The following is a 121,896-nucleotide window of genomic DNA, read 5'->3' as shown; positions in this document are numbered from 1 at the left end:
GTGCACTACTGGACAAGCTTGAAGACTGGTGCTTTCAGTTTGCTCTAAGGTTACTGGGGCTGCTTACTGTGTATGAGGTTTCCCTGTCAACATCTCAGAGACTGGAAGCTTTGATTGGTTTATACATTAGGAAATGCCTGAGAGTTCCACGGTGCCTAGGCAGGGTAGCCCTCTATGGTAAAGAAAAACTGTAGCTGCCAGTCTCAGATCTAACTGAGAAATTCTAGTGTGCTAGGGTTCACCTAGAAATTACAATAATGGAATTGCATGACAAGTGTGTAAGGGAGGGCACATTCATAGTGAGAAAGTGGACAGCAATGGCCTTTGTATCAGTGATATCATGGGGCAAGTACAACAGGGAAGAGAAGTCCTTGGTCTCAGTTTGGCTCCCCTGAGAGGCACAAAGCAGCTCCAGCTAAAAGGAGGAGATCAGTAGTTAAATGCAAAACCCGGTGAAGAGGATGAGGTATGTCAAGGCAGATGGCAGAACGTGGAACAGTGTAAGATTGACTCACGAGATCTGTGGACAATGAAACAGAGGAGGATCAGCTTCCTAATTAGGTCCACATATGATGTTCTTCCGTCACCGCAGAATCTGAATGTGTGGGTAACCCTGCATCTCCTTCGTGCTCATCAACGTATACCTTGAAGCACATTTTTACAGGCTGGAAGGAGCCAGGGTCACTTCACTTGGTGTCAGGATCAGATACTGCAATGCCTGGCATTAGCATTAGAAGAACAGCGTAATACGATCAACAGCTCATGCCAATATCAAACATAGCTACACACTGAGAAAGACATTCTTCCATCTAGGACAGCAACCAGCAGGAAAGGTTATTAGAACAAAAATTCACCTGGAACTGCTAGATATTGAAGAATGCATGCAGATGTTGGCCAGCACCTTATTTTCCCACCCTAGATTTACTACAACAGACCTGACATTGTACTGGGGTTAGTCTCAGCATGCCTTGTGCTCCTGGTGGAGCTAACAGAGCCATGGGGGGATTTCATAGATGAAGCATACAAGAGGAAGAAACTATGTTAGCTGCTGAGGTGGAACAGTGGGGATGGAGAGTCTGGGTTTATCCAGCAGATGTGAGTTGACAGGGATTCGTTGCTCACTCCATGACTTGGTTTCTCAGAGATGAGGAAAATAAGCTGGGCTGGGCTGGGTGGAGGGATGGAGGGGAGTGGTGCCAGGACACCAGTGTCACTGTCGAGCCTTCCTGAGGTGTAGTGGAGGTACCCATCTGATGACCCCTGTGACGTGCCCCACCCAGTCCATTCTAGATGGTACACATGCTGAGGTGCTAGGGAAGCTGCTCTTTGGATGATCCCTGGAGCCAGCCTCGCCGACATATTGTGTGGTGATGTGCCAGGGAGGCTGCAAACAGGCTGATTCCTGTAGCCAGGATTACACTTCAGTCATCAACACCGGGCCAATAGGAAATCCACATGACCTAGAAGAAAAGTGCTGAAGGTTCATATATTACATTGAAGCTACATCTTGCTTGGTTCCCACCACTATGACCTCATTTTATCTTGGCAAAATATTAGCATGAAATAAATAACAGCTACTCTCATGTAATAAAATTCTTACAAGCAGACGGCAGATGGAGTGTGTTTTTTTTAAATAATGTACCATACTATACTTACTGTATATAAATATTAATTTTAAGCTTTTGGCTCAGCTTTTTTCAGTGCCATTTTTCACTGTTTCCCTTATCATTGTGCAGCTGAACCTAAAAGAGCTCCTGAAATAGTAGCAAATGATGATTAAGAGCATATAAAATTAAACAGAAACAAATATTATTCTAATTCAGACAAATTAAGAGATCTCAAATTATCTAGGGTTTAATTTTAATTCTAGTTAATACAGCAACTTCATGGTTACATAAGTCAATACAGAGCTGTATGTCTTTAACGTAGCCATATGATGAGTCGGTGAATAGGGATCATTTCCCCTGCACCTGATTTTAGTTGAGTAGGGATGTACTGTATGTAGTGTGTGTGCTCCTGACAGTGCCTGTGTTTTTTACACAGAGCTGTTTGTCAGCCGCTGGAGAAGCTGCAGCTGTGCACACCCCCAACCTTTCTAAATAAAGCAGGACTGATCGCATCACTCTGGGAGGGGAATGAATAATGCATAGCATGGAGGCTCGTTTACATCATTGAGAACCCGAGGACTAAGCACTGCTTTAATTCTCTGTTTATGGACGAACTGCCGGACTGTACTCAATTGAATTACAGGTATATTTAATCCATTTACAAATGCCTTTTTGTCTTTGTATTTGAATCGGTGCTTGTATGTATCAGGCTGGTCAGTGTGTGCCAGTACAGCAGCTGCACTCCGTAAGCTAAGGGAAAATGGTACAGTGAATGTCACTGTATTCAGATGCTTGTTTAGAGAGAAATTCTGCTGAGCTGCAGTTCTTCTGTCCAGTGTTGCCATGCTCAGATGCTTTAATACTGGACTCAACAAGCATGGGGCACATCAGCAAATTAAATGTTCCCCTCTTCAGGTAAGGTACGTATTTTCTATGCTGAAAAGTATGTGTGACATTGACGGGCAAGCCGTTTAAAATCTTTGACCCCTGTATGCTGTGTGTGTTGTTACGAACCCTTCTGGTTATTAGATCTGCACAATGCTCATTGAGGATGGTTCAGGCAATGGAGGTGTAGGGCTACATGTGCTAGACAAGACTGTTGTCTCCTCACTAGCTCTTTTGCCTGATATTAACTTTATACAGTAAGGATTACCTGAGGGTCTATGTTTTGTCATATTTGTCTGTTTTCTTTATTTAATTTGGTAGACATAGTCAATTTCTTAATTTTTACTGAGCAGGATCCAGATGTGCATCATTTCACAGTAATTATGTGAGTCTGTAATTAATTATTATTATTTCATTTTTTTGTAAGGGTGAAAAATCCATTAAAAAATATAGGAATTATTATATCGAGAATTTGCCTTCAATGGATGGATACAATTAAATCACATAAATGTTGAAGGTTACTTAAATTCACCATAAAGGGCAATGTATTATTATTATTATTATTATTATTATTATTATTATTATTATTATTATTATTATTATTATTATTATTATTATTTAAACTTGTAGTTAATAAGGAGGCCAGATATTAGATGGTACTAAAATTTACAGATGCTTAGGCTATACAGTATAAGTATTAATGCACATTCATTATTTCAGCTTATGTAAATTGTGACACTTTTTCAAAAGTTCTCGTTTGATTTGATATAAATAAGGCATTTTCTTACTACTGAGTAAAAAAATCTCAATTACAACTTTCATTAAAACTGGTAATGTTTTGATAAAAAATAAAAAGCTGTATGAATGAATAAAGGGTGTACATTAAAAAAAGATCACAAGGAATTTCCTATGTGAATCCTGCACAGAGCGACTTTAGACTTGGTAATTAAAGCACTATTTCAAAGAAACACTTTCCCCCGGATGTAAAAAGAGTACGTAATTTATCCTTTGTGCATTTGTGTTTGCAAAGACACATCACAGCATGCAAGTCCTTTTATATCCCATTACCCATTCCTGTTACCCCAGTTACAGTGGAATTTAAAATAATGTATCGAGTTCGTCGTTTCTAACAAGATTAACCATGATAGAATGGAGAGGCCCAGAGGTTTTTTCAATGTGCAGGAATTCTTAATAACCAAGTCTTATCTCTTATAGTTCCCTTTTCATTTTGCTAAAGTTTTCCAGGCTTTATTTTAACTTGGATCCCATTTCACCAGGTAACACACTTTAAATTCACTTTCTGTGCAGGGATCAGCAGTTTGCCAAGGCAGTTACTGTATTTCCTATTAACACTACAATATTCACTCCAGTGGTTTAGCTGCAACCAGGCCAAGTGACCTACAGCAAATTTACAAAAGATTCAGCAGTTACTCTAGAATGCTGTATTTTAAATACTGGCTATACCTTCAATTAACTTTAAAATAAATAAATACATATTCTTAGTAGAATATATAGGAGCCCATCAATAATGATGATAAGAAAATAGATTTGAAAGCATTGGTTAGCAGTCTTCTAAGCCTCACACTCACATAGGAATCTGCTGAGGTTGGAGCTAAAAATATGAAACACCTGCAATATGTACAGTAGCATGCACTTGCATAAAGAACTGGAGGTCAACCTCTTTCTACAAAACTGGCATACAAAATAAATGCAGAAAAACATAAGATATATTACACTATTGTAGTTTGGAAAAATAAAAATAAAAAACTCTCCAGTCACAGCTGGTGTGCACACACTTCCGTATCTAATACATTGCAGTATAACCTTCTCATCTAAACCAGCCATAGTTCACAATTGGGATCTGCTGTACTAGAATGTATCTATTATTTATTGTATATTTATCCTATAGTATACCTATGAAACATATAGTTTAGTAACCCCGTTTCTGACAATGTTGAGAGCTGTCAACTACTCAGCTACATCATTGTTTGCAAGAGGTCCCCAGTGCTGCCTACAAACAGGTAATAATCAGTCTGATAACCACTCAGTCTGAAGCAGGCAGGAACAGCACTCTAACAGGTAACACAGAAGGCTTTGTCATGAAGCAACGATGATATGAGGCTGCTATTGATGGCCTCTGCATCATAATCTGTGATGGGAGGGAAGGATCAGGTTCCAGGGTCACGTGTCTGCCTCAGGAGTCTGCCTCAGGTGTCTGCCTCAGGAGTCTGCCTCAGGTGTCTGCCTCAGGAGTCTGCCTCAGGTGTCTGCCTCAGGAGTCTGCCTCAGGAGTCTGCCTCAGGTGTCTGTCTCAGGTGTCTGCCTCAGGAGTCTGGCTCAGGAGTCTGCCTCAGGTGTCTGCCTCAGGAGTCTGTCTCAGGAGTCTGCCTCAGGTGTCTGCCTCAGGAGTCTGCCTCAGGTGTCTGCCTCAGGAGTCTGCCTCAGGAGTCTGCCTCAGGTGTCTGCCTCAGGAGTCTGGCTCAGGAGTCTGCCTCAGGAGTCTGCCTCAGGTGTCTGCCTCAGGAGTCTGCCTCAGGAGTCTGCCTCAGGAGTCTGCCTCAGGTGTCTGATTCAAGTGTCTGCCTCAGGTGATATTGCTCTAATAATCAGCAGCAGCTCTGGCACTTGCAGCACACCTCTCCTTTTCTCCTGACAGAATTATTTCTGTGAGTTTTTTTTTCTTTTTTCTTCAGCACAGTAATGTGCCTCGAAGGATTTCCTAGAGGCGCCCATTCACGAGGCTGTTGTGAGAGAACTCCTTCCCCAACACCTGGGCTGCGTGAGGCTGAATAGATGAACACACACAGCTGCTTTAGCCATGGGATGTGGCACTTCTGTTGCCACTGAGAGCCAAGCAAAGCAATCAGAGAAAAGTGAGTGCTGCCGTCTGTCTGTAAAGCTGAGAGACATGAGGGTTGCCATGATGAAGTGAATGTTGTTACCTGCTGATAGCGCCATCCTTTTCTCTTTTTTCTCCCCCCTTAGTTGATTAATTCCAGCTTCAGTGTTTCACTTTGCTTTTTGTGATGCTCCCTGCATAACATCTGGTATCCCGTTTTTGAATTTGAATACAATTTAAATGATTATATTAAACTCAAACACGGCTAAGGTTGTTCAATACATAATAGAAAAACATCAAATAACATTTTACAACATTTCACAAAATTACATCTGGTCTGTAAAAGTAGACCAACAATGTTAAATAGTTCATTTGAATATGATAATATATGAAGTGGTTGTTGTGGTAATATGTATTAACATATACAATACAATTGAAGTTTGTTAAACGTATTTCTACAGAAACTACACAGTCTGCTAATGGTAATTCTGTGGTTTCCTCATCTTGATCTGCATTATTATATTATTAAAAGAAGACCCCTTTATTTTTTTCTGGCAATGTTCCTATTGTGAGAGATCGTTATTAGCACAACTGTTCCTTCAGCTCAAGCAATGTGATTCCTACTGCCTTGTTCCCTCAGGTAATCTTCAATATTGTAGACAGCTATTCGTGTCTAGTGTCTAGTGTCGGCTCTGTGCTGGTTTAAATTGGTACCTACTAAACGGTACTGTAGCAAATCTGACTGGTCTAGAGTAGAGTATCTGGTTGTACAATATGTGACAGTTTGTACCCCCTTGCTTTCAGCACTGGAACAATGTATTCAGTGATCAAAGCAAGTGACTACATTCATCTTAAAATAGGCACACTTGCAAGCTTCCAGGACCACATAGTTCCCTTCGTCGGGTGATAGTGGATGAGAACAAGGAGACGGTGACGCCATAACCACCTAATAGGGGTAAACAAAAAGAGCCGAACTTGCAGCATGTTGGTCTGTAAGTACTGTATCAGAGGACCGGATGCTATCTATTCTAGACACAGTGTCCCTTTCAGAGGGAACTGTAAAAGTCACCTGTCAGTTTCAGTAAAGTTGGATGTCACACCACATGTGTACAAGCAGAGTTACACATCATTTCTAACTAAGAAAGCGAAGGAGGAGAGCTGCTCTAAAGCGTACTTCAGGTAGGTTTGGCAGTACAATTATGACAGAAGTCATAATAAAGTGTGGGTTTTGAAACTTTAGGGGAATACACTTTTAAGAAGCAACTTCTAACTGGGGCATTGTCAGAAAAATGGTAAATAAGTCACCCAGAACAGTGTTGAAATTACTGTATCTCTTGAAGTGGACAAATGGGAATTGCTTGGTTAATTTTGTATGGTCCATTACTCATCCTGCTATCACGCACAACACACACTTCATAAACAAACACAGGACATACTGTACATCTTGTCTAAAAAAAACTTCTCAGTGCACAATGAAGATTCAGTCCATAACCTTTATCAAACTGATACAGCAATGCTTCTGCACCTTTTCAGAGACTCTGAAAATCCCCAAAGAGCCCACCTTCTGAACACAAACATGGATTTCTGTTTGTAAAATATCAAATAGATGCTGCATTGAAGAGCTACCAGAAGGTCAATAATGTTGACCAAGTAATATTGAACTTCGATCGATAAGGTGGAGGATTGATGGCCTCAGTAGTTTGGTTTGGTGTGGTGGACAGGGTGAGGGATGCATGTGAGGAGGGGCATCTATTAATTGCTTCTACTTCCAAAAAAAAATCTTGTTGTTTATATTTTCTATCCTTAGCCTTTCTCTTCCTCTGTGCCCTATTAATTTCTAATTTTCTCATTTCCCTAGAGCTGACTTACAAATTATTTTATTCAATTACTCAACGTGTAGATGAGTCTCCCAAGGCTCCCCCTCCAGCACTAGGTAAGCAGTAATGAGCACGCTTCTCCGTTGTGCTGTTCTCTATTGTTTACTCCTGGGGCCACTGAGCAAACTTACATACCAGCACCAGCTCATATTTGAACAAGCAATCTCTCTCTTTTTTAAAATTGTTTTTTTTTTGTTTGTTTTTTTTTTGTTAAGGATTGAATTGGTAACCTTTGGTTTTAAGTACCATTTATTCGGCTGTAATTAAACACTGTAAATACTTTGGTGCCACTAAACTGCATTGTAGTGTTCTCTAATTGCAAAAAAAGTGTAATTTTACAAGTAAAATGAAATGTGTGGTTTTAATGCTCATCATAAAATCATGATGCAGTACAGCGCAATTGATAGTCTTGAGTTAGAACCAGGACTAAATTGCAAGGGCTGTTCAGGTCAGTATTGAGATGTGCTTGTGGAGCTTTGATGGATAGGTTTAGTGGCCTCTAATGGACTTTGCATGACTGTTGCCACTGTTCCTTTTATTAGTGAGCATTACATTTACATAAAGAATGGGTTGCCAGGGCACTGTTCATTGTTCACTATCATCTCTAGGTGCCAATGTGAAGATACTTCTACTTTCTTCCTCTCCTAACCAGTCCTTAACCCAAATTAAAACTGTTCACATTCGCACCAAATTCTCTTTCTCCTTAACTGTCTCCCAGTTGTCTATGTGATCGAAATGAAATCATGTAACTAACCAACAAAATCCTACACAACCAGACACCAGAGTTTTGGACTGTTGATCAGTGTCTGGTTCTGAACCATAATCTATACTTCCCTTGTTGTTTGACCAGGGTTTTAATTCGAAACTCTGATGTGGTTCCACTTAGGCCCTTGGCATATATAGAGTTTTATTCTGGTTACTATATAGGAGCAAGAGCATTGGTGCTTTAGATAGATTCTCCACTAAATGAGCCCCACTTCACCTCTTACCCTGCCTTGTCACAGGCATGATATCCTTTTTTGGAACTTCCCTCAGTTAATCTAATAGGCACAAGTTGAAATCTCTGTGATTCATCACCTGCTTATTCCATTAACTCAAATACCCAAGAGCCTGGGTAGATGTCGGGTGGATGGGGGACCGTTGAAAAAGTTGGAATTGAAAAATTGCTGTAATCAAGTCTACAAGGCCCTCTGCACTTCCTTCATGCAAGTTTATAATATTGTTTTACTACAAGGAGTACACTTAAGCATACTGATTCTAAAGTGGCACTAGACAGCAACAGTAGTAAAACTGATGAAGTGAAATTAGTTTTCTTATAGCTACTGTGAATCCTGCTGTCCACCCCAGAGCATGGCTTCCTGTGATTCAGTGTGGCAAAATTATACAATGGTAAAGAATGAGAAATTGATCTTTTCAACTTCAATGGCCAATTGGGCTGTCAATCCATTAGAACATATGACGAGAAACAGTTATAGCTCCTGGGTCTGATTCCATTCCAGTAGCAACACGTGCTTTGCATGTATTTGTCTGTGTGTGTTTGTGTGTGTGTGTGCGCAGTGTTGGAAAAATACCCGTTAATGTTACCAAACTAAAAAGATGCATATAAAGAATAACAATTAGCCATTTAATGAATGTTGCTTATTTCAAGCTTAAAAACTTCAATAGGAGTTTTACTTCATTAAGAAAAAATTGTGCTATTGACACATAATTTGTCGTGTTGTCTCTCACACCCCCCCCCCCCCCCCCCCCCCCCCGTGTGATCTTTCTGATCTCATAAGCAGCCCTGCTCCTATGAGACAGCCCGTTGCTATTGGAAATCCCTGGTGTGTTTTGTTGTCAAAATCAGATTTGTGGGATTATACACCCAACAGAGCCTGTAATTTTCTTTACTGTGTGAGGCACCAGATGTTTACCTAATTATAGCTTTTGTTTTGAGTTAGTATCTCAGTCTGCAGTCAATTATAAAACCATATTAACCTGTTTCAGTGTTTTTCTGGTTAACTAGCTTAAGATGTTTGTTTTATGTTCATAGACATTTTTTTACTCTATGAATTTTTTATGAGTACGGCAGACAACAATGTTTTAAAAATGCATCTTTTAACATTGAAGAGATTACATACAATTAAGCTAATACTGGAAAACAAAAAACAAAAATACATTTGCATATATCTGCCCTGCTTGCGACTTGTTGCTTAGGTTGGTCTATCAAAAAACAAAATAAACAAGAAATAAAAGCAGAAAATGTACACCTTCCACCCCAGGGTGTTGCCCCTTCCAGCACACAGCTGAGCCCTTCCCCCAAATCCACTGTCCTTTTTTGGTCCAGACTGAACACAGCATATAGTACACCAAGACTGCTATGCTGGGTATAACAGTGTATTCTGTTCTGACATGGTGTTCTATTCAGGCAGTAACGTTCTTTAATTTTGTGTCACAGCTATAAAGGCAGCGGTCCTGATCCAGCGCTGGTACAGGCGCTACATGGCTCGGATAGAGATCAGGAGACGATACACGTGGAGCATCTTTCAGTCCATCGAGTACGCTGGGGAGCAGGACCAGCTGCAGGTCAGTGCATACTGTCTGTATTCATTGATACAGACACTCATTTCAAGACTCCAGTAGTAAACAATTAAAACATGTTGTGCTTTGTTCATTGCCTTCACTGTCTTTATCAGGTTTTAGGTATTTCCCCCATACTTTAGTGTGGTGGGTATTTTTCCCTGTAGAAGTAGAGAATTGTACACCCTTGGACCTTGCGCAATAGGAGCAGTCTTTCAGTCTTTAATTGACCATTACAAAATTTGCCAGATTTTCAAAAAAACTATTTGCTTGCATGTAAAGTAAATGTCTATATCAGTACCAGTAAAAATCAAAATCTCTTCCGCCTCCCCCACAGCTATCCAGCTTCTTCACTTTCATGCTGGACAACTTCACTCACCTTGGTGGGGCAAGCCCAGGTAAACATGCAATTTTATATATAACATTATATATTTATGTAATTTATATATATATATATATATATATATATATATATATATATATATATATATATATATATATATATATATATATATATATTTGTTTATCAATTTGAAATACATAATTCGGCTGCTGCCTCACACTTACTGATAAGGAAGCCTGAAGATCAATGCTTGGTTGCTGCATTTTGTTTGGGATCCCACAGGGAGTGTTTAATTGGCTCTGGGGGCAAAATCAGCAAAAAAACAGCAGCTGTACTGGCCAGGTGCCTACCTCAAGGAGATGGGCTTGGCAGTAGAATCAGACCAGTGACCTTCAATCCTCCTCAAATCTTGCAGAAAGATAAAGCTGTATTAAGGGAACATTATTGGACATCCTAAACGTAAGAGCAAAATGTAGGTAAAATTAAAGGGCATACAAAAAAAAAGAAAATATTTCAAATCTAGGGTATGCCTGGAAATAACACATAACACTAAAAACAAGCACAGTACAAGAACATAAAGCACATTTAGATTTTATTTTCATCCTGTCCAGCTTATGTGACTATAAATCAGCTAATGTGCAAGGATAAAATAATCTTTTAAACATTTCTAACCTGAGACCTTCAGAACTGGCAGAAGGCACAGGTGTCGTTGTCCATCCATCAGTCCAAAGCACCTTTGACTATTGTTCCATAGTCCAATTTCTGTGTTACTGTGCATATTTTAGCCTTTTAGTCTTGTTCCCCTTTCTTAACAGAGGTATTCTTACTGCAACACATCCTTTGTCCTGATTTCAAGGGTGACCTTCGTACTGTTGATTTGATGGACGACGACACCTGTGCCTTCTGCCAGTTCTGTTGTCAATTCAACGCTTGTCTTCTTTCTATTCCTTAAGGATATTATCTTCAAGTATCGCTCATCCTTGTTAGACAGCTTTTTTGGTCTTCCAGTCCTGGGTTTATCAATTACAGATGATGTTTCTCTGTACTTGTTGATTATGCTTCGGATACCACACCTTTGCGAGCTGTTTCACTCAATGTTTTTCCTTCTTTATGCAAGTCAAGGTTGTTATCATAGTAGAGAACACTAGTGGGGACTTTGAGTAAATTGTTGATGCTCATAATGCATCTGAGTAGAAAAATGCAACATGTCTAAGACTTTTACATTAAGGATTAATTAGGGGTGCACAGCTGTAATTTATGTTCCTTCTGAAATTGTGATTTTGTAGAGATTTTTAATTGATCAAATCATAAAAAACACAGTCGCACATAGGACTAAATTCTCGGCACAGTTTGCCAATAAAATCTAATGCACTACAAAGGGTAAAGCTACATGTTATGGTGTTGCCCAGAGTATTGCCCACAACTTAAAACCATCCTGGATTCCTAACTCAGTAGGACACTTATCGACACCAAGTATTTCATTTTGTTACTTTACATTGTAATGAGACTTTTTGGCACACTGTGTTAATAAAAAACGGTGCACTAAAATACATTAAACTATGCATTACAATGTTGCTCAGGATATTCCCAACAATTTAAAACCATTTTGGGGTACTTGACTCAGCAGGGCACTTATCAGCACACAGTATTCCAATAACTTAATATTCATTATAATGGGACTTCTTGGCAAACACTATGCCAACAAAAATGTATGCACAAAAGGGGTTAAATGCTATAAAGTTGCCAATAGTGTTCTCCACAATTGAAAACTATTTAACGGTTTGTGTGCCAATACTATGTGCCAATAATTGGCCTGTTAAGTTAATTAATACAAAAAATAAGGGAAGGTGCTGTGCTAGGATTACTCCCATATGAGGAATACATTTTAATTAAGAAACTGTCAATATAATCGTGCAGTATTATCTATCACTGGGTTGGAAAACCTTGTGTCTGTGTTATTATTTCCTGTCTAGACTGATGTATGGTTTTGTTTCCCTGATTCACACAACAATAAACCAGTGTTATTTGCTCGCTTTTTCAACCACAAATGAAGGTCACGCCTCTTTAGAATGTGGTCCACTTGAACGGGAATTACCCAACATGTATAATACATGTATAATTCAAAATAACCCAATTTAACTATATTATTGAGCTCCTCTTTTGCTGCTTTAAAGAATACTAACTGCATGAGGAGACTGGGTTGCTTAGCAGCATGGAAAGATGCGAATGCTAATGTAAAAACTACCCTTATTATCATGTTATGACTGCTTGCTTTATTGTGTGCATAGCCATTGCATTATGCTATTATGTCAGTCTGCAGCCAAGTACAATAATCACCACTTGATTCAAAACAATGGGATAGAAAAAGTCAATCATAACTGAACAGATTGTAGGTTTAATCAAAACTGTTTGAATAAGTCACGCAGTAAGAACCTTGGCAACCTGTAACCCTGGTAATGGATGCTTCTTCTAGTAACAATTCAAAGTTCTGTACTGTTCTTTGCTAAAATTACTTTTTCTTCTGACAAAATCAAAACTGGATTATAGTGCCCCTTGTCTGTATTTTTGGTTTTTGTCTGGGTTGAAGGATTTGGATATTCTTAACCTTTCTTTTTAACCACGGTATCAATTAGCCTTTAGAACAGCTTGTTGTTTGCTGTATGGTAAGTCTTGCTAAATGCAAAGGCTTGGTTTTATTCAAGTGTCCTTGTGTTGAGATTGTGTAGGCCACTTGACATTTCTATGGTAATGAAATAGTTGAATGAAAATGAGAATGTAGAATGTTTTCAGAGTCTTTATTATGAAGGATGAACCTTCCACAATCCACTCATGTTCAAGTGTATACTCTGAGGGGAAGGAAAGGAGTGGAAAAGAAACCAGAAAGCAGAAATGTCTTGGAACTGTATGAAATTGGTTAGTAGGTAAAGAAGCATTGATTTATTGCAAGAGTAATTTAGACCTCAACACATCACATGGGAAAAGCGCTGTAACAACACACCTGCTATAAATGACATTCTAAACCAGTATCAGGTTTGAGTGGGAAATCACCTGTGTGTTTGCACTTGACTCTGAACCCTGCATTGCTGAATGCTGCTGGGTTGTTTTTGATTTGGTTATACTTTATTTTACTATAACATGCTCCAAAAGTTTATTTTATTTTATTTTTTTCTAAAAAAGAATTCTGATTTCTCTTGTAAGGTGTAGCTGTGAAGGATTCAGAAACTAGTGTTTGGGGGCATTGCATATTACTTCATTTGTCAGTGTTCGGTTTTACACTATAATATCATTAATTGGTGTCTGTTTACTACATTCTTCCATATTTTAGCCAAGTTGATTTTTTTTTTTTTTTATTGTGTTTTTGTCACATTTTACAAGAAACCCATATTGTGCAGAGATGATATTTCCAACCTGGGCTAACTGCTTTCAGAACCATATGGAACACTACACATTTAACTGGCAGGGGGCTGACCGTACAGTGATGTAAGATTTAATTGAAATGCAAAACCTCTGTTGCAATGACTTGAGGGCAAGTATGTGGGTAAGTGATGTGAAGTGTCTTCATTTCCTGGAATATGATGAGGCAAATGCAGTAAGCTTGCTGTTGTTTACTAGTAAGGGGGGGGGGGGGGGGGGGGGGGTGAGAACACTTGATGACTAACACTTAGTCTTTTCATTGAGCTGAAATATAAGGTACTTCAATGAGAACTGATGCTTATTCCAAAGATGTAGGCTACTTTCTCCTTCACATCTCCTCGGTGTGCTTCTAACTTTCAGTACACAACCTGTGATCTCTTATTCTCTGTATAAACTGGGATAGCCTGTTGTGATTTTCTCTTTTCTTTAGAATTGTGGATTTGTGGCTTTCCTAGAACAATACATAAAGTAGTATGTGCTGCCTGCTTTTCACCATCAGGGCTGTCTGAAGGCATTACACATTAGATCCATCTGCATGAAGAAGTTATTGCAGACTTCAAGCATTTTAAGCAATTCTGGATTCAACTTTAGTTCTAGTACAAAACTAAATAATTAAACACAAACCTACAACTGCAGGTACATCAAGGATAAAACATGCACGACTACTGATCACACTTTGTCTATTTGTCACATCTCTGCTATGAAGCCTCCCTTGTACTTCTTCCCAGGAGCAGTTTTGTAGAACGATAGGGTCGACAAGAGTGAATCCAGCAAGATACAGTAAAATCATGATTATCTGAAAACCTTTGTTATCCGAAATCCCCCCTAGTCTTCTTGTGTGCAGTGTTGTGCTCTGCTGTCATAGAAAATGGGCTATTCAGTCCTCAATCTTTGGTATTTAAGGATGATTTAAACAAGTTAATAGTTGCAATTTGATTATCCAAACACCCCCTGATCCCAAAAAGTTAGAATAATAGAGGTTTTACTGTATTGTTTTAGGGGCTTACAATACTCTTCACATCATGAGTCAGAGTTTAAAGTGTAGTAATTCTGGTGGTCAAATAATAGGATAACCCTTTCTTTTTTACAGACTTGATTTCTCAGTTCTTGGAAACCACAAGTGACCCCATGAAAGAGGAAGGCAGAGCAGCAAAGTACGAGAAGATTGAGGTTCCAGACTCCTACCCTGGCCCCCGTCTCTCCTTCCCCCTCACTGTTGCACACACTAATGCATTGCTCACAGCATTCAAACAGCAGCAGCAGGTACATGGTGTATATATCTGATTGAAATGTATACAAACTGATATCATGCAGTCCATAGAAAAGAATGATGCAGTGCGTTCTTCAGAGCTCTTATACATAGCAGGTGAAACATGTCTTAACATGGCTTTGGTTCAATGGGAGAAAATTCAGGGAACAGTTTAATTAGAATACATCCCATATAAATCATTTAATAATGCATTTATCAATGAAGTAGACAGTATAAAAAATAAAACTCAGTTATTATGAACAATAAGAGGCAATTTTCTTAAAGCTTTATAATCAGTTTGAAGCACAACATTAAGCTTTTACTAGTATTATAAATCGTTATCTTTTATTGTTAGCCATGCCTATTAATGGATCCTTAATTAAAGTGAAGAAATAGAGTACTGATGACAAACCAAGCGCTATACTTAATAACCAAAAATGAATCTGTCATCGAGACATTCTACCCATAGAGCCAAGTCAATTAGCTAAGTATCAACTCAATGAATTGGATTCAATTTTTAAATTATATTTAGAAAAAATAACACCCAATGAATGGAACATATTAGTGTGACTGGCCAATAAAGCACAATGCTATTTCCAGGAAAAACAGGGATATGAATTTAGCGTACTGAAAGAAAATACAAGGAGACAGCATCTTGTACCCAGAAAATTGTTGGAAGTCCAAATTGTTATTTCATCTGATGGCTGTCTATCCTGCCCATTTAGCAACTACATGCTCGCTATGTTCTACAGTTATTACATGAAACAAAGAAATTCTTGAAGAAGCTGCCGAACATCATCCACTTGTCGACATCCTACACCAAGGAAATCACAATCTGCGGTAGGGCCTCCTTGCATCCTACTGGCAGAATACTTTGGTTAAACTGGCTACCTTTCCGGTTTTTCATCCATATTTTACAATAAAAAGCGCTTTTAACACATTGATATGTGCATGTAATCTAGCATCAAGGTCATGTGCTTGGTTTCAATTCTCTAGGTGATTTACATGGAAAGCTGGATGATCTGCTGCTTATATTCTACAAGGTAAAAATTCTGTCATTTTCCTTCTAAACAGGCCTGGGTTAAAACATCTATGCCCTGAAAAATTATATCGATATTTTCTTCAGTAACATAGGAAGAACAATGGGCTGGTTTCACAAATTCTGATTAGCAATGATCTTGGTAACATTAGGACATGTTAGATTGGTGACAAATTGAAACTGTGAAACTAGTCGTAAAACCAGTGAAACAGTAAAAAAAAAAAAAAAAAACATTCTTAAATATTAAATTATTGTTCACCCTATTGCCTAAAATAATTTCTGATATTGTGGAAAATATAGTTAAATTGATATTAACACTGCCTTGTTTAAACATACAGTTTCGATCATTAGCCAATGATTATTTTTTCATTAGACCTGAGTACTTTTTAGAGATTCAAATATTTTGTCTATTTAATTCCTTTTTAATTCACATTTTAAAAGTATCATTGACTTTTTTTTTTAGATAGATAGTTCGTGAGATCTATAATTTTTTCGTCTCTGCAGAATGGACTTCCCTCAACTGAAAATCCTTACGTGTTTAATGGCGATTTTGTTGACAGAGGGAAGAAGTCAGTGGAGATTATAATAATCCTGTTCGCCTTTCTACTTCTCTACCCCAATGATATGCATTTAAACCGAGGAAATCATGAGGATCACATCATGAACCTGAGGTAAATTCAACAAGTTTGATTCCAAAACGCTTCTACTGGTGAATCAAAACAAAATTGAAATAATGTATATATACTTTAAGTTTGTTTTGATGGAAATACAACATATAAACACACACACACACACACACACACATTGTATGTATATATACACACACACACACACACACACACACACACACACACACACACACACATTGTATGTATATATACACACACACACACACACACACACACACACACACACACACCATACACACATATATATATAACAAATGAATGCACTGACTTTACGTGCAGTTACGCAGCGCTTCTGTGCATGGGTAACATTTTGATTTCATTTTGCTGTTGGGTCGTTAATGGAGAATTTTACATACTGCTACAATATGTACCAGATTTAAAAGTATGTACTGTATTACAGTCCACGTGTCGTTGCTTTTGGCAAGTGATATTTTCAGAATCATATCGTTCTGCAATTTAAAATACTACTTCTGTTGAAAATCTAGTACTGTTTTTTTTTTAATTAATCTTTTTTTTTTTTTTTTTTTAATCGTTTTACATTTTAAGCAATTCTGTGCATGGGTAACATTTTGATTTCACGTTGCTGTTGTTGGGTCGTTAATGGAGAATTTTACATAACTGCTAAAATATTTGCCAGATTTAAAAGTATGTACTGTATTGCAGTCCACGTGTCGTCTCTTGGCAAGTGATATTTTCAGAATCATATCGTTCTAAATTAAAATACTACTTCTGTTGAAAATATAGTACTGTGCCGGCTATGTATTTTTAACATTGTACCTTTTTTGTGCTCCCTGAAGAATGGACAAGGGTTGGAACGGGCCAAAATGAAATAATCAGATAGGTGTCACACTGTTTTAAACGCCACTGAAGTCAAAATTCCATAGGATCAGATATGTGAGTGCTGACTGTATACAGAAGCTCACTGTGCTGACATACAATGAATATACACTACTATCCAACACCCCGAAGGGTGTGAATATTAACCATTAGATTAACAATTACAAAAACTGAGATTAAATAAATGATTTGATTGGGGGTTGCATGTTGTTTTGTAACAAGAACAAACATTTATTATTTTGTGTTTACATTTAAAAAAAAAAACCTACTATTCAGTAAGTATGCTGGGAATCAAAGTGACAAATACCCTTACTACTGCTACTCTCAGTCTAGCACAGAAACGTTGCATTGTGAGAACTGTAAGATAATAAGGCAGTACTTTATACAGCTATAAACAGCAATAGTGATAATCATGATAATAGTGATCATTGTTTCCAGGTATGGATTTACAAAAGAAGTTATGCAGAAATACAGGGTGAGTAGTTTGGAATTACTTGTACTGTACTCTGAATGAGTGATCTGAGAGTGCAGCCACCAGCACTTACTGATGGCCACACTGCTAATTGTTCCTAAAAATGCTAAGTATGTCATATGAAAAATATATGGACATATACACTTCTTTAAAAAAAAAAAAAAAAGTCAGTGTTTCTCATTTGAAATATACAGTAGCCTCTGTGCTGGATCTTAATTTCCCGTCCCTTTTAACAATAAACTGGAGACAAAAATCAGATGTTCTGCTAGATTTTCTTTTTTTATTATTATTGCTCTGACAACAGGTCAAACCTCAAAGGTTAATCAATCATATGCATTGATATACAGGAATACAACACCTAAGCTAAAGTACACTACTAACCTATTGAAGTTAAATAAATACAAAAACTAATTTTACTTTCCTCATACATTGACATGCTGCACAATTCCCAGCTAGATCTAACAGAAGTATAATGATTTGCAATGCCGTACTTTGCCTGTCACACAGTAGTTAGTTATAGGTTCTTGTATGTGGCATTTTTAAATCCCTGCCATGAGCAACATTTTCATAAAGTAATAGCATCACTGAGGCTACTTATGCTTTTTTTTTTTTTTTTAGCTGTCAGATTTTATTAAAATGAATTAGTTTCAAAGCTTACTCTGCTAATGAGCTCTGCAACTACTAATCATATTTTGTACATATTCATTTAAACAGCATCGCTTCCTGTAGATAGAGCTTGAAAATGATATATATTATCACCTGGGCATTAATACTCTGGTTTTTATTCAAAAGCTTGCTAGGGGAATATTAGACACAAGCGATCAGGCAAAAAAGGTAGTAAATCAGGCAGCTGTGAAATAAAGATGCTACTGAGCACTTTGAAGTAAGAAAATAAAGGAAAACAGGTGCTGTTTACACAAATAACCCTATACAGACACAGGTGGAGGTTTCTTAGGCAGCACTCCCCTATTATTTTTTCTTAAACACCAGCATTGAACATGCAGGCCCACTGCAGCCTTTTATACACATCTGCCTCTGCTAAACTACAATGACTACTTGATGGGCCTGCCAATCATGGCCCACATCCTCACATGGAAATTATTTCTCTTATTCAAATTTGCTCTTATTTACTATTGACCTATTGTATTTTACAACTGCTCTCATCTGTAAAGTGATATTAGCAGGGTATCTGCTATGAAATAAATAATAAAAACTAAACTCTTTTCTGGATCCAGTTAATATACACATTTAACAACCACTAACACTGTTAAACGTTTATATACAAAATAAACAAAATATGAAAATAAAGATACTGTTTCCAGTGTTGATGGGATAATTATATGCATTTATAGTGTAGAATGTGAGTGAAGGAAAACAAGTCCCAGTACAAAATAAGTCACAAAAATAAACACTATTTTTATACATGTGAAGGGTTTTCACGCAATCACAGGGAAACCTAAAAGGAGTCAATTTTAAAAACCCAAAGCCCATGTAACACAAATACACTGTCAGCAACCTGCTGCAGGTGGCATTTTCAAGAAATATTCACAAAGTAGCTCAGCTCAAGATTGTTTAGATGTTGTGACAAATATTAAAATGTTGCCTGATTTAAAAGTTGCCATTAAAAAATCATCAGCCTAAAGTTTTTATCATTGTGACTAAGATATTCAGACATGAACGAGTAGACATTTTTTTTAATAATGATAATCATTTTAATGAGGAATTTAAGTTTTTTTTTAAATGTTTCCATGATGTTGTTTGAACTCATTTCAGTTTGGTGCAGGACACTCTGCAGCTCTGTGTAGCTGTTAACTGAGGCATTTATACAGTGTCTTTATACAATGACAGTTTAAGGGATGTGTCATTGTAGGCCTTCTATTTTCTTTGAATGCAAATCCATTGCAAATTGAAAAACCAATACGATCTGTGTAATTTCCATTTTAGTCTCACGGGAGGGAAATATTGCTGCTGCTGCAGGATGTCTTCAGCTTGCTTCCTCTAGCAACCATAATTGACAATAAAGTTCTCATCGTCCACGGAGGGATATCGGATATGACAGACCTGGATTATCTGGCTTCAATAGAGAGGCACAGGGTGAGAAAAATGCATGCAGTCCTTAACAAATCTGATTCTGATTGAACACAGCATGTTAATGATTGATTGAGAGAGTCAAAGTAATATATGAAATGGAATTCAGTAAAATTTAAATTAAGTCTCTAAAATACCTGGGCAGATAGTCTGTATCTCCATCCCTCAAAAACAACAGAGTCAAGCTGGAGCCTATAATGTAGAGAAGAATGAACTATAGTGTATTTGATGCCATGGAAAGGCTAACAGTATTTGACAGATAACATGTTTAATCATGTTTCCTTTTTCTTGCAGTTTAAGTCAGCACTCAGACCCCCCAGGATGAGTATAGACAGTAGCCAGGATAAGGGCAGAAGACAGACCAAGGGCCAGTTACCAGCTCAATCTTCAGATGGCCACAGGAGCATCTCCACAAGATTCAGTAGCAACCATCTGGTGAAACAGAGCAGTGGAGCGTTGTCATCATCCTCCTCCTCTTCACTATCTTCCTCCATCCCAGAGTCCCGCAGAATGAGTGACATCCAGGAAAAGGACACCAGCATGACCAGCAACGGGCGCCACCAACTCCATCACAGGAGCATCAGCCCCACGGGTATACTGGAGGTGCCCTTCCTAGACTCCAACGTCACCATCACTCCCAGAGTGCCGAGCTGGGAGGAGATGGAGTGGAAGCAGGTAAGTAAATGAAACACCTCCCACTGTTCCCAGTTAAAGGATTATATTACTTCTTACAGTGGCTGCCTTCTGGAGACCACACATTGCTATTGCTGGGGTACTTTTTGGCCATATGTGCAGAGATTGCTACCTAGACAATTTCACAGCTCGCCACTCAAACTGTAAGGATTGGTATTAACAATAATATTAATATCTTCATAGAAAGGGTGGAGCTCTGATAATTTCTTGTTCTTTTTTTTTTTTACCAAATATCAGGCAAGATACATTTATTAGGGAACTGACCTGCTACGGGGTCTGATTCTGTGCTTGTTTTGTGAACAAATAGAATTACAGCAGGTGCTTGTAACGCCATACATGAAAAGATTTATAAACCTTTTTTTATAGTTGCCCATAATGGCTTATGTGTGGTAGAGATCTGGTTTGAAATAAATATGGAGTAATTACAGAGTGAAGATTACATATTTTTTCCGTGTTGTAACAACTACATCAACTATCAAGGGATAGACAGTTGTTTGATTCCCATGTGTTAGGCATCGCCCTAGTGTAGACTAGAAATACAAGATCCTCCCAATTTACGGCATGTTCCCTGAGCCTCACCTCTGTTTTTTTTTCCTAGCAATAATATCGATATCAGTTATTTTACACTCATTTACACTGTAGTTTTTTTGGTCGTGACCATTTATTTACACTGGACCTCTGCTGATTTTAATGTATTATGGGCAAAAGCGAAATCCCAAATTGCTAATACACTGAAGAAAGGGTCCTATCTTCTGCAGATTGTGGATTTGCTTTGGAGTGACCCCAAAAACCAAAACGGGTGCACCCCCAATAGCTTCCGAGGGGGAGGATGTTACTTCGGACCTGATGTCACTCTCAGATTGCTGAAGAAGTACCAGCTGAAGATGCTGATTCGTTCACACGAGTGCAAACAGGAGGGCTATGAGCTCTGCCATGACGGGCAGGTAGGCAAGGAAGCAGGGTGCATCCTCCCAGCACAGCATACTAGTTTTGAAAGAAATGATTGACTTTAAAAGAAAATCACCACTGCATCTGGGGTGTCAGCCCTGTACTAAATGTTACTGACTTGTTTCCCAATGGAAAATAGCTGTAGTAAATCAAATATGTAATGTTCTGCTTTATTTTTGTGAAGGTGATAACAATTTTTTCTGCCTCCAACTACTATGAAGAGGGTAGTAATCGTGGGGCCTACATTAAGCTCGGCCCGGATCTGGTGCCACGTTTTTTCCAGTATCAAGTTAGTAAATTTACCAGGAGGATGACACTGCAGCAGAGGTAAGAGGCTCTAATATTACAAAAAAACAATTAGAGGGTAAAGCCAATTTTCTGGTTTCTAATTTCTAGTTTCTGGGCAGAGGCTGGGAATGAACTGGTGATAACAGGAGACAGATTCTGTGATAACACTGTCCGTTACATAATTTTGTTCTTCTCCTGAGGCCTGGGTTAAAATTAGTCACAAATTAAATTAGTTTATGTCTCAGCCTAGCCAGGAATCATATTAGTCCACATAATTGGCCTAAGTCAATATAATTGTCAGTCTCTGCTAGAGAGAAGTCTATGACTGAATGGGGGCAGGATTACGAGAGGAAGCTTTCATTGTGCCTGCAATAAACCATTGAATACTGGAAGAGACTAGGACTAGATCGTATGCCTTCCGCTTCACGTTGTTCCCATGGCAACAGAAGAAAAAGAGCCTGGCATCACATCTACTATCTAAGAAACATACATTGCATTAGTTAGGAGGAAACAAGAACCAGTTCTGAACATGGGATAAAACAGGACAAAACAAAAGGTCCAAATAATATAAAGCATAAAACATGAAATATGGGAGAGTGTACAGGTATAATCAGAATCTGTGTACAGCATGGTTCAGGAGGTTTACAGAATTTTGACAGGTGTGGTGTTCTTGTTTGGTTGTGGACACTATTTTCTAAGTCTGTGCTGACCAACATTGTTCGCCAGGTTCACCTCTGGCTATATATGTTTTTGTTTTATTGATATATATATATATATATATATATATATATATATATATATTATAATGTCCCCAAGAGTAGTATGGCTAAAATGAATCAACTGCATGTCAAATATTGCATTTTCTTTTCTGTAAGGATGGAAACCCACCTGTTGTTGTTTTGCTTACAGAGTAAGCGTGGCTGAAGGTTCCGCTCTCAAGTCTCTGCAAGAAAAGCTGTATGCGCACAGATCAGAGCTCATCGCCGCCTTTAAACAACACGACATTTCCAGCACAGGCAAGTGGCATTCCAGCAATGTGCTTGAGGACTACAGTTACAGTTAAGCTGTAGATCATGGACTCCTTGTTTTCAAGCTGGCTTGTGCAGGCAGTGGTAAAACTCTCACGCAAGCAGAATAGTATGGGGGGGAGGGGGGGCTTGAAAACCAAGCCCACTTTTCAGGCTACACTTTAGTTTAAGGAATCCATTTTTAAATCACCTACTGATGTGTTATTAAATGTTTTCATTGTAATAACAATCACCTACTGATGTGTTATTAAATGTTTTCATTGTAATAACACAGCTTAACAGTTGATTACAATGAGTCTGAATTAACTAGTCATTTAGCAGACACTTTTTATCCAAAGTGACTTACACACAGAGGCTAGGGGGTGAACTATGCATCGTAATCTCATCTGAAGGATGATTTAATGACACATTACCAGTGTAAAACCTCACATCATGACAAATGAAATCAGAATGCTTGTTACAGCTTTGGTTATATGTTCTTAAGACATGGCACTGCTTTAGGGTTATTCCAGCTGAAGTAGACCAAGGGGGGTTCCTCAGTTTTCGCTTAAGTCAAATTTTTTTATTTTTTTTTTGCTGGAAGTCAAAAAAGGTAAAAAAATGGATTAAAGGCTGCAGAATTTGGCAGTTGATCTTTTCTATATCCTCAGAGATGTTTGGCAGAACAGGTTTCTACAGTGGAGTAGTGACCCAGGTTGAAACTAACAGTCTTGGATGGTGTGTGCAAATCATTTCTAGGAACTGTTTCCACCAGCGACTGGGCCTCTGCAGTGGAGTCGGTCCTACGCCTTGATCTACCCTGGAGGACGCTGCGTTCACGGCTCGTCAGGCTGGCTCCTGACGGGAGTGTGGAATACATGTCTTGCTTTGAAGATCTGCACATGGGACAGCCCATTAAAGAGGTGAGAAATCTCACCTTCATTAGGGCCTCTTAAACAAAAAAAGGGCCACGGTATTTATTAACTACTACATATACAGTTTTTAAATATTCTTTGTTCTGTATTCTATAACTACAGAATGGGATTAGCTTTGCAATTAGCTTTTTTTTGCAATTAGCTTTGCATTCGATTTTTAGAAACTGTTACTGGTTTTTAGAAGCAACTGCGTTGTTAAAATCAAGTCAAAATGCCTTTTAAAAAAATATGAAAAATGTAGTTGACATTGGCTGTATTTTAAGAATATGCCATTTGAGTTGTGGGCTCATTGAGTTAGGGAGCTACAGTGTGTGAAATGAACTGTGGATGCCTCACTCGGTTTATGTTGGACAGGCGTTTGAACTAGTGAAAATGAATTGTCTTACCCAGATGGTGAGCTTTTTTTTTTTTTTTTTTTTTTTTAGAAATGTTAATAGACAAGTTTGTGGCCATAATACCTACTTTTAGACTTTTGTTAGAACAGATTTTATGAGTGTGTATTTGCGTTTTATAATTACTGCCCTGCCGCCTGCAGGAGGGTGCAGTTACCAAGATCTTTCATGTCAGAGAACAAATCTGTGCACAGCAAGGACCATTCTAGCCCAGAAATGTGTTATAGCAATACCCTGTATTAAACCAATTACACCTCTATTCAGGTATTATAAAACAAAACACAAACCAAAAAGTTATGAATGTGCTCTATGTCCCTTATGATTGACTATACTAATACTGTGTAATAAAGACAGGTAATGCCTGTAAAGATGGTTTTAGGCAGGAAGCTGTAATACACCTGCAATAATGAACATTCGATTGACAGGGAGATCCCAGCAGCACAACGTCAAATTGGACTAAGGAGGTAACTCCTACACTCATGTCAACCTTCATTCAGTGGCGGTACATGTAATCAAGCCAGGTACAACCTCTCATGCTATTGGGTTTACCTCCTCTTTCCCAACCTCCCCCTCACCTCAGTGTCCGCTGAGAGGTGTCATTCAAAATGCTGTAACTGTATATTTTTAAATCGAGTTGTCCTGACTGAATCTCCTTTTCAACAGGTTACACCAAGCTTGGTGGAGACGCTGTATAGATATCGAACAGACCTGGAGATAATATTCAATATGATTGACAAGGATCATTCAGGTAAACGTTTTATCAGTCTTTCTAATTTTAAACAGTACGTGTCCTGTTTTTGAAGCAACTGCTCTTACTGTACCTGTTTATACCGTTGAAATAGTCTCACATGTTTTTGTCAATGTTCCCTTGTCTTTGCACTTCCTTCGTTGACCCTAAACGTTTTAAAATTCATTTTTTATTGGACTTTTATTTGACTTTTATTGTTTGAACAGGGGGCTGTATTTACAATTTCCTATACCTGGGATTCACGATAATTTACTAAAAGGATGTTAACTAAATGCCCTTTGTCTTTGATTTCCTTATTACAGAAAAACAAGCTGTATAGTATTTTACAAGAGAAAACACTATAGTATGGTCATTTTCTCTTGTTGTAAGTAAATACAAAAATACATATTCATGAAATCCAAACTATTTGAAAAACAAATTACTTTATGAGTTAAAGCTTTAAGGCCCACAGATTACCAGCCTCATATTTGAAGTTAGGATTGAGGTAAAGTTTAAAATATCTAGTCCTCTATCAATGTTGGCCTTTGTATTATGTGCAATTAATGTCCGTGGTGTAATGTACATGATATGCTCTCTGTTCTTTTAGGACTGATTTCCATGGAGGAGTTCCGTCAGACCTGGAGGCTGTTCAGTTCGCACCTGCACACCCATGTAGACGACGCAGCCATCGACGACCTGGCCCGCAGTATTGACTTCAATAAGGACGGCAGCATTGACTTCAATGAGTTTCTGGAGGCATTCCGCGTGGTGCACAAACTGGACTCCAAAGAAAAACACTGAAGGTTTTTTTTTTATTGTATCCTAAACACCCCGAGATGTTTACCACATTCTCACTACTTACCGTTACTGCCTCCTGTACAGTATTCGCACAGTTGGAACAAAAGCCAGGAGGGACACCGGCCCTCCAGGACTGGAATTGCCCACCACTGTCATAACTGAACATTCAGTTCATGATTGTTGATTACTGCATGATTCAAAGTATGACGCTCCTGTGAAAGGGTAGCTTTGTGGTGATGGCTTGCAAAAATAGCAGAGCCAGAAGTCAGAGATTGTAGTTCAAAAGCACTTTTTGTGAGCTGTAACAAACTAAAGATTAAAAAAAAATATATATATAAAATCAGAGAAATGAAGCACCCAAGCTTTGCTGTCTTGGTGCTTTGTCACAGCCAGCTCACACCCTGCTGCTCTGGCCTGTGATCCTCCCAAGAGCCCCCAAACAAAGGAACTGGCTCTTTTTTTATACAGATAGACAAACTTAAATGTGCAATTATCCTGTCTGACCACATTCCACATGGTTTTAACCAAACCTGAAACTTAAGTCATACAAAAACACACACACAACCACATAAACAACATATACAAAGTCACATGTGCAGGACCTTAAATAAATTACTGTATCACACTCAGTTGTTCCCCGGCAGTGGCACTGGTGAAACTCTGGGGCACTCTGGTAGTTGCTCTGACAGTTGTGCTGGCACTAGGAAAGTGAATTTTATTCATCTCTAGATTTTATTACCAGCTATGTGTATCCTGTCATGATGCGCTTTGAACGATAAAACTAGACTCAGAAACACCTGCTTAAAAAAACAACGGGAAGAACAGACTTTTTTGTGGCAGTTTGCCTTTTCCAAAATGCTGACTGGTGTTGTTCTGTATCTTAGGTGACTTGCTTTTTCTGAGATGCTCCGTACCCCCAGCAAAGAAATAAAAAGTGAGAATACATGGTTAGCAGCGAGTGCTTATTGATAAACTGGCTGCTGACCACGCATACGATAAAACCTGTGCTGAGGGTCGAGGGGTAAATTATGTAATTGAAAGCCAGTTGACCCCTCAGCCTCAATATAAAAGACCTGCAGCTTTAGCTGACTGGGGTGGGTTGTCCAGAGGAGGAAAGAGACAAGTAAGAACAGAAACTTAAAGTAAACAGTTGCTGCTTGCGCCGTCTTTAAACCAGCAGGACACTTGTTTGATTTATTGTTCTCTTTGTTTTGTGTTTTGTCTATTTGGTTTACACATCGAGCCGTTTTGTTCTGTAAAGTGTTTTGTTTTTGTTTAAGTATTTTATTTAATAAAGAAACAAGCACATTTGCATCTTGCCCCGTGGTACTTGCCTGCTGAGCATTCCATTAATTTCCTGGCCTGACGTCACCACAAAGCCAACCTGCCACACTTGTACCCCTTTTCCACCTGCACACCCAAGCCAGCCTGGTAATGCTCGGGTAGCTGGAGTTGCTATAACTAAATAAATATGAGGTCTATTACGTGGTTATCTTTCCTAATATATTAACTTTTTTGCTGCGAGAGGAGCTGAGGCTTTCTTCGGGAGACGAGATGCTTCAGCCCTGTTCTGGCAGCCGAACCTGGGGCAAGCTCATTTCCTCTTCCCCTCTCTCGACCTGCTGTCCTTGTCGCTTCGAACTGAGCTCCCGACCGCTGTTTAGCCAGACTATTTATAGTTTAAACTACTAATTATAATGATACAGAAGTGGGAATGTTACCTTTTTAATTTTTTTTGGAAAAATAATAACATTGTTTACATGATGCTTTATACATGGTTAATTCACTGAAAGTTCAATTTTTGCTTCACTATACAGTATGTTCATTATAAACAGGGAGTTATTTTATTTTGTAATTTAGTCAGATGTGTGTTATGTGTCCCACGGCGTAAAGGTAAGGAGTTAGGAAAACATCTACCAGTTGTGGTCCTGGGGGTTGTCACTTTCTCTTGGAATGATGCTAGAGCGTAATGGCAAAATGCAATAACCCCACCCACAGCCTGCTTGGGCCCCGAACCAGATTCTGATATGTTGTGAGGCTGGAGTTTCACGGTGCGGGTGAGCAGGTGTAAAAGGGGTATTGGTGTCAGTTGTGGGATAACAGTGCCTCCAAGACTCAGGCCATAGATGGTACTGCGGGTCCTTCTGTTTTGAAAAATAAACAAACAAACAAAACAAACAAACAAAAAAAAACAAGAGACATGAGAAAAAGACTAGGACTGGATTATGGCAAATCCTGGGCTAGAGGACCAGACCATCTCAATGACAATTAACCCTTTGCTGCCTAAGCAGAATGACCATATATGGGCATGAATATGACCACTTTGTGTTTTAGCGCTTGTAGTTTGGCAACCTTACATCAGAAACCCAGTATATCTACAGAAAGGCATTAAGTAGCTGTTTCCAATGATATAATGTATTTTGTTATGGAATATATTAGTTTTTTTTTTCATATAAGCCAAAAAAACTTGCCACATGCTGGTAATATATAATGGTGTAATTCCTTTAAACTGTGCAGCTACTGTATATTGTTCATTTTGTTTGCATCTGTTATACTTTCTGTAAGAGAGGAATTGGTTTACCAGTTAGGTTTATCCTTGCTGTGATGTAAAGCTTTGTCACTGTTCAAAACAATGTTTTTGATTTGCATCAGTTATTACATATGAATGGCACAATGCAGGGTTGTATTTGGGGAAGCATGAATGTACATAATTATAACTGTAAAAAAATACAGATATTAGTCTTCAGATAAATACTTTTTATGGTGTTTTATGTAAAAAATAAATAAATGTGGAGTATCTGAAGCAGTTTGGTCCCGTTAACTTGGTCATATGAAAAGTTTTTTTCAAAAGCTAAAATGCAAATGTTACCATTGTGATAGCTAAGTGGAGAGAAGGCTAATTGCTAGTAAGAATACATTACAATACTTCTATAGTCAGTGTATGCAGATGGCAATTATGAATATTCTGCATGTGAGGTTATTTTATATATACAAACATATATACAAAAAAATATTGGTTCAATATTTAATTAAACCAGTCCAAGATACATTCTTATTAGAATGGATTAAGTAGGATTAAAAAAATACACCCAAATGTTATGCATACAGAATATGAATTAGATGTTACTTTTCCCACATGTGGGTCTCTGAGGTGTATATTTGTGCAATACTTGGTGCAGCCTTGTATAATATGTTTTGAGTCTCTTTTCTAATTTCTAAGATAATAATATAATCCATAGCTGTCCCCTACTTAAGTTTTCAGTTAAATTTTTTTGCAGGTATCTCAGTGTAACAAGCTCTGTTCTGTGATTCCAGATGTGCCTGATCCCTCAGAGCAGCCTCTAATTAGAAGGCAAGGCGCACTGTTAAATATGCCTATATATGAATATAACCAAGGAGGTTCTGGAGAGGACCGTGGAAGGGCTGGCTCCTGAAAGAATTCCAGAGGTTCTGATGTCCACATTCAAAACCCCAATGTCGATGATCTCTTCATCGACACCAACTAAGGATGCCATGTTTTTATCTTCAGCAGCTTCATATACATTCAAATATATAGCATCTGATTCTCCTTTATTCAATGAGTCAACTCTATCCAGCCAGTTCTGCCCCAAGGGAGGAAATTCCTCCTCTCCATACCTCTGCTCCTGGTTTAAAACAATTGCCTTTAACATCAACAAGTGGAAGTTGAGATAGAGACGCCTGTATCAGCACCCAATGTACCTTCACCATATCGGAATGATTCACCTCCTCCTGAACAATCGGTTTTACCGGATAACTCTGTGACGGTAGCCTTGCCTCGTTATGGTACAGTGACTTTAGAACTAAAAGGAGATTCCTCACAGTTGTCCTCCCAGGTGTCACGGGCAACACCATTAGCATTGGAACATGAAACTGTCACAGCATCCTCAGGTAACACAAGGTCTGCTTCTTTGTCTTGGATTCAGTCAGTATCTGGAGTACATAGGATTGATGCTGGGAATTTGGCTGCACCTCAACCGGTTATCCGTATCCCTGTTCACAACGCAATGGGCTGTTCACAGCTCCATTTAAAGAAACTCTCTTTGATAAAATAAACATCTTACCAGACAGATTTCCAGATCGAGTGACCAACACAGCTGTTTTGTGTCCTAATTTTGTGGAAATTACAGTTGATAAGATGCCAGTGGGGCCTTTCAAAAGGAGGCCTGTTTGTCCTTAACCGCCATTGTCAACACATGGCACTTTCCATTTTCGAACTTTGACCAACCCGTGCAGTCCAAGTATTACGTGCAGTACTCCTGTTACCCCGGTTACACGCTTTCGGGCGGTGACATCTACATCTTTTGTCTGCGTAATGGCACCTGGAGTGGGGTCAAGCCTGCGTGTTTAGGTTAAGCATCATTTTACACTGTCTAAACTGATGCAAAACTGGTCAAATGCATTTTGCTAATCGTTAAACTATTGAAGGCATTAGTCAAAGTTGTCCAGTACATACCTGACTTTATTGTTTTAACAGGGAGTTATGCACCCAAGCTGAAAGCCAGGTCGAATTATGGACATCTACCATTTGGTAGGTCCTTCATCAAGAGCACCTTGAAAAGAAATGTACTTTTAAAAAGATACATAGAGGATACTTGAATGATCTTTCGTGTTAAACATTTTTATTCCCTGCAGGAGGATGTCCCAGTAAATCACAAGCCCCAAGTGGTTTATGTAAGGACATACTCCTTAGGGGAATAAAAACTGTATACCATGAACGGCTAGCAACCACAATTCTCTTACCCTGCAACCGACTCAAACCTGTATTAAGCACCCTTACACAGGGCTATTGTTTTAAGAAAATGCTTGTGGATGGCAGAACATGTAGAGGTACAGTAAACAACACAGCCTGAAGAGCTAATTATATACACATTTTATAGGCCTGGTATGCTTTAAGATGCATGTATCAGAACCATCAGTTTTATAATTATTTTTGATAGCTTTGTAATGTGTGAAGTATATTAAGCTAATTTCACTGATAAAAAGAAGTGTGAGGTGATTCATACAAATTGCAGCTTACTGGTTTAGATTCCGGTCAAGTTTCTGATCTTCACTTGGTTCGGGCTGGGTCTCCTCACCACACCACAGTGACCCCTACTGGTCAGGTGGCAGACATAGCCAAATGAACCAGGCTGAACTACGTCCATCAGGGTTCAGTAGCTTGGCATCCTCAATCCTTTTCTGTACGTTGCTGGTTGTGAAATGGATATTGAAATTAGAATTGCCCCAAAAAAACCCTGTTTTTGTTCACCTTAGTAATGATTTGCAAGTTTTGAAATAATTTGGGCTATACGGTGGATCAGACTGATAAAGTCTGAAAATGACTAGTCTGGTCCTCCTCAAAAGAGCCTCCCTGAAACTTAAGCAAAAAGGATACTGAGCTCAAACAACTGCTGTTCTGCTTAGTATGCTGGTATTTATGTTTTAATGAACAGACTAGAGGCCATTCTCCTGCGCAGTAAGGTCTAAACAGCTGAGAATGGCATCACAATCGGATTTGTGCTCCCATTGGCCATTGAAACACACTTGATATCTAACTCAAACTGTGATTTGTGTAACCTCCTTTTTTATGGTAGGGACACCTGTCATGTGTCGTGCACAGTATATTCCCTAACGGAATATGTATGTTGCTAACACACCTTGTTCCATATGTGCAGATGTTAATAAGTGTACAGAGAGACAGCGTTACTGTCAGCAGACTTGTGTCAACACTTTCGGCTCGTATGAGTGCAGCTGTCTGCCAGGCTACCTGCTGGCAGAGGATGAAAGGTCCTGCTCAGGTGAATGTCTCCTCTTAGATACAATTCATACAGTTAATGACTTGAAACATTCAGATGCACAACAATATTTTTTTGAAATAACCACACTGAATCACAGTTTCAACATAAGAATCCCGTATATATTTGAGGTGGATTGTGCTACAATTAAGCAATTAGTGGATATATAACATTTGCTATTGACATGTTACATTTACAATTAGTTGAATTCAATAATTGATATATATATATTATAATATATTATATATATATATATCTATATATATATATTAGTTTGACATATTAGTACATCTGAGATTGCTCTGTTGGATTTACCTGGATATGGAGGCATCCAGAGTTTTTTCATACTTACAGTTACCATAACATTTCCTGGCATTCAGTTACAGGCGCTACAAGTTCACATCAAACTCATCACTGATCATACGTATACAAACTGTCAAAATAGAATATATGCTTGTAAAAACAACAGTTATATACATTTTATATCTACAATATTGCCATAATTTTTGATGACTAATAATGCATCTGTTTTCCAATTCAAAGGACTTTAATGCACATGGTTATCCAAAATATCACTTGACACCTGATGACTTTCTGATCAGATGAAATTGCTGCCAAAATGTAAGACTGGGTAAAAATACTGTTAAAATGAAATTAAATAGCATGAAAATATAGTAAGATATCACTGTGACCATGACCAATTAAATATGGTATCTCACTGACCATTATTACCTGTTATGTACTGGCACTTATGTTACTTTCTCAGACATAGATGGAAGCCAACTGTGCTGAGAGTTTTCTTGGCTTTATTCATGTTTTCAGAATCTTCCAGTATTGTACTGTCCAAAAATTACAAGATAATGAAATCAATTGCAATGTTGAAACCAGACATAAAAAGCTATCTCTTTTAAAATGTAAAGCAATAAATCATTGCATAAATGTTGCTCAGGGACTCGGTGCTCTAAATGTAAGCATGTGCCCTTTTCTATAGCTGTCTAAAATGGCATGACATTAACTCTGGTGTACAAACCAAGCCAATAAGGGAGAAAAGCAATTCCAGGAGTTCTAGACTTAGGTTTATGACACGGGAAGAACAAATAAGAACAAAGAATAAAAGAAAAACAGAGGGAGTAGCGTGCTGTGTGTCATCACTGTGTGCCATCCCTTTTGCACTGTGCTGGCAAGCAGGCAACCTAAACTCTGAACTGAGAAAGTGGCAGGTTTCCAAATCCCTAAAACTGAAAAGTTAACCACAGTAAATATTCATGGCAATTTTGCATTTTCCCATGGTTTTACTATGAATGTATTGTACTTTGCCGTGTTTTGTATATGCTTTACCACACCTATCCGGGCTTCACAATGCTTACAGTACCTATTCTTTACCATGCTCTCGCTAGGCTTTATTGCATTTTGCTATTCTTTAGTATGGTAAACTTCTATAAGGGATGTTCCACAACCAGAACTGTCACAGTAACTCTTCTGAGATAAATTGCTTGGAGAGCTGTAAGAAGCTACATACTTTTAAGCCTCTGGATCCTCCCTTCAAATCTGATGCTTAGTAGTGTTTGACCATCATTATCTAGTCCAGTTGTTAATATCTCCCTGTTCAAGACATGTATGCAAAAGCTTGCTTTCAATTGCTTTCCAAAGAACTTGTGAATAGCGGTAATTGAAATGCTTTTGCTGTTCCAAACTTGCCCCCTTTAAAAGGTTTGCTGTGGTTTGTGCCCTGTTACAAAAGCATGGTGAAATCATACTCACAGGCAAGCATTGTTAACTACAGAAAAACATGGTAAATACGCAATGGCAATGAGTGTTATAAACAATGGCATAGTTATATCTTCTTCCTCTATGATAGAATGCAGAGTAGTGCAACTAAGCAATGCTTTAGTAATGTTTTTAGTGGGGTAATTTAAGCCTTCAGAAAGGTGACCAAGTTTGAATTTTAAACTAGAAAAAGAAAAGCACTGACTCTTTTTTTATTTTAGATTCAGTACCTCTCAGGCCTAAACATTAGTAATGAATTGACGAGTGCACAGTGAACAATGGCGGCTGTCTGCACCACTGCTCCAATACATTTGGAAGCTACAGGTGTTATTGTGAGCCAGGCTTCAAACTGGAAAAGGATCAAAGACACTGCAGAGGTAAAAGTCTCGTTTTTATATTTAGAAGAAAACTAGGAGTCAGTATCATTCAGTTAAGACAAGATTTGGAGGAGAATGCATGGAAGAATCTGAACATCAGAGTTTAAGAATGTTTCCGTGAGACATGTTTTTCCTGTTCATTTGCTTGAATAATTTAGAATTGTTTAATCTGGTGCATCCCAGTGACGGTCTGTCATGAAAACTGCCTGTTTGTTTTATTTCATCATCTGTTTGCTGCTTGGTGGCTTGGTGGCTTCTCCATGCAGTTATCTTTTTGTTGAATTTCTGTTATAAGTTAATAAACAGTCAATAGATATTCAAGTAATAGCAATAGTAAGTTTGTAAGGAATGAGCAGTTCCATTTAAGAATTGTTTTCAAGCTAATATTATTATAGTAAATTGTTGAATTTACTGGTCTGCTAAGTTATCTTTCTAGAGCTGTGTATACAGTAAAGCTTTTAAGTTAGAGACTTGGGTATAAAAGCACCTCACTCTCCTGCAGATATAAATGAATGCCAGGGGCTCCAGAAGGAGAAGCGGAGGTGTGAATGGAGATGTCTGAACCTGCTGGGGTCGTATCGCTGCATGTGCCCTCAGGGATACAGGCTGGCCAGAGAGGACTATCACTGTGAGGGTGAGTTCACCACTGTTGTCTGTGAAGTGCTTCTGCTCTGTGTCTCCAACCCAATCAGTCACCTTTTGTGACATTTGTTTATCCAAACAGAACCATAAGGATAAACACTTATATACACTGCTGTGCAAAAGTCTTAGACATGTTGCATTTCTATTTCTTTCTACTCTGATGCATTGCATTTACTCAAAGACTCCACTAGTGTTTTCTACTATTATAACAACCTTGACTTGCATAAAGAAGGAAAAACATTGAGTGAAGAAGCTCGCATCACTCAATTTTCAAGGTGTGGTGTTCAAAGCATAATCAACAAGTACAGGGAAACATCATCTGTAATTGACAAACCCAGGACTGGAAGACCCGAAAAGCTGTCTAATAAGGATGAACAATACTTGAAGATAATATCCTTAAGGAATAGAAAGACAAGCGTGGAAATGACAGCAAAACTGGCAGAAGGCACAGGTGTCGTTGTCCATGCTTTTCTGAAGCCTAGATCCCGCCACTGAGACGATAACAATAATAAGCCACTCAAGCCAGTCAGATCCAACTTCAAAGAGACTGAGTGCATCCTTTTAAATCTACGTGAACTGTAATGCTCTGCCTTGCAGAAAACCTGAAGTGGGACTTCAAAGAGCACAACAATCACATTTTATATAAATCGTCAATGAATCATCGTGGGTAATTACTGCTGCAGGCAGTATTAATTAATTCTGAAGGCATTCTCTATCAAACTGTTTACTTTTTAATTAGCAACAAAGACAAACATCACATTAGTTTAAGAAACATTGGCCGTTATTTTCTACTTTATAATTTTGTGACGTGAATAGTAAAAAAACCTGGTTCTTATTTTCCTGCTACTCTTGTAAGTATCACTATATATTTTTGAAGTACTGTTATATCGAACAGCAGGTATATATTTTTTGAAGTAGTGTTATATTGAACAGCAGGTATATATTTTTTGAAGTAGTGTTATATTGAACAGCAGGTATATATTTTTTGTACTAGTGTTATATTGAACAGCAGCTCCAGTAACCACATGTATAAGATATTTAACACACTTTTGACACTATAAAACATAAACTTTATTGTAAAAATGATCAGACATACATACTGTAACAACATGACAAGATTAAACGCTTCATACAATTTCAAATGGACACCAAGACACACAGAGTGCAGGCATTTGTCTATTATTAATAGACATAAAAGTACATCTAGAGTAGGCAATGAATATATAGCATAGCAATCTTATCAAAGGATGCAGTTACAAGTACCTAATTGTTCCTACATATTCTTTATAGAACCAAATGGTAGGTTGTGGTGATTTTAGAACCTTCTCTTTTGTTGAAAAAGTGCAATTCTTATAAAAGCAAGGCATTTCAAACCAACATGAAAAAAGGTTTTAATGATTGATCTGGTGTGGAGCTCCGTAGCATGTACATGCACTCATGAACACACCCCAAGTGTTGAATCAATTGATGATTCCACATAGCAACTCTGAAACTATAAATAGTTACAGTGCTCTGTTTATAATTTTGCAATAGCAGCATGCCCTTGTCTCTAAAATGTACAAATATTCTGACAAATGAATGTTGCAAAATTTAACTGTGCACACAACAACCTGTTAAAAGTTACTTGAGTGCAAGTGTTATTATTTTAAATTACATGTGAAACAACCTTAATTATTTCCCCCAAGCCTTATAATCATGAACAGGAACTTTAAAATGTGTTTAAAGTGTATTTAGGATCATCAGGAAATTCACAATGAAGGAACATGACTTCAAAAAACAAAATAAATATCACTACAACATCTTAACATTGAATCCAGTATTTTATTCCTATTTAAAAAGATCAATGACATTAATACATTTAAAAATAATAACATGATGCAGTAATTTGCTCTGCTTTATTACCATATTCAGAGTTTAAATTAAAAAGAATATAAATTCACTGTTTTACCACAGACTACAGTTTCCTGTGGCCAATGAGCCAAAACCAGCATTTGCTGTCTTGCAGTCTTTTAACTGAATTTTACCATTTCAGATTTTCACATTTTTGGATCCAAATATACAGTATTTAGGTCTCTCTAAATACAATCCAGACACCTTCTGAAAATCAGATGGCATTTAACCCTATGTTGACATAGACTATCAGAAACTTGACCCGGTGCCACAAGTACAAAATCAAACCATGAATGTTGAAAGCTGAATGGAGAATTCTGCGTTTGACCTCTTTGATGAAAGTACTGTAAGTGCTTGCAGAATCAATGAGCTAATTAGTAGGACTCCGTTTTTTCAACAGGAAGGGGGAATCATTTGATCATAGCAGAGTGGTGGCCAACCCAGGCATCACGTTGCCATGGAGTTGGGTAGCAGTTTGTGTTATATTATGTACCAATCGCCTGTGATCTTGAGCACTGCAGGCTATGGAGCTGAGTAACAATATGTAGAGAGTTCACTGTGACAACTTAGCAGAATACTGTACATTTTCTGCCACGACTTGTGCTGTTTGCATTATATTTGCTTTCTCTAGCATGGTATGACTGTGTTATTTAGTAAATGGTCCTCTCAACGGAAAACCAGGCATGTTGTAGAGTGTGATGAGCAGCTCCACATAGCCCTGTATAATGCCCTCACTAAGGTTTTTATCATGAACCGGTAAACGGCAGGTACAAAACACTCATAGTCTTCATTATAAAAGAGTATCAATACAGTTAAAACAGTATTACAGCTTCAACACTCATTTAAAACCTCATATCAGAAAACATAATTATTAAAATATTTCCAAAGTGCAGTTATTTCACCACAATCATTTGAATTAGCCACAATATGGGTCATTCTACAGATAGGAGGAGTTTAAAAAATTTCAAGTAATGAGAACTTTGAACTACAAACTGTGAGATAACAACCTAAGCACTGTAAACAAAACTCAACAAGCTGGCTAACTCTTACTCAAGCATATATATATATATATATATATATATATATATATATATATATATGCTTGAGTAAGAGTTAGCCAGCAGTATTATTAGATCTACCTTACCATAGAGTTATGGCAATTACTGTTGCAGTCACAGGCCTAATATGTATTCTCATGTTCAGCAATTATAATAATAATAATAATAATATGGTACTGTACATGTATGTAACCCTTTTTCACACACCATGCAGCCCATTTGTTTGGTTTATGTTTCCATCAGAGGACTATGTATATCAGGTTACGCAATGAAACAGAATGCCAGCAGTTCTCCATTCCTACAAGAATACACATGCTTTAATAAAATAAATAACTACCACATCTGTCAAATGACCCATATACCTGAAGATGAATTTGGCACCATGACTGCTTATAATACTGATTAAAATAGTACCTAGTTATACATATTTAACAGTTTTGTACAACCACAGTGATGTAGTGTGATTTACATCTCACCTCAATCAGGTATTCCTCTACCTAACAACTAAAAAATCCTGTCCTGCAATGTTATTGCATCAGGCAACTTGTATTTGGAAGGAAATCCTGTACGTAGGTAGCGACTGCTTTGGAAAGGTATGTCATAGTACCAAAGCCACCACTAGGGGCGCTGTCATAGAAAAGGTTACAAATTCCGGTGGCTGGATCTTGCTCCAAGAAGTATTCACTTGCTCCATGCGCTTTCTGCAAGACAGTTAAACAGAACAGTTTTACCTCAATGAGCATACTCCATCAGCACACTACACCAGTACTAAAATCTTTGCATTGGATGCTCTTAACTGTTCTTGGCCCTCTTTACTTCCCTGCCCCTGCTCGTACTGTGAGACCTCAGGATGCTGATATCCTTGTAGTCCCAAAAGGACTACTTCTGCTTGAAGTTGGATGAAGCCAGAACTTTTAGCTATACAGTGCCTTGTCTTTGACATTCTATTCCTCACAGTATTAGAGATGCAAACTGTGAATATTTGTAAATCTAGACTTGAGACTTATTTTTTGACCTGGCTTAATAATAAACATTAATGATGCTGCAGTACCTATTGCTCTGATCTCATTAGTGATATTGTTTTACTACTTGAATTCACAAGTGGGTTCACTAATTAGTTCCCAGACAATTTCTGCATGCTTATATAGAAGTCAAACTAAAAATTGGACTACCTAATGGTACCTTAGGTGAGGTAGTCCAAGATTAGTGCTAAGCTGGATCTGTGAAACACACCTTTGAAAAACGTCAGTTGAAGATTAAGACTAGCGCTGCGTTTACCTGGTCTTGCCGGAACAGGTCGTTGGCTATGTGTACAATGTGGTCGATGTGGATTATCCCCCCGATACTATGCACCTCCATGTCCGCCACCAGTGTGAGGACCATGATGGCTTCTACCAGCAGCTGCCGGTACTCAGGCTGAGGGACGTGGTTCAGCACTGACTCCACATGAACGGCAAACTTGATCTCACCTACCGTCATCTGCATTAGAACAAACCCTGAGTTATATCAGGTGGTCTATCATAGCACGCCGTCACAAAGCGATTATACACGGTGCAACAGTTTTATTAGGACATGTCACGTGACAGCCAAAACATCTGTTCGATTTTGAAAATTACCTCTCGAGTGGTTGAAGAAGGAAGCACGTATCCGTCAATGGACAGGCCATGACACTGAAAGAAAAATAAAGAGAGAATTTTTGCTGCTTCGCTCTATTCTTCATCTGACAAATCAAAGGACTTCATTCCAAAAGCCTGTTGGACCTAGAGATAATGGAAGGTGAGGGACAGTGGCACTGGCTACATTTAGACATAGTTTTGACCATCACAGTTCTATTAATTCTTACATATACAATTGAGTCATGGGCTTCTGCCAATTGTATTAAATTGTTTGGCATTTTTTTGAAGTGGACTGCTGAGACAACTAAACATATTGGTTTTGTTCCCAGTGAATCAAACCAAGGTCTGTGCATGGCTGCGAAATGGTCTCAAGTTAGTATGCTTCATAATCAATGACTGCTATGCCACTGGTTCTGTATAAACATTATTAACCAAGCACTGTTTTCAGTCTCCCCATCCCTGTGGTGTTACCTACCTTCTGGAGGATTTTCCACACTTTCTGGTAGAAGCCCATGGGGACCCTGTTTATGGCCCCATCAAGGCGCCTCCTACGCAGCCACTGGCCTTGCCGCTCATCCCAGTTCATGTGGGTCCCCCCTAAGCCGGTGGGAGACATGGCGCCGCTGGGGGACGAGGGGCTGCTGCACCTCTAAAAGGCAGACAGGCAGAGGCAGTGAAGCATGGCCACTATGTTATCTCTTTAAATAAATAATTCAAATAGGCAAAACTTTATATGGTTTGCTTATTACATGCTAGGCACTGATTAACTTTTGACTGCTACATCACTTCCACATCAACTGGGAATTTGACCTTAACAGACCTAAACTGTTAACCCCTAACAAACACTTTGTGATCCTGACAGCACAACAGGGGGCTTGGACTCAGGAACCAATTCCCAGTACATGTTAGCGCAGTGGTTTTCAAACCCGGTCCTGGGGACCCACTGTGTCTGCTGGTTTTCACTCCAACTGAGCTTTCCGTTACTTAACTAGATCCTTAATTTAAATGATAATTTGCTTAAATTGACCTTTTCAATTGTTTTCAGCTATTAAGCAGTTGCAGAGTTACTTATAAAAGTAATCTGCAACTGTTTGAGAGCTGAAAACAATTAAAAAGGTATAATTAAGCAAATTATCAGTTCAGTTAAGAGCCTACTTAAGTAATTGAGAGCTCAGTTGGAATGAAAACCAGCAGACACAGGGGGTCCCCAGGACCAGGGATTGAAAACCACTGTGTTAGAGGACACTGTGCTGCTGGAGGACTGATGCTAAGCAAGGCTGTGTCTAATATTTCTTAAAAAGCAGGGGTGTCTGGTGACCAAGAGAAATTCCAATATCAGACTAATTAATTTAGAATGTACTAATTTTGCAGGATTAACATACTGAGCATCAAAAGAAACTTATCACTTATATTTGGAAAAAATTCACTAGATGGGATCAAAAAATGACAAACTCTGTTTTAGAGCAGGACTTTTTATTGTGCTGATTAACAAATGACATCACGAAGATGCTGCAAAATGATCTGTCGATCTTGGGCAGGTGTTGTGACTCTTGGTCTGTCATTGGCGAGTGTGCCTCTTTATACCGTCTCGCCAGGTTTGAAATTGCTGGCTGTGAGCACCCAAGACGGTGAGCCACAGTACGCTGCCCTAGTCCAGCCTCCATCATGCCGATTGCATGAAGGCACTGCTCTCTTGACAGATGTGGCATATTGGTTTTTTTTCTGTAATTCTTTATTGCTTTTATTCAAGCTTGCAATTTAACAGCTGAAATCACTCCATATCCAGTGTCCAATCAACTGTCTCACTAGTTAGGTGATTAAGTGCATATGCTTCAGTCATTGTCACTCAATTGTGTCATGGTCAAGGATGAATGATCGAGTGATTAAAAAGAAGCCAAAAACATTTTGTCAATGTCCATCATTTACATATCTTTTTTAAAAAAAAATTAAATAAATTTATAGAGTTATAATAGTGATAAGTTTCTTTTGATGCTCAGTATATATAAATGATCAGAATTAACTGAAAAAGGATCACTAGTTAATCTAAACAAACGGCGACATTGAAAAGGCAGGTTGATCTTCCTTTTGGGAAAGAATTAAAAAAAAAAGGTTCATCCTGTTATTGGTGAGATGAAGGACTTCAATGATCATTTTAAGAAGATGCACACAGGGCCAACAAGATACAAATCAAACAGCTGCAAGAGATCCACATGCAACTTCCAAGTAAAGTGGATTCCCTAGAATGCAAGCAGAGACTGAAGACATTTCCAGCTCTCTGAACTAACCTGCTGGGTCAAAATAATCTCCTGCCTGTCTCTGTGCCAGGAAAAAGTTCATAAAGTGACTACATATCTAATATTGATTCTCAACTCTTAACCTTTTTCTGAACTGCCCTGACCCAAGCACAATAACGTTTAATTCAGAATCTACAGCAAAATCTACAGGAGGTCACCATGGAGATAACCATAGGTAAAGGGGCCAAAGGAAACATTTCTCTTAACCAGTCCATTCCATTCATTTTAGAGAAACTACTACATTTTACGGTATTCATTCCTTCGCACTGCAACCCACCCTTTGCATATATTTTTGTATTATGTCCCCCAAAAAACATGATATGGACTTTATTATAATTCCTCAAAAGATTGTTCCAAGGGCATTCTCAGTAAGAGAAAATATATATTTTTTTGTCCTTGGTTGTATCCAAAATTCAATCTTAAATATTAAATGAATTTCAAACCTACACTTGTATAATATGGTACTATTTGGAAAGAAATCTAAAGGGACAATGCTTGATTTGTTTAAAGTTCACAAATTCAAACCCATCCACTATACTTGAATGCATAAGAAATTGGGAAAAAAGCACAAACAAAACAATAGGAAATAATGTAAAGAATTTGAAGATTGGCCAATTATTAATATGAGACAAGCAAAACTTAAATGTTATTATCAATAGAAGCATATGTAGTAAAATGTAGTAAAATAACCGTGATGGTTTTGTGACCCAGATAAAGGTGCAAGAAAAAAAAAAAGCGTGTTTTACCATTGGTCTTATATTTCCACAGATAAACTATAGCAGTTAGAAACACAAGAGGGTGGTTTACCATGAGACCATTAGTTATCCCATGATAAATCAGTCCCCTATTGCTTTATTATTGCATGGTTACCGTGGAGCGAGGAGACGTTACGTTGCTGCCAATGGACTGACTGCTGAAAAAGAACTAAAGAAAAGACAACAAAAAATGAGAAAATACACAAAGCAAATGGTTGGACGCGCAAGGCAAAGAGAACAAAGGGTACAGAAAGTAAAGCGAAAATTGTGACACAATCTATCTTCAAAAATCAAATCTCTAAAAAATAGAAATTTCCACACAACACAACAAAGCACAAACACATGCAAATAAAGTGCCTCTACATGTTGCCTTGTTTTATCTGAAGAGCAGAACGCCATTGGAAGAACACCTTTTGCGAACTCCAGTTTTCTCTAACTCTCAATTCACTAGACACTCTTGAACTTCTTCACAATGGGGTCTGATAACAAAATTACTTATTTTCAACAACCTTTACAACAAACATTGGTGTGTTAAAACAAAACAGCTGGGCGATCCTTTAGTGTTTTAAACAACAACTGCAGATGCAGTCCCTGATAAATAATACATTTTTAAATAAAAATCTGTATCTTTGTATTTCTGTTGAAATGTCTCATGGATACATTTTGTTTAAATGTGTACTAATAATGGCACATGTAATAATACTATAAAACACTCAATGGTGGCATATTTAGCGATACTAAAAGAAATGTATAACATTCTATGACAAATGTTTTGACTAAGTCTTTCTATAAAGACATTGTTTGGGGGGGGACGGGGGGGACGACACAAACTTCAATCAAAGTATAGTAATTACAAAAAAGAACTGAAAAGGTAAACAGTGACAGACTGCCACCATTGTTTTGCCACTAACTTGATCAAAAAAAACTTTCAAAACGAAGCCACGTCTTTATTAGAATGAATTAGTAGTTGTAGAATGCCAGTGAGAAAACACTCGACACAATTAAACCATGACACATTCTGAAACAGATTAAATGTGTTAATATAAACACGTTAACTTGTCGTCAGTTTAATTTGTTATAATACGTTTGTAAGTGTTTAGCGGCTACCTCTATCATGTTGTGCGTATTTTCTCTTGCACCCTTTGCTCGAGGTGCTGACACAGCAAAGCATACGTGAGAAATACACTCAACATGATTAGAGGCAGCCTCCGAACACACATGAGAAATGTCAACAGGAATAAAAAGAGGGGCAGTTTCATTTAACAGCAAGTCATTTAGAAGGCAGTGGAGCTTTACATTTCTCTGTATATCATTTTTTCTAGTATTGCTTGACACAGGCACGGCATAGAATGGAAATAAATGCTTCTTGTTAGTCCTTTTTCTATGCTCTAATGATTTCACATCTGTAGAAGTTATGTTTAATAACACAAAGGATTAAGCTGCAAATGAATGTGGTGTATTGCTGGGGGCTAATGTAAATGAGTTCTACAGTAAAGAAGGAAAGAGCATGCTCAACAAACAGTTTTAACTTTTCAACTTAACCCACACTTTGTGTCATCCGATCATCCAGCTGTATTGAAATTAAGTGAGATAAAAGACAATTAAAACTTCTGTGGTTGTTATAGGAAATGCTAACCATCAAATTGTGTGATTATAATACCCCCCACCCCCACCCCCCATACAAAGGGAGTACTTTTATAATGTAGTTTAAAATGTAACTATCCTACTAAATACTTAGAGACGTGTATAACATGTAACACAGTCTATACCACACAACTGGGTCACCTCACACATCACCTCTTCTATGTTACTGCAACAAAAACACAATAGTACACGATATTGAATACTATTACCTGAGTAGACTGTGCAGACAGTATATAGAAAGCTCAACTTGTATATAACACTCAAAAATGTGTAAAATGGTGCATGGCATACGCTGAAAATGACAGTAATTTCATCCTAGTTAAAGTTGTAGTCCCTGAGATAGTGTTTAACATTTAGTTTAACCTGACAGTGACTTGTCTTACCTGCTTTATCTCACTCTTGAGCCTAACGATACCAGTTCTCTCAGTCTTGGTGGCTCCAGTATGGCCCACTTCGTGGATTGAGATTGCAGGACTGGTGGCTGATGATTCCATAGGGCGCACTTCAGACACAAACACAAAGAGAAGCAATCAGAAATGCTAGTGCATGAGAAACAATTCCATTTGCCTTGTACTATATGCATATCTGAAGATCATACTCACCATTTCTTTCTACTCCAAATTCCTTTCCACTGAGAATATGGTGAAGCAGATTCTTCATGTCTGAAGGACTGAGATTCATTAGGCTTTCGGAGGCTTCTTCCCCTGGGTTAAATGGAAATCAAAATACTAAGCATGAGTTTTATGACATTTTAGAACTCAATTTTACACTATGACCGAACACACCACCGAGTGTCGTCTATCATGCAAAGGGTGACGTCATTTTTAAAAGAGTTAAATCGGCTTTGCAAGCCTGACTCCCTTTCATTTTAAGAAAAAGAGTAGCAAGATAATCTTAACAAAATGAATATTGTCAGGTTTAAGAGGAGATAGTAAAAGGTTTATGTTTGTGGTAAGTCATAGGGGGTGTTAGCTCAACACTAAAATCACATCTAAACATGTACACACACAGTACAGTACATAAATATTCTTCAAAATGGCATTGAAATATTCTTTAAATAAAATTTAAAAGATTCTTTCTTCTATTCCAATAAACCTATCTCCTGTAAAAGTCCTTCTTGGCTCTGAGCCATTATAAAAAAGCTGAAGGGCCCAGAATGCAACACAGCCCCATTGTGAGAAGAGGGCAGGTTTATTTATACTGTCCTTCACAAATTAATGGCTTGTCATACGCATCCCTAACATGGAGACTAGGATATTGCTGCACATCAATAATGTTGTTTATGCAATTACACACACTCTCATCTATTTATACCTGAACAGTGCAGGCTTCGAGTCAGCTCTGTTGCCATTACTTGAATGATGAGTCCGATCCGCAGTCGGAGCATGTCACCAAATAGGGAGGGCTGAGACCTCACATACATTGCCAAGTAAACCATGATCTCCTGAGATACAAAACCACACATGCACACACTGGGTTAACAAACAGCACGGCCCTGCTTCCACTTGTGGGGGGCACTGCTGCTTTAAAGTAACACTTTAATTGACTTTCCCCTTACCATTTTACTACTGCTCCAGCACTGAGCAATTGGAATTGCTCTCTAAATCTTCCCTGACCTGACTTTGAGCTTGCATCGAACGTGCAAGTGCCCGGACTGGACAACCTTCCTCATTCCATTCAAAGCATGTGATAATGTGACATTGTAACCCTGTCAACCCCACCAGTGAGGAGGTGGGGCTAGAAGAGTTGAAAGGTCATATTGTCACATGATTTAAATCTTCAGTCCTGAGACCCACTCAAAGCCAGGCAGATGTAATGCACACAGACTCACCTTGCACACCACATAGCCTTTACAACCCCTCAATCTCTTTATGTTTGATACAAACTCATTGGTGAATAATAATTGCAAGGTAAAAGGTAAAATATTGGCCATGACATCCAGTACCTGTGTAAGAACGGCTATGCTTATGTCTTGTCCGCTGGCTTCATAAATCAGGTTATTCAGTTGTTCGGGTGGCAAAGGGCTGCAAGCAAGTTACATATACCAGTTAATCAAGGTTCCAATAATAAACTCTGTGTTGCCATTCATAAATCACACTCATACATGGTCTTACATTTACAATACGGATGGTTTAGTGCTTATCAAGATCTGTGAAACCAGTTGCAAAAAAATCTTTCTTACAATAACAAACTTTTCTGTTTTTTTGTATGGTTCTATAAGAACTCCCTTGTGATCAGTATGGCTCTTGATCTAAGCACTAAACACAGCATTGCACTGCTGAAAGTAATATTTTATGTCTAAAGGTCTTACGCTGCAATAACTTTCTCGCGAGGCTCAGGAGGCAGACCCACTGTAAGTTGCTTCTGGTGAGAAATCAGGTCTGTGCAAGCCTGGAAACAAAACATATAAAGACAATGTTAATAATAACCTCACTATATTAGGAAGATTTTCATGGTTTTTCAAGGTTTACCAGAGGATATGCACATTGCTATGGCAACAAAATGTTTAATAAACAGGATACTCAGTGAATTGGAAAAGTAGTTATCTAGCTATATTAAAAACTTCAGCAGAGATATTAATACCCTGCTGAAAATGTCAGGTTATGTATGACCTGGAGTGTAGGAGTTCTTTTTGTTGTCACTCTAACAGTATGGTGTATGTGACGCATCAAGACAGTTCCCTACCTCAGCCAGCACTTCCACCCTCTTGTGCAGCATGCCGGAGATGTATCGAATCAGCCCCCACTCCTGGTTGATGCCCGCCTGGCAGTAAAGCTCATTGAGCAGGCAGTGAACGGTGACACCATACTGCCCAGAGAGGTTCATATCCCAGTCAGGACCCCTGCAGCCAACACAGCCAAGAGATCAACAAAGAACCACGGGACATGGGCAATGGTCAAATTGTCTACAATTTATACTGCAGTGTTAAGACCGGACATGTTACCAGAAATGACAGTGTTGACAACAGTGAATAAGGTAATTGGACAATGAACAGTTTCTATTTTCTTCCAAATGCAGGGTAAGTGCTCTGTGGGGTGCTCTGTACTCTGTGGAGTGCTCTGTTGGGCGCACTGTGGAGTGCTCTGTGGGGTGTTCTGTGGGGTGCTCTGTGGAGTACTTTGTGAGGTGCTCTGTGGAGTGCTCTGTGGAGTGCTCTGTGCGGTGCTCTGTGAGGTGCTCTGTGGAGTACTCTGTGTGGTGTTCTGTGAGGTGCTCTATGAGGTGCTCTGTGAAGTGCTCTGTGCGCTGCTCTGTGGGATGCTCTGTGGGGTGCTCTGAGTCAGTGTACAGATTTAAAGATGGGTTTGACCCGACAGACTTACTTTATGACATACAGGATGTATAATATATCTGCTTGATCTTGAAGAGTAGGACATTCCTTCAGTTGTTCTGCAAGGGACTGGCAGTCAACATTGCCATGTCTGTCCCTGGGCAAGTGCAGATCAGAGTCTGGATTCTGTTAGACACACACAATATCTGCTTGGTTTCAATGTTTCAATCTCCATCTCTTATGAAACATGCAAAAACAAAAAAAGAGAGGCCAACAATTTGGACTCCTCCAGGGCAGGCTTACTGTAGACTGAAAAACTCTAGTAAACCCTGACAGAAAGGACATATATAGACACACACACTTGTTTGTTTAGTTCCTCTACTGTCATATCTGCATTAAACACAATGTACCGTTCAACCAGTTAGTCAAAACAAATACCACCAACCTTAACCTCATGCGGCTGTGCGTCAACCAGATTCAGTGACTTCCGGTGCTTTTTCAGGACATTAGCAGTAGGCAAATACATTGAAACTTCTATATAATAAAAAAAGGAAATACAGTAAATACAGAAAACATTACCAGGCAGTGTCTAGAAGTTGATGAGTGTGAAAATGCTACATTCATTTTAAATAGAAAAACAACTGTACTTTAATGTTGTTTAAAAACTCTTATGGTGTTTAAAGACCAGTGCAGTGGGTAAGCAGTAGCTGGTCTCTAATTGAGAATTTGTTTTCCTGGCTGGCTGATATACAGCAGGAAGCAGTCATCATAGCCTCCGAGTCCTACAGAAAGGAAGTGAACCTTACTGGGTACTTCGAGCCCCTTGGCCTTGGCCACCATGGAGAGAATGTCCCGGGTGGTGTGCTCTGCGCTGAACACGTGGTGCTGTCCGGGCGTCTGGCAGATCGAGGGGAGGTGAGATTTTGGAGCCGTGCTTTGAAGCAAGTGTTGAATATACTGATCAAGCTCATCCTTGACATTATCTGAAAAGAGCACAAGGGTACCCGAAATCTGAAATGTTGATTACAAAAATCCGAAAAGAACACGTCATACACATTAGGCAACATTTGGTCTCTTTCAAATGAAAAATAACGGAAAACTGAGCCGTTATCATGTTGTCAAATTTTCTGTTTTCTATTTAGAGAGGAAAGATTAGCGGCTAGGTGCGTAATGGCTTCCATAATGTCATTACATCAGAACTTGCATTCTTGTTATGAGGTGTAAAACAAATAGCAATAAGGATCTGGAGTACAGTGTTACATAGGGGGGTTGCACTGGACTGTACAGAGTAACTTACCTGGCTTCCCTCTATAATCACTTATGAATATGATGGATGAATAATAAACATTACATTTCTTCTTTGAATGTTGAAAACCTGTAACCATTACACCACACACACATGATTGGACGGTGTAGGAAGCACACGTGCTTAAAATCGGAACCGTAAGATTTTGAAATATGTGGACAAACCTCTTTTTAACCTACATGGGCATACGTGTAACAGTGCCAGCCAGCTGCATGATCCTAATATGATCCTTTTTAGTTTTCTGAATTCGAGCGTGACCCTTCAGCATGGTGATTATATCAACAGGAGTACAATAAATCAGTGGAGCAGTGCCGGTTACCCCCGAGAGCAGAGAACAAGTGCAATTGAAAACACACATGGAAATCCAGCTGGCTGCATTTCCAACGAAGAAGCAAAACAAAAAAGGAACAGCTTTTCAGCTTATTCCCGTTAACATGTTTTTTTTTTTGTTGTTTTATGGTGGCTGGGAATTGCGTACACACATGTGCAGCGACACCACAAATATTATCCATTTACAATCAATGTAGTACCTTCGGTCTCGTAATTTATAACATCACAGATACCCTAGATGAAATTATTCTCCTGGAACACTCAAAAAGACCATCTATCATATATCATGACCCAGGGGACTAGTCTAACCTAGTGATCCTCACTTACTATCTAACTGAACAATGCCTGTTCAATTCAATTAAAGGACGTGGCTGGAAAACAATCCTGGACTAGAATGGATTGGGAGAACCACAAGTAAGTACCAAACTTGATTGCATCCACATCCTAATTGGGATTACCCCTAAAAATAGGTGGTTGTTGGAAACAGTGCTGTAAAATGCTCCAATATAATTTAGGGGTGTCTTAACTTGGCAAGGTATATGATTAAATCAACTCCTAAGTTTCTTAACTGACTTTAACAGGATTGTAGAAGTGTTGAGAGATCTACAAGCGTTAAGAGCTCTAGAATCGAATAAGTATAAGTGCTGAAATATCTAGAATCAAATACCTATAACTGTTGAGATCTAGAATTGAATACATACAAGTGTTGTGAGATCTAAAATCGACTAACTACAAGCGCTGAGAGATCTAGAATTGAATAACTACAACTGGTGATATATCTAGAATCGAAAAACTAAGCGCTGAGAGATTTAGTATAGAATAACTACAAGTGTTGATAGACCTAGAATCGAATAACTACAAGTGATGAGAGATCTAGAATTGAATAACAGGTTTTGACAGTACCTTTATCGATGTCATCTTGTGGATAGTCTCTGTGCTGGTATTCATCGTTGTCGATGCTGTCGTAGTCCTCCTCGTCCACTAGCAGCTGGTCGTCGCAGCCCGGGTCCAGAAAGCTCAGCTCAGTGTGGAAGGAGGTGGTGAGAAAGCTGGACAGCTTGCCGGTCTGGACCCTGCACAACAAAGGCAACCCGTCAGGCACTGGACAGCCAGGACCGTCCACTAACACAAACGAAAGGGGGGTTTCTAGAGCATGCAGTCTTTAAGAAAAGGGCAAGGCCCAGTTATATTTATAAGGATACAGTTAAGTTTCACAACATGTATTATTGCTATTTGTAAATATTTCTCTGTGTATATTCTATAATATAGCCATCAATGCTGGAGTGTTTAACATGCTCCATTGTGCTAAGCAGGATTAATCAGTAACAATGAAACAACAAAGCTCCGGTCCGGGTCGTGACCTTGCCCCGCCGAGGTACCCATCCTGCAGTTTTCTGAGTGTGGCGAGGATAGCAGGGTCAATGTCAGCTCCGCCCTCAGCTGAAAGAGAAGAGACAAATCTGTTCTTCAATCACACAACATAACATCCAATCTTAATTAATAATAACAAACTGTCATATGTTTTTGCTTTGTTTTCTGGAGACTATTCATAAACAAGGCACTATGTTTGAGTGTTTTTGAAGTTACATATCTTGTTTCATTGCCAGATGGTAACAGATTAAATTAGCGAAGATCCTTACTGAGCATGCTGTGTGTGACGGGGAAGGTAAGGGTGGGACGCCCAGTCATCCTCCAGCAGGAAGTGAGGTATGCCAGCTCAGTCCGCAGCATCTCTGCAATCATGCGATTGTCCAGAGCGAGGTAGAAGTGGTGCTGGTCAATGAACTGTGTGGATATGGGAAGGTCAAGGCATATCAATAAACGAAACATGAACTGGCCAACTTTAGCAAATATAGATAATTTTAAAAGTAATACACCGTACAGGCAAGACTGGATAAGTATAAAATGATGGCTAATGCAATCTAAAGCTATACCCCATTGCTGTAAAATGCTCTAAAAAGTACCGCTATGGCTTATCCCGGTGCTGTACCGGTTCATCAAATCAACCACTTAGTGCTCCTTATGCTTACCTGTGGAATAAATGTATAGATGCGATTTCTAATAACATACACCTTAGAGGTTCCAAGAACACCAATGTGTCGATACGGCCGACCACTCAGCTTTAACTTCTTGTTATTACCTAACAAAAAAAAATAAATGCAAGAAAAAACAAAGCATTGCTCATTATAACCAAATCAGATTGTTTTAAATGAAAATACACTTTAGTCATCTAACACTTGTGCCTGAATTCCTTCAACCCTCCCAGAAAAATCTACAAGGAGTTAACAAGAAGTATATCAGGAGTACACTACATATCCATGGCCACAGTTGACCATGGTTTGCAGTGTTTTTTATATGCTTTACCATACCTCTCTATTGTTTACAATCCTTACCTATGCTAAAGGGATTACTTACCTAGCTTTACATAGATGTGACTGAGAATGCGGGCAGGCTGGACTTGAATGGGGTGCACCTCAGCAATGGTCTCCACCTTAATACCATATGTGTGTAGGAGCGTCTGGATCTCTTTGGTTTCTGCCAAGATGGACACTGAACACCAAAGAAACTGAAGATTTATACTGGGATACACTTAGACATGTCATCTGCTCAACGTTTTCAGCAACTTTTTTAGTTTTCTCATACCAATCAGTCTAAAAAGAATACTAGTCTTTTTCACATTACCCGAAAGCAAGGCATTCATATACAAGCACAAGTAAGGTATATGAATAAAAACATGCACCGTGATTTGAAACAATAGGGGTAACAGACCTTGCACAACAACATCCGGTTTGAAAGATGTTGAAAATCTTCTGTTGAGGGGGTCAATCTCACCGGCGGCAAGAAACCCCTGCAACAGCAAAACAAAATGTGGCCTTACTGTAGGAACTGAAGTTTGTCTTTAAAGCAAGTAGGAAAAGGTAAGTGGTTATGTTTTTGTTGAAGTAACAAAAGTCTAGACATGTACTTTCATTTTTTTTTTTTTTCAAAATACTGCTGGCATTGCTGTCTAGTTTTGAATTTGCAATGCTTTTATTAAATTGGCAAGGTAACTATAGCAACAAGTGACAAAGACCAAGGCCAGGTTGACCTAGAATGTCCGGGTGTTATTTTTGTTACTGAAGCAACAAGATACTAACGTGTGTGCAAGTTGTAAACACCCTCATCGTCACAGGAAGCGCAAGCTTCATTTCTGTGAGATTGTCTCAGGAGAACGCACAAGACAAAAACTGGAAAATATCAGCTCTCACTTAAATCTAGCTAAACACCCCAAATAATTAAATAACCTTGGAAGAAGACCCGAATATTGTTAAAAATGACTGAAATGAACTATATAAATTGGAATCACCATTGAAAAAAAAGAAACATTAATATAATAATGAATCAGTTCATTATGGCCTCCCGGACTAGTCATTTCAGTGTGAAGAAAATCTTTCATTAAACAAAGGTCTGAAAGGGATAATGTCAAGAGTCATCACCCTGCAAAACAAATTGAGTATTAAAGTAAAAAAAAAATAGAAACAGGTTACAGAAAATAAACTCTGGGAATGTTATAAATGCAAATTTGCATAGAGGTTGATGTTTGAGTAATGTAAAGGGAGGGGTGTACTATAGCTAAGACATTGTTTCAATTCACAAAGGGGCTGAAATAATACATTATGGGAGTATACAGAAGGAGAATAAATAGCGATCTAAGAAATTGAGTGAATAAATAAGAACAAATGAATTGGGGTTTAAGTTTGTGTTCCATGTATTCTAATTCAAATAAATATTTTTTAACAATAGATTGAATTATGATTTCATAACATTTTATTAACTTGAATTCACTGAGTTTGTATTTTGACATTTACTGACTCATATTCACTCAAACAGTTATCCTGCTTGTATATTCATATTTTTTGTTTACTGATTTAAAAGTATTACTATTTCCTATTGAAAAGACAAAACATAAACAATTTTGATTAATGCATTCTAGTCCATGTATTTGATATTTACATAGTGGAGCTCAGAAATTTCCTGAATATTATTGATTGCTAAAACTTTCTTGATATTAATATTATTTTCTACTTTTGTACCATATCTATTTTCTTGTAAAAGATATAACGGTGTTGTGTGATTTACTGCTGAATTGTTTTCTCTCAGCAGTCTTGAACTCAAAAGGAAGATGTTTATAATTACAGAGTGCTAATTAAATTAACAAACCATCATACCTATTAATTCATTGTATCCTTAATTTGGGTATTTAATAAGAGTTCTTGCTACAGCCAGAAGTGTCCACATACATTGGAGGCCAGTGAATTTCACCACTTCCCAGTAAATAAATCTATTTGCATACTCCAGTCCTACAGGCCCTGTATGTACCTCAGCCAGCAGACTGCCCAGGATGTAGAGAGACTGGCCCCACATGTGAGGGAGTTTTCCTGCTGGGACACGGTCCACTGTATGTGGGTTGCTGTACTCTTCCTCAACCTATAAATACAGAAACACACAGAACATTCATTTCTAAATATCCCGTTTGCAAAAGTGTCCTGCAAAGCATACAATGTTAAAGGCTAACAAACACCTCAATTCGCTGTTTCATTTCATTGACTTTTGATGTATCACTCTAAATGTGTTCTGTTGCTCCAAAGAATATCTCCTCATACTTCCTGTGAGATGAAACAGGATGTGTGGCTTACTGAAGTTACCACGGTTACTTCAATATGATGTTGATAAATTCAACATTACAGTGGAACAACCGTTTGTATATTGAAGATCCATTTTGCAGAATAAAAAACTCAGTGCAAGAGAAGTAACTGAAAACTGAAACCTGTGATTGCTGTCCCTGATCCCATTTATACTAACGTTGAAACAGAGAGAGGTGGTGGCTCCTACCTTGTCTGGTGGGACTGCATAGAGTTCAGGGACTAAACGTATACCATGCTTTCCTCTAATGAGAATACCCTCGAGGGCTTCTCTGTACTCCTGCACCTGTGAACAGAAATCAAGAGGCTAGCAACATCAATAGCTCTAATCTTAATATCGAAAGTGAATAATCATAACATTCTCTTCGGTTATACAGTGCCTTAAAAAACTGAAATAAACTTCTAACCCTCTCTAAAACACTTGAAGTAGGTTTCATGGATGGCAAACCTGATACTAACTGACAATGAAAATGGGCTTAAAAAACTAAACAAGAAAACATTCCTTAAACATGTCCTTAAAATTGTGTTAATAGGGCCCAATGTATCCGATAAGTAAACACTATACTAAAAAATGAAACTCATGTCATGAAACTGTCAAACTGACTGCAATACTAGAATTCTGAAGATCAATACTGTAAAGCCATAAATATTTGCAACCAAAATATTTGGCCAATCACACCCATAAAACCTATTTTGCACCAGAAATGTTGGCGACCTGTTGCAATATACAAAGTATGTATTGTTAGTGGAATTTGTTATTCATGCCAAAAATGTTTGCTTTTTTTTTTTCATCCATGAAAAACGCATAATAAAAGGCTTGCAAATATTTATGGCTTTACAGTATATAAACAGCAGAACTATGCAGTGTGAAGTTAGTGCAGAAAATGTTATGAACAAGGAGTTATTAATGAAAACAGCAGGATACAGCCCCACCTACTGTACGAACAAGTGAATAACAGCTTTCTACAAACAAAATAGCCTGCATATGGTTCTTTGGTCTACAGAATTTATCTTACCTGCACCTGGTCACCATTAAATATACCATCTAATATCAGGTATGTCCAAAAGATTGGCCATTCACATTCGATGTTTTCAAACAGTTTCAGCTCAGCAGGGTCGTAATGCAGCCTGTTGGGGTCCTAGGATAGAAACATTCATTTTAATCCTTCAAAAATATCAAGACACCGGAACTAAAGACCTGTGTCTGAAATGGCCTGAAATACAGTATTCTTATATGGTTTTATCTTCATGACATACAGTATGTGAGAAATGTAGGTTTAATTTGGAAAACCTATACAATAGTACCATTGCTCTCAATCGAAAGGTGTATAATGATATGAGAAATTAGCCCATTTAGGGCAAACAGACATATCTTTTCAGATAATTTAGAAAATGTGGATATGTGTATACTTAATATGAAAAGAAACATTTTCAAATTCTTTCAGATTTTTCTAGACATTACTGAAAGCTGCAAATGTTGAGAAGATTGTTAATGTATGTTCACAGTGCCTAAGGGGTAATAATATCTACATTAATTGGGGCATTTAGCATAAGCTTTACATATCTGGTTAACCATTTAACAAGTTCAGTACCTCTCTTGGTGTTTTATACCCGTCTCTTAGAAATCGGCAGCAACCATAACGTCCCTAAAGAAAAAAATATGAATAAAACACTAGCATTTAAAGCAGTGTAAGATCTCTCGTCAACTGCAAACAAATACAGCTAGGCCAATAAAGTTAAAATAGCATTTCTTGTGAGCAGATTGGCAGATAAATAACAGAGATTTCAATGCAAGAATCCCTAGCTTACCTGCAGTTTAGTTATGATTTCATTTTTTGTCACATTAACAAGTTCCATGTTTTCCACTGCAAAGGCTGGGAAGGAAATAACCGACAGGAGTCCAGAATCGATCTCTTTGGATGTTGAGGCTCTGGGCAGCATTGAGCAAAGAATAGACTGCAAAAAACATAATCACAATACAATATACTGTATAGACCCTCATAATGATGTGATACAGCCAACTGAAGTGTCTTTTATAATAGGAATGACATACAATCATATTTGTCTAGCTCTGGCAGTCTGGACTTCAGACACCACCTGTCATCATTAGAAGTGATGATTCCCAAACCAACAACCACCAATTAATTTATTCGTTCTTTAACCAGGAATAAACCCACTGAGACTAAAGCAAGATGACCAGAAACAGACAGCAGTAGTTTCATATCATTAAAAACAACATCACTCCAAAGGCAATATGATACATTCAATCAGGAATCAGAAACAGTTACACTTTGACAAATTCTTGGAACCTACTGATTAAAATAAATGTAATATTTATGATGTATTCTAAAATAAATGGTTTATTTATCAAATGCAATCATATCCCAGACACTCTGGTCCAGACTACTCCACGCCATAATGGAGCTGCAACTAAATGCTTGCTGGCCAACACAAGACTGTCACTTGATAAATAAGTGTAAGACTAGGGGGTATGTTTACTAAAGTGTTGCGCCTGTCAAAATAGTCACAAACCAGTTACAAACGTGTCGGAAGCCTTGGGTGAAATGTAATAAGACAAGCGCAATGCTATTTGCGACAGAAGTTTCTGTTTGCGGTTCAAGTGTAGATGAATATGTAATTAAGGGCGTTCCTACATCAATTTGCAAAAAAGAGGGCGGAGACAGTGCGCATGAGGGTTCTCAAATATTATAATCAAATGTATGAAGGCTGCAGGCAATTACGACACTTATAATTTCATCAATTTGTTAAGAACTTTTGAAAGCATTTTTAAACAGAGTAAAATGCATCTCAACAGCTCTCAGTTTATTGAAGAACATGTAAATGATCTAACTGTCTTGACAGCTTGTTTGACTGTGTGTTCATAACGTTATTTATGTCATCATGTTTAGTGTTTGCTCCTTTCATTTTTTGAGGTAGCGTATATATAGTACTAGACCGGTTTCCAAGTCAATTGTCTCATTCAGCAGCATCTACATTGCTCCAAAACAGCTGCCTAAACATACCATCAGTTTCATTTTATTCATGCAATTTTATTTTGCTAACAGTGTGTAGTAACCCACAACTATTTTGAAGTCCGACCTCATAAGCACTCAGCAGATAAACAAGGTTAGTTCTGGGCAGTATGCAGAATGTCTAATCAGTGCTGCAGTGAAGTTCAACAAATGCCCCAGAGAGGGTATCTTGCTTTAATGTAGTACAGTAGGTGCTGTCCTTCTGATAAGAGGCTAAACAGCAGTCCTGTCTGGGCAGTAATGATCCAATGGAGCTTTTCCCTAATGTTCTCATTAAATCCCAATATCAGTGCCGTACAGCACATGCAAAGTGCATGTTATTGTGTGATTTTAGAGCTGCTTTGGCCTGTGTGCAGCAGCATAAACTAAAAGCTGCTGCCCATTCTGTGTCTGTGTGTGTGTTTATATTAGTGTATATGACTGCATATTTAACCAGGGCTAGCGTTTGACACACGATGAAGCTGTTTCTTTAGTTGAGCTCATCTTGAATATTGCATTAAGGTCGTGCTGTTACCTGGCAGTGTTCTACTTCATCGGGAAGAACGTGAATGACTGACTTTGGCCCCCCGTGTGCTCCAAACAGGTCCAGCTCATCGATGGCTTCAAGGGCTGCCTGTACAAACACACACACCAAACACACTGGAGTTAACAACACAGGTTTGCACTGTACCCTGCATTTAATTCACAACAGGTAGGAAGAACAGTATAACAAATACAAAAACAAACCAAAAAAAGAGGACATTTTCTTAGTTTTGAGATAAAGCTGCATCTTTACTATTTGAATGTTTTTTATATACATGCCTATCATGTGTGAAAACAGTTTTTACCCTTCGCTTTTGCAGTAGAGACCACCTTTTGTGGAAGTATTAACTGCAGCTACATAACCCTGTTGCCACATACTATAAGCTATATGAAAGGTCCCAGTACCTTGGCCATTCCCACAGAGCTGCCGTTCAGTTCCGCTATTCCCTGGTTTGTCTTGTCTCCACGTTCCCACATTCCATAATCCTGAAGAAACAAACGTGACTATTTTGTTTTAACTGCTTCTGGACATATTGGAATATTATACTATCGGTCATCACCACACACCGCTGTTTTAAACCTGTGTTTTTGACGAGGAGCTGAACACTACAAAAATGAATAAATACAGTAATATAAAGTCTATAAAAACACTGCCACCTCCTGGAGGGAAAAAGAACTTCCCCTTCGTGTTTGACATGGCTGTATTTGGAAGCAGCACTGGTCGAGGACATAAGATCAATGGAGTCATTTCTAGAATGCAACTGGAAATGGAAACTCAGCAGATAAAAGTACAAACCCGAACCCGAACCCGAACCCGAACCTTAACCTGATTCTGTAAAAACTGAAGTGATTCATTTTGTGCATCATGAAGGACTTCAGCCTCCATTCACTGATAGTATAAAGCCTTTGTAAGCACAAAAGATCATTACTTCTGGCTTAAAGAGATAAAAACAACAAATAACAAGCACAATGAGAATGAATAAAATAATAACATTTATGTACACTTACTGCAACTTTGTAGGCCGCCTCTATATAAAATACAAGGTTCTGTACAAAGGCTACTTCATCCAAATTAGATATGATGCGAAGACCTGAAAAAAAAAAAATCAGACAACATTTCAATATTGCCTGAGCAATTTCAACTATTTCATTTTACCTTTTTTGTTCTGCTCTCTTTCTTCCAATATGGAATTGCGCTTCTAATATACACAAGAGCAGTAAGCAAGACCAGAACAGCATTTTGTTATTATAGTGTGGAACATGAAAATCGGCATATCTCAAACTCAAAGTACCAGTAATAAAGCATGGGAAAAACAAAAAGATCTTTACAGTACTAGCACAACACTTTGAGTGCCACTGACGTGTTCATGTGAATTTCTGGCATTGTCACAATTTAATTTAAAATAATAATTAGATGTTGTTTTCAGGTACATTATATTCATGATGAACCCTTGTGTCAAGACTTTTAATAAAAATATATTAATTTGTTTTAGAATCATTGCTTTTAAGACTAAGAGACAGGAACAAGGAAACAGCGCCTGTTCTTGCACTGGAGTTACTAATTGTATGCTCCTGTTTGCTTGTAAAGAGTTGTGTTTGTTCACTTGTGCTTTTGTATACAAGGTAAGCAAGTATCACTGACCCGCAGCTGTCATCTGGGCCAGGTAGAGCAGGTAGAGAGAGGTGGCATCCACTTGTAGATGCCCCCACTGGTCATCCTCCACCACAGTGCTGCAGGTCGAGGTGTTATACTTGGCATGGAGACAGTCCTTCGTACTCTGAGTGTGTTTGAACTTCTCCACTTTCTCTACCTGCAACGATATCAGTACTGAGATTCTCAACATGACACAACTTAGACTCTTTCTCCTATTTATATATATATAAGTTATATATAATTTTTTTTATAACCAAAATAGTTATGTCATAATGAATTACTGTTTTTTTATATATATATATATATATATATATATATATATATATATATATATATATATATATATATATGAAATTCACAAAGCCATTTGCTCCACAATGTCATTAGCACCATGTTCTTTCTGATAAAGAGAAAATACACCTGTCACAAAACCAGAAATAAACAATTAAAGAATACTTAGAGCCCTTCAGTTAAATTCCTGAGTTGTCAAAGTGTTATAACTTCAATGTGTGTTTTCCTCCTTTCAGAAAGTAAGTGTGCCAGTGGTACTGTGGAATACATGTATGTCTCCCCTCTGTTTGAAGCTTACCTGTCTCATCATGCACTGCAGTAGCCCCTGCATTAGTTTAACAACACTCTGCAATACAAAACAAAATAATTTCTTAGTGCCTTTTCCCTACTCAAACTGACAATGGAATGGGCACTGTTGAGGGCTATATTTATTCAGGTTTTTATGCCATTTGTTTTGTTTTTAATGAAAGGAAAAATGTAACTGTTAAGGTTACACAAATAGAATAAACCAAATAACTTAGGCACTTTGAACCTTGTAACCTTCCCAGTTGTATGGTATTATTTTTTTAAAAGTTTGTTACCTAGCCACAGGGCTTGTGGTTCTTCAGCACAATCTGAAATATTCTTGTAAGCCCATTTTATGAAAGCTGAAAGTTTTAGGGTTAATTATGTAATCTGAATTTTGAAGGAGAATTTTCCTACCTACAAGAAAACTACATGTAAACCCAAATTGCTGAAAAGGTACTGCAAAAATACAGTGTCAAAAAGGTAAGACCTGTTTTTATTTTTGCACATAAACCAAGCGATTGATTTCTTTTCATATGAATGTCTACATCCTGAAAACTGAAATATGTACAATGGAGGTAAGGGGCTGGGTCAGTGTGCTGACTGAATTATTCTAAGTACAGTTATAGTATACACAATGAGAAATAGAAATATTTACTATTATCAGTTCTTCCTATTAAAGGAGTGCTACCCAAGATTGTAAAATACATTGCTCTACCGCTTATTAATATTGAATACTTTAATCAATGATATACAGCACAGTAGAAAATCAAAAACCTCAGAAATAGGAATGGGTCAGAAATGCGTTTAAGCTTGTAATACATTACGGACATGTAAAGCACTGTGCAGAACTGCACCATGTTCTGGCTGCTGTTGTACCTGTTCCAGTTCGTATGCTTTGGCTTTGTCTTCGTCCCGGTCAGCGTTTTTCCGATAAGCCATTCCCAGACCCCAGACAGCCAGGATGCTGTACACGTTGTCTCGGACCCAGGCATCTTTCTGCTCCTTACTGGCTGACAAAAGCCCTGTCACAGGATTCTGAAACACGGAAAACAGAAACTCCATGTCGCAAAGAGCAGCTGTGTTGTATCTAGCAGAAACATTAAGGATGCTGTCTGTTGGTTAATGCACAAGTAAAAAATAAAAGAGGGGACGTTTCATTTTTTAAAGATACCAGTCTCAATGGGGCTAACTAAAATGGTTTCTATTCACCCAATTTCTAAGGTCTAAACACTGACACTGTTTAGATCATTAAAATAAGGCACCAAAAACCAAACATTTAACAGTGCATGGCTGTGAGTCTCTTCTGAGTATTACTGAGTATAAAAAATATAAAACCAGAAAGGCTCCTATTTTAATTATTTAAACAACAGAAGGGTTTAAACTATCACTGCTGTGTTGATCACCTGAATAGAACCCAAAGGGGGTTATGCATGAGATCAGGCGGTATTTCCAGACAGTCCTGTTATTTCTCTGTGACAGCTTTTTGCCCCATTCATAAAATAAGTCAGGATACAAATTATGATTTGTGGAGAAGAGACAGTAGTTTATTGGCACATTTTCAACATCAAATGAAATTGTGTTTTTAAATGACTATAGATACCAAGCAGTTCACAGATAAATGGAAAGAAATATTAAACAGTTAACTTACATCAGAAGTGTTACATCAGAGGTTGTGCCTAATGCAAAAATGATATCCCTTTTGAATAAACACTATTATATCATTTACTTTCAGAAAAAAATATGTAAGCTTACTAAACACAGTATTCATATATATATATATATATATATATATATATATATATATATATATATATATATATATATATATATATATATATATATATATATATATGACATGTCATATATATATTATGAACATGTTACATGTTACATGTTACAAAATTATTTCCCATTAACTGTTTTTCCTGTGGACTTTTCAGACATGCCCTGTACAGACATGTTTAGTCCCTATTCTGGCCCTCTGTGTTTGCCTAGGCTTTGTCAACAGGACTTCAGAGCTGCACATTCCACTCATAGTGCCCTAGTTAAGTCCAGTGAGGTGTTAACAGTCAGTGGGGCTATACATAGATCAGCGACAGGCTTATTCCTTGATTCGCCTTGGGATTTTAACCAAATAAATACTCAAACAATGAAACAGAATATCATGTGGAAAACTGCCTCTCTGGATCGTGCAAGCAGCCGGGGATTTCAGTAATGTTTTTATACTACGTCCTTACCACCGATTTCCTCAGGGAACCGTTCTGTAATATTATACTAGTTTATTGTAGTGAAAGATATCTAGTTATTAAGTTCAGGCAAGGGACCAACAAAAAGTATAGAGAATTTCTTGCAACAATTCATGTGGCCTTTTAGCAGGTGGCCTTAAAGCAAGGTTTTACTGCATCATGAACAGTATATCACTGTGGCCAGTGTGTGATCACTGTAATCCCTGTCAGTACTTACTATGGTTAGGACCCAGGGCATTCCTGTGACAGACATGCACTGAGTGCACAAGACAAGTTCACATACTTAGCCATGCACCTGCACCACCACACCCCTCCTGCTCTCGATTTTTGTATTTTCAAAAGCTGACAGGTACGAGATTTCAGTTTACAAAAGCTCCCATATTTTGAAAACTTAATGTTGACAGGTATGTCATAGAGTATATGTCATCCCCCCCCCCCCATAAATTTATATGGACAGGGGTATTTAAATATATTCTTTCTCTGCTTACTATGTAATAAAAGAACGACTCTGAATTATATTAAAAATATAATTAATATAATAGGAGAGCTTCATGCCTTGCCATGAAAATAAAAACATTTAAGGAAGAAAAACGAATTTGCGTGTTGTCGCGCACATTCAGAATTACGCTGCGCTTTAGCAAGTTTTACTGTTTTTAATTATAAACACACACACGTGCGTGCACGTGTGCGCACACACAAACACCTTGTCTAAAAGTTACATTTCATTGACATTAGAACCGGCGACGACCCGGTTGATGGTGCTTTCAACCCTAACAAAAAAAAAAAAAAAAAGAGATGGTACTATACATTGGGATTTGCATTCTTAATAAGCTATGTGATGGGCAGCCCATTTTCAGATAAGTGTGTGCTACATATGGCATGTGTTGCTAATGTTTTCTCCACATGCTTTATATAGTACATATTTGAGCTGGTACTATATAGGCAAGATGTCCTTGTAAAGTATTGGGACTAAAAATATATTCTGTATTGCTGTCCAAACTATGACTTACAAAGGCTAAGCATAGCATGCACTTGACTTGGCTGCTGTCATGCAGATATGGGATATAAACAAATTGTCTTTGATAACATAGGAAGCATCTCCTTATCAGTACAATTAAATGAAATCACTTAAACTCACAAACCAAAACAGTTCAAATGTCTGTCTGCTTTTATATATGGTTTAAAAACCACCCTATAAGAACAACAGCGCTAAACTTCCTACAATAAGTGCCCCAATACTGGGTGGAAAGACATCTACTCAGTAAACAAACATTATGTATGTGGTTCGTGGGTGGATTCTCCTTCGAGAAACACAACATAGTTTCCAAGAAAAATGTGAAAGCCCGTACAGGCTGGTTTGCTGAACCCCCTGGGACTATAGCTAGATGTTACCACACAAAGTTCTATGAAACTATTTACTCAAATGCTTTAGAACATTTCCTTCAGTCTGCTTAACATATATGCTTATTCTGTACTGTACAAAACCAGTGCTAAAAATCTACCAATGTGTAAGTATGTATATAACCAGAGGGATTTGTGATGGCATGTCATACATTTTTACTGCATACAGGAAAGGGGCTGTATGTAAAGATCTGTCTGCTGCAAGGGGTGGGAGTTGGGTCCCAAAGCTGGGGGAAACATTCATGTCCATGAACACTTGTTAGCTGTTTGAGTTTACTGTGTTTCAAATGTAACACTTACTCCCTGGACATCAACTCTGCTATACAATGTATAATCGTTAACACTGTGTGCCGATATACACTGAAAGGGGTTATTGTAATGAATACAATTTCACATTTCAATTATTTCATTTAAATGGGATCCTCAATTATACATACTGTCACTGGAGGTATAAAGGCAGTCTTGCCTATATCATTAAGAAGTAAATGGATTATAACTGATTCTGTGTACATTTTTTCAGTGACAGCCCTGGTACTACATCACTTGTACTGTAACTGCACCTTACAAGGTGATGGAAGGCCATTTGGAACGAAAATACAAAGTCTGTGTTTTAACCAGGGACTAAATAAAACAAACAAAAAAAACAAAGGACCGTGACTAATCCCAAACCTAATGAACCCGCCAGTCAACACAAATCATGATTTTCTGTTTTGTTCCCCACTGATATCAAGTACCTGTAACTCTGCATTAGCTGAATAAATCTCACTGACTGACAGTACTGTATGCAACGACCTGCTTATACTGTAGTGAAGGAAACGAAGAGAATGCTAATTACATACCTGGTGGCATAAAATCGTCTGCTGTACCAACCTAGCATAGCCGTCCAGCCTCACTCCCGAGTTACTGCGGCTTCGCATCTCTGCTTGTTTTCACCTGCCCAACTATACTGGCCGCCTCAGTCCGACAAGTTCCTAGATTTTATCTTTCGGGGAGGGGGAAAAAAGAAGCAAAATCTTACTGTGGCCTTCCTGACATAGCGAATCGCACAAACGCATAGAGACAGTGACAGTCCTCCTGCGGCACCAGTCGCAGTACAGATTGGATTGTATCTACACACATCACACGGACGTCACCAGCTCACAAACATCATCTGTCACCGCCGCTATTGTATTGAAATATTGCTTATTTTTTTAAACGTAAGCAGAAACATAATGTATAGAATATCCTTATTGACAGCTACATATGCAGTAAAGATACGGAACTTACCCAGCCGAAATCTAATTCTGGCATAACCACTGATGTGTCTTATGCAGCTCATTAATGTATTCTCGGGCTACAGCACGCAACGTTTGCGAGGCTGCCGTTTCTTTATAAATCGACAGTCCATTAGCACAGTTCTCGGAGGTATTCTGCAACAACGTAGGTTGAGCCCTATGGTTGAGCCTCTCCACAGTATAGTACATAGCCAGAGACTAAGTGAACAACGTGAAATAGACAGGTCCTGTTTTGTAGAACTTGCAGTGCAAATAGATAACCACAATAAAAAATAGTCTTCCAAGATGAACTCTGCAATTAGGTTCTACTAAACGCCTTAAATAAATCATAACATAACTAAATAGCAAATGAGATTGCCTTCTCTTGACCTTTGGGTTTTATTAATCTACACCCCTTTCCAGACCTGTGATACAAAGTACAGCAGTGCCTATTACCAGCAGAGGGTGCGCCTACCCACGAAACAGAAGGGATTTGGATTCTATTATCTTTATTGTTAGAGTTTTGGACAATTATTATTATTATTATTATTATTATTATTATTATTATTATTATTATTATTATTATTATTATTATTGTTATCTCTTATATCAACTGGAAAGTGGTGCAATATGATATAATGATTAAAGCTTGCTTCCTTTGAAGGCAGAATTGACATACAAAATTGTATACAACGCTCATGGGTTATAATAAAATTACATTTTTAGGAGATTTGTCTGCAATCAAACTTAGTAAACCGCAGCCCAAATTATTACACACATAATTTCGTATAGCTCAAATGTATTAACTTCCTGGAAGGACACCGAACTCCCTTGATGTAATTGTCTCAATAGAAGTATCATGGAAGAAACCGTTTAGGTTGATTGGGAGCAGGGCTGCCGTGTGTGTGTGTGTGTGTGTGTGTGTGTGTGTGTGTTTGCGTGTGCGTGTACCTGCCTGTCCTAAGTCTAACTCCACGTAATTTCCAGCTTTGTTCTCTCGCACTGGTTTCTGTGCTGCGCTTAAAATGTTGGTTAGGGTTAAATCATGTCCTACCTAATTCTTCTTTTAGACTAATCAGATTCAACCTATCTCCATAGCTCATTCCTTTAAACTCTGGGATTAGTCAGGTTGCTCTCCATTTGGACTCTGTCCAGGGCCACAATGTACCAGAAATGGACACTGTACTCTAAGTGTGGTCCCACCAGTGCATTATACAACCTCACCATACCTTCCTTGGATTTGTACTTGGTCCATCTGGTTATACTGTGTAAAGCATTCTGTTAGTCTTTTTAATTGGCTTGGAAAACACTCTCACTTTGATTGGTTCATGTGTGTGTTTATTTCTCTGCTTCATTATAACCTAATGGAAACAAAGAGCTCCACCAGAAGCGAGTACACAAGCCTGTGTTTCAAACCTCAAACGCACACGTCATCGTCCAGTCCGAGAGTTCCATGTGATTGAAAAGGCAATGTTTGTGTTATACATCTTGGTGTTTCGATTCTGATACTATAAATACAGTGAGTTACTATGCATGTGTTACCTGACCCCAGACATGCAGCTATAAGAAGTGAGGGGCATTAGCTCTTCAATCGAAACCTAATGCTCACATCACATCAACACTGCTAACCCCCTGAGTGTGTGCATCCCGGTTTGAACCTAGTTACAAAGACAAAGGAACACATTAACCTTTTTGAATACCCGAGCAGTCATTTGTACAGAACGAGGCTGAGGGTGCTGCATGCCACATCAAAAAAAAAAAAAAAGACCCCCTAAAACAATGTTTCTGTAAAAAAAAAAAAAAAAAAAAAAAAAGAGGGGGACATAAAAAACGAAAAGACGTCTGTGCTTAAGGTAGGTCAAGAGACATCTGTAACCATTGTGCCATCATGATCTTCCTGAATAGTTGTCACACACTCTGAGGATATCACAAATGATTTGCAATTAAAAATAAATAATCTTTCATGTTTGCCAAGGGACATCTGTGAGACCATCAGGTGCCCACAGAGCTAATTTAATTTCTGGCTTCTTTACACAAGCAACTCTGGCATAGAATGCATGACAGGGATGGACAAATCCTTTCCCTCACAACAAGTTCTGTTTTTAAACCTTTCCAAATTAGGTACATTATTACAATCATCAGATCAGGTGCCAAGTCATTGTCTTGTGACACCCAAAGTGCTCACGGTTGCTTGACCAATAAATAGGCTTAGGGTTAAAGTTGATTAACCAATGAAATTTCAGGATGAAAGAAAAAATATGAATCAAAACTTTTTTTTTTTAAATTACAACAGACACCTGATGGCAACACCACAGTTTACAGTTATAAAAATTGTCAATCTTAAAAAAAAACGAAATAACTGTAAATAAAAACTTGGGGACCAAATCTAAGATAAACGGCTCTTCCATTAGGCTTTACTTTACTTGTTACTGCAAATCATGACATAACAACTTGCAGTACCATTAACTCAAATGTATGGGACTTTATTTTTTTTTAAAACCAAATTATTTAGTTGTCCTTCAGGTCAGGTTTACTCCACTGGTGTAATAGCAATCACACAACGTGACAAACAGCACAGGAAATTATTATGCACAGGGAAGCAGCAGTTGTTGCATATAGTGCTGTTCCTGTGAAAGTCCGACTCCACATTAAACCAGCAAAGACTGTATAATAAACGCTTGGGGCAAATTGTTTAATGAGGGCTCTAAACAATACTATTTAAGCATCATTCAAATCAAGCACAGGAGAATTTATAGTAAATATATAGTAAGAGACTATATAAACTGTATCTTGCAAAAACACTGCAGGTTACACTATGGTATGCTACAGTAAATAGTACGTAAAGTACAGTATTTTAAAAAGTAGTATAATATTCGTAGATGAAAACTAATAACTTAATGTTATTATAATAAAGGAGAATTGTAACTGTAAGAATTGATAATTGTACTAATATGGTCATGCTCTGCCTTTGTACTTTATAAGGCTCTCTATAAATTTAGACTGGTGTCATACTGTTTTTATATATATATATATATATATATATATATATTATTATATATATATATATCTTATATATATATATAACGACTGTGATTGAAAACTTACGAGAGGGAAATCAAAATTTAGTTTTATATTGTGGACGTAATCTGTGCGATACGGCTATGAAAACAATTATGTATTCGTCATACATTACTGTTATTTTACCTCCACTATTTCTCGATTTCTAATAACGGTAGAAAATTGCACGACCTTTATATGACACAAATGTTGCGAAAACGCCATACTACACTTGTATTATTTTGTATTATAACGGGAATGGAACAGCTGACGATGGCGATGATTGACATACAGCAGCAGAAAGCCTACCAAAAACAGCACACACCAGCCCCTTCTTCTCAGCGTGGGGGTAAGGGCTGGAATAACGGAATTTGGGGGCCAATGAAAAATCGAATACTGAGGTGCTAAACCAATCAGCGAAAAGGTGGTTCGTTGACGTCCCATACGTGAAATATCTAAAAGGAAGAAGGGGAGACACACAGATGAGAGAGAGCGAGAGAGGAGGGGCATTGTGCAGATATAATTAAGAAGTAGATAATTGGTCACTTTAGATCAGCGTATGTTTTCTCCTAGGTGGCTTTAAATAAAGGTTATGGTAAGTTATTTTAAATGTTATTTAAATAACATTATTTTGTGTTTATCAGACGGCGTGACAAAAAAGGCTAGACGTTCTTTTTGTGTGTGTGCGCGCTTGGCTCAGACTCCCTACAACATGGGGATTGACGGGGGAGGTAAACTTAGCTTTATAGTGATTCATTCATTTCCATGCTTTCTTACGTTTCTGTTTTTTATTTACTCTGTTTATAACCGTGTGAAACATACTTGGTCACTTGCTCTGCGTGGCCTGCTCGCTATTTTAATTTTGTAACAAGGCTAACGTAAGCGACCTGTTATTAGAAGTAGCGATTGAGCGGTTCGTGGATAGTATGACTACTGGCGTGCACAATATTTTTTTTTTTCTACCGTGCTTAAATGGGACAAAAAAAATCCATACATTTAGGGAGATAACGTCTGTGCTTTCTAGTACTATCGTTGAAGCATAGTTATAGATCATAAACGAACAATTAAAATGAATGCTGACATTAACATTTTTTTTTTCCTGCTGGATTTATCTCGGAATATAAGTAATAAAGGCAAATGTAATTTTAAATGCAGTTATAATACGTGCATGTGCACCAGTTTCGTGGGGTCACACCCCATTATCGTATATATATATATATATATATATATATATATATATATATATATATATATATATATATATATTAGTGTGCAAACAGTTTACACCTAGTGTGCCTAATTTCTTTGCTATGCAAATGCAGCATATTTCATGTAACATTAAAATATAAGGAAAAGCACGACAGACTCTAAAAGAGTAGTGATGGTCGGCACACGATTGCCAGGTGCATCTGAATCCTGGTCTGCATTGATGAGCAACGGTCTCGCTCAAAGTGGTGACTGTGGGAAAGCAGATTTGTAGTCCTAGACACTGTAGTGCAGACCTGTATGTTGAGTGAATGTGCTTGTCTTTGATGGCCCTACATTCTTCTGAAGTGCTGAGGCAGTTGTTTGTTTTTTCTGGTCCACTGCAGTTTCACAATTAAAGTACCCCTGTGTCAAACAGTTGACCCATGTACCAGATTGTGCAATGTGATGCACATGTATGATTTGTATGTAGAAAAGCACGTCACAAATACAGTTCACACTCATCCTTGAAGCTGTTAGTAGTATCTGCCTACTTTTCCGTTGGGACATTTTATGAAACCATACAAATAAAAAGGAAATCCTTTTTGGTGGGTCCATGTAACATATATATATATATATATATAAACTTACATCACTTACAACTACGCTGCAAACCAGGGCAGTCCACTGGCAACCCAGACCTAGTCTGTTGAAATGATGGACTCCATCAAAGTAGTGCTTTGTAAACAAAGCCTTACCATGTATTTCATTCCCTTCCCAGATGCAGTTCATGCTGCTTTTCAGTCGCCAGGGGAAGCTGAGGCTCCAGAAGTGGTATGTCCCACTGTCTGACAAGGAGAAGAAAAAGATCACCAGGGAACTCGTGCAGACAGTTTTGGCCCGGAAACCCAAAATGTGCAGCTTCCTGGAGTGGCGTGATCTCAAGATTGTTTACAAAAGGTTTTGCTATGTGCTGATTTATTACTAAGGCAGTTTTTAAAGAATAATATACAGTTTAACAATATATAGAGAAACTAGTCTTCAAAAAGATGTCTATTTAATATTTAAGAAACTTTAATATTTATACACTGGAACCTTTTCCACTGAAGTAATGTATACTCTTATACAGGTGAAATTCCATTCCATATACAAGACAAGAATAGATCATTCTCCTATAATTGGCAGTTTTTAAAATGTATATCTATTAAATTGCTACTCCACGGGTCAATGGCTGCATTGTACTGAATATTGCAAAAAAATGAAAAGCATTGATTAGTTTTTGGGGTCTAAATTACTTGTTGTGCTGAAAAGTTAATGTCTCTGAATTATTTTTCTGATGGTCATGTAAAGTACCAACTTCAAAATGTTTTGTTCCTTCACACACTAAAGATGGGTGATTATAATAATAATCAGTGATTCACATAACCACTGATATTTTCATGTAAGTAAAACTTTGATTCATTTTAGATTTTTTTTTTTGTGTGGAATAAACCTGTTGTCTTAACCAGGAAGGGTGTCCAGACTTTTACAATTTGCTGAAATCCTAATATGATCCTATCCACGTCGTCTATGTTAGTTTCTTTGATGCTTAGTGGTGAGGGTCTTAATAAGCAAAATTTGCTGCTGCTCTGAGCCGAAGCAGCTGATTTCCAGATTAGTGAGGATGGAATCACATGCTCTGATGCGCTCACTGAAAAAGAAAGAAGCGATTGCTTGGGGAAGAACATTTCAGTTTTGGCAGCTCGTCCGTTGAAATAAGAAAGCAGGGAAATGGGTACAGCACCATTGTACTGCTACAGATTTGTCTTTGAAATAGCATATATTTTGACCACTGCTTTATTAAATAAAAATCTGCCCAGTGTGTTCTTTAAGTCAGTAGCAATTTCATGAAAGCAAATGTACCTTCTGGTATAGCACAGCAGCTGTGCTGCATAATGCCACAATAAATCATTTTTCAAGTCACCATACTAATGATGGTAATATAATTTATTGTTAACCTTGAAAAACCATACAAAGAATAATGGAAACCAAAGCAATAACTAATTCTGCCCCACTCACTGGTTTCCAGCATTTAAGCATCTGCCAAAGTTTGAAATTAATGAATTAAGAGCTTGCAGTGACCCGTAAAACTTTGGATAAGCATGTAAACAAACTAGGGAATAAATCTCTTTTTTAAATTACAGTGCATAAAAGGATACTTTATAGGAAAACCCTGAGAACAAACCACAAATTCAAATACATTTAAAACATAAGTTTGGTGAATACGCAGCTTGTAGACGATCAATAATGACATCCTTATTTGCTACAATATGCAGATTATACACTGCATCAGCAGCACACCAAGTAAAATACCAAAGATGGTTTCTCCATGTCCCTTTATCAAACTGTCAACTGCAGCAAGCATTTGCATAGAGGCAAGGGTACGTTCTACCTGGAACTTGGGCTCAATATATGTTTACCTAAACAAATGTTGTTGTCACAGAGTAACGATACATGGGTGTATTTACCCACATCTAACTTTACAATAGGGCTTTATTATATATATTATATATATATATATATATATATATATATATATATATATATATATATACATACATACACTGAAACCAAATGGCTTGTTATATCATTAATGACCTCAGTGTGGATTACTGCTAGTTAATGCATGATGGATCTGTGCCTTCATACAATAAAAACTTAAACAATATAAAATTATTCGTACAGCTTTTTGAATGTTAGTAAGGAGTGCACCAAGCGCATTCAGATATTGAGGAAAATGACCATATAAGGTCACCAAACTAAAAAAAAGCTTTTTATTTGCAGAAGCGCAAACAATTTAAAATGGACAGTTGTAACAGATTCTTGCTTTAACCAACGTTTGTATAATCTGTAATGGGTAATACTGAAAAGTGATTACCAGATAAGAAAAAGGAACATTGCAGTGTTACATCACCCATCACAAGATGTATTATAATTTTTTTCTAAGTGTTTTGGAACAAGTCCTTTTTTAAAAATATTTATTTGTAATTTTCAGGTATGCTAGCTTGTACTTCTGCTGTGCAATTGAAGACCAGGATAATGAGCTCATAACTCTTGAGATAATTCACCGCTACGTAGAGCTGCTTGATAAGTACTTTGGCAGTGTGAGTTGAAAGATTTTCTTTTTCCTTTTGATCTTTGTTTTACCCTAGGTTAATTAAATAACTGCAAAATATATAGGGGTAACACAAATGGGGTGTCTTGTCGAAAGTTTGTAAAATACAGATGGATAAATTCAGTTAGTAACATTGTGCATCTGCTGTTCTACCCACTACTGGGTAGCACAGCAAAAGAGAAGTTTCTAGAATTGAGGACCCTCTACAGACACTAGTTTGATATAGATGCATCCTGTAAGTGTGCTTGTGGTTTACCTTGCAGGTGTGCGAACTTGACATAATTTTTAACTTCGAAAAGGCGTACTTCATCCTGGATGAGTTCCTGCTGGGTGGTGAAGCTCAAGAGACCTCGAAGAAAAATGTCTTGAAGGCCATTGAGCAGGCAGACCTGTTGCAGGAGGTAAGATATGGAGAATTCCCTCACCGCTGCACCTTAGCAAGCAGTGCCAGTGTGAGAGGAACCCCCACCACCTCCTTAGTTCTAACCCTGAGTTAACTATTGATTTACTCAAACAGTACAGCAGCCCCCAGCAAGTGTCTGCTTTCTGCTCCCTTTCTTTAAGCCTCCCCTGCTTCTCTGTAGAGCTCTTGCTTTGCTGCTTCAAGTTGTCCTTTCTGTTGCTAGATTCCAAATGGAGGCAGAAATGTCCATGCAGTGCATATCACTTACTCGCATGCTTAAAGTGGTTTTATGCCTACTAGGTGTCTTTTTTTAATCATTCAACCTCACTTTCAAATGGACATTCTTTCCATTTTTTTATGGAAAACTAAAGGGGAAAACTGTGTTTAGTACTTTAGAATTTAAATGTGTGTGAACATACAGTACATCCTCCTTGTAGCAATGGAGATGGTAACATAGACTATATTCTGTATTAATGTTACCCACCTGGCTTGATTTTTAGTTTAGATGATCTGAACTGATGCAACTATGAAATTGAAACATGCAATAAAAGCAAACAAAAAATAAATAAATAAATAAAACAAAATACGCTATCAGGCACAATCTTCAGTGGAATTATTGTGTTAGATCTCTTTTGTATGTCAGTATTCATTTGCCTTAATGAGGTGGAATATGTTTTAGTGGGGGTAGAGGGGGTGTTACCTGCTTATCTTAAAAGACAAGGCTGATCAACCCAGGTTAGTTTCAGACTAATGCAGAGTCCTGTGTCTACATTAAGGTCAGTCTATAATGATCATTCCTGGCCCTTGATATATTCAAAACTGAACAGCACAGTAATAACTTGTATAGCTCTGACACATCATTTTTATTGAACCCAAGCCCTGGAAACTATTCCTCAATTAAGCCTTGTAGTTTCTGCCTTCAGGATCTATGCATGTCCTGCTTCTTTGGTATTGTGTTTTTTTGTTTTTTTTAAATAGATGTCTTGGAATTTGTGCCTAACCTCCTCCTGATTTATCCCAGTGAGCTTGGCATATTGTATCTTGTTCCAGACCTTTTATAACTGAAGTATACTATACAAGCCATAACATTTGGGCATTTTTTCCCCACCTGTCATTTCGCCTGACACCTGTGCTTCTTTACTGTCCTATTGCTGAAATCCAGAAGCTAGACTCACTTCTTTGAATCTCTTCAGGTATAGTTAATTAACACTGTTTAATAAAAACTAAACATTGTAATACCCTAGATTTATTAGTAGAGGTGATGGCTTTTTGCCTTGTTCACGTATCCTGTGTCATTAAACAGTGTTACATTGGAACCAGTCTCCTCGACTAGCCAGCATCATAACAATTACAGTTACTGGAGCCTGTTGCACATCCAAACATGAAATTTACCCAGACTATGCCACAGGTCCCCTACAGCCAATGCGTTAGTAAGATAGTTGGTAGATAAATAACACAGACATTTATTCAATTTTAGATTGAAAATGTTCATCATCATGGTTCGTACAGGGGCTAATAGGTGTAAGCATGTGAATAAAAATATTGAAAAAAAAGTTAAAAATAAATTTCTACAAAACATACACAGCATCAGTACAGTATGAGAGAACGTTGATGATTCTTCAGAACCATAAAGCACCTGCAAGTGTTGAGTCTGTCTTCAGAATTTGCTGTTTGTACTTTGTACATGCAGAGTATTTCATTTTGAAAACGTAGACCCAGCTCTTCCCTAACAAGGCTAAACTGCAGGGAAAACCATATATATATTTTTTTTAAACATTTCTAACTATACATTTTCCTATTGTGAATTTTAGGCAGCTTTTTTTCCCTCCATTTTTAAATCTATGTTGTGCGTCATTGGCGTATACCCCTATCTTCATACCACCAGATTTCCTGGTTGTGAACTGATGATTATGATTGCAGATCCAGTATTGCCAAAAATAGTAATATATTTTGAAGAAAAAATGTGGTGTAATTGGATTGAGAGTATTAAATGAGCCTCTTCCTGTCTGGTATGCACTGTGTTTATATTTAGTAGGATTACTGTGGCTATTACACTATTCTAAACAATGACATAGAATGAGATTTTCATATCTTAATCAATAGTAAATAGTACACCATAATAAAGCACTAATTAGAAACTCATCAAGAATAGCTCAGATTAAGATTATAAGCTAAAATTTGCTTGCATTTCAATTCATTTTTTTTGTAATATATAAAACACTATTAAAGGCTCTTAAAATAAATACATCTATTAAAGGCTCTTAAAATAAATACATTTATTAAACAGGAAAAACATAATCAGTCATACTTTAAATGTATCTTAACCATCCCTAATTAGCTATTGTGAATTTCACAATAATTAGAGATCTGTTGTCAGTTTTAAAATAATAGAAAACGTTACTAAAGTAGAATTGCTTTTATTTTGTTTTCAGGAAAAAGGAACACACCCTTTTTAAATAGTTTCTATGTGGTAGAGCTTAAGTGGCTCCAGTCTTATTGCATAAGAGAGAAAAAAACTCAAAACATAATTGATTTCCGCTTTTCAAAGTGCAAAGCTTTGCAAGTATATTTTGTAGGATGGTATGTAACCTCGTTCCCAGAAGCCTAAGTTTTTGCTCTTGTAATACCTCTTTTCTCTGCAGTTCTCTCTAGAACTCCTTGCTTATTACTGAAATCTAAATAGAAAAATCTATATATATTTAGTTTGCTATGTGACCTTTGGCATACAGTATAGATGAGGCTCTGAATCTCAGTGTCACGGGTAAAGTGTCATATTTCGTGGAATGTGCACAGAACTGTTTTATACACTTGTGTACAGATTGTTTGTTTTTAAATGGCAAATAGAGATAAATGCACTGACATCATCAAAATTAACGTCAAAGTTATTCAAGCACTTTACTATAGCTTGTGAAACGTGTTGTAATGAACAGCCTGTAGGTAAAGTGTATCTGCAAGGACAGCTTTCAGTCCTGCATCCGATGCATGTTCACCATTTAGGTCTTGCAAAACAAATACAGTGTGAAACACATACTGACCTTGGGCATCAGTCGACTCGTTACTGACCACGGACAAGCAACCAGGCTATGGAATTGGTAAAACAATCTCCTGATTGTGATACTCTGCACCTTTAGGTAAGTATTCACGTCTCAGCTGGGCTGATGAAGGAATCGCCTCACCATTTGCTATGCTCAGTATGAAGAATTTCCGTAACATTTGGTTGTCCAATTTTTCAAGAGGGATAGTTGCGAGAACAAACGCCTCTGTCAGGTCAAAATTGAATGTGTTTCGTGCTTCACAGTTTTCAGTGGACTTTTGGAAGTCACTGTTTTTTATTTCTTTGCAAGTAAAGCAGTAGCGGTACTGTTTTGGATTTCTGCTTTTCTCTTTCGGTGAAAACTTGACTCTAAATGCTTGTCAACAGATGATTTTCAGTATTGATCTACAGTAACGTTGCAGGACGTACAGAAGAGCTTACCTCCATCGCTGTGTAAAGCCCGGGACAGACAGGCACAACGTGGTGCTGCTGGGCATTTTCACTGTGTGAAACCTCTACTCTGCACCCGGACACACAGGAGTGGTATGCACTACGTAACTTTTCTTACAGTGTAGAAAAATGAAAAGGTACAGTAGTTGTCATTACTATATGAACATACTTTCAATATTTTATTTAACATGCAATGTAAGAAACTACAAAATGGTATCTCCAAAAGTCTGCCGGAAACTACAATAGTAATTTAGTGTATAGTCTACCAAATAAACACTGGTTTATTTATCAAAGTAGCTTTTCTGTCATGTATATGCAGGTATATGAAATGAGCAATCAGTTTAGCAAAGAAACATACAATACGTTGCTGACAGCAAGTAGCCTACTACTAAAGTGTTAGAAAATATATCCTTGTACAGCCAGTTATTTAATGAAAATAGTAGTGAACTACAGAAATAATAAAGGCAAAACGTGACAACGAAATCACTCTGGATTCAGTTTGAGCAGTAACGCTCAGCAGCACCGCTGGAATAGCGGTATCATCACACGCTGATCTGTCCAACACCATATAAAAGTAATGGCAGCGGTACAGGCGGCAAATTGCCTCACGTGCCGCGCCTCTGTCCCGGGCTTAAAAGTCCTTCTGGATATTGCTTTACTTTATCTGTGCAGCCTTTTTAAAGACATCCATTTTCTTGTTTACAGCGTGTAGTATTTTAAGTTCCCACCTAAATTGCATATATGACATAACCACTGCACAGCACTATGTGCATGGAGAATAGTACACGCAGGCACACGGCAAATCTATACAGTTCAGTTAATGGGATTTTTTTTTTTTTTTTATGAAATACAGGTCATTTATGAAAGTATATTGAAAAATTGCGGTATTGGGATTATTTCACAATTTCCATGCAGTCAGTGAAATCGCAATTTACACAGGGCTTTAAGTATAGAGAACCTTTTATATTTAAAGCAGTTCTTACTGAAAATGGTGCTAAAAAGGCAATCCATCTATTCCACAGAGATGAGCATGCTCTAGTGTATATTTACACACTGGACCATAAATAATGGATAATCCCTGTGTATAAATGCTGCCCCAGACATTATTATCAATGTTTGAACAGTGTACTAGCACAAACATTTAAAGTTCAAAGGTTAGGGTGAAAGCAGCTGAGTTCAAGGAGAAGTGATTTCTTTTTTTTTTTTTTTTTTTTTTTTTTGTTGAGGATCATACTGAAAAGGGCTCTAGGTACATGTGACTTGCTGAGACTTGCAAAAGCTTGCACAAGAGCATCATTGTGGCACAATGGCTCCAACCTCGCAGCTCTCATCATGCTGTTTCTTTTGTTCCCTTTTCCTTATTTGTGAAAGCATGCCTGGCCGCCACATTGCTGCAAAAAATAATCTGTGAAACAGTTGTTGGGCAAGAGTATGTTATTCATTGTGGTTTATTTAACCTGTTTTTCCTCAATGCTCAGATACACTGTGTAGTGGAAAAATAAGATGACAAATGTTTTTTGACTCAAAAACACTTTTATGCACAAGTTACAAACTGACTTTAGACCAGGCCTCAGTACAGCTAAGTGCACATGTTTGTATCGGAAAACACAGATATCTGCGGAGTCAGTTCAAAATGGATGAAAAGACTCACAAACTTTACAAGATATTTATACCGTCATAAGCAAATAGTGATTCCCCTTCCATTTGTCTTACGTTTGGCCAATGATAGGGGTTGCCACTCTATCACTGCACATTCTCTCTGCGGGAGAAAGGGGGAGGGGGTTGCGCTCTGTCCATGACGCGTTGCATGCCATGTTGTACATAACAGGATGCATCCATCTTGTGTCTCAGTTCCCCTCCACCATCTTCCGCACTATCTCTGCTAGTCTCCTGCCTTTTGGTGTTTAGCTCAGACACCCTTCTGTGACTGAGTCATGTTAGGCTATGCAAAACTGCACGTAGCTAGTTTTACCGATGGGAAATTAAAGAACTTGAAACTTGCACAACACTGTATAGAAACTTAATGTAAAAGCATATTTAAGCAACTGAATTATAAAACACATTAAAACAATTTAACTATAAAAGCACATTGATTAATTAATTCTACAAATTCTCAAAACATTAACAGCAGGAGCTAGCTATTAGTGTTTTGTCCTAAATGGTAACATTTTGTTTATGGTGTTTTGATGTTTTTAAAAAAAAAAAACAGAAGGACTCTTGACACTAACTGTTTAAAAATCCACGTGTGTATAGGAACTTGATTATTATGTTAAGATACTTATCTTGCAAGATATTTTCTCTTTATAACCTCAGTGGAAGCATAAAAAGGTTTGACCTTGGTTCCAAGATCAAGTCACTGTGACATTTAAACTGAGCACAGTCTTGCTTGATTTTGTGTTTGTAGAGCCAGAATGAAGACTGGGGAGGTTTATCAACCGACGATGTCTTATAATTGGGAGAGATCTGAGGCTTTGTCCTCTTATGCTCCCCATCCCCCTTCCAGACTATTGGTAAATACCGTATTGACCCATTCAAGTAGCATGGGTGAAAAGGGGTGCTATGCAGTTTGCATGTGGCATTGGGTGAAACATTGCCTGATTAAAACCGGGTGAATAGAAAGCCTCTGTGTTGGAGTTTAAACCTGTTGCATGATGACATTTGGAGAGTGCCTGGGTGCCTTTTTTTATATTCTCTTTAATTTTATCACTAACATATTTGATTTGCAATTTGCAGTGGTGTTCTTATATTGTCCCTTTTTAATAAACTTTTTAGGTCTCAGCATTGGTGGCTACATATTTTGTCTGTTTCATTTTACTGATGATGCCAAAGCAATCTTAATCCTTTCATGAAGGTTTTTGGGGCCTGTCAAGTACACTTTTTCAACTGACTTGTATATGTATCTTTTAGAGTATGTCCACTAAAAATAAACAAAACTGCATGCTTTTGTATTGGTCTTTGTTGAATTGACATTTGTTTTTGCCTGTTTTCTACCATCTTGGTAATGTTTTTGCAGTGGTGTGGAGTCAATCTGGTTTAAAACATAATGTTATCTGTGTTGTATTTACAATTGTATATATGAATGTACATCTATTTATTGTCAAAAGAAAGTACACCAAACAACAAATATTTAATCTGAAGGAATTGTTTTTTTAAGCTTTTAAGGTTGTCATGGAACGTGTTTGCTCAAAACCTTCCTGTTCTAGCTGGTGCTATTTACAAGATTACAATGCGCTCTGTGAGAAATACCCTTGCTGCATTGTTTATAAAGATGCTGGTGGCTCAAAGAGTTCATGTCACTGGATGCATGCAGTCAAAAAGTGCGACTTTAATTTTAGCAGAGCTTCAGCAAATTCCTGATAGCATTGTAAAAACATCCACACAATGTGATTTGTACTTTGCTTTGGGGGACCCTTAGGCACTGTTGCCATATTTCTTACTACTCGAACTGTTCCAAAGTCTGGCATAACCATTAATTGTTAACACCAAAGGGGTTATTCAAAACTTGGTAAGTGGATTTTGAGTATTTATTTATTTTTTCTTTTGCAAAATCTCTTTCCATATTGGCATTCTGTTTTGCTTTTAAGTTAATTTTGTAATTATGTACAGATGGAATTCACTTTTCGTTCCAGGCATTTCATTAACCGTGCTTTTGTTAAAACAAGACATCAGGCTTTGATATTCGCCCCCCAAGTTAGGTAATTGGCATGATGTAATTATTTGCTAGCGCTGTGACCTTAAACAGTGTAACCTCTGCAGATACACCTCAATATCCTGGATACCCAAGCTGCCTCTGTAGAACTGCAGGACAGATGGACATACTGTACTAGTGGGAAGATTGTATTTACAGTATAATCGTAAATCTCGAAAAACTACTCCCTTCTAAATCTTTTGTAGTCATTTTTGTATTACTTTATTATAAATACATGTTAATTTGGATTCATATGTTGTTTTTTTCTGACTTTATGTGAACGAAAAGACACACATTTGCCCGTTTTCCCATTGGAAATAGTGATATTTTGAAATATCACTGTCCTGGTCACAAAAGCAAAGTTTATGGGGAATAATAGCCATTTTCTATACTTTTGAGGCATAAGCAATTAGGAAATAACACTTACTACCCAGGAACAAAAAAAAAAAAAAAATTGTTACACGGTGTAATATAGGAGTCTGTAATGGGCAACACACTTCCTACACCAGGTTGTTCTGCATTAGTTCATCCAATACTGTTCCAAAACCTCTTGGAGGGTAGTGTAGTGTATGTGCACCATCTTAGATTTTTAGAAGCCAACGCCAAATTGTTTTCTCTGCAACATGGCACATTTGAACACTCAAAACAGCATTTTTCTTCCTTGCCTTGTGTGCACCAAAGCATGTAATGTATATGGAATGCTCTTTCAGTTTAAACTGATGATGATAATCTGGCATAGAAGCATGATGCTATTGAGATTGGCTGTTGATGGAAGGAAGCTTTGAATTATAAAACAAATCGCCACAATCTCTATGACTTGACACTGCTATAGCTTTTAATGAAAATGGTTTTAGCAAAGTGTTCATAGCAACCATTTTTTTCTTTATTAAGTAGGAGCATTTAATAAAACTTATCAACAAGGATCATGAAAAGCCGAGACATTTTAATGATGTTACTTTTTGATGAAACAACATGGTGCTTATTAAACAGTCTTTTGAAATTGCTTTATTGGAAACTTCAGATGGGTAGTAAATCCTTTTTCTGGCTGCCTAACCTTCTGTTGGATGAGGTTAGAGCTGTGCTGATTATTAATAGCTGGCTGCATGGAAGGTAAGTCTTTGGAATGGTTCCATGCAATCATACTTGTTAATAGACCTGGTAGGAAACAGGCCTTTCTGCATTGCAGTGTCAGTACTGGATGTTCACAATGCTGCCATCTACTGCTGTTTTCCATGTCCTGTTTACAGATCTATGGGCCAAAGAATCTCCACTTCACATACAAAATAAATTGAAACCAAACGGTTTCATGCTTGCATATTGTGTATGTAATAACAAAAGAGCATTTTTCAATAATATTTACATATGGACATGTTAGATTTTGCATTCAATTTTCATTCATCATCTTAAAGGAACAGACTGTTCCTAATAAAACAACCACAGCTTCCATACTTGGTGAAAATCCATCCTGTGTAACTCCATGCACTCTGTTCTGGTTGACGCAGCTTGCTCGCTACCTGCATTCAGTATTTATGGTTTTGTGTGCATTGATTTGTGTGTTTTGAGATGTCGCAGTCCTCTGTAGCTGTCTATCCCAATCCCTCACCAGTCCTATAAGACTGCATGTAGGCCAGTCAGTAGATAGTCAGACATCTTTTGCTTCTACCTTTTTAACAACCAACAAACTAACAGCTAACCAACTTATCACAAGCACTCCTATCAAAACATAGGTCATAGTGGCCCACGTTTGAGTTCTAGACTCTTACTGGTTGGAGAAATGAAGGCTATTTTCAGCCTGGTCATGCCGCCTGGTCAGCCTTGGCTTTAAAAGTGTAACCACGTTGTGTTTACATTTAACCCCTAGCTTATTTACTCCTGTATACTAAACTTAAAAATGTGGCATTAAGTCTGCAGAACAACATCACAACAGGGATTATGTCCTCACTCGACAGGGCATTGTTTAAAATACCTAAAACAGTGGGAGGCTTAAACTCTGGCCCTCAAGATCTAATCCAGTCCAGGTTTTTACCCCAAGCAGCTTCTAATGTAGTTAATTGAAGTTGCTAAGAGGCCATTAACGAATTTAGCACCTGGTTGGAATAAAGACCAGGACTGGATTGCATCTTGAGCGCCAGAGTTGTGCTGAAACATGCTGTGAAATGTTTTTTTTTTTTTTTTTTTTTTTTTGTGCGTGTGTGTTTTTGTAATTGTATGTCACTGGAAGATTGTTTGAATCCACTTGCACTTTAAATAAGAGCTTCTGTGTTTGTTTTCTATAGCCCCGTCATGAGTATTTTAATGTCCCTGTGTACTAAATGGTTCTGCTGCTCATCCTGCATGCTGAATTCCCATGGCACTAGAAGGCTGCTTCCTTATTGGCACGGCGCTGTCTTGGCTCTGGGCTCCCTGAAAATCCGTCCATTCAAGCAAAAAATGCACATTCTGTCACTGCTACTACGTCATTTATGTATTATTTTTTTTTCTTCCTCCATCTTGCTGAATGCTGTGCCAGAGAATCAACAATACATGCATTACGTGCTGTATGTATGTTCTCTGTTTTAAGCTGTTGGTCTATTTTCATGGACATTATTGTGTTTTGTAGAACTGTGTAACTAAAAAATGAAAACTTAATAGCTTATTTTAATTGTATACAATATACATATTTTTATATAGATAATTTCTTAATCACTGCGCGTCTGGTTTCACAGATTTACTGTAACTCTTAGCAAGATTAGTTCTAATTGGGGCCATTGAAACTAGCTTTCAATGTACACATTTGAATTCTTGATGGATTTTAGTAATGCTAAGAGTCTCAACCAATATTAACTCATTTGAAGTAGAATTTTGTTAAAGCCAGACAGATTTATAGTAAGCAGGGGTGGAAGCTTAACCTGCTTTTAAAGTTGGATTAGATTCAGATTATGAAATGTATCACTGCATTATTTCTGTTTTATTGACATTTTGCACCTGGGCTGTACTGGAGTGATCTGTTCTGCCATGTCATTACATAAGCTTCAGTCTTAATGTTTTGCTCATTCCTGGCTTAATAAAGTACTGCATGTAACATCTCCTGTTTATTTCTGTGAATGGTTTTTGTCTATGTAAAACAATTTTTTTTTTTTAAAGAAAAGATCATGACGTTAACATCTATTGAAGGTAAATATTATAACCAGGGCTTCTGTTTTTCAGTTTATTCATTTCATTTTAATTTGAGCTATTTCAATTTTATGTAGAATTTTATTTAAAATTTTATTGTAAAAAATGTTATGTAAAAACTTTCCATTTAATGGAAGAAATTGTCATTTTGCTTCACGCTAATCCCAATGTAGTCAAAAAGTACAGTGTGTACGAAGTCAACTGTAATGTCCATCTTCAAGCAAAATGGAAGAGGGAAAAATAATTTATTTCTACTGGTAGATAAAAAAAAAAAAAGAGAGAACTTTTTGACTCAAACGATACACAGGTTAATCTGGATGTACTCTATCAAACGTTGCAAACAAATTCAACCCGCTTTGCAGTTACAAAAATGCAGCCGTGCCTAATAAATATAACAAAATCCGTCAAAGTATGAGTATTATGATTATTGTTTGTTTCAATTGTACAATAATTCAGTTATATATTTGAGTGTGTACAGGTGGATGAAACTACACTCCACTAACCTTTGAGCTGCTAAACTTTTTGTTTTTCTTTTCCTTTTTATTTTTGCATTTCTGAGTTGTCCTGTGTACCCCCGGTTGAAGCCCGCCCTGTCCTTGGTCATTTCACCTGGATAGTGAAGTTCTCTCCAACTTCCTTTTCTAATGATGGATTGTATTTACAGCCAGTGACAATGACCTTTTTTAGACAAGGACTCTTGTGGCTGTGCACTGTGTCTGCCACACAGCTGTCATGCATAGGATCAAACCTATCCAAAAAATCATGAACAAATGTAAGGAATTATTTTTCAGTTGTAAGATTACCATCAATAACACACATGAGTTCTCCAAATAAGCGTGATACCTACTCTGGAGCAGAACACTTATCTGTATAATGTTCACCCTGATAGCTCCAAACAAGTAACCATCAAAATATTCCACCATTCATCATTAAAGCCTGCTCCAATGTCTCTGTGCCCATTGCCCTCCAGTCTTGCTTCATGGGAATGTTGATTATCAGGACTGCTTACTCAAGGGTTTCATAGCATTGTGTGACTTGGTGTCCTAGCTACCTACAGTAACACCTTTATACCACTATTGCCAAGCCTCCCAGTCTATGGAAGCAGTCCAAGCATATCAACCAGTTGAAGCAATTGACATTCCTCTTTCTTTTGAGAAATGTTGACCAATTGAATTTCCCTGAATGCCCTTGTTTAGAAGTTGCTTTCCATAGAACAATTGTGCTATGGCAACCTGGCCACAGGTGTAATGTTTGTACAGCAGTATGTGTAGTGGCTTATTAGGTAGACACACTTTTTCCAATATCACAATATGTTCTTGAACAGTGTATGTTTTCTGAAGCTTCTGCCATCTGCATAAATGTCTCTTCCTCTAATACAAATATAAGACCTGCCTGGCTAAAATGTTCAGTTGATTTGCATAAATAGTATATGTAGCTCAGCACTTTCTAAATAGAAGTATTGCAGTTCAGAAAGAAGACACCATAAAAAAAAAGTGATTGTTCATGCATGCAGATTTTAAACAGGACATTCATAAACAAGATTACTATATAAATACATTGAAAATAAACTCATTTTAATGATAGAACAGAGTCCTATACATCAAAAGTAGTAAAAACTGCCTAATCTTTTTAAAGAGCTGTGTCCATCTTGCAAACTCTGCCTAAGAGAAAGAATGGTACATATTGTTAGAAATGCTTAAAAAGTTAAAGTTGCACCCACCCCCCCCTTACCCCCCCCCACAAGGTAAAACTAAAATGTACAGCAGCCAAGAGCTTTGTTGATTTCCAAGAGTAGTTGAAAAACACTGCTATACATGCTGGGCTTACATGCTGTAACATATAAAACTCATGTGAAAGCTTAAAGAGGATTGTGGCTTAATATTTAAATGCATAGTTAAATACCTATTTTGGCAATAAGCCAGCCATTAACGTATTGCTTTGTTATTATGTGAACTACAAGATTATTTAGCAGTGTGTGATGTCTTAGAATGTCAACAACAATGACTTCAGACAAAGTATTACATTGAAGAGAACTGTTGTGGTGGAAGCATTTTGGTAAAGTTATGTTTAAAAATGCTTTCAAAATCTAGTATTAATAATGTACTAACAATATATGCTAAAATAAATTGTGTTGTGCTTTCACTGTCCAGTGTGTAAACATTTTAATCTTTGTGACTTTCTTGTGCTGATACAATTCTTCTCTTTGCTTTGTGGCAAACCTCATGTTAGGATGCTAAAGTAAGTTTTGCTGGTTACTTACTCATTTTAAAGAGACAGTAACTTTTCATATTCCATCAATTCTGCACCATTAAAGAAATCACATTTTTAAAAAAAGGGTGGGTGGGGGGCGGGACAAAGCGCAAGGTGTGAAGATAATAGATTTCAGTGAGTTTCAGTGGTTGAACAATAAGGGCTACTGTCTGTTTAACCTCAATAACACTCTTACTCACATATGCCATTCAGCACATCATCCAGACATCGCATTTCGCCATCAGTCTAGCTAGTTCACGACGAATTACAAATCTCAAGTGTTCTTTCTTGTCTGAGTCATGAAGTCTCATTCATCATTCCACATGGATGTTTTGCCATCCTGTGCATAATCACATTACTCGTTTACCTGTGTCTGGGTCCCAACCATGTAGATAGTGTGTAAGTAGAACATTTGTAATGTATTTCCTTTCTATTTCTACAGGAAACAGAGACCCCACGTAGCGTTCTTGAAGAGATTGGACTGACATAACCCTGCACTTCCATCCCAATGCAATCTTTGTTTACTGCCTGTTTCCATGTAACGCTAGCTGTATTATGGTTGTCAGTACTAACATCCATCTCGCCCACCATTATTATTTCTGATGTATACATGAGATTAGTATGAGGAACAAAGCGATTTACCATAAGATGGTTCAATTTATCTATTTTCAGATTTTTTATTTTTTTTAAATACTGCCTTAAGATATTTGAATATGATTAGATTTTTTTTATGTTTAATGTGGCTGTCGTTATTTTGAGTATAGTGTGAATACACCTGAAGAATAGAATAACTGACTGCACTTAATTTTTTAAGTAATTCAGGATAGAAGTGGTTATGTATTCGTGATTTCAGTAGCTTTTTTAAAATTAAATACACAGATATACTTTCAGTTGTTTAGTATTGTGCTTTTCACTTGTAGGCTTTCTTAAAGGAAATGGATTCAAGGTTTTAGAGAACTTTCTCAAAATTAAAAATGTAGTTTTAGGATCAACATCAGTTTACAATGTATTGGTACTCTAATGTAGGAGAAAACATATTTCAGGGCATCGTAAGGGTTTACAACCAACAAACACTGTGCTAGTATTTAATTTATTTATAATTTTTTTTTTTTTTTTTTTTTTTTTTTAACTATTACACACAAAAATAAAACATCTTGTGAAGACCAGTGTTTTAGAATATCAACAACTGAACTAATATATATATATATATACACACACACACACACACACACACACAAAGTACCTGTCAAAAGTTTGAGTAAACTTGCTGGAAACTAGGTTTTTTCATAATTGACAATGTTTTACGTCGTATACGTTTCTAGAAATACTTGAAAATGAAAACACATGTTACAATATACAAAACAAAACATAAGAAGTATCAAAGGAATGTTCAAGAAAATTGAAAATTGTCTCTAAATCTTATATTTCTCAAAATTGCCACCCTTTGCCTTAATAACAGACTCACAAACACGAAGCACTCGGTTAACAAGTTTCAGCAGGAAATCACCCGACATGTCTTCCCAGCTCTTCTGCAGCAGTTCCCAGAGATGTAGGGCACTTACAGGTAGCTTTGCTTTGACTGTTCTGTCCAGTTCGTCCCATACAAGTTCTATGGGATTGTGGTCTGGAGACTGGGCAGGCCAGGTCATTAAAGATTGAGTTGTCCTTCAGTTTCCTTCTTCGCCAGATAGTTCTTACACAACTTTGAGGTGTGTTATCTTGCTGAAGAATGAAGGACTGCCCAACTAGCCGTAATCCTGATTGAATGGCATGCCTCTGAAGTATGCTATGATAGCCATGCTGGTTGAGCTTGCTATGGACTTGGTAAAGATCACCAACCCTGTCACCAGTAAAGCAACCCCAGACCATGACACTGCCTTCTACATGCTTGACTGTGGGAACCACACATGCAGAACTCATGCGCTCACCCTCTCTGCGTCTTACAAATACTCGGCGGTTGGACCCAAATATTTCAAATTTTGACTCATCGGTCCAAGACCGATTTCCACTCCTCAAACATCCAGTTTCTGTGCTTTTTGGCCCAGGCAAGTCTCTTCCTCTTATTCAGCACTCTTAACAGTTGTTTCTTTGCAGCAATTCTTCCAGTTAGGCAAGCTTCACAAAATCTCCTCTGAACAGTTATGTTGAAACATTTGTACTTCTAGTAGCATTTAGCTGAGCTTGTATTTCAGGGGCAGTTAATCGCCGGTTTCGCAGACTTGTGACTTGAATGAACTTGTTCTCTGATTCTGAGGTCACCCTTGGCCTGCCTGACCTTGTTCGGTACTCATGAGTGCCAGTTTCTTCAATTAACAAATCTAACAAAGACACTTTTATACTTAGGCCAGTGTTCTAACACCGTGTTACACACATTTCAGACTTTTAACTGACTTGGGCTTCAGACTGAAATCCCCTTGCTTTGGTTGACCATTTCATTGAAATTTCCAAGATTTACTTTTTCATTTAAAAATTTAATTTTTGAATGCAATTCACTTATGATTATCAGCTTATATAAGTACATGTATCATATAATGAAATATTAAGTGCTTATAGACAAGTTTATACAGTTAAAAGCATAGATAATCATGAAAAACCTGGTTTCAAGCAGGTGTTTTCAAACGTTTGACTGGAGAGAGAGAGAGAGAGAGAGAGATTGATTTGTTAATGAAACCAAAGAATAATAACTGTTGTCATTTTTTCCTTAGGCAGATGCATTACTATGGGTTAAAACTATGAGATGGGTATATGGAAGCAAATACATTTTCACGATTTATGGTATAAACCTGAAAGCACAACTAAATGTTCAAGACTGCTGCCTGAAACATGTTTTGAAATGTCTTATTGTATGTATTTTGCTGTTATTAACTAACCAACAGTGACCTCATATCAAAATATGGTTTTCACAAGTTGCATTTTTTGTTTATTTCTTTTTTAACCCTACATTAATTCAGCAAAACCTTGTGTGTATTTCCATGAGATGGTCTGTTTATTATTGTAGTTAATCTCACCCTCACCCTCCTACTGGAACAAACCAATTTGGGTTTACACTTAGTCATTACCTTGTATGTTATGCTGTGAAAAGCTGAGATGTGTGTTGTTTTGTACTCCTGTCTCTGTGAGCAATGTGTTGCAATGTTTGGTGTTTAAATGGAAATAAAGTTTCTTTACACCTTGAGCTTATGCATGTAATTTATAAAAACTGCATATGTTTGCCATTTGATTTTATTTTAAAACTAAAATACACAACAGTAAAACAAACCTGCATGGAAACACACACACACACACATATATATTATACTGTATAACAATGTTATCTTTACTATATGGCATTTAAGTGCAGTATCAAAATACTAAATAATGTTATAGTCTGGGAGCCAGTTTCAATCCCGTTGCACCGCCTCTACAGATTTGGAAAGATAAGGTTCTTGGCTTTCATTCTAAGATGGGTGTAAACATTTACGAGTTTGTCAGTTTTTTTAATTTTGATGTTATAAGACATCACTACACTTTTCACTTGAACTGTCAGGTTTTAGTTGGCTTTATCTTTTAAGTTTATTAAGTGTAGGATTTGTGCTGGAAAGAGTGTTTTTTTTTTTTCTTTATCACTGTCGTAAAAATAACAAAAGTATATGTAAATGTTTGTATGATGAGTTAAATTTACATCTTGCTTTTAATTAATTTGGATTACTCAGCAGTTCCACTCATTCCCTCACTAGGTCTCTTCCACACTCCAGCTCCACAGAGAGGGGAGAGACTTGTTTTGTTGTGATTTGGCAAAAAGAACATATTCCTGCTGTTTTCATGTCTCTTAATTTACTTCAAAGTTGTCGGTCACAACAGACTGTGACAAAGAAGCCTGAGGAACAGGATGCATGTATTCACTTCATTCAAATTAGAGGCAGATGGATTATTTATTGTTAGACTCCATTCACCTACACTAGTACTGAATGGTACATGCTCATGCTGGAATGAAGAGGTTGGAAAATGATGATTCAGAATGACGATGTTCAGAAGCTGATGGAAACAACAACTGAAATATTTCAAAATCCTTTCAATTTGAAATCCAATTAATCTTCCACTTTGTTCAATATTGCAACTGGCGGTGTGTTACCAGATAATTCAGCTAAACGCCTTGATCAGGCCCAAAACATTGGCAGAAAAGCAGTGTTTGAATTTGTCGATAAAAGACGGAACAACAATATTGCTGAGTTTTACCATTCTCTTCCCAGACTGGGAATTCAAACCTTTGCTGCTACTGGAAAAAAGTGAAGGCAAAATTGGGATTAAACTAAATCAAAACAATTTTCCTCCCATTGGGCAGAAGTTTAACTATATTCTTCAGATACAGCAAACCTTTTATTATTAATCTCCATTGCTTTCCTGTGTACACAAGACAGCTCTTTCATAACTTAAACCTTGACTGGTTCCACAGACCTCTGATTAACAAATCTTGAACTACCATTCATAAAGTAATGTGAATTTGTGAAATCAAACCTTACTCAATTAAAACTACAGTACATGCCTCAATCTGATACACAATCTGCATTCTAATAAGTGGCTAAACTATGATGAAATAATGTGAATAGACCAATTAAATATTTGAGTAAAACCAACCACTATTTTGGGTTGTATAACTGCAGCTCTTGGCCTTAAAGTGTCATGTGTCAATAAATTAAACAAATAGATACATACAAATTTTTTAATTATGTGTCACATCAAAAGTATATACAGTACTATTTGTTTGAGAAATGTTTCTTCTTCACACACAAGGGGCTTACAATTGCACATTTGACTGTGGAATACTACTACAAACAAAATTACTCTTGGGAAATATGTTTTCCCTCAGGTTTTACATTATGAACATTATCTTCATCCTGTTGCTTTTCTGGGATTCCAAGTGCAGGATCAGATTCCAAGACTGTCCCACTATTTTTTCCAACTGAGGGGACATCTTGCTGTGTTCCTTCTTCCATCAGACAGTCTTTCTCAACAGGATTAAGAGGAGAGTTTTTATCATCTTCTGAGTGTTTCTTTAAGGAATTGGGGGATTGCTTCTTGTCTGGTGACCGGTTCTTCTTTTTGTCTTTCTTTTGTTTCTTCTTCTTGCTCTTCTTGCTGTGTTTGTGCCGGGGGCTCTTGCAGTCAATCCGTTCTGAGCTCCTGCTCCTGCTCCTTGCCTTTCTTATCTCAGTTTGGCTTGGAGACCCGCCTTTGCTGCAAGACCTTCCATCTCCATCACCACTACCACTGTGGCTCTTTGATCTTGACCTGTTTCTGGTCCTCTTTCTAGACTCCCTGGGTGACTTAGACCTCTTCTTATCTCTACTTTTGGATCGTGTTCTGCTCCTGTTCTTGGATCTCCTCTCTCTCCTGGCTGAGAACCTCTCCCTGCTGTTGGATCTCCTCCGCTCTTTGCTCCTTGGCCGTTCGGCTCTTGAATTCCCTCTCTCCTTGCTACGGCTTCTGGACCTTTGAGTTCTCAGCCTCTCCCTGCTCCGACTCCTGTTCCCAGCCCTCCTGTCCGATTCCCCATTTCTCCTTCGAGAACTCTCTGGACTGCAGCTGTGCTGCCTCCTGGACTTGTAATCACTATACTGAAACGATCTGCCCCTCCGCTCAGAGTAGCGTTCAGAGAACCGGCCGGAATACTGGCTGCTTCTGTCAGGGGACATGTGAAAGTCCCGGTCTGCCTCCCAGAACTGGTTATCAGGGTTTCTATAAACGTGTAGGAAGTTGCAGTGTTTGCCTCTGGGACACTTCTGCCTGTCGAAAAGACCTGCCAAAGAAAGTCAAGGTTCATTACTGAGGAATTATGAACAATTGATAACCTTTACACCAGACATACTGAGCTAAAGGGCCCCATTTCATGAACACCTCCGTTAATTTTGCCCAGTTGCCTGTCCATAACGAAACAGAGGATATCAATATGTAAATCTATTGCATCTATTAAGGGGACACACTGGAGGTATTAAAATAAATAGTACTAAAGAGGTTAATCATCATTGTCAACCTCAAGCTGTTTTACTGAAGAGTATAAAGTGGTTTGCCGATTACAAAAGATGGCCTGAAAAGGTGATACGAGTAATTTCAACAGTATCTGTCAGAGGTGGCCAGACCGCTGCAGTTGTAGTGCGGCTTCCACTGAAATGCTGAGTGACGCACACTTTGCAGTTCGAATGACCTGAAGAAAGATTAACAAACAAAAATGAAAAGGAGAGAAAGTGAAAGTGTATTATTTGTGTTCTCTGTATTAATTTGTGTTTATTATTCTTTCTTCTCCACTTCTCTCTCGTAATGACCTTCGACACCGCGAGCTGGTGAATCTTTTTATAAAATTGGAGTGCTTGACTAGAGAATGCATGTTTAAGTGTTACATTCAGGTCTTGAATATTATATCTTATGTCTTGTCATGAGCAGGTACTGTAATCCCTTTCAAAATAAATACAGTGCATTGTCATTCACAAAGCTCTCAAAAGTATTTATTACACGCAGCAGTCATACAAAAATAACACTTTTTTTTTTAAACCGAGCATTCAGATCTTCAAGGGAAGAGTTTGTCAATAACTGAATGTATTTTATTTAAAGCGCATAATACATACAGTATAAACAGAAATCATGAAAAAACACCTGTGTACAGTACAATAAAATACAAGTTACATAGAAACTGCATAAGGCTCTGCAATGTTCTCCCTTGTTTTTGTGCATTTTGCTGCCAACAACAGAAGTACTGTACTGCACAGAGTAAGGGCACGATTCCGTTATGATGTTTGAAAGAATTAAAACAATGCTAGTATTTCACATGTCTTGTTCGCAAACAATTCATGTTTTACAGTGTGTGTCTTGTGGCTCTCAGCTGAAAATTATGGTAGGAGGCTTTAGGCAGGAAGTTTGGCCACCTCTGGGAAAATACATATTTTTTATATATACCACAATATATTTTTTATGGTAAAAGCAATAAACAGCAATAAACATGGTAGGAAACACCTCCTATTACCTGATGCAATACATGCTTATGGTTCAGTATCATTAGTCAGAAAACTAAGTCACAACAACAATTAAACTATACCAGAAAAAAAATTTATTTAAGTAGTGTTCCGCGTTTTCGGTTTATTCTGAATTTTACCGAAAAATTACAGGATTTTTTTTTTTTTTTTTTCACCGATTTATTCAATATTATCCCGGTTCTATTTTCTAGGAAATACACAAATCATCTGATTAAAATGCTGTTTTATTTTGACTCCAACATTGTAATAAGCAGCCCTACACTGTATCCTAGGACACCGCAGATGTTTAGACGTCAGAGGATCAAATAACGTTCAACTGTGGTTCTGTCACTTCACAAACACACAATCGCCTGATTATGTTGGCCAATCAAAGTGTGATTATTGTGACAAATGCTGGGCGTAGTAACTACTAGATTGAAATACTTACACAAATATATTTTTAGTGGATGATGAATGGGGAGAAAACGTAAATCAGTTTATGATTTTCAAAAGAAAATGAATGTTTCGAATTATACAAAAAGCAAAAACAGCAGGAGGCAGAGGATGCATAGCGCTGCAAATACTGCTGCATTGAAGTACATGTTCGAGCGGACAATAAAAGAGCATACTGAAAAATAAGCAACACGTTAAACTAAAACAAGAAAGTGAACGGAGAGATAAGCAATCCATTTATGCAGCTTTAACACACGCTTTAATAAAAACAGAGCATACAATGACTGTGTTAATGAGTTTGTCAGAGCCCTGTGCTTTGCTGGACAGCCACTGTTTATTGCAGAGAGGTACGTATTGGTGACTTCATGCGACAGTACTGTCTGTAGTAAAACATTGCCTAACACCGACAATCTTAATCGTAAATATTTGACAGAAACTGGTGATGCTTTAGTTGGTAAGCTTAAAAATGGAACACATTGATGGAAATGTCTAGTGTGGTTTTTTGACACAGTGACTGATGGTTTGCACCACCCACTTTTGTCAATTTTATGATTTCAAGGTGAATAAATCTGGCCTGTTTTGTGCCGATGCAATGTTCATACCTTCTGTAGATATTGTTTCCGTCAGCACAGCGACTGCCCAAACGTTCACAAAGTACCAGCTAACTTGGGAAAATGTGGCCTCGACTTACACAGATTGCGCTTCATCAGACATGCCAGGGACATTAAAGTTAAATCAGAAACCAGAACCGCTACACATCATATTCCACATGTAAAATCTGTATACTGAGATTTCTCCACCCCCACCCCGATTTTTACCAACGTTTCAATTACAATTTTTTACCGATTTTATCCCCATTTTAATATATGTAAAATAAATTTAGAAAGATAAAAAACGAAAAAGTGGAATACTATTTATAAAACATGTGTGAATTTCCATGGCAGATGTTTATAACAAATACTTGACACCTGCCTGGCAGTCCAAAGCCATCAGACAAGGTACAAGTTAAAGGAAGAGTTTTTGTGTTTTCAGACGGCCTAATTACCTACCACATATTGCTGTCTTCCACCTCGTTACTGGACAGAACTCGCACTGAAGCTGCCTTCCTGCGTAGTAGCGACCATTAAAGCGCATAAAGGCTTCCCTGCACTCATCGTCCCTGAAAATTAAAACCACAAAATAGGTGTCATTAAATAGAAGTCCCAGTTACAATACATCTTTGGCATGAACCAGTTAGTAATGTGTAGTAAAAACGTAATAGAATCAACTATTGATCTTCAAATGCTTTAATGATTCAGCATAGACAGTGATTGCACTTAGTCTAAATTATCACTACTAACACTTTGATGGTCAAGTGACTCAACCATGTTTGTGTTTACCAGAGCAGTTACCTTAACGAAATTCCAGCGTTCAGTGGAAGCTGCTGATGCCATTACTAAATGTCTGCTTGTATTATTTCTTTTTATATAAAAAATAATAATTATTATGTATTTCAAAAAGCAACTTACGTTTGAAATTGGATATACACATTTCCCCTCAGGTGAGGCTCAAAATTACAGCTAACCTGAAAAATAAAAATTAAAGAGACGGGTGAGGACATTTCTGGCATAGCCTAGTTAGAACAAAAAGGGACAGCCAAGAATACAATGTTAAGACGCCAACTTTGTCACTGAACTGTGTCAATTACCTTTTAGTCTTTATATTTCAGCTAAAGAATGATGATAAATATATATAACACTGTTATATGGATCCCTTTAAATGGAAGGCAGATTTTTAAATAGGTCTATTTCAGACCCAACAGACAAATGGAAAGCTGCTTGAGGATATCTGTCTGCAATTACCTTGAACTGAAGGACCTTGCCCACACTTTTAAACTCAGGAAGCACATCTTCATAGAAGTCCAGAAACTGCTGGTGAACCTCCTCCTCACTGTATTCCAGGCTGGCGTCTGTGTCATAGTCATCTCTCCTACTCTGCTCAATCCCAAAGGACACAAACATGCCTCTGATCATGAGTGTTGGGCTCGAGGCTGGATGAGCATGCTTGCGAGAGCACCTGTATTAAACACAAAGTGAACTCCTTGAAATGATGCCTCAAGATTTTAATTGAGCGGCTAAGTTACGGATGACTTTAAAAGGAAAGAATTAACACTTGATCTTGAATGTAATGTAAAAAATAAATAAATAAATAAAACAGCATTCATCCCACCCACTAGCACAAGCATACCTTTTCTTACGCAAGGAGGATCACCTAAATACAATATCCAGCGTTGGTTTACTCTATTAAATTTATATAGAAATATCTTTATCAGCATAACGTATTACAAGAGATACTTGGTAGACAGTATCAAGCCAGGCTTTGTTTCTTTCATTTCTAAATGTATCCCCCTTGGTCAGAAAAGCCCTCCCACAATGCTGCATGACTTGTCACTGCACTTTGACAACGCCTCTACACAGCAGAGAAAACAAAGAAAGTGCCTTGAAAATACAGACTACACCACTGGTATGCTACATCACAATTTTGGTTTTCACAGTCAAACCACAAAAAAAAAAAAGGAAATGTAGGCGATCAAAATGTAATGATTAGGGCGAGCTGCACAAAATACACGGTATATACTTTTAAAAAGAGATAAAACAGAAAGGAAATACCTGTCTCCAAATCTGCACGCGCCTGTTTTCAGATAGAATGGACAGTTAGCCCTATCTTTCTCTGTTCCGTAATCCACTGGAGCCTCTGGGTTATGCCACGTACCACCATTTTCCAGCTGTTACCCAAAGCACAAACGCAAGGTAAACACATTAACTTGCTTTTTTATTCAGAATAGTCAAAAATATGCCAGCTACCAAGCATATCTATGTATGCAATAAGGCAGCTTTGAACCTACAAACACATGTATATCGTTTTAATTAAACTGTATGACAAAAACATAATTAAAAATTATTATTAGTGTTATCACTGTGGGCTTGTAAACTGCACGTATCAAAACAGCAATGTGAAATAGAAAACTCCTGAAGCCTGGTGTGGCACCAGCTCCTGCCTGTGTGCAGAAAGACATACTGTATCAGAGTACATACCTGGCTCTCAGCTTGATCCAGCATTTTCTGCACAGCTTCCTACAAATGGTGCAAACACAGGACTGGTGAAAACACTGCAGTGAGTTAGCAGATATCTGACAGCCTTTGTTAAGAACGCAGCAGACATGGTTATGACTTATTTTTGAAAGCAGTTTGAGCATTAAACTAGGGCTTTAAAAAACTGTAGACTTTTACTAAATTTTCCTTGGTACATCTTAAAATCTGTCAAATGCGGGCAACTGAAGATGTTTCTACTTTAGTCCACAGTAAGCAATGTCCCATAGACAAGAGTATATTACAATGTATAATCAGCATTCACTTTTCCAGTCTAATTTCAGGAGCACATTTAGTGCAGAAAACAAAATGTGCTGAAAGTGTCAACCTAAAATGCATACCATGCAAACTTCATTTTTAAAATTTAAACATTGCTAGAAATGGACAACAAAAATACTAAATTACAATGACCATATTATATTAACACTATCTCGACAGTCAATATTTGTGAAATTCCATTTTGCTACGAATGCAAAAAAGAAAAAAAGATACGTCCACATCGCGTAGAACCAGACGATCTGCAGTACTGTACCTTTTTGTGTATATCTTCGTTAAGGAATAGCATTGGAATGTTAAAAACAACACATATCACAACACATATGTCTTCTAAGGTAATACTTATTGCAACAACTTTAAAAATAATTAAACCAAGAATATATAGGCGTGTTAGTGCAATTGGATTGTCACAGGTTCCTTACGTGACAACCATCACCTGACCCCATAGAAGAGTCTAAAACTGTGAATACGAGGCTTAGGTAGAGCCCCTGCTGCACAGTCAGTGAACAAACTGCACTTTGGCAAATTTGAGCATTACAATAAAGGGAAATTCTATAAACAGTCCATCCATTTAATGCCATGCAGAAATTTACAAACCTAGAAACTGCCGCATGTTCTTACTATTTTTACCAATACTGTTTGACATAATAACCATAAATGGCTAAGAGAAAAACAATTGTCTATAGCTGAAATTTTCTTTAACACACAATTAAACAGGCCTGAAAACTTGCACCTCAGATGCTATCACATTTTATTTAAACAACCTGTGTGTTAGCTAATGCAAGAGGATATGTTGCACATTATTTATCCTCCTAGGGCAGGAATCACCTCTCTGTCTCTCTTCTCCTGCTGTTTCTTCTCTTTTTCATGTTGTTCTTTTTTTTGCTGCTCTTCCCATTCTTCTTTAATTCTCCACTAGGGGGACAAAAAACAAAAGGAAAGAGAGACGTCAAAGCACAAGCTGAACCAAGCATACTGGGCAAACAGTTCAGGACACAACTGTTTCACTGGATATCATTTTTAACAGTGCTTTCATCTGGCCATGTGCAAGCTCCTGGTAGATTTTTCTAGTAGATTTTTGCTGCTTTTAAAAATAAATAAATAAAATCAGCCATTTTAATTTTAAGCAATGATTGTCTTTAGAATGAGTAAAGTAACATACAATTAGACTTAAGTATATTTTTATTTCTTATAACACACTTATTTTATTTAGCAAACGCATGTCTATCTTAAGGCCGTGGCACACCAGAAGCGAGAAGCAAAATTGTGAAGCGATGCGATAAAATAAATAGAACCTATACTTTTGAAAAGTACCTTTCACACCACAGGCAATGCGAAAAATAGGATTGAAGCCTATGTTTTGCGATTTGTCTTGCGACAACTAGAAACTGACCAATCAGAGAACAGCTTCAATGCACATGGTCCAGCAGGGTGAAGCAGCATCCAGAATGACGGAGTAAAACAAATAATACTTGCCATGGAAAAACAGAGTTTTATGACCAAGTTAATCAGTTACAAAGATACAGATTTGAAAGACAACATACAGGATTTATTGCTATGTATGTTGCAGTACTGTCAGAGATGACACTGAAATATGTACCAGTCTTGATCATAGTTTTGTCAATAGCAATTTTTAAGTTTTAAGATCTGGCAGTTTTCAAATCTGTCTCATCGCTTCACATGTGTATGGTTGTTGCTGTGAACGCATCGTCGCATAGCACTGCGTCTGGTGTGTAGCAGCCTTTACAGAAACTACAGTAAAGCTTAGCTGTGCATTTCTTTATTCACTGTTATAAGCAAATGAAAGCAATCTTCTTCCCGTTATTAAATCTTATACCTCCTCTTCCTCTCGTTTCAATCTGGCTGCTTCCTCCTTTTCTCTTCTCAGTCGGAACTCCTCCTGTGCAATCTTTTCTTTTTCCATCCATTGAAGGTGTAAGCGTTGCCTAGAATGAACCAGGAAAATCTGAGTGAAGAAAGCACACATCTGTACAACAGTCCAGAGTTCATGAGATTCCTGGGAAATCTAGCTGTACATTATGCAAGGTCTACAGAATTAATGCATAAATAAATGTAGATGGTCAAGAAATACAAAGCCAAGTTGGTCAGGTTTTAGCCAATTTTAAAGTTGGGTCTTACTTCACAAGCTGTTTCTACTTGGCGACATTTTAAATTGACCACAAAAGCAATGTCACTGTTAAATACTTGTGCAGTGGCAGAAGGCACAAACCTTTCCTCTTCAGCCCTTCTCTCTTCCTCAAGTTCTTCATCTTGCAAAGTGTCCCCTTCTCCCTCTTCTTCAGGTAATTCTAAAAAGAAGGTTAAGATACTTTCTGCTTTCTTGCTTATTTATAGAACATACTTGACCAGTATTGGATTTTTTAAATCCGTTGTTTACCAATTATACATCAATTTTTCTATCCAATTTGAACATCACTTCATTTCTGCAACCAAACTTCCCAATCATGACTATCAACATGTGACCTCCATTCCCAATGTCAAGCCAAGCCAACTGCCCCTCACCCCCACACACACAAAAGCAATGGATGATGAGGCACAACACAGTACACAACACCCAGACTTCCTCCCGGAACCATGGGAACGCAAATGAATACAAAACATCCAGTGCAGGTAACATCATGGGAAAACCCTGGAAATACTAACATGCCGTGTTGAACTACCTGCCTACGTGATCTGAGGGAGGCTCACATTCCACTACAGAACTGCGGCTAGCACGTGCTTACCTGCATCTCTTAGTTTAGCAAAGGCTTGACGCTTCTTTTTCCTTTTCTCTTTCTTCAGGGCAGCTCTAAATTGCTTATGGCTGGGAATGTGTCACAAAAACATACCGTTATTTTCTACAATGCATGTCATATAAAAGCTTAATTATGTTCACTAAATATTCTCTACAGCACTTAAAAGCACGTCCAATATCATAACGCTTATTTACAAAAACAATGCATGGCATCAATAATGGTAAACCTTGAAAACTTAATCAGAACTAATCACTGAGGAGTCTGAACGGATTAAGTTCTCTAACATCAGTCGTAACCGTAGTAAGCGCGTTTTTTTTTTGTTTGTTTTTTTACATTTTATTTAAATTCTCTAAAATGATATTTCATATTTGCTGAAGATGTATATACAAAGCCAGTCAATTGCATATTGTGCCGTTTATTAGAAATTAAAACTCCACGTGCTTGCTAATTCTGTGGTCGCAAAACAAAACCAGGATGCCTCGTCTCGAATACTGGCGTAAGCTTTAATCGCCGCTTATGCTTTAGTGTTAAGAAAGATAATTGTTTAATACTGTATGTATTTTTTCCTCTAAACTAGTAGTAGCTAATACAATAGACTACGAAGTAATCCCAAGCGTTCGATGTACTACGAGACAAGCTTGTAATATTCTTCATCGGCAAAAAAAAAAAAGTTGACCTAACTGCAGCGTAGATAAGAATATTCGTTAATTAGTCTGTTTGTGACTGTATCTGTTAAGTGTTATATTCTGTAACTGATTAGCATCATTATGTCGTAATTAAAACTTACCCCAGTTTCTGGTTGCACTGGGCAACCACGGAAGCCGCCATTTTTGTTTGTATTGTCGTCAGTGCCGGGTTAAGGGTTAACCATAAAGAGGTGTGGTGAAATCTGCCTGCTGATTGGTCGAAAAGGATGATAACTGAATGAACTGGAAGCATCTGTTATTTTTTGGTTTCAAACGATAATACATATATGGAAGCATTATTTTATTTAATTTGTTTTATACCTAAAACATGACATACACGAATTACTTTTCTAGGCGATGTACTTAAAATAATAATTGCACGAGTCCCTGTGTATAGCCAGCAGGGGGGAACCAAAAAGTTAGGGATACAATACAAAGTTCTTAATTCTGTATCAAACCTGTATCAAAATGAACTTCCTTTGAAGGCTCTTTCAGTACATTTTTCACGATTATAGTCAAACAAAACAAAAATAAAACGTCAAACTAAACATACTGCTGCTTAAGAACACCTTTTTGCCTTGAAATTTTTCTGCAGTTGCAAGACCATCTGCAGATACTGTATTGACTGTTTCAAAACACAGTCTATATGATTTAGTAGTGACAAAGTAATACATGGAAATATATGTAATTTGTATATATTTTTGCTTTAGGTGCTTATTCTCTGTGCTTCATTGACTCCAACAAAGGCCTCTGTTGTTAAGGCTGGTCTTGGAGCTGAGGATCTCTGCCATGTAGCCTCTTTACTTTAAAAGCTTCCTGGTATAACTGCGAACTGATTGTTTTAATAAACTGGTCAGAAAGTTTTAGAAATATGTTATTTTGACTCTTGATTGCTTTACCACATTCCAGTGTATTGTAGTTAACTGGAATTTTATTTATTTATTTATTTTAATATATAATGAATACAGCATTGCATTTTTTTCAGTCCTGTTGACCTTGCATTTCAGGCCAGCTGTTTAGACAGCTAGAGAGATAACCTGTATACTTTTTAAGTTGCAATAGACGGGTGAAGGTGCTAATTATACACTGTGATTGAATCATTTATTTGAATGATTCCTGGCAGGCTGCGGAGTTGCTTGGACTTAAGACTTTTCTTTTGTCATAGGTGAAAGCCTACAGGGTTAAGCACAAAACTGATTCACCTTGTGTAGGGTCCAGGGGCCAGTTCACAACACTGCTACAATCAGCAGACTGCTAGCTGGCAAGCTATCTTATTTAAAAAGGTATGTATTTTAAGATAGAACTATACATTTTAGTAGAAATCCACTCAGCAAATTTATAAGATTAAAGGATAAATATGTTTTTTATTTTTATGGAAGTGAATTGGATTTAGCAGACCGCTACCTAAAACTGCTTTGTAAAACAAGCCCTAGGAAAACAAATGCTCTCTGTAATATGTAATTATTTCAAATAGTTTAAGAGACTAGTCTATTTACAGTCAGGTGTATCCATACAGTAGACTCTCAGTAATCCATGCTGAAAGCAGAGCACCTTTATTTTAAAAACCTTATATTTTCTCACACAAGTGGGTGATATTTCTTTCTTTGACTTATTTTGAAATTTACACGCACACACACACACGCGCGCACACACACACACACACACACACACACAAAATGTCAGTAAACCATCATTAAATTGACACAACCAGCTTGTTTTAAAAGAGAGACCCCAGAAACAAAGCAGACAAATACACATTTAGACTTATAAAATGATGGTCTGGGTGGAATTTCCTGCATTTCAGAAGGTGAGTGTCTTTTACATGTACTATACTGTCATGGGACAGCTTAGTGTGCTTTATCACGAGGTTGATTAACTGTAACAAGCCAGCCCTGAACCCTATAAACAGCTAGCGACAGTACATTTAGATAAGTTGCCGTGAGCATTGAGCTACCTGAAACAAACCCTCCCATTGTTAAATTCTTAGCAGTCTGTAGAATTGTAAAGACAGCCATTTCTTCAAATCTGCTGAAGTAGGGTTATCAACAGCCAGCATTTATGAGACAATAACAACTAAATAAAGAAACTACAGCAGAAGGCATGTGATAAGTTAACAATATTTAAATATATCCTGAGGCAGAGGAACATATATTTGAACTTTGATCCATTCGACTCCTTGAAACCATAGATATATATCGGTCTCGTAATTTATGACGTCACAGAAACCAGATGGAATTATGTTCCTGTAACTCACTAAGCCCATCTATTATATATATAGTACAAACCAATGTTCGTGAGCAGGCTATAGCCCCCCCCCCCCGGGGGGGGGCTGAAAAATTCATCGTGAATATAATCAGTATAATCTATAGAAAAAATACATGTAAAATTACATCATTTGAATGGCAATGAATGGGTGGTTTTGTTCAACCCCATATTGCTAAAACATTTGTTTTAATGAACAACAATTAATAAAACTAGAAACAAAAAACTATTATAATTCAAGGTATCTTAAGCACTCATAGTTCTGAGTTGTAACAGTTTTGTAACATGTTCAAAAAATATTTGTTAGTCTGGGGAAAGTGCTTTGAAAATATATCCCTATTTGGTACTCAGCCCTACATTTAGCTTTGTTATCCAGTAGTTACTTCATGGAAACAAATATTGAGCATAAAAAAATTCTGATCTAAAAAAATGTTGAATTGAGCTACTATAACCATTAATTTCATACTGTATCACACCCGTCAGTAATCATTCACTGCACTAATACATTTTACCTTATAATATAGATTGTTAATTAATGTTTTTTAATTAGTATATTCCACAGTAACTATGTTGGATACACTTTGAAATACAGGTACATTAACCACATGTAGTTACACTAGTTACCATTCACTAATATTTACCACATACACTACCACATAATTTCAACATTGCGAGGATGGAACTCCCATACATTCACAACAAGTTATTTTCCCATGTTGCTGTATGTACATGTGCCAGCATTAAATATTGTAACAAAAACTGTGTAGTTTGTATCTTGAATTGCTGAACACTTGTAGTTGAACCAAAACTTTTAAATGACATTTTGTCTCAACTGAAAAAAATTGCTGTAACGAAGATCGGTTAATTGTAGTTTCTTTGATGAATCTGCAAAATCCAAAAAAAAAAAAAAAAAAAAATCATAAAAATGATTTAACTGAAAGATCAGTGGATGGTCTTACTAAACTTGAGGTACTTTAGGTCCTTTAAATAATAATAATAATAATAATAAGAAGAAGAAGAAGAAGAAGAAGAAGAAGAAGAAGAAGAAGAAGAAGAAGAAGAAGAAAAAATTGCTCAGCAAGTTTGGCATTCATTAAATGGAGGACATTTTTTTCTCAAACAAAATATATCTAAGGTAGCAACCACTGAAAATGCAGTACTTAGTAAATTTTAGCTCTCAGACAGTAACCTTGTTTTTTTGTGTTCAACAGTACAAGATGAAGTATGCCAACATATTGTACTGTAATAAAGTGCTCTTGAATTTGCTCCAGGTGTGCTGAAAGCTGAGAAAACCAAAATTCAAAGGACCTATTAAATAGTTTTTCGTTACTTAAACATGGAAACAGAATGTATAATCCCAATGAAAGAGAATATCAGAGAGAGGTCATTTATAATCAATTGCACAACAATCCATTGTGTTACTATTGGTGAAATACTATATGTGATGTTTCCAAAGGATATTTAAGCAGGGTAAACAGACTAAATGTGAAATCTGATTTCCAGTGCTGACCTAACCTTAGTTTACAAGGATTTCTATGCTATTGACACGTTGTAAATACTTGTGATTCTGCAACACCTCACATCCACTATACAGTAAGTGGAAGAAAGTTAATGGGTAGTCCTGGTGAAGAATTAACAACTAGTGAAGCTTCATGTCTGTTATCCTGTTACCCTGTTTAAGCAAAGAAAACAAACTATTTCCTGGACCTCATCTTTGAAGGTTAAATAGTTTACCTAAAATGTGCAGCTGTGTAGGTAGGACTGTGTGCACGGACATACAGTTTGTGATATACAGCATACCTTGGCCAACCAAAAAAAAAAAAAAACATGCTAAATTATTTTAATGAGCAAGCCATCTCACAAGAGCAGTTGTAGCCCAACAATACTTTTCAAGCAATGCCGAATGGCTGGTAGGGGGACATGTATTGTCATTGAACCCCACTAAATATCTCTGTAGCCCAGAACAAGAGGACCATACCCTCTTCAAAAACGGTCAAACAATTTGAATAATTAGTAATATATTCCCTCAAATGCACCACACATGTTATACATTTACTGCCAGTGCATAATGGCTATGTGGGATATCTGATCTTTGTTTTACCCCTCAATACGATTAGTTTTGCAATGGTGATTCACGAGACTAGTGTGATATTCAGATCTTAGCAATCAACATTGGGTCACTAACAATGCACAAATCAGAATCATGTGTTTGCTGAATCGCAAGATAAGTGTGTGTGTTTTGGAGGTTAATCATTAAACCCTTTTCCAAACCTCCCCTTGTGGTGTTTCTGACTGTGTGCTGCTCTAATCTTGGTCCACTTGGTAACGCTGCCTTGGGTTGGAGATTTTCTCTTTTCTTCTTTTCCCAATTGAAAAAGGATGTTAGCAAGAGTGTTGCTCGCGCTAAGCCTGGTCCCTGCTCTTGCACTGGCTCTGTGTCAGCCCGGTAAGTAGAGTCACAGGTTTGAGATTTAGAATGGAAACTGTTGATATTTTAGAATAAATATGTACTGTATAACTGTGAGGAAACTGCAGAAAATCGGGTTTGCTTTTGGGTTTAATATAGTCAGCATTTTATTGTATGCTTTTAGTTATCAATACTGGTACTCTTTTAGCATTTAAAATGTTTAGTGTCAGTGAGTAATATTCTGCTTTGTACACAAAAGAGATTTAAATGAGGAAGATGTTTCTGATGTTGTAAAAACGTATGAATGTCTACAGTACATAAACATCTTTCCCTCTGTCTTTCTTTAGATGGACAAGATGCCTACAAAGTACGGCTTAGTATCAAAACAGCTCTTGGAGCAAATGCGGTAAGTGTCATAAGGGAGAGATTTCCAAAAGTTTGTTGATGTTAACTCCAGTGTTAACGAATCTGTATGTAGCATTCATGTTGGCATTTTTCAAGAGGCCATTATGAGATTTTAAATGAGATTCATTCACTTGTTTTAACCATTTGTAAACTTACGGAACATTTGCTGTATTGCTAAAATGATATGCCTTCATTTGCATCAGTATTACTACCAATTGTCAATGTAACTATAGCCTAATCATCTGAATCATCTGGATATGTGAATTATATGACAACTGCCCTCTACTGTAGATTGTATTTTAATTATACAAATAAAAACCTAAGAGTAAATACATTTTGGGTATAGAAAAGTTTAAACAGCATAGTACTTATTGCAGTAAAGTGTCTTCACAGGTAATGGTGGATTTGCAACACGTTTTTAGCTTTTAGCACCTGTAGCTAATCCACAGAGTAATGGACAACAAGTGTATAATAGGGCACACAGGCCCACTAGAAATGTGATTGAGTGAATCTTTGGGTCACTAAAAATTATGTTTCAGTGTCTCGACAAATCAGGGGAGACGTTTCAATACTGAACCCCTGGAGCCTCCTCAGAATATTCCTCCCATACACATAGTAACAATATACACTTCTATCTTCACACGTTTCCATGCATATAAGGATATAAAATGCTCCCTTACATTACTGTGAGTGTTCGGTTTCTACTTCTAATCATGTTGAGTTTTTTCACAGGATTTGGGACCACTGTCATAAAAAGGATCAAAGCTTGCAAACTGTTGTTAGTCATTAACGTTGAAATTTTTATTCTCTATTTGCAGTACGAGTGGAATGAAAGTGAACAATTTTTATTCAGAGCAACATTGGCATTTGCCATGAGAAAATATACAGGCCAAGAAACTTTCAAGTAAGTAAGATTCTCAAAGATGTGTGTTGTATGCATTTTTACCAGTATGTAAAATACTGGTAGTATTTTTTTTTTAATTTTAATTAGTAATTTCAATTAAGATCATCCAAAACCAGGGTATTTAAAATACCAAAACCTTGAAAACTATTTTAGTTATAAACAGCATATCAAGACAGGGCTGGTTCAGATCCAAATGCATAGCTTTGTCAGGAAGTGCGATTAGGGAATTTTTTATGGATTCAGTAAACTCCACATGGCTAACCATCAGGGTGATTTACTTCATGGGGTCCTAGGCCTATGATTGTTCACTGTAAGACAGATGAAAACATTACCTTGCTTCCTAGATACATGAGCACTGTACAGAGCACAAATACAATAACCTTAATAGAGATCAGATTCTTTAAGAGCCAAATCTCCCTATTGTCTCCAGAGGGCCGACGTAAGGGATCGAAGGAAAAAAAATCCCATTTAAATGCATCAAGATTTCAGGTTGTAACACAACAAACTGTGAAAACGTCCAAGGGGTGTGAATACTTACTATAGGCACTGTATGTATATCAAGTTGTTCAGAAACAGGAAACTCACTGTAAAACAGTGTTTGATGTTGGTTCCTCTTTTTGTCCTTTATATCTGAAGATCTTGCCTGTGTGTTCCCATTTTGAAAGGGTTCTGTCCAAGTATCAAGTACGCTTTGTGTCCAAGTGTCAATACAGTACCCCAGTAGGTAGCAATTTTATCCCAGAATTTGGGAATATATATTGTGTAGGATAATCTACTTACCACAACTACCCCCCCCCCCTTCCCTCTCCAGCTCCCCCGCCAATCTCCACATAATTTATTCGGATTACAGCACTTCAAACACATACATTAGAAAAAAGATTGCTGACAGAGTAGTTCTCCTTAAAGAGCTGTGTAATGATGCATCTTCCTGTTCGAAAGTTCAGGCAAAATTAGGCAGTTATTTTCTAACAGACTGACAATACAGTTTAAGTGCCTGTGAGAAATTAAGCTAGTTGTCCCCTGTCGCAATACTGATACAAATTCATGCAACTGGTATGCTTTGGTGATGGTTTGGCATGAACAGGGTTAAAAACTACTGTCTCAGCTCTTCCCATTCCAGCCAATGCAGCTGTGATGGGGTCAACCCAGGGTTAGGCATAGGTCCATATGCATAGGCAGAAAAAGACATACAGAAAAGATCTTGGGTGTTTTGATAGACATTTTTTAGATACATTTAAATTATTGTTTTTATGTATATTCACTACCCCCCAACAAGCTGTCCCAACAGTATCGGGGTAGTTGGTAGTTCTGGTAGCGTGCATTGTGTATGTGCCCTTATTGCTTGTTCAAGTCTTATCATACTGGTTAGTGCAAGGTGTTACTTAACAGCCCACTGTACGCTTATATAAGACCAAACAGACTTAGACAAAATGTGTGAAAAGCCATTTTCAGCATTTGAAGTGGTCAGGGGAGAGGTATGGTATAGCAACATTCTAGGGTTTCCAGGGCTATCCCTGAATATTTCCAGGTCAATGAACACAACCTGAATAACTGATATGCATTTAGGACCAATGCCTTTATTCTAATCAATATACGTTTTGTAAAGGCTGTGCCAGGCATCTGCACCTCAAATCCTAAAAAGGTTAATATATTATCCAGAACATTTGCTTAATATGGGACTGTAATTCAAATGAATCAGACATAGTTCCTTCCTGCTTTGCTTAAATGAAACATTAAAAACTGCCTTCGATATTTTTTATAAAGGAAAAGATAATATTGAAGTGTGTCTGTGCACTTCAGATTATGTAATATTGCTTCATCTGTTACTGTGATTCACAAGTATTATTTACCTATCTGTGCTCTGCTTGGCTAAATTGACACATTGAAATAAAGGCTTTGGTTTTGTATCATGGAAAATATCATATTGATCCAGTTTTATGCAGACGATCTATGCTTTATGCGTTAATATTCCTTAACAAAGAGTATACTTTTATATAGCATTATTATGTAGACTCCTCTAGATTAAAACTATGATTTATATCTTATTACATAGGAATCCTCAAACAGTTTATTATATTTGATTACAGTTTCCTTGTTTTTCAAGGATTCTTTGTAAAGGTTGTACATTATTATCTTCAATACTTAATGAAATGGTAATGATATCTAATTATTTATGCTATATATTTTTTTTTGTTTACCTTTTTTGACCATGCTCCTTTCTACTTTACAATGCTGTCTTTCATTGCCCTGCTTTTAGCATGGTGCTCCCTAGAAAACTTGTACAAGGGGTGCTTAAAGAGTTAATACTTTCCTAAGTATATAGCCGGGAAGCAAGTATGGGTAGTGCTCACTTTATCATTTTTCTTTGCTTTGACAGTGTTTCCAGTGTGATTGTCTGCAATGAAACACCAAGGGTTTCATTCTGGTTTGTGGTGACAAACCCCAACGATACCACCACACTCATTCCTAAGAACGGTGTAGAAGAAGCTATCAGGTACGTTCTGGAACATTTTGTTTCACCGAGTTCAAAGATCAAGGTAACCACTCTGGATACATTTGTCATTTTGTAGCTTCAACCTTGGGTTGGTTAACATATAGAAATAAAAGTGAGAAATTTTGAGGTTGTGTTGCGAGTGCAGCGTGCCTATAACCCAGACATTGCGTTACACAAATACCAGCAAAATACGAACATTCCATAATATACATTATTTGCTAAACATGTTTGACTGCATATATATTTCTGTTAACTTCAGCAACTCTGATCCTTATAGTAGTCTACAAACTGAGCTAAAATTTAGGTTAATGATATAAAATAACAGTAAATCTACAGTACTGGTAGTAAATCTATAATGGGCTATCCTACTCGCCCACACTTCCTACTATACAACAGTCTTCTAATAATAATAATAATAATAATAATAATAATAATAATAATAATAATAATAATAATAATAATAATACATGTTTTTATTCTTGTGAAACAAATCTTACCTTATGAATTAGGTTAAAGAGATTTTACTTTAGTTCTATATACGTCGCTAAAGCCTGGTGCTGAGGTCAGTAGCCTGCAGCAATAACATAGGAGACCATTGGCACGAATTCCCAGTCATGCTACAAGTACAGGTACAAACGTTACTTTTTTGTTCTTGGTAGGTACCCATTTAATGCTACTTAAGACCAGTGTAACATGAATTGCATCTTATCTTACTCTAAGGGACTGAAAAGTAAGCTAAAGGAATCAGCTACCTGATCACCAAACATGAAAATAACAAATATAAAGGAACAAAGGGTTTATTATTATTATTATTATTATTATTATTATTATTATTATTATTATTTTGCAAAGATCTTTTTTTTTTTTTTTTTACTCTGTAGTAGTTTCAGTCATAAATATATATATTTTTATAACAGTTTATAAAACAACAAAATTATAACACTGTCATTTTAGGGGACCTGCAAATAACAATCATTTTGAATGTTGAATAAATTGTCACAAAAAAAACCCTGCTTTTTTTTCTTCAACTTGGTCAAAGGGCTACATCAAAAGTTGTTAATAAAGAATCGCTTGGTGTAAAGGGTCAGCAAGTGCAAGGCAAAATCCTTACATCACATTATAACGTTTGTGCCCGCTTAGTATCCTGATCCCACCCAATTCCATGCTCTTTTCTTCATTTGAATACATTTAAATATCATTTTAATGGATTAATCATGGCAAATTGGCAATTTGCTAGCGGGTGCAGAACGCCAGGTGAACACCATTATTTACGTACGCCGCATTATGGGGGTTTTACACCCGCAAATCACTTTGCGTGTATCCTTACATCACTGCCTTAATGTGTTGAGCTGCTCTAGGCAGCATGTGTGGATAAATTATTTATACATTTCCAGTCTCAGGTTAATTACGAAAAGAAGCTACAGTCCTTTCATTCTGCAGGGAATTATACTCATGGTGATAAATGTTTGATTAAATCTAAATTTGTTATCAGACTTGAAATACCAATTGAACAATCAGATTTATTTATAGAGAGCAGTCCTAAACAAACACAAATGCAATGTATTGCAATGATACAGCAATAAAGGGGTAATAACCAGCGATTAAATAAAACCCTTTCTTTCCTGTCGTTAGTATAATAGCTTTCTTGTAAGTCCCCTATCATTTTACTGTAAGCTTGATTTTTTTAAAAATTTAAACAGGATGAAGCCCCGACATTGGAGATTCACTCCTTGTGCAGCAGGTATTAATGTCCCACCTGACACCACTTAAAGTTCAGATTTTCGATGGGGTCCTCTTACTTAACTGTTGCACAGGGAATGGATCAGCTGTGTGGTGTAAAGTTAGATGGAGTTCACCAGTGTCAAAGTGATAATGAAGAATGGAAAATTAACCGTGTTACAGAATAGTGTTAAAAGACTTGCAAGGGATTAGTTATGTTTTTAATACCTTGGTTATGACCTCATTTATTCCAAGAGCTCAGCTGCAGCAGGATAAATGCAGACAATGCATAGACTACTGTTGAATATTACCGATACAGTATTTGATTAAGATTATATTCGATTGAGCCTCCAGTGAGACCCTACTAACACTCAGGATTTCCACAGATTTTGAAAGTTAAAAAGTGTCTGGCGTCCTTAGTGACTCACCTAGTAAAGACACTGCCACATATTATGTGGGGTGAGTCATGCAACCCTTACTGGTCAGCACTAGATTTGCTAGATATTTGCCCATTTATGTCCAGTTCACCTGGTCTGGGATATGGGTACAGCAGTCAGGTAACAACTTATTTGAACATTTGGGGGCAAAAAATGAAATCTGTGTGCCAATTAATTAGGTCACTTATCATTTAACTGTAGCCATTTTTTCTGTTTATCTTTTAGGTGGCTCAAGGATGTGTGAACAGTGGTACAGTAGAAAGAAATGGGACATAATGTGCTCCTGTTTGTTTAAAAAATAAATACATTAAACAAATAGAAAAAAGCTGACTTGTACTAAATACACAGCTTCTGAGAAAAGAAGTGACTTGAAAGGTTCAACAAGTTTCAGTGTGTTCCTAGTATTTACTCTGTAAAGCCTGCCTACAAACTCTTTATGGTAAAACAACTTCAAATAGGTGAATTCCACAACACTTGTCTGCATTGGTAATTCAAATGAAATTTCATCTAAACCAACTCCTGAATTCAAACTGAATTCTTATAGCAAGCCCATGCATTTGAATGTAAATCTGAAGCACCAGGTAACCGTTCAGTTCATTTTAGGTTAACATATAGTAGGCATATAGGCCCATATAAGTTAGTATTTACTCCAGAAGGTTATTAGCATGTTTCAAAGTGGAATACATCACATCGCCACTAGCAGTATAATTATCTGTGAATCAATCAGGAAAGCTTTTCAGATGCTTATACCGCTTGATACTGAGTAATTATAGAAATATATTAGAGAACAAAACAGATCAAGTTTTAATGTGGTACATGAGAATTGGGAGCAACTGTTTTCTTTTTAAACATTTTAATGCAGTATGAATAGGCCCTTTCTGAGGAGATTAACCTTTAGATGATTGAGATTACTGCATAACTGAAATAACTGTGCTCTATACTTTATTCCCGTTTAATGAAATCTCCAAAAATGTATACACAGTTTGCTCCAGTCTTAAATTCAATTGTAGTATTAATTCCATTTTAATGTAAACTGTGAAATAAACAGCAGGAGAGTGCACCTTGGATTGTGTGAAAACTTTGAAAATTATAAAACTGAAGAGAAACAACTTAAGACAACCTAAAAATGCTCCCAAATGAAATGTCAGAGTTGTTCATTTCAGGCTTGTTAACTTTATTGGGTTAAAGTTAAAAAAAAAAAAAAAGAAATAGTGGTAATGATAAATTGAAATAAACATCTTTGAGAATTTAGCCCACACTGTTTTCCCAATCAAAATGGTTTAGGTACATTATGCCACACATATCGTTAACATTTATGAGATTATTAGTCTTATGTCACTTCTTGTGGACCTGCCCCATAGAGGTTTGACAGGCCGGTTGCAAAATCATGCTGTGCACAGCTTCTAATGCAGACCTTACTTGGGTCATGCTGTAAGATACTATACAATAAGGCCTTACCTCTGTTTTTTCTCTAACATTGCACCCTTTTATTTCCCTAGACTCTCCAGGAACAGAATCAACAGTGCATTTTTACTGAGCGACAAAACTCTGCAGTTTGTGGGTATCCCCCCAACCCTGGCACCTCCAAGCCAACCTTCGTTACCTGTTTGGCTGATTGTATTTGGCGTTGTAATGGGCATCGTGACAGCTGGCATTTTGGCACTCATAATATCTGGCTTTATTCAAAGAAAAAAGTAAGTAATCCAATCTCAAAAACAGGCAAAACTACTTGGATTTAAAAAAATAAAAATAAAAAAAGCACTTGATCATTTTTACAGTTTTCCAGAAATATTTTCTTTGACAAAGCTGAAGACAATTTTTCTTGTCACCGCACTATACGTTGATTTCATGAGTAGCAGGTATTAGGACAGTAACTATCCACAATAAAATGAAAAGGAACTTACAAAAGAGACAGGACTTGCATCGACTTCTCTTACATGGAAGCGTAGTTTTTGGTAGCATTTCTTACACTCTGCAGAACCTTCTGTGGTGCTTCAAATCCTTAACCACTGGTCTCTTTTTCATCGCACAGGAAAGAAAAAACTATAGAAGATGAGGAAGAGAAACAAGAGAGAATTATGGAAAACGGCATCTCGTTTGAAACACTGGAGGGAAAAGACGGCGTGAACAATGGAGCGTACTCACATGACGAAGACCGATTAACACAGCTCTGAACACTAGACATACTGGCACTGGTATTTCCTGTCCAATTGCCAGCAGTGCACAAAAAAAGTGCTGTTAAGGTTGAGTTCATTGAGAAAACTCTCGAGTTGCAAAGTCAGATGCTTAGACTGACAATGTTGCTTATATTAAATAACACTACTTGTACTTTGATAACATTTATATCTTTCCTGAACTGGCAACATAGACAGTATGTCTAATTAAATTAATTTTGATCAGGTGAAGTTATCTCTGATTTCCTTATCTGTATTCCAGCAGCCTTTGGAACTCTTAAACTAATACACTTTATATATTTTAAGAACTGCAACTAATCAAAGGTTACCAAGTTATATTTGCAGTATACCTTGCGTTTCCAATACCTATAATATCATTTTGAATGTTTTAGCAGTTTACCACAGCTGGCACTGCTTGGGATCAACTGTGTAAAGTGTAAAAAGTGGATCATTTTATTATTTGTAATTTTGTTTTGTACAGAAAATATATCTGCGCGAAAAATTACATGTTTTCTTTGATAGGATAACATTGGATTTGTCCTTCAAAAAAAATAAACCAAACCTGTTATTGTAATTGAAATGTGCCTTTACTGTATTTTGTATTTATATTGATGTCACTATGTTTGTGACACATCACACCAACACATGACACACCTTACTTTTTGGATACAGGGTATGTATATACTACATATGTACTGTGCTATGTTTTATATCTAGCATGTTAAATAATTATGAAATAAATATATTACAGCTATGATTTGGTTGACCTTAAACCAGCAACATTTCCAAAGTAACAGACACAAACTTTATAAACAGTGAACTTCTAATTAAATTTAGAAAACAGGAAAGAATTTTGACTTAGGTCGGTATACAAGGTGCATTACAGGAATGAAAAACACAAGGATATATTTCTTGGAATAAAGCGTTCTGTGACCATTGCTGCTTTATTGTTTCTGATTGTATCAAAGGAAAAAGACTTGGTAGTCAGTACTGGCCCCCTCAGGGAAAAGGAGGTGAAGCACATCATGTACTGTTAGTCCCGTCTCTGGAGTTGCCTAGCAGGATATATTATTTGTAATAAAGGGTTACAAATAATGCTTTTAAGAATACATAAAATAAAAATACTAATTAGGATGCAGGATATCGCTTTCAGAGGACCCCCTAGATAAGACTGTAGAATCTCTAACCAAAAAATGTACCCTGACATATTTAATATCAAAAGAAAGTCAATTTCTTCTGAGCAACATAAAAAGAAATGTAGGATAAACTATAAAAGCGTAGCAAGAGTTATATACTATTAAGATTTTAATTTGTGTAAAATGCAGCTCAGGGCGGGGACAGAACAGCTTAGCCAAGCCCCAAATCCAGTTTAACCAATAAGACTGCTACGTGGGAAAACCAAAAGTATTCCATTGTCTAAAACAGTATAAAGCAATGACTTCACATCATATTTTGTCAGCTTTTTAATCTTCTAAGATGGATTTGCCTCCTGATGGAAAAAAAAAACAATGAAAGCCTGTGAGCCCTGGGAAGCTCATCGAAATCAAGCCATCGTAATGCTGTTTTAGTGTAATCTAGTTTTATCTTAATGTTCATTGTGTAATTGTTTTATTTGATTTTCTGAATGTATTGTGTGAGTGCATGCTTAATAATCCCATTGTATTGTATAGATTCCTGTTAATGCATTCACCCTGCGTTTTTAGATCAAGTAGTTATAAGAGTTTATTACATTATGTAAATGCGGTATTTTCAGAGAGCGATATTGAGAAAAGGTTCATATAGTATAATAAATGTGATTATTCTAATTATAATGGGAACCTGGTAATTCACAATCAAAGGGCATGGGAATATATTCACAACTGGTCAGCTTCCCATGGTAAAGTTGGTTTGAAGTTCAATATTCATTTGCTATTCACTACCATATCACCTAGACCTTTCAAACCCACTTTATATTGGGAAGCTGACCAGTTGTGAATGTATTCACATGTCCTTTGATTGTGAATCCTATAAATAATTTGTATAAATCAATACAATATCTCATATGCGTGTATAGTACAAGGGTGCTCTGTATTGGTTAAGGTTCATTATGACAGTTAATGTTGCATTCCTTTTAAAATACAGAACCAAAGATCTTCTATATACACAAGATGGTCAACTGCGCTGATTTAACATTGAAACTTCCATCCGAGCCGAAGTGGTGCATCCTGGGAATCCAAAGAGTTCCAGTGGCAAGTTTTCTCCTATCTCTATAATGTAGTCTGCCTCATTACCTATTCCAAGCTTTCTCTTTTGAAAACGATTGTATTTTTTAGCAAGATTCATCTGGATTTATTCAGAGACACCCCTCCCTAACACATATGAGTTATTATTTCTACTTTGTTCTCAATTTGCCTGACGAGAGATCTTTATCACTGCAGTACCTACCAGGGATTTAATAAGTTTATGTGGTACATTTCCCATTCATTACGGCGATCGGGCTGTCTGTTTCACAATTCACCTTTCCTATAGCCCGAATCATCTCATATGGCCCCTGCCAAGTAGCAATAGTTTTGATTCCAACAAGGGAAGAAGCGTTTGTGCGTTTTTATTGTAATGCTGCTGCTACCGGTGCTGAGCTGATTTGAGATTGTCCTGGGCCAAACAACCGACCAAATCGAGGTGATCTCTCAGTAGGACCACATGCTGCACTACATTTTTGGACGAGCCTTTGTGCTCTTTGCCGCAAAGCTGTCTGCCGTACAATAACTCGAAAGGGGAGAAGCCTGTCGAACACTGCGGCACCTCTCTCACTGCAAAAAGGAGGTAGGGGAGAAGCGACGCCCAATGTTTTTGCTCTTGAGTCATAAATCATCTCAGCATCTGTTTTAGTGTCTGATTGAAACGTTCCACCAAATCATCTGTCTGTGGATAATAAACAGATGTCCTGATGGGATGTATTTTTAAGATTTTGTAAACTTGCTGTAACGTGTTAGACAGAAAGTTAGTTCCATGATCAGTCAAGATTTCCTTGGGGATCCCCACTCTAGCCATAATCTGCACTAGTTCTTTGGCTATTACAGCTGTACTAGTGGACCTCAATGGAACTGCTTCTGGGTATCGCGTTGCATAATCTACCAGTGGAACCAAAGAGGCAGGGCGCACTAGACCCAGCACTACTCTCTAGCAGTCTGTGCATGTGGCTACATATTTTGAGACTTCCTTATGAAGCCCTACCCATAAAATCAAGCCAATATCTGTTCCCTCGTTTTGTCAGCTCAGAGGTGCCCCGCAAAAGGTATATCATGTACCAGCCTCATGACTTCAAGCTGACAAAATGGGGAAGCCATCAATTGTGTTACAGGCTGTCCTGTGCCCATGGCAAGGTTTACCCTATATAATAATTGCCCCTTGATAATGAAGTGTGTAAATACTGGCGCCCCAGCGCCTTCAACATCCTTACCTTCAATAGACAGGGCCTGTTCCCAAGCATGCACCAGTGTGGGTCATTCTTTTGGCCCCACACTAGCTCCGTGCTTGAGGGTCACCGGTCCGGTATACTCAGAGGGGCTAGAGTAGCCTCTGCCCTGGATGGCCCAGTAACCTTGCCCTCTCGGGCACACTGCATACCAACTCCCTTTGATTGGCATTTGCTACCACCTGAGCATTCTCCCACCACACCCCAGCCTTGTCTTATTAGGGTTCCCTCCCATTTTCCAATCCATCTCTCTTTGTTAGTTTTTCTTAGATGAAAGAGAGGGGAAAACATTTCAGCTTGAAAGGGAAAAACATCAGCATCATTTCCCTTTTTTTTCTGCCACGTTTACATGTGCAGTCGATACTGCCTTTAATTTGACCAATTCTTTGTAGTTTGGCCAGTCTCTGCCCAGAATTATTGGGTGTGGTAGCCTTTCCGCCACCCCGACTACTAGGTGCAGTTTTATCGGTCCTGCTGATAAATATACTTTTACTGTGGGGTATGTCATCGTGTTTCCATGGATACAAGAAATAACCATCTGACGTTGTGGCTGCCAATTGGCTGACACACCACCCAAGAGAACTGCCTTAATTAAGGTCTGCCCACACTTTGTGTCCACTAATGCATGGGTTTTCATGTTTCCTAAAACCACATTAACAATACAAAGCCCCTCCTAACCATTTTCCCTTTGCTTACCCGCTTCTGATGCCCAATTGCAAGTTGCCATGTCACACTCCATCGCAGATGGGCATGACCTGGCCTGCTGGCCCGGTTGGTGGCATCTAAAACAGGTAGGGGGGACAGAGGTGTAAGGGTGATGCAGTGCTCAAGACAAGGTCAAACAACAAAGTACTGGTGAAATGATGTTTTATTTATTTGTAATCCACATTCTGATGACAACAGTAAACAATAAATGACAACAGGCAATACACACTGTGGTGTATTACTCCGTTTAATCCATGGGTTCAGTCCTGAAATAATCGTCCCAATATTTAATCACCCACAATAAAACAAAAAGTCCGTAGTGAGTGCTGTAGTGCTCGTGGTGCAAATACAATTAATCGTGACTCAAGTGCAGTGTTGTCCAGGTTTCGTGCTGGTCTGTAGCGACAGCTCTGGATAGTGTTACCGGTCTAATAACAACAAACAAGTATTTTTAGACATGACAAAACAAACAAAACAATCACGATAAGAATACAGGTTCTCCAGTTCAGCATTAACCATAAAAAAGGAACACATCACCTTGCTACGTTCCCTTATATACCGTTAATCATGCCCCCTTGGTTAATGATTGCAACCGCTCCTCCAATCTGCAGCTGCCACATTGTTTCCCTTCAGGGTCGATGAGTTAGTGTACTGTAGCTCCGCCCCCTTTTTAGATAGTTGTCTTCTGCCTAACTATGGGAATTAATTGTCTGGCCATCCAGTCCAGGGCACTCTGTTCCCTTTCCACTGTACCCTCACAGGTCAGGAGGGAGATTTATCACCAAGAATCATTCTATCTCGGTCACAGGCACATAACAAGATCTTATGTGTGGGGCTGTGAGTGGTGGCCCATTTATTGTATCTCTATGGATATCATTTCACCCTCCATACAGATCACCACCAATCACCTCTTTAGTGATCTGATCGCCTTTACCAGTATAATTTCTAATTGGAGTTTAAGCCTGGCCGACTCAATGAAGTGGCTGATCAACTTTCTAGGACAACAGCAGAACAGACTCCGATGGGAGAAAATACAGAGGAAGTGAAGTTAGTGCTGATGCTCCAGAATGCCATTTTAACCCCACGACTTGGAACGAGAATCTAGATTGGAACCGGTTCTGCAAGAACTATGTCAACACCTACAGAAGGGTTGGCCCCAGCAGATTCCTGAACATGTAAAAACATTAACTGAAAACTAAAGCTATCCAGCATGTAACTACTTCATCCTAACCCCCTGAAGACAATGGTGGTGTTGAGCGGTTCAATAGAACCCTGAAAATAAAGTTGATTTGTATAGGTGATATAGTTGTGAATATCAAATTAATATAGAACTTCAAACCAACTTTATCACGATCTGAAATACCACAATGTCAAACACTATTAACATTAATAACTACACAACACCTACCATGGACATTGCTGCATAACTGCAATGATTGTTGTTGTTTTGTATATTTAAGTTACCTGAATGTACATGACTTTTTCTTGCATGGAATTTAAAAAAAATAATAAATTGTGAGCAATCAACAAATGATAGGCTTTAGTGTTGCTCTTCAATGCTTGTTTTTATAAATTTATGTTTTATATCCAACAATGGTGTCACATTTTAGAATTCTCACACTTTGTAACTTTCAGAATTTGAGAGCTCTGTAATTAAGACTGTTGAGCCATATCATAACACTACACACAGTGACTCTTGTATTACGAGTTTGTTTTCCAATCCTGGTAAACTGTGTCTCCACTTTGTTCTAGCTATGCAGTTGCACTTTACCAATTCTGCACACAAAGAAGTACATGTTTTTTTTTTTTATTATACAGGAAAAACATTTACAACCATCTGCTTACAAAGTTTATAGCTGCTCTGAGTCAAATTACTGTTTTATAGCAGAGCACTGCTTTACAGTTTAAAAAGAAACAATTTAGGAGGCATAAAGGGGATTTATAAACGAGCTAAGAGAAAATTAAAATCTGATTATGCAGCCAAAGCACTTTTTTATGACGTCTGAGACCTAGGTATTCTAAGGTTGGTTATATTTTATGACCTACCAAGCACAGAGGGCATGTGCATTCATTTGCAGCAAACAACATACTGCAATATAAACAATAACCTATATAAATAAGCGCCAGCTGACCAACATTTCAATCTGGTCAACATATCTTTCTAAGGGGGTGTTTGACATGTGATATAATGTTGTTATATTTGTATATACATCCTGTATCTAAAAAAATGTGAAACTATTATCATAAAGGGTTTATGGGTCCTCCTCTGATTTGACTGTCATAGATTATGATGGTAACTTTGTATTTTGTTCAAAGGCCAGAGAGATATGCTAGTTGATAATTGCCACAGATACTGTCTTAGTCAGAGTTACACGCGGCCGTTGTGGGAGAATGCCTCTCCATCTTGTGTTAATGTTGGCTTTGGCTGCATCAGCTGCGGCCCAGACTGAACAGGATGCTGCAGCCTTCTTGGAAACATTCGACAAAGAGGCTTCAGCTTTGATGTACAGTTATTCATTGGCATCATGGGAGTACAACACAAACATCACAGACGAAAACGCCAATAATCTGGTGAGTGCACTCTGGTTAACACTTGGCTAGTGAATTACTCAACTTTATCCATTGTTTTAATTGTTTTTTTTTTTAGTGATAAAGTATGCTTCATTTGCTGGATTTCAACATTCAAAATGTAGATACAGCTATTTTAATTCCTGAACTGTGGTTGGTTGCCAGTGGCCAGATTCTATTATCCAAACCTTGCTCTGGAAACCATTCTCAATGACAGCTGTACCAATGATTGTCCTTGTTCTCTATAAGTGGGTTTATTTGGGCCTCTGGCAACAGGTAGTAAATCATCAATACAGGCCGAGTGAGCGCACCTGGCTCACAGCAGGAAATAAGTCATCTCTGAGGTCAAAAGTCTAGAGCAGAATTGATTTAGAGAACCATCTATAATGTTGAACTCAACTGAAATCTGTTTCCCCAAACCTTTAATCTGTCTCAGACAGCGGTTCATAAGGGAAACCAAAACTGGACCTTGAGACCACACATTTTCAATAGAAACAATCCTGTTAGTGGCCCGCATTTACCAAAGCAGAATAAGCCTACTACACCAATATATGTGGTAAAGTTGCCAAATGGAGAAAGGAAAAATCTTTAATATGAGATTTAAAATAACACAGCAATGATTAAATTTCATACAGTACTTTCCTTTAAAAATTATGAACAGACTTGAATTAAATATGTGCATTTGTTTGTTTATATATTTGAAATTTGATTTAAGATTTGTACTAAGAAAAACACATTTTGTTATGCTGTCCATTTTTCTTTACCTTTTTCTGAGTTTTGAATTTATAAGCAAAGCAAACCAAATTGAGTGCCGTTGTTTCTGTAGCAGTATGGCGTGTTAAAGGCACAAAGGTGACTGAGATAAGTGAAGCCAGCACATTCTTTAAAATTATAACCGGAACAGCTGAGAAATTTTGCCAATAATTAAACAAAAAACTATTTTAATGATTGTAATAAAAAGGGAAAATGAAAGTCATGCCAAGATGAATGTAAGAAACATAGTTAAAAAGGTGTGCTATATAACATTCAAAATAATAGCGATTATTAGATATTAAATACTAAATATTGGTGAACCTTCAGACAAAATACATTACTGTACCTATACATATTATCGGTACAGTATAGTATGTATATTAGCAACATCAAAAGAGTAAACAGCCAACTTCAGAACACATATATAAGGGCTAGGCACAAAATTAAACGGCATTTATGTACTGTATGCTTAGGCTGTAGAAAATCCTAATTAAAATATGTAAAGTTCTGCCGTATCCTAGAGCAGATTATTAAAAACTTTATTTCCACTACGATAGACAGCCAGGACATCACTGATTACAGTTCTAATGGTTTATCCATCTTCTGTATAAAATATTTCATTATGACCTGTATTATGTTTATGTTGGTGTAATATTTCAGTACAAAACGCCCAATGCGAATTGTGCCTCAACACTGTAATCTAGTCACTGATCAGAAAGGCTGAAGATCAACTGGAAAGCTGCTCTGGACCAGTTTAATACAAAATATTTATTCAGTAACAGAATCAATGGTATACAAAACGGACTGTATTCTATTGGGAAGATTCTTTAACCCCATGCAAATTCTTTGATTTACTGTACAATAAAAGGTCTGCTGTCTAGGCTGAAACCTTCTGAGAAGACATGCTTTTCATATATCTATGAACTTTGCATCAATTAAATTGTTTTCCTGTTTAGAACAGGTACTGTTTTTTAACCATACAAATTAAAGTTCATTTTCTACGACAATTAGGAATTGGGAGTTGAAGAATGTCTGACAATTTGATAGACCTCATCTCCAACATCTTTTATAAAAAAAAAAGTTTTCACAAATCCTACTGTATTTTTACATAATGAATCATTTCTCGTTGTCTTCAACTTAATGTTTTGCTTTTCCTAAACAGAATGTAATGGGCGCCAGGTGGTCTGAGTTCTACAAACAAGCATCAGAAAGCGCTTCCCGTTTTTCTCCTGATAAAATTCAAAACCACACTATTAAACTCCAGTTGCAGCTTCTTCAAGAAGGTTCCACTCTCTTGCCTAAGGAAAAACAAGATCATGTATGTTTTTTTTTTTTTTTTACTGTACTCTACAGTTACTGAAAATCTTATTTTTTTTTAATACAGTGAGCCATGCAGTAAACCTTATAATACCACATACTTGCATATTAGAGTCCCCATAATCTACCCTATATGGAAATTACAGTTTCTCTCGGACAGTCAACCCCTTTGTTACAGTTGTTTCGGTTTTTCGTTTGCTGACTCAATGAACATTTTGCACAATCAGTATAACAAACTTATGAAATGCATTCATTGCATTCATACTTGGTTTCTCTCGCTACAAACTAATAATTAGTTATTTTAATGAACCATATTCGATTTATAAGACAATAAAAGCATGATTGCAAGGCATTAAAAATGTACATACTAATGCCCTTGTTTCTTATAGTACAATAAAAAGGGGTAGGGCAATAATATGATTTGCTACATGTGGAAATTATTTATTACACCATTATTGGCTCTTTTTTGTGCAATGACAAAAGCAAGAATTAAGATTATTTTAATTGTATAAAACTAGAAAGATACATTAGTTTGAAAACTCCTACATACAAATATTGTGTTTCTTGCTATATAAAAAAAGGCCTTTTTCCTGCAGGAGCCTAATGCATGTAATGGTGTGCATGTGTTCATTTTTAAACTAGGCTTCTGAACAGCAGTGTTTACATACAGAAGGTAATAAACACATGCTCTAAACAGTGTTTTAATGCTCATTTGGGTTTACAACTCTGTTATCGGTTAAATGCAGCTAAATCGAGTCATGAGTGAGATGAGCACAATTTACAGCACTGGAACTGTATGTCAACCAGATGACCCCTTCAACTGTTTAACACTGGAACCAGGTAATACTATCTTCATTGTATTTTCCAAGAGTTGAAAAGAGTTTTTTCACTGAATGAAATAACCTGCTATAATGTATTATGACACACCGGCAGTCTTGAAAGCTTCATTTCGTCAGTTCTTCGAAGCTAAACAATGTTGGGCACAGTTAGTACAGGTACTTGGATGAGAACTGTTAGGAGAGGATCTGTGAACACAATGCTCATTAGGGATCCCATTGCTTCTTTCAGTCATGACAAATAAAAAATGAACTACAATTTCCCCAAGCCTTTATCACAGGAGTCTCCGTTCTCAGCTGGTCCAATCTTGTTACATTAATGATTTGTTAGATTGCTATTATATTATAATGTAATCTCAAACTGCATCCTTCTAGGACTGGAGAAGATTATGGCCGAAAGCAACGACTACTACAAGCGTCTGCATGTCTGGGAAGGCTGGAGGGTTGAAGTTGGCAAAAGGATGAGACCGCTGTATGAAGACTATGTTGACCTGAAAAATGAGGCTGCAAGAATGAATAGTAATTCTAAAAAATAAAAATAAAAATAAAAACTATTTTGAAATCGTGCATACTGTTAATGCTTTACCTTAGCGGGTTCCAGGGGCTGTAATGGTCACCAAATTTGATTTATAGCGCTGCTGAGCATCTGAGAATTGTGTGTTCTTACAATTAACCCATAGTACAATAAGCAGTGGATCCAATACACTGTGCGTTGCTTTTTAATAGTCGTGAGCTTGATACAGCAAGAGCTTGACTGATAATTATCTAATGAAAATGATACCAGGAATCACCAGTTTGTATAGATGCATACTTCTACATTTGCATACTTGCATTTATGCATATACTAAACAAAATGTATTTAACAACAACAACAAAATGTAATAACAAAGAATAATAATAGAATTGGCAAGCAAAATGAAAAATAAATAGCATTGGTATTTAGTACGATACTGTAACTATGTTTTTGTTTTGCAATAAAGACTATAAAGACTATGGTGATTACTG

The 121,896-nt window shown here is 37.4% G+C and overlaps 6 protein-coding genes across 14 annotated transcripts in view; 4 read left to right on the top strand and 2 right to left on the bottom strand.

Moving 5' to 3' along the window:
* The first annotated feature begins 2,088 nt into the window (after positions 1 to 2,088).
* On the top strand, positions 2,089 to 27,142 carry LOC121327709 (serine/threonine-protein phosphatase with EF-hands 1-like). The gene is made up of 18 exons (XM_041271858.1): positions 2,089 to 2,250; positions 5,186 to 5,365; positions 7,190 to 7,264; positions 9,646 to 9,773; positions 10,105 to 10,165; positions 14,615 to 14,787; positions 15,499 to 15,613; positions 15,770 to 15,816; positions 16,317 to 16,483; positions 17,777 to 17,813; positions 19,755 to 19,904; positions 20,193 to 20,573; positions 21,350 to 21,535; positions 21,724 to 21,866; positions 22,737 to 22,843; positions 23,594 to 23,757; positions 24,825 to 24,909; positions 25,496 to 27,142. Exons 2-18 carry the CDS (start codon positions 5,311 to 5,313, stop codon positions 25,687 to 25,689), a joined length of 2,268 nt encoding a protein of 755 aa, XP_041127792.1. The 5' UTR covers positions 2,089 to 2,250; positions 5,186 to 5,310; the 3' UTR covers positions 25,690 to 27,142.
* An 8,926-nt stretch (positions 27,143 to 36,068) lies between these two features.
* On the bottom strand, positions 36,069 to 64,023 carry phka2 (phosphorylase kinase, alpha 2 (liver)). 5 transcript variants are annotated; one of them, XM_041272230.1, is made up of 34 exons: positions 63,814 to 64,023; positions 63,387 to 63,529; positions 59,777 to 59,935; positions 58,911 to 58,958; positions 58,310 to 58,478; positions 57,676 to 57,758; positions 57,073 to 57,153; positions 56,660 to 56,758; positions 54,923 to 55,069; positions 54,706 to 54,759; positions 54,130 to 54,252; positions 53,304 to 53,399; positions 52,791 to 52,898; positions 51,201 to 51,279; positions 50,847 to 50,981; positions 50,462 to 50,571; positions 50,072 to 50,216; positions 49,793 to 49,871; positions 49,335 to 49,504; positions 47,602 to 47,778; positions 47,241 to 47,329; positions 46,848 to 46,981; positions 46,210 to 46,366; positions 45,836 to 45,915; positions 45,470 to 45,548; positions 44,839 to 44,968; positions 44,127 to 44,228; positions 43,908 to 44,026; positions 43,427 to 43,450; positions 41,996 to 42,049; positions 39,307 to 39,480; positions 38,832 to 38,885; positions 38,494 to 38,694; positions 36,069 to 37,916 (listed from the first exon to the last, which is right to left on the bottom strand). In XM_041272230.1, exons 2-34 carry the CDS (start codon positions 63,462 to 63,464, stop codon positions 37,743 to 37,745), a joined length of 3,711 nt encoding a protein of 1,236 aa, XP_041128164.1. In that variant the 5' UTR covers positions 63,465 to 63,529; positions 63,814 to 64,023; the 3' UTR covers positions 36,069 to 37,742. The 5 variants fall into 5 exon arrangements, with proteins under 5 accessions (XP_041128164.1, XP_041128167.1, XP_041128165.1 ...); XM_041272233.1 differs by lacking the exon at positions 41,996 to 42,049; XM_041272231.1 differs by lacking the exon at positions 43,427 to 43,450.
* Positions 64,024 to 67,321: 3,298 nt separating this feature from the next.
* LOC121327893 (AP-1 complex subunit sigma-2) lies at positions 67,322 to 85,426 on the top strand. Of its 5 annotated transcripts, none has more exons than XR_005951617.1 (6): positions 67,322 to 67,452; positions 68,824 to 69,002; positions 71,077 to 71,185; positions 71,460 to 71,597; positions 77,488 to 77,593; positions 84,617 to 84,639. XR_005951617.1 is itself a non-coding variant. In XM_041272207.1 (6 exons), exons 1-6 carry the CDS (start codon positions 67,450 to 67,452, stop codon positions 84,662 to 84,664), a joined length of 486 nt encoding a protein of 161 aa, XP_041128141.1. In that variant the 5' UTR covers positions 67,322 to 67,449; the 3' UTR covers positions 84,665 to 85,426. The 5 variants fall into 5 exon arrangements, 3 of the variants coding, with proteins under 3 accessions (XP_041128141.1, XP_041128142.1, XP_041128143.1); XR_005951618.1 differs by lacking the exon at positions 84,617 to 84,639 and adding an exon at positions 78,840 to 78,857; XM_041272207.1 differs by lacking the exon at positions 77,488 to 77,593 and adding an exon at positions 84,154 to 84,162 and having other exon boundaries at positions 84,617 to 85,426.
* Positions 85,427 to 88,861: 3,435 nt separating this feature from the next.
* On the bottom strand, positions 88,862 to 111,095 carry LOC121327961 (U2 small nuclear ribonucleoprotein auxiliary factor 35 kDa subunit-related protein 2-like). The gene is made up of 12 exons (XM_041272348.1): positions 110,989 to 111,095; positions 98,558 to 98,666; positions 97,759 to 97,838; positions 97,245 to 97,323; positions 96,852 to 96,960; positions 95,843 to 95,929; positions 94,685 to 94,723; positions 94,259 to 94,374; positions 93,452 to 93,665; positions 93,119 to 93,174; positions 92,660 to 92,769; positions 88,862 to 89,950 (listed from the first exon to the last, which is right to left on the bottom strand). Exons 1-12 carry the CDS (start codon positions 111,044 to 111,046, stop codon positions 88,992 to 88,994), a joined length of 2,016 nt encoding a protein of 671 aa, XP_041128282.1. The 5' UTR covers positions 111,047 to 111,095; the 3' UTR covers positions 88,862 to 88,991.
* On the top strand, positions 102,975 to 111,838 carry LOC121327962 (collectrin-like). The gene is made up of 6 exons (XM_041272349.1): positions 102,975 to 103,164; positions 103,473 to 103,531; positions 104,349 to 104,434; positions 106,812 to 106,928; positions 110,584 to 110,778; positions 111,117 to 111,838. The coding sequence occupies exons 1-6, from the start codon at positions 103,098 to 103,100 to the stop codon at positions 111,256 to 111,258; spliced, it is 666 nt and encodes a 221-aa protein (XP_041128283.1). The 5' UTR covers positions 102,975 to 103,097; the 3' UTR covers positions 111,259 to 111,838.
* Positions 111,839 to 117,808: 5,970 nt separating this feature from the next.
* The window catches only part of LOC121328027 (angiotensin-converting enzyme 2-like), a 14,381-nt gene continuing 10,293 nt past the window's right edge, over positions 117,809 to 121,896 (top strand). Inside the window, exons 1-5 of the mRNA XM_041272479.1 lie at positions 117,809 to 117,988; positions 119,901 to 120,056; positions 120,802 to 120,895; positions 121,267 to 121,410; positions 121,872 to 121,896. The exon at positions 121,872 to 121,896 is cut by the window's right edge and continues 91 nt beyond it. Of these exons, the coding sequence (XP_041128413.1) occupies positions 117,809 to 117,988; positions 119,901 to 120,056; positions 120,802 to 120,895; positions 121,267 to 121,410; positions 121,872 to 121,896 (599 nt within the window). The remainder of the gene's footprint in view (positions 117,989 to 119,900; positions 120,057 to 120,801; positions 120,896 to 121,266; positions 121,411 to 121,871) is intronic.

This window comes from Polyodon spathula, chromosome 15, assembly GCF_017654505.1.
Source record: "Polyodon spathula isolate WHYD16114869_AA chromosome 15, ASM1765450v1, whole genome shotgun sequence".
NCBI lineage: Eukaryota > Metazoa > Chordata > Actinopteri > Acipenseriformes > Polyodontidae > Polyodon > Polyodon spathula.
Note: the sequence above shows the minus strand (reverse complement) of the source record. Positions and strands in the feature narration are given on the sequence as shown.

Bases quoted from the DNA above. Each gene is read 5' to 3' on its own strand.
- LOC121327962 (XM_041272349.1), top strand. From the start codon at position 103,098: ATGTTAGCAAGAGTGTTGCTCGCGCTAAGCCTGGTCCCTGCTCTTGCA. The intron at 104,435-106,811 runs GTAAGTAAGATT...TTGCTTTGACAG, and splicing joins ACAGGCCAAGAAACTTTCAA to TGTTTCCAGTGTGATTGTCT. The intron at 110,779-111,116 runs GTAAGTAATCCA...TTCATCGCACAG, and splicing joins GGCTTTATTCAAAGAAAAAA to GAAAGAAAAAACTATAGAAG.
- LOC121327961 (XM_041272348.1), bottom strand. From the start codon at position 111,046: ATGCTACCAAAAACTACGCTTCCATGTAAGAGAAGTCGATGCAAGTCC. The intron at 95,930-96,851 runs GTATAAGATTTA...TTGTCCCCCTAG, and splicing joins TGAAACGAGAGGAAGAGGAG to TGGAGAATTAAAGAAGAATG. The intron at 94,724-95,842 runs GTGATTCCTGCC...CACCATTTGTAG, and splicing joins AGGAGAAGAGAGACAGAGAG to GAAGCTGTGCAGAAAATGCT.
- LOC121327893 (XM_041272207.1), top strand. The intron at 69,003-71,076 runs GTTTTGCTATGT...TGTAATTTTCAG, and splicing joins CTCAAGATTGTTTACAAAAG to GTATGCTAGCTTGTACTTCT. The intron at 71,186-71,459 runs GTGAGTTGAAAG...TTTACCTTGCAG, and splicing joins TTGATAAGTACTTTGGCAGT to GTGTGCGAACTTGACATAAT.
- phka2 (XM_041272230.1), bottom strand. From the start codon at position 63,464: ATGCGAAGCCGCAGTAACTCGGGAGTGAGGCTGGACGGCTATGCTAGG. The intron at 46,982-47,240 runs GTTGGTGGTATT...TGTGTCTAACAG, and splicing joins CACAGCCGCATGAGGTTAAG to AATCCAGACTCTGATCTGCA. The intron at 44,229-44,838 runs GTATAAATAGAT...CATTTAACCCAG, and splicing joins TCGAAGCCTGCACTGTTCAG to GGGAAGAAGCCTCCGAAAGC.
- LOC121327709 (XM_041271858.1), top strand. From the start codon at position 5,311: ATGGGATGTGGCACTTCTGTTGCCACTGAGAGCCAAGCAAAGCAATCA. The intron at 19,905-20,192 runs GTGAGAAAAATG...TTTTTCTTGCAG, and splicing joins CTTCAATAGAGAGGCACAGG to TTTAAGTCAGCACTCAGACC. The intron at 21,867-22,736 runs GTAAGAGGCTCT...TTTTGCTTACAG, and splicing joins AGGATGACACTGCAGCAGAG to AGTAAGCGTGGCTGAAGGTT.